This window comes from Oncorhynchus gorbuscha, linkage group LG08 (genome assembly GCF_021184085.1).
Source record: "Oncorhynchus gorbuscha isolate QuinsamMale2020 ecotype Even-year linkage group LG08, OgorEven_v1.0, whole genome shotgun sequence".
Classification (NCBI taxonomy): domain Eukaryota; kingdom Metazoa; phylum Chordata; class Actinopteri; order Salmoniformes; family Salmonidae; genus Oncorhynchus; species Oncorhynchus gorbuscha.
In genome coordinates this window covers 53,291,814-53,413,709 of record NC_060180.1, presented here as the reverse complement: position 1 = coordinate 53,413,709, position 121,896 = coordinate 53,291,814, and the positions used below count along the sequence as shown (strand labels likewise).

General features: G+C 42.5%; 4 protein-coding genes and 1 long non-coding RNA gene across 8 annotated transcripts in view; 4 read left to right on the top strand and 1 right to left on the bottom strand.

Moving 5' to 3' along the window:
* Positions 1-9,022: 9,022 nt before the first annotated feature.
* Positions 9,023-26,246, top strand: LOC124041817 (cullin-1-like). The gene is made up of 22 exons (XM_046359868.1): positions 9,023-9,243; positions 11,225-11,570; positions 11,832-12,009; positions 12,210-12,377; positions 12,472-12,522; positions 12,649-12,739; positions 12,833-12,996; positions 13,143-13,305; positions 18,089-18,219; positions 18,362-18,469; positions 18,565-18,671; positions 18,854-18,902; positions 22,812-22,943; positions 23,150-23,267; positions 23,465-23,541; positions 23,641-23,772; positions 24,021-24,113; positions 24,409-24,456; positions 24,577-24,659; positions 24,883-24,988; positions 25,164-25,277; positions 25,536-26,246. Exons 2-22 carry the CDS (start codon positions 11,431-11,433, stop codon positions 25,614-25,616), a joined length of 2,334 nt encoding a protein of 777 aa, XP_046215824.1. The 5' UTR covers positions 9,023-9,243; positions 11,225-11,430; the 3' UTR covers positions 25,617-26,246.
* Positions 26,247-31,635: 5,389 nt separating this feature from the next.
* On the top strand, positions 31,636-34,588 carry LOC124040927. The gene is made up of 6 exons (XR_006839826.1): positions 31,636-32,678; positions 32,793-32,921; positions 33,027-33,253; positions 33,460-33,553; positions 33,678-34,116; positions 34,266-34,588. It is a non-coding gene; the product is annotated as an uncharacterized LOC124040927 (long non-coding RNA).
* A 1,964-nt stretch (positions 34,589-36,552) lies between these two features.
* On the top strand, positions 36,553-86,786 carry LOC124041815. Of its 2 annotated transcripts, none has more exons than XM_046359867.1 (9): positions 36,553-36,774; positions 37,143-37,207; positions 38,037-38,218; positions 80,557-80,690; positions 81,652-81,741; positions 83,633-83,768; positions 84,084-84,217; positions 84,595-84,797; positions 85,359-86,786. In XM_046359867.1, exons 2-9 carry the CDS (start codon positions 37,143-37,145, stop codon positions 86,305-86,307), a joined length of 1,893 nt encoding a protein of 630 aa, XP_046215823.1. In that variant the 5' UTR covers positions 36,553-36,774; the 3' UTR covers positions 86,308-86,786. The 2 variants fall into 2 exon arrangements, with proteins under 2 accessions (XP_046215823.1, XP_046215821.1); XM_046359865.1 differs by having other exon boundaries at positions 85,356-86,786.
* A 1,308-nt stretch (positions 86,787-88,094) lies between these two features.
* LOC124041814 (exocyst complex component 3-like) lies at positions 88,095-97,455 on the top strand. 2 transcript variants are annotated; one of them, XM_046359864.1, is made up of 13 exons: positions 88,095-88,370; positions 89,145-89,309; positions 89,477-89,696; positions 91,059-91,740; positions 93,009-93,126; positions 93,312-93,437; positions 93,650-93,750; positions 94,103-94,213; positions 94,304-94,445; positions 94,570-94,692; positions 94,841-95,002; positions 95,212-95,333; positions 96,737-97,455. In XM_046359864.1, exons 2-13 carry the CDS (start codon positions 89,166-89,168, stop codon positions 96,939-96,941), a joined length of 2,256 nt encoding a protein of 751 aa, XP_046215820.1. In that variant the 5' UTR covers positions 88,095-88,370; positions 89,145-89,165; the 3' UTR covers positions 96,942-97,455. The 2 variants fall into 2 exon arrangements, with proteins under 2 accessions (XP_046215820.1, XP_046215819.1); XM_046359863.1 differs by lacking the exon at positions 88,095-88,370 and adding an exon at positions 88,414-88,580.
* Positions 97,456-102,649: 5,194 nt separating this feature from the next.
* Positions 102,650-121,896, bottom strand: part of LOC124041813 (zinc finger CCHC domain-containing protein 2-like) — a 23,923-nt gene continuing 4,676 nt past the window's right edge. For both annotated transcript variants that reach the window (XM_046359862.1, XM_046359861.1), the window contains exons 4-13: positions 119,223-119,294; positions 110,659-110,759; positions 107,735-107,820; positions 106,969-107,052; positions 106,522-106,576; positions 106,313-106,436; positions 105,960-106,110; positions 105,734-105,856; positions 104,165-105,514; positions 102,650-103,778 (exon numbers count right to left, since the gene is read on the bottom strand). In XM_046359862.1, the coding sequence (XP_046215818.1) occupies positions 103,720-103,778; positions 104,165-105,514; positions 105,734-105,856; positions 105,960-106,110; positions 106,313-106,436; positions 106,522-106,576; positions 106,969-107,052; positions 107,735-107,820; positions 110,659-110,759; positions 119,223-119,294 (2,205 nt within the window). In that variant the 3' untranslated portion in view covers positions 102,650-103,719. The remainder of the gene's footprint in view (positions 103,779-104,164; positions 105,515-105,733; positions 105,857-105,959; positions 106,111-106,312; positions 106,437-106,521; positions 106,577-106,968; positions 107,053-107,734; positions 107,821-110,658; positions 110,760-119,222; positions 119,295-121,896) is intronic.

Below are 121,896 nucleotides of genomic sequence, written 5' to 3'. Positions count from 1 at the left end.
TATTTTAATGGTGTCAATTACTTTCCTATGAGACCTGATCAATCTCATTAGAGATTATCGAAACAGTTGGGATTCAATTATAAAATGAATGAAAAACACCCTTCTCTATTCAAAACGTACCATTACTTTGAAATTCTATTATTTCGTTAGGAAATTATAATGAGTTGTAATCTAAGCTGACTAGTTATTCGAATATGTTTATTTTTTATTTAACATGTTATTTTTTAATCACGTGTTCAAAGGGGAAATTACCAGTTCCCTGGGGTCATGGTCTTTGGGTAAATATACAAATGTACTTTGTTTAGTCAGCATATAAAAGAGAAAATATATGTTAACAGTGGATGACAGTTACTCCAAATGGATTGTGATATATGTATTGATGATTTCATTTTTTGTTTTTGTTCAATACAAATTTCACCAGATTGGGATTTATGGAGTGTGGGATTCTAGGAAGGGTTAGGGCAATAACTTCATGATCTGGTAACTCTTCTGAGAGGTCACCAGTAGAATAAAGGAGTTAGCATGGGAGGGGAAGTCAGATTGAGTCTTAATGCATGGTAGGAATAATTTGACCACAAACAGTGTGTGTGAACCTCAAAGCCCTCCCTAACCAGCTGGAGAAAGGAACACAAGGGAGTGTTTGTTAGAACTTACTGGATGAAAGCATAGAGCATAAAGGTTTTGTTTTTTTGTTTCTTTTGATTTATTATGTCATTAGAATTGCAATGTTAAATTGTATTGATAAATAGAGATAGCTGGATGATATGATGGTCCTTCTGTAGCTCAGTTGGTAGAGCATGGCGCTTGTAACGCCAGGGTAGGGGGTTCGATCCCCGGGACCACCCATACGTAGAATGTATGCACACATGACTGTAAGTCGCTTTGGATAAAAGCGTCTGCTAAATGGCATATATTATTATTATTATTATATTAATTAATTGCATATAAGGTTTATAGTCTGTGTTTTGTAATAACACCCAATGATGGAGATGGAGACGGCATGAAGGCCAGCATAATATGGGCATAGAACGCAACGGATGGATGTTTTTCCCCCAGTTTTAGTTGCATTAAGAGTAGTGGGAAGTTATTAAACACATTTTTATTTTTATTTTTCTCTTTTCTTGTTAAGTCAATGTGTTTTAAGGTTTTGTGGAACATGAGAGTGATCATTGTTCCAGAGGAGGGATTGATGTATATTGACTTAATGATTTGACAGAGTATTAGTATGTTTTAACTGTAGAAGTGCATTAGGAGTAGTGACTACTGTGTTATGGGTTAGATGGAATGATATGTAGGTTGAATATTCTTCCAACTCATTAATGTCTTTCCCAATTTCTAACAGCCGGCGAACACTTGATAGATTACATGTAGTAGTTATTCTCACGGCAGTTGCTGAAGGGATCGCAAATTGAAGGAGATTATAGGCATGGGCCATGTTAGTAGTAGCAGGGGTCACTTTAGTAGCATTGTTGGGATACAGTTTATGAAGACTCATGCCACATGGATTGGTAACTGGTAACTGGGAGACTGATAGGAGTACAGGGGATGTGGTTATTCAAATCTTACAAATGATGTTGCCAGGAAATTGGTCTATTAACAATACCAGAATATTTGTACATGATTATGACAGTGAGAGACCAATCATATAATAGCATATGGGTGTGTATTTTGACTAATGGTAGTGCATTTTTTTTATTTTTATGTATTATTTATTACATTGTTACCCCAGGTAATCTTAGGTTTTATTACATACAGCCGGGAGGAACTATTGGATATAAGAGCAACATCAATTTACCAACATTACGACCAGGAATACGACTTTCCCGAAGCGGATCCTCTGCTTGGTCCACCACCCAGGACAATGGATCGGATCCCAGCCGGTGACCCAAAACAACGGTGCTGCAGGAGGAACAGAAGAGGCGGTCTTCTGGTCAGGCTCCGTAGAGGGTACTCGCCAAAGTCCAGTCTCTTGACAACAAGGTAGACGAAATCCAAGCAAGGGTTGCCTTCCAGAGAGACATCAGAGATTGTAACGTTCTTTGTTTCACGGAAACGTGGCTCACTGGAGACACGCTATCGGAGTCGGTACAGCCACCTGGTTTCTTCACGCATCGCGCAGACAGAAACAAATATCTCTCTGGTAAGAAGAAGGGCAGGGGTGTATGCCTTATGATTAACGAGATGTAGTGTGATCATAACAGCATACAGGAACTCAAGTCCTTTTGCTCACCTGACTTAGAATTCCTAACAAATCAAATGTTGACCGCATTATCTACCAAGAGAATTATCTTCAATTTTAATCACAGCCATATATATCCCCCCCAAGCATGGCCCTAAATGAACTACATTGGACTCTATGTAAACTAGAAACCACATATCCCGAGGCTGCATTCATTGTAGCTGGGGATTTTAACAAGGCTAATCTGAAAACAAGACACCCTAAATTTGATCAGCATATTGAATGCGCTACCCGGGAGGAAAAAATCCTGGACCATTGTTACTCTAACTTCCACAACGCATACAAAGCGCTCCACCGCCCTCCTTTGGGAAAATCTGACCACGACTCCATTTTGTTGCTCCCAGCCTATAGACAGAAACTCAAACAGGAAACACCCGTGCTCAGGTCTTTTCAAAGCTGGTCCGACCAATCTGATTCCACGCTTCAAGATTACTTCAATCACGTGGACTAGGATATGTTCCGCATAGCGTCGGACAATAACATTGATGAATACACTGATTCGGTGAGCGAGTTTATTAGCAAGTACATCAGTGATGTTGTACCCACAGCAACTATTAAAACCTTCCCCAACCAGAAACCGTGGATTGATGGCAGCATTTGTGCAAAATTGAAAGCGCGAACCACTGCTTTTAATCAGGGCAAGGCGACCGGAAACATGACCAAATACAAACAGTGTAGCTATTCCCGCCACTAGGCAATCAAACAAGCTAAGCGTCAGTATGGAGACAAAGTAGAGTCGCAATTCAACGGCTCAGACACGAGAGGTATGTGGCAGGGTCTACAGTCAATCACGGACTACAAAAAGAAAACCAGCCCAGTCGCGGACCACGATGTCCTGCTCCCAGGCAAACTAAACAACTTCTTTAATCACTTTGAGGACAATACAGTGCCAAAGAGCCTGCAGTCTCTCCTTCACCGCAGCCAACGTGAGTAAACCATTTAAACATGTTAACCCTCGCAAGGCTGCCGGCCTTACGGCATCCCTAGCCGGATCCTCATTGCATGCGCAGACCAGATCCCAGTCTACTGTTCCCATATGTTTCAAGAGGGCCACCATTGTTCCAGTTCCCAAGAAAGCTAAGGTAAATGACTATCGCCCGCTAGCACTCACCTCCATCATCATGAGTACTTTGAGAGACTAGTCAAGGACCATATCACCTCCACTCTGCCTGACACCCTAGACGACTCCAATTTGCTTACCACCCCAATAGGTCCACAGATGACGCAAACGCAATCACTCTGCACACTGCCCTAACCCATCTGGACAAGAGGGATACCTATGTAAGAATGCTGTTCATCAACCACAGCTCAGCATTTAACACCATAGTACCCTCCAAACTCGCCATTAAGCTCGAGACCCTGGATCCCGACCCCACAGCTGGGTCCTGGACTTCCTGACGGGCCACCCCCACTTGTGTGTTTAAGGTAGTTGTTGTGAAATTGCTAGATTACTTGTTAGATATTACTGCATGGTCAAAACTAGAAGCATTACGCTACACTCGCATTAACGTCTGCTAACCATGTGTATGTGACAAATCAAATTTTATTTGATTTGAATTATTATTTATTTTAGACCTTCTGAATATCTTTTCACCTAGACATGTATGTGACATAGGATTTGTGCTCAATCTTCTAAAAGGTTTTTCACTTATGTCAAAAATAGTTAGAGAGGTGTCTGTGAGGAAAGGCAATATGTTTAGGTATCATATTGAGAATGACATTATAAGGGGTTAGGATGTTTAGTTTTTTGATTTTATTGTTTACTATTTTTCTTGTATTCAACTGAGATGACCTCAGGTAAGGCTAAGAAATGCACATGCTTTAACCTTTTTGGGGCAGGTGGGATGCTAGCGTTCCATCTGGCCAACATCCGGTGAAATTGAAGAGTGCGAAATTCAAAATACAAAAATGGTAACGTTAAACATTCATGAAAATACAAATGTCAAACATCAGTTAAAAGCCCAACTTCTTGTTAATCCAGCTGCTTTGTCAGATTTCAAAAAGGCTTTACGGCGAAAGTATACCATGTGATTATCTGAGGACAGCGCCCAGCACACAAAAGCATTAAAAACATTTTCCAACCAGGCAGAGGCGTCACAAAAGTCAGAAACAGCAATAAAATAAATAACTTACCTTTGAAGATCTTCTTCTGTTAGCAAATCAAAGGGTCCCAGCTACATCACAAATTGTTGTTTTGTTCGATAAAGTCCTTCTTTATGTCCCAAAAAAGTCAGTTTAGTTGGCGCGCTTCATTCAGTAATCCACCGGTTTCCCTCGTTCAAAATAAATCCCAAACGTTACCAATAAACCTAGTCCAAACAAGTCAAACAACATTTCTAATCAATCCTCAAGTACCCTAATATATAAATAAGCAATACAATTTAAGACAGAGAAATAATATGTTCATTACCGGAGATAAATAAAGAAGTGCACTCCCTCAACGGAACGCGCTACAAGCACTACAGGCAAACTTGGAGCCACTTAGATAAACTACAAATTCTAGCTCATTTTTCAAAAAACAAGCCTGAAACTCTTTCTAAAGACTGTTGACATGTAGTGGAAGCCCTAGGAACAGCGATCTGTGAAGTATTCCTTTTATATTCCCATTGACAGCCATTGTAATTAGTGGTGAGCAACAAAAAAAAGAGGGATTTTGGATGGATTGTCCTCGGGTTCTCACCTGCCATATCAGTTCTGTTATACTCACAGACATTATGTTAACAGTTTTGGAAACTTTATCCAATACTACCAATTATATGCATATCCTAGCTTCTGGGCCTGAGTAACAGGCAGTTTACTTTGGGCCCCTCATTCATCCAAAATTACGAATACTGCCCCCAAACCCGAAGAAGTTAACACTATATGTACAAGGAGATGTTTGGTCCTGACTCACCAGTGTGAATGAGAAACTCGAGTCAAGGCTGTTGAAATGAATGAGAGGTAGATTGCATCAATAGCATTACAGAAGGTGCTCCCCTTCCTGGACATTTATGTTTCCTGTCATCTGGTGATTTTCAGTAACCTACAGTGTGGCAAAAAAGTATTTAGTCAGCCACCAATTGTGCAAGTTCCCACTTAAAAAGATGAGAGAGGCCTGTAATTTTCATCATAGGTACACTTCAACTATGACAGACAAAATGAGAAGAAAAAAATCCAGAAAATCACATTGTAGGATTTTTAATGAATGTATTTCGGACAGGAACATTTACTAATCAGTGATATGCATCAGTAGGAGTATGCATGTCACGCCACCAATAGAATCTATGCCCCAATGTCTGAGCCAATAAGAGAATGGAAACTAAGTAAGTCAACAAGATTCATAAAGTGGAGTGACAATGTTATGAAGGGTAAGACTGTATAAAAGCCAAGCACAAAGAATTAATAGTTAGTTCTTCCATGGAACTGCTCAGCTATGTTACTCTCTGTAATAAAGTCTATTTGAAATTACAAGCTCCGGTATCTGAGAAGTATTTGATTCAATATTTTCCACAACACACTCAGAATTAAAAAGGTTTTACCAGGTATTGTTCATCCTGATCAGACAGGTTTTTTTTGACATGGACGATACATTTGAGATAATATACAACAACTACCAGAAATAATAGAACAACATGAAACATCTAACAAGCCAGGCCTGGTGTTTATAGCGGATTTTGAAACGGCCTTTGCTAAAGTAAGACGAGATTTTATTTATAAATGCCTGGATTTTTTCAATTTCGGTGATTCTCTTATAAAATGGTTAAAAGTAATGTATAGCAACCCCAGGTGTAAAATAGCTTCAAGACAATAATCCAATACACACAATCAGGTCTACGTGAAAATGTCTTAAAAGCAACAAATTTGAAGTTTTGGAATGGTCTAGTCAAAGATGTTGTGACAGGACTTGAAAAAGCAGTTCATGCTTGAAAACCCACAATTGCATTTGGTTACAGTCATTGCAGTTAAAGGTGGCACAATCAGTTATTGAGTGTAAGGGGCAAATACTTTTTCACACAGGGGAATAGGGTGTTGCATAACTGTTAATTAAATAAATCAAAAAAGCATATATTTTTTTGTAAACTCTGGTTCCCTTTATCTAATATTTGGGTTTGGTGTAAGATCTGATAACATTCAGTATCAAAAATATGCATAAATACAGAAAATCAGAAATGGGGCAAATACTTTTTCACTGCACTGTATATCTTTTTTTTGATACGATAAATCAAGGTATTATTATTTTGACATTGAAAATTGCATTACTTATATGTTAATGACAAAGCAAGGGACTCTTATTTTGAAATTGGAAATTGCTCAGACTTTTATTTTGGCATGACAAATCAAGGGACTCTTATTTTTAAATAGGAAATTGCAGGACTTATTTTCACATTTCTAATTGAGGGACTCTTATTTTGAAACCTGAAATCGCAGGACTTACTTTCAAATTGGAAATGCAAGACTTTCATTCTTGCTTGACATATTTTAAAATCAGTAATGCTGGCATGACTTTTATTTTGGCATGATAAATTGGGGGACTCTTATTTTGAAGTGCGTTACATCCAGCTCATAGTTACATCCTGCTGGATGTAACGCTGAGCTGGATGTACAGCTCAAGTCGGAAATGTACATACACTTAGGTTGAAGTCATTAAAACACATTTTTCAACCACTCCACAAAATTATTGTGAACAAACTATAGTTTTGGCAAGTCGGTTTTGGCAAGGACATCTACTTTGTGCATGCCACAAGTACTTTTTCCAACAATTGTTTACAGATAGGTTATTTCACTTATCACTCACTGTATCACAATTCCAGTGGGTCAGAAGTGTACATAAACTAAGTTGACTGTGCCTTTAAACAGCTTGGAAAATTCCAGAAAATTATGTCATGGCTTTAGAAGCTTCTGATTGGCTAATTGGCATAATTTAAGTCAATTGGAGGTGTACCTGTGGATGTATTTCAAGGCCTACCTTCAAACTCAGTGCCTCTTTGCTTGACATCATTGGAAAATGAAAAGAAAAAAAGCCAAGACCTCAGAAAAAATTGTAGACTTCCACACGTCTAGTTCATCCTTGTGAGCAATTTCCAAACACCTGAAGGTACCACATTCATTTGTACAAAGAATAGTATGCAAGTGTAAACACCATGGGATCACGCAGCTGTCATACCATTCAGGAAGGAGATGGAGATGTGTTCTGTCTCCTAGAGATGAAGGTACTTTGGTGTGAAAAGTGCAAATTTATCCCAGAACAACAGCAAAGGACCTTGTGAAGATGCTGGAGGAAACGGGTACAAAAGTATCTATATCCACAGTAAAACGAGTCCTATATGGACATAACCTGAAAAGCCGCTCAGCAAGGAAGAAGCCACTGCTCCAAAACCGCCATAAAAAAAGCCAGACTATGGTTTGCAACTGCACATGGGGACAAAGATCGTACTTTTTTGGAGAAACGTCTGATGAAACAAAAATAGAACTGTTTGGCCATAATGACCATCGTTATGGTTGGAGGAAAAATGGGGGAGGCTTGCAAGCCGAAGAACACCATCCCAACCGTGAAGCACGTGGGTGGCAGCATTATGTTGTGGGGGTGCTTTGCTGCCGGAGGGACTGGTGCACTTCACAAAATCACGAGGAAGGGAAATTATGTGGATATATTGAAGCAACATCTCAAGACATCAGTCAGGAAGTTAAAGCTTTGTCGCAAATGGGTCATCCAAATGGACATTGACCCCAAGCATGCTTCTAAAGTTGTGACAAAATGGTTTAAGGACAACAAAGGCAAGGTATTGGAGTGGCTATCACAAAGTCCTGACCTCAATCCTATAGAACATTTGTGGGTAGAACTAAAAAAAGCGTGTGCAGCTGCTCTTTCAGGAAGAATGGGCCAAAATTCACCCAACTTATTGTGGGAAGCTTGTGGAAGGCTACCCCAAACATTTGACCCAAGTTAAACAATTTAAAAGCAATGCTACCAAATACTAATTGAGTGTATGTAAACTCCTGACACATTGGGAATGTGATGAAAGAAATTAAAGCTGAAATAAATTATTCTCTCTACGATTATTCTGACATTTCACATTCTTAAAATAAAGTGGTGATCCTAACTTACCTAAGACAGGGAATGAATTTATACTAGGATTAAATGTCAGTAATTGTGAAAAACTGAGTTAAAACATATTTGGCTATGGTGTATGTAAACTTCCAACTTCAACTGTAACTCTGAACCGGATGCTGGATGTAACTCTGAACCGGATGCTGGATGTAACGCTAAACTGGATGCTGGATGTAACGCTAAACTGGATGCTGGATGTAACTCTGAGCCGGATGCTGGATGTAACGCTAAACTGGATGCTGGATGTAACTCTGGGCTGAATGTAACTATGAACCGGATGCTGGATGTAACTCTGAGCTGGATGCTGGATGTAACTCTGTGCCGGATGTTGGATGTAAGCATTTCCTGGTAAGGTCTACAACTGTTGTATTCGGGCTCCAGAGTGGCGCAGTGGTCTAAGGCACTGGTAGTGAGTGGAAGAGGAACCATCTGGCTGATTGTTATACTTGTACCTGTAGCCTGGTTCATCAAACTATGCCAGAGCCGGACCCATAAAACCATATTAAAATTACAGGATGTTTTAGAATATGACGACACGAATTGTTTTCTGTTGTAGTAGGGGTATACATCATCATCAATCAGTTTTCCTTATAAATTTTACAATCTCACAAACCAGGCTGTGACATGGAACAAAATGGCCTTATTATCCGCCGACCGTATACGGAACGTTAAATTCCACACTCAAATTCCATGGGACATCTTTCTGTGAACGCAGATTTATAAAGTGTTATTTCTATACACTGCCGCAGCTATTGTTGTGGCAGTGAAAGTAAATAATTTAGAGGGAAAGGGGATTTGTTTTAGAAAGGGGATTTTCCAATACTCTACTCGGATTATAAACGTAATATTTGTGTCTAATTTGCACTGTTTTCTTTGATTTGGAGCCAAGAACGAGCACTACTGCTACTGGACGATGGTAAACTAACGTCAGCTAGCTACGTTCGCTTGTTAGCTAGCTAGTACAGTAGCTAAGCATAGCTAGCTACACATATCACCAGTGAACTTTGAAATTATTGTACCTATTTAGCTAGCTAGGTTAGCTAACTGGTTATAAACTGAACGCGCACTAAACTATTTTGTGTTGTGTTTATACAGCGAACACCGACTGGCTGTCTTATCTCGTCTGCCTTCTGCGGACAGCTAACTTCGCTAGCTAGCATTGCGCCCGAACAACAGGCCTCATTTCTCGCAGTAATGTTAGTTCGCTATATATCATGTTAGTACTAGCCAGTGCCCTCTGTTAGCTAAATAACAGTTGTCAATCAAAATGTGTAGTTTGTCTTGTTATCGAGTAGTTATTTGTTTTTTTTACTAGCTAGCTACATACACCTAGCAAATAATGCTAGCGTTAGCTAGTCCAAACCATTATTAACTGCTATTGTTGCTTACGCTTCACTGACCAGGTTAATATTAATGTACAGCTTTAGCCATGGGATGATAAAGCAAGTTAGTTACAAACTCAGAAGTTTCCCTGGGTAGCTAGATCGTGCCGGAAGACTGTACAGGTGTAACTATATAGCCAGATAAAGTTACTGTAGCTAACGTTAGCTACAACGATGTTGCCTTTGGCTACTAGTTACCTACTAGTTATCAATATTAACAGTTGTGCAACTGACAGTGAGCTATGGAGCTAGCTAACAATAGACAGAGAATAGATATGTGACGACGTATTGCAAGCCAGGCATTCAAAGATTGTTGTTAGCTATCAGCTAAGTGACAATCATTTTGCCCAAACATAACGTTATTATCCCTATGATCATGTAGCTTCCTCTTTGCTGTCAACTGTCCGACGTTTCATTTCTTTATTTGTTGAACTGGATTAGTGTCACTGTTTCAGAACGTTGTTATGCAGCAACCTACCTTTGCTGCACATATGCTAGTTCCCTCCATCCATAGCACCCACACCACTTTGAGAGGTTAGGCTACCCCTTTCTAGTGAGTTATCTGCATCTGTTGCCATGGTTACAGAGAGCCAACCCTGTCTCTGATAAAATTATGAATAATTGAGCCTTGACTAAAGGAGTAACACATTATCTTGAACAGTTGGTTATTAAATGATTAAGCCCACCACTTATGTTACCATCTCATGTTTGTCATTCATGCAAAGTGCATGCAGTGCAGTGTTTCTGCATTCAAGACAAGTCATATTCTTATTAGATACATTTGTCTCTAGTAACCAAGGATATTATCATATACACATGTCTATTCTAAGACTTAGTAGAATCTAAATTAACATATTTGCATACATAAACACAGTAATGAAACAAGATCAGGTTAGGCCTACGTCATCTTGAAATCATAATTTTGTGCTCTTGTCTCCTTTTAAATCATGGTTGTTATTTTTCTTTGTAATTTCTCTACCTTCAATATATTATTCAATTATACTTGAAGGATGTCCTTCTCCATGCCGGAAATCAGCCCCGCCATAAACAGAAGCCGAGGGCAGCTGGGTTTAGGTTTCAAGCTGAAGGAAAGCCCAATCCAGTCAGCCATATTCCCCCCAGGCATCGCTGCACTGCGGTGGACAGGCACACTTACTGACACTGTATTAAAGTTACAATATTCAGAACCAGTGAAGGTCAGACCTCAAGCCCAGCTGCTAGGTCCTGATCAATGGGAGGCTGGAGTCAATATAACACTGACTAAGCTAATCTCTTACAATATGTCATTCATTAGCACCTGTCTAGAAAGCAGCTTTGTGTGGCAGGGGAATTATTCCAATCATTTTGCTGTGTAGTGTAGTCTATAATGGAAACAGTTTCAAAATAATGCATATATTGATGAGCTAATTGATTTTTCCAACATTTTATCTTACACTTCAGAGTCTGCACTATGTGACTTATACAAATGTATGCTCCTTTCTTACAATGTTTTTTGTTGTGTGTGTGTGTTTGCAGGTCTCTTGGCAGGGTGCTCTCCTGATTGCTACTTGAAGGGGGTCTTCCAATATTGTCTGCCACTCTGAAGAGAAGACCCCACCTTATGTTGGATTGTGGCCTCTTCATCACCTTATGGAGGAGTAGCTCTTGACAGTTTCATTACACACGATAAAACAAAACGTGACACATCAACTGATAAAAGAGCAACAACAAGCAAAGAGACAATGTCCTCCAACAGAAGCCAGAACCCTCATGGGCTCAAACAGATTGGCCTAGACCAGATCTGGGACGACCTGCGAGCAGGAATACAGCAGGTGTACACCAGACAGAGCATGGCCAAAGCACGATACATGGAACTCTACACGTATCCTTCCCCATAGATGCACTGCAAGGCTTCTCTGACTAATGTACTTCCTAATGTACTTCCCGGTGTGTTTATTAGGGGGCATAGCTAATGGATGGTTTCTATGCCTGGTTAGTCAAACAAAAAGGCAAAGCTGGAAAAAATGCATTTTATGTTTTTTTTGGCACAGGTTTGCATCAGTTTGAAGCATAATTGGGGAAAACCCATTTGTCAGTATTTTCAGTTTCTACATTTATGCTGTTGCCTTAACCCACCACCCAGACATGTTTATAACTACTGTACCAGTGTGCACCAGTCTAATCAGGCCCGTGGGGCAGGGCCCCCGCCATCCAAACCCTCCAAAAAGGCCCCTACCCCAGGAGGGGCCCAGTTTGTGGGCCTGGAGCTCTACAAGAGACTCAAGGAATTCCTCAAGAACTACCTGACCAACCTCCTCAAGGTAATGCTCTTTCCTGTACCTTTTTAAATGGACTGAGGTTAATGAAGTGACTGAATTAATTGAATACTGGTTAATTCTCCATAAGCCCTTTCAAAAGAGGTTAAAGGAAGCATATGAAATATCCTACCACGTTTGCTTGCTTATCTTTAACTAAATATCAGTTTCTTCTTCTCTTCCCTCTCTTTTCCCTTCATCTGCAGGATGGAGAAGACCTGATGGATGAGAGTGTATTAAAGTTCTACACACAGCAGTGGGAAGACTACAGATTCTCCAGCAAAGTGCTGAATGGTATCTGTGCCTACCTCAACCGGCACTGGGTCCGCCGCGAGTGTGATGAGGGGCGCAAAGGGATCTATGAAATCTACTCCGTAAGACGATAGACAATCATTTTCTTAACCCACATCTCATCTTAGATGGTATTCTCAACCGTATGCATCGCCCCATCCTCTCCTCTCCTTTCAGCTCGCTTTGGTGACATGGAGGGAATGCCTTTTCAGACCTTTGAATAAACAAGTGAGTATCCCCTCAGATCAGCTGTGGAAAAGTTATTCCCAGTCTTAGTTGATTAGTGAGTAGATTGTGATAATGTACATTTTGTTGAAGGCATTTACCCTACATTTCTTTCCCCCTGCAACTAAGGTCACAAATGCTGTATTGAAGCTCATCGAGAAGGAACGAAACGGAGAGACCATCAACACCAGGCTTATCAGTGGAGTTGTCCAATCCTACGGTAGGTCCTGGCATATTTTAGTTGTGTGTTGGTCAACCAATATGAAACTATTGTGATTTCATGGCTCTGACAGTGGAGTTGTGTGTCTTTTAGTTGAGTTGGGCCTCAATGAGGATGATGCCTTTGCCAAAGGCCCCACATTGTCGGTCTACAAAGAGTACTTTGAGACTCAGTTCTTGGCGGACACCGAGCGCTTCTACACACGAGAGAGCACAGAGTTCCTGCAACAAAACCCTGTTACTGAGTACATGAAGAAGGTAGGTTATCAAACCTATGCATCGAGCGAAATAGTAGCTGTATCTGTGGCCTTTGTTTAGTGTAAAAATGTTAACCGAATCCTTTTTTCTCTCTCCATCTCTATCCGTCTCCCTCTGCTCTCTTTTTCTCCTTCTCTGTCTCTCAGGCGGAGGCACGTCTTTTGGAGGAGCAGCGGAGGGTGCAGGTGTACCTCCATGAGAGCACGCAGGACGAGCTGGCCCGCAAGTGTGAGCAGGTGCTCATCGAGAAGCACCTGGAGATTTTCCACACAGAGTTCCAGAATCTTCTGGACGCTGACAAAAATGAAGGTACAGAGGAGAGTCCAGATGGCAATTGCCAGACGTGCCTTTTTGTTTTGTGTACTTTCCATAAATTTGTACACAGTGTACAAAACATTAGGAACACCTGCTCATTCCATGAAAGACTGACCAGATGAAAGCTATGGTCCCTTACTGATGTCTCTTGTTAAATCCACTTCAATCGGTGTTGATGAAGGGGACAAAAACGCATTAAAGAAGGATTTTTAAGCCTTGACAATTTAGACATGGATTGTGTATGTTTGCCATTCAGTTAGTGAATGGGCAAGACAAAATATTTAAGTGTCTATGAACGGGGTATGGTAGTAGGTGCCAGGCCCACCGGTTTGAGTGTGTCAAGAAGGGCTACCAGGGCCTAGACGCAGGCCCCCACCCCTCCTAGACGCAGGCTTTCTCTACCGGAAGTTGATGCTGTTGCTATGCAAATGGCGGACGGAAGACAGGGTGGTGCGGCAGGTGCCGCTTCTCATTCGAATGCTGTAATTTTATCTAAACCATCAGGTGTACGCCGATCCCAGTTAAGTAACTCAGAGTTAAAGCGCAATTATGCGTTTTATCTCCAGTACTCTGCCATGATTGTCAGTTATGTAGCTGCTCTACTGATAATCTCAGTGCGTCCTTGCTGGGATGACACAATCAGTCTACTACCGGAGAATATCAACACCAAACACATTGGTTCACCGTTCCACGGGAGCGGACAGTACACAGCATACCATAATGTTCTGAATAATGGCCAAGTCTACCTCGCTCCTTATTCTACTGAACCGCTTAGGCGTAACAAACACAAGTCCAACATTTATCGGAAACTGTTAAACTACCTGTTCACTACCCTCCTGCTCTCCGGGGATGTACAACTCAATCCTGGGCCCAATATCACCGAGCCAGTGATACGCACCGGAGTGGAGAGCGGTGGAAGGCCTCGTCCACTGGTCGTCGCCGCTGTGGAGGTGGGTGAGTGCTATGGTCCTATGGTTTCTCTCGACTCACCCGGCTCCAGGATAGATTTTTACTCTTCAAACATACCAGAGTCGCTATATGCGATCCCTGACTCTGCTTCTGGTACGCAAGCTTTTTTAATTAGTTCCCCGCATCCAGTGCAGGCGGGAGGGATTGTTAATTGCACTACCGAACTGCCCCTAATCAAAACGAAACAAAACGGCCTAAACCCAGCCGTCAGAAAACACAGAAAATTTAACTTTTTTTCAATGTGTCAATCACTCTCGAGTCATCTGGGACCCACGAGCTAAGCCCAAGGGACTACTAGGGGGGCACTTGAACATTCGTAGTGTCATTCCAAAAAGTGATCAAATTCAACATCTACTCACAGACTCCAACCTTGACTTTCTCTGCCTCAGAGACATGGCTCCATAAACACTCTCCATATGCTGCTGTGATTGTGCCTGGCTACAATGTTTTCAGGAGAGACAGGATTGAAGGAAGAGGAGGGGGTGTGATGATTTACATTAAAGAACATATCCGATGTAAACAAATTGAGTGGTCATGTGATAATGAACTAGAATGTATCGGCCTGAACGTTACACTGTCTCCCCAAATGTCTTTTACCCTCATTGGAATGTATAGGCCACCTTCCACCAAAAGTGTGTTTTTTGATCAGTTTAATACCATGCTTAGGGAATGTGATTTTGGGAAAGAGGTCATCTTAATGGGAGATTTTAACATTAATTATGAAGACAAGTGCTGTAGGAAAACCCTCAAACGGATCACTAATACATTTGACCTTACACAGCTAGTTAAAGGGCCAACCAGGGTGACTTGTTGCTCTAAAACACAGATTGATTTGGTGTTCAGTAATAAACCAGAGAGAGTGGCTAAATCATTCAATATGGTTACTGGGCTGTCTGATCATAATCTGATGACACTTATAGCCAGAAAGCTGTCTAAGAGCAGGTTTAACCTCTCTACTGTTAGAAAGCCGGATCAACTCAGAATACCTAAGAGTGAATTAAACTATTTTGAAAAAGCAATTAAGGGAATAAACTGGAATGATCTCTTGTCCTATACAGACGTGGAAGCTGATAGTCAGGTTTTTCTATCCACAATCCAGACTACAATAAATGGCTTCCTAAAGAAAATCAAATCCAAACCTGGCCAAAAGAGCACTCTTCCTTGGCTAAATGGAGAAATCTGGAAATTGATGAAAGAACGAGATTATGCTCTAAAAACAGCCCTAAAATCTAAATTAGAGCATGACAGACGTAGGTTTACCATGTTGAGAAATAAGGTGATAAAAGAAGGCCAAGGCAAACTTTTTTTATTAACATAATTGGTGAAGCAAAGGGAAATTCTAAATTGATATGGGAGAATCTAAAAAAGTTAACAGGGAAAGACCATAGTAACACTGCAAAAAGGCTAGAAATCATGGTGAATAACAATCTAACACAGGATGCAGTTGAAATGGCAACAGCCTTCAATTCCTACTTTATTGACTCTGTCAGGTTACTGATACAGAACCCCTCCACTGATTTCTTGGGCTCAGTGCTAGTGAATGACACTCAACCTGTCTTCATCATAAGGGAGGTTTCTGAGTCAAAAGTGAACAAGGTGATAAGCTCACTAAAGAACTCTAAAGCCAAAGATGTGTTTGGGAAGGACTCTACCTTTCTTAAAAACTACAAAGAGTCACTCATTGGCCCCATTACTAAGGTCACCAACACATCTATTGGTCTCGGTGTGTTTCCAAGGGTATGGAAGTCGGCCATAATAACGGCCATCTTTAAATCAGGCGACCCTGCTGACGTGAGTAACTACAGGCCCATTAGTATACTACCTGTGGTGTCAAAGGTTGTTGAAAAGTGTGTAGCAGAACAACTGATTGCCCACCTCAACAACAGCCCCTTCACATTACACTCCATGCAGTTTGGCTTCAGAGCGAAACACTCCACAGAAACGGCCAACTGCTTTCTTCTGGAAAATGTGAAGTCCAAGATGGACAAAGGAGGTGCTGTTGGGGCTGTGTTTCTGGACCTAAGGAAGGCTTTTGATACTGTTAACCATGAGATTCTCATCACAAAATTGTCCAAGTTCAACTTTTCCCCTGATGCCTTGAGATGGATGAAATCATACCTTGGAGGCAGAACTCAGTGTGTCAGAGTGAGCAATGAGCTGTCGCCCACTCGTAGCTATGATGTGGGCGTGCCCCAGGGGTCAATACTGGGGCCCCTCCTGTTCAGCCTGTACATTAATGATCTGCCTTCTGTCTGTACTGGGTCTGAAGTTCAAATGTATGCAGATGATACAGTGATATATGTGCATGCAAAGAGCAAACGACAAGCTGCACAAGAACTCACTACTGTAATGGTCCAGGTTACAAAGTGGCTCAGTGACTCGTGTTTGCATCTCAATGTGAAAAAAACTGTTTGCATGTTCTTCACAAAGAGGGCAACAGATGCTACTGAGACAGATGTCTATGTGTCAGGGGAGAAGCTCCAGGTGGTATCCGATTTTAAGTACCTTGGCATCATACTTGATTCCAACCTCTCTTTTAAAAAGCATGTGAAAAAGGTAATTCAAATAACTAAATTCAATCTAGCTAATTTCCGATTTATACAAAATTGTTTGACTACAGAGGTAGCAAAACTGTACTTCAAATCTATGATACTCCCCCACATAACATACTGCTTGACTAGTTGGGCCCAAGCTTGCTGTACAACATTAAAACCTATTCAGTCTGTCTACAAACAGGCTCTCAGTGCTTGAAAGCAAACCCAATAGCCATCATCATTGTCACATCCTTAGAAAACATGAGCTCTTGAGTTGGGAAAATCTTGTGCAATACACCGACGCATGTCTTGTATTCAAGATCCTTAATGGCCTGGCTCCCCCTCCACTCAATATTTTTGTTAAACAGAAAACCCAGACATATGGCAGCAGATCCACAAGGTCTGCCATGAGAGGTGACTGTATAGTTCCCCTAAGGAAAAGCACCTTTAGTAAATCTGCATTCTCTGTGAGAGCTTCCCATGTCTGGAATACACTGCCATCAGACACACATAACTGCACCACATATCACACTTTCACAAAATGCTTGAAGACATGGCTAAAGGTCAATCAGATTTGTGGACATGGTCCCTAGCTGTGTGTTGCCGCTTTCCATGTTGTCTGTTGTCTGTAGCTTGTGAGGTGTGGAAACACTTTGTTGCTTTTATGAATTTTGTCTTGCTGCTTTTTGTTCTATGTTGCTCTGTCTGTATGCTACGTCTTGCTTGTCCTATGTTGCTCTGTCTGTATGCTATGTCTTGCTTGTCCTATGTCGCTATGTCTATGGTGCTATTGTCTATATTGTAATTGTTTTTAATAACCTGCCCAGGGACTGCGGTTGAAAATTAGCCGGCTGGCTAAAACCGGCACTTTTACTGAAACGTTGATTAATGTGCACTGTCCCTGTAAAAATAAAATAAACTAAAAGAACTGCAACGTTGCTGGGTTTTTCACACTCAACAGTTTCTGGTGTATATCAAGAATGGTCCACCAACCAAAAGACATCCAGTCAACAACTTGACACCTCTGTGGGAAGCATTGCAGTCAACATGGGCCAGCATTCCTGTGGAACGCTTTCGACACCTTGTAGAGTCCATGCCCTGACGAATTGAGGCTTTCCTGAGGGCAAAACTCAATATTAGGAAGGTGTTTCTAATGCTTTGTACACTATGTATGTCCTTTTATATGTACTTTCCATGTGAGCTTTAGCTGTGTAAATGTATGTTTGTGGTTATCACCATTTATTCTCATATATATTTTATATATCTCTGTGCAGACCTTGGGCGGATGTACAATTTGGTGTCCCGGATCACTGATGGGTTGGGAGAGCTGAAGAAACTCCTGGAGACGCACATATACAACCAGGGCCTTGCTGCTATAGAGAAGTGTGGAGAAACTGCTCTCAATGTAAGAACTACAGTGGCTAAAATAGTGACATTTACGCATACTTTTTACCCAAAGGTTCACATCTTTATTGGATTCATCTGAGACACTCTCCAGTTCACTTGGGTTATCCTTGACTTTATTGTTTTCATTTACTTCACCACAGGATCCCAAAATGTATGTCCAGACCATCTTAGACGTCCACAAAAAGTATAATGCTTTAGTAATGTCAGCGTTCAACAACGACGCTGGTTTTGTTGCTGCTCTGGACAAGGTATGGTCAAATGTTACTATATTTTGTGGTGTAAGAGGTTTTCATATGGTGTCACGCACACTGTTGCTGTTAAGTTTGAACTGTTTTTTTTCCAGGCCTGTGGACGCTTCATAAACAACAATGCTGTGACCAAGATGGTGCAGTCGTCCAGCAAATCCCCAGAGCTGCTGGCTAGATACTGTGACTCTCTGTTGAAGAAGAGGTGTGTCACTCAGTCTCTCCTCTGATGCATTCACCCAATACATAACTCCAGACCCACAGTTTGATATTCAAGTCTACGCACGCCTGAGGGCAGTAGCCTGCACTCCAGTATTGCTATTGACTTTTGCTCTGGAACGGTTCACATTGACATTGATTTTAAATGAAATTCTTTATTTCGCACAGCTCAAAGAACCCAGAGGAGGCAGAGCTGGAAGACACACTAAACCAAGTGGTAAGTTGGGGGACTGCTTTTTCTCAAGTGTTCAGCTGTCACAATACACAGCTGTCTGAATACACATACTAGCGTACTACATACTTAAACTGCATATTATGTACTCATTGTCGCATACTATTCAGCACATACTGTTTAGTAAAAAAGTATGCAGTATGCCACGGCCGCCATACGGTAGCGGCTCCTGGTTGGCTGAGTAGTCGAGGCGGGGCCGAGTGCGGGTGGATTTTTGCAAATTCAACAGACATTAGGTGCGTTCGGTTAGCTTAAACGTTTGCCACAATGCAGAATGGTTGGTACTGAACGACACGTTTCCCAAAACGTTCTTGAATGGACTTTGAGGTACGTTTGGCGAGGTGTGGCTTGAAGCAATTAGTGACGTATTTAATGGGGCAGTAGCCAGGCTGACAGCGTTCCACAACCCAACTCCTCCCGATTTGTCAACTGGTCGGAATCTTTTTTCCGTTCAATCGAATGTTCCAGAACATAGAAACATACTGACCGTGGCCCTGCATCGTATTAACGAGCCTGACAATGGCTAAATTCCAATTTGATTAATTTCTCTAAACGCTGAGTAGAGTAGGAATGAAGTTAGAGGCCTACTCAGGCTGGTTAAAGGCAGACTATCACATTCAATCTTTACTGTAGCCCATATAGTCCATCTATCCTATTTATACTGAACAAAAATATAAATGCAACATGCAACAATTCCAAAGATTTTACTGTTACAGTTCATATCAGTCAATTTAAATAAATTGGGACCTAAATCTACGGATTTTGCATGACCGCTAATTAGAGATCGACCAATTAATCGGAATGGCCGATTAATTAGGGCTGATTTCAAGTTTTCATAACAATCAGTAATCTGCATTTTTGGACACCGATCATGGCCGATTACATTGCACTCCACGAGGAGACTGCATGGCAGGCTGACTACCTGTTATGTGAGTGCAGCAAGGAGCCAAGGTCAGGTAAAAGCCAGCATTAAATGTATCTTATAAAAAAACAATCAATCTTAACATAATCACTAGTTAACTACACGTGGTTGATGATATTACTAGTTTATCTAGGTTGTCCTGCGTTGTATATAATCGATGCGGTGCCTGTTAATTTATCATGAATCATCGCCTACCTCGCCAAATGGGTGATTTAACAAGCTTATTCGTGAAAAAAGCACTATCGTTGCACCAATGTGTACCTAACTATATACACCAACGCCTTTTTTAAAATCAATACACAAGTATATATTTTTAAACCTGCATATTCACTTAATATTGCCTGCTAACATTATTTTCTTTTAACTAGGGAAATTGTGCCACTTCTCTTGCGTTCTGTGCAACAGAGTCAGGGTATATGCAGCAGTTTGGGTCGCCTGGCTCGTTGCAAACTGTGTGAAGACTATTTCTTCCTAACATAGACAGCCAACTCCGCCAAACGGGGGATGATTTAACAAAGGCGCATTTGTGAAAAAAGCACAATCGATGCACGAATGTACCTATGCCTTTCTTAAAATCAATACACAGAAGTATATATTTTTAAACCTGCATATTTAGTTGGCAGGCAGGTTAGCAGGCAATATTAAACTAGGGAAATTGTGTCACTTCTCTTGCGTTCATTGCACGCAGAGTCAGGGTGTATGCAACAGTTTGAGCCGCCTGGCTCGTTGCGAACTAATTTGCCAGAATTTTACGTAATTATGACATAACATTGAAGGTTGTGCAATGTAACAACAATATTTAGACTTATGGATGCCACCCGTTAGATAAAATACGGAACGGTTCCGTATTTCACTGAAAGAATACACGTTTTGTTTTCGAAATTATAGTTTCCGGATTTGACCATATTAATGACCTACGGCTCGTATTTCTGTGTGTTGTTATATTATAATTAAGTCTATGATTTGATAGAGCAGTCTGACTGAGCGGTGGTAGGCAGCAGTAGGCTCGTAAGCATTCTTTCAAACAGCACTTTACTGCGTTTGCCAGCAGCTCTTCGCAATACTTCAAGCATTGCGCTGTTTATGACTTCAAGCCTATCAACTCCCGAGATTAGGCTGGCAATACTAAAGTACCTATTAGAACATCCAATAGTTAAAGGTATATGAAATACAAATGGTATAGAGAGAAATAGTCCTATAATAACTACGACCTAAAACGTCTTACCTGGGAATAATGAAGACTCATGTTAAAAGGAACCACCAGCTTCCGTATGTTATGATCATGGAACTTAAACGTTTGCTTTTTTACATGGCACATATTGCACTTTTACATTATTCTCTAGCACTTTGTTTTTGCATTATTTACAACAAATGGAACATGTTTCATTATTTATTTGAGACTAAATTGATTTTATTGATGTATTATATTAAGATAAAATAAAAGTGTTCATTGTTCATTCAGTATTGTTGTAATTGTCATTATTACAAATATATATATATAAAATATCGGCCGATTAATCGGTAGCAGCTTTTTTTTTTTGGGTCATCCAATAATCGGTATCTGCATTGAAAAATCATAATCGGTCGACCTCTACTGGGTATACAGTTATGTATCTGTTGTTCACAGATACTTAAAAAAGACTGAGCCTCACAAAGGAGCCTTAGTATTCGTCACGGTATTTTTGTGCTTTCAAATTGCCAATCGATAAAACACAATTGTGTTCATTGTCCGTTGCTTATGCCTGCCCATACCATAACCCCACCACCATGGTGCACTCTGTTCAAAATGTTGACATTAGCAAACTGCTCACCCACTTGACGCCATACACGTGGTCTGTGGTTGTGAGGCTGGTTGGACGTACTGCCAAATTCTCTAAAATGATGTTGGAGGCGGCTTATGGTAGAGAAATTAACATTAAATTCTTTGGCATCTTTCTTTGGTGGACATTCCTGCAGTCAGCATGCCAATTGTACGCTCTCTCAAAACTTGAGACATCTGTGGCATTGTGTTGTGACAAAAATGCACATTTGAGTGTATTTCTATTGTCCCCAACATAAGGTGCCCCTGTGTAGTGATCAATAATCAGCTTGTTGATATGCCACACCTGTCAGGTGGATGGATTATCTTGGAAAATGAGAAATTATCACTAACAGGGAAGTAAACAAATTTGTGCACAACATTTGTGCATATGAAACATTTCTGGGATCTTTTATTTCAGCTAATGAAAACATGGAATCAGCACTATACATGTTGCATTTACATTTTTGTTCAGTGTAAAAAGGACTGAAGACAAAATACGATAATTTGGTTCCATTTCAGCATATTTATTAGTGGAACCAAAGTGCCGTAACATATATAAATTAAATAGAATAGCCTATTACACGCACAAACCTTTCGGATGTTCAAATCAAAATGCTATTGCACAAAAAAACATGGACAGTCGGGAACCGCTGGACAGCAACATAATAAACTAAAGCACTGGAAAAGTGTGCATCAAATTCCACTAGACGAAGAGACGAAATAAGTATAACATCATGGCATTTTTATACTTGATTTTTGAAAAGTCACATACTATAACACATGATATTTTCGCATGCTGAGAATGCGTCATGCGTTATTTCCCACTATTTGTTGATTTCGGTAGCACCTCCCAATATCTAATTGATCAGCTGTTGTCAAAAGCCGAAATTAGTATGACATCAGTGCTTTTAAAGTATACTTTATTTTTTTAAACGTTGCATACTATTCAACTTAATTTTTTTTCGTATGCCTACACGACTACTGGTACTTCATCTGGTTATCTGGAGTCAACAGGATGAAAACTGGGACTTTCACAACTGCCTGCCCTCCATTGCAAACCCAATCTCCTCCCCCTCCTTCAGCCTGATGTTATATTTTAGTTGGTTTACAATATGTGACGTGATCTCTATTCACAACTCTATATCTAACTGTTATGTGTTCTCTTCCCTAGATGGTGGTCTTTAAGTACATAGAGGACAAAGATGTGTTCCAGAAGTTCTACGCCAAGATGCTGGCTAAGCGGTTAGTCCATCAGAACAGCGCCAGTGACGATGCTGAAGCCAGTATGATCTCCAAACTGAAGGTAGTACACAACTAAAATCTTGTTCACCTCATGACAATGCCTTTAATTGCCTTGAAACACATTTGATCAGTTTGCAGTTTTTGTGATTTTGATTGGTTTGTTGAATTACAATCTGTAAGATATTCTCTGGTTGCTCAGTGTTTGGACTGTGTTTTACCTGGGATCACCCCTGTTTTAATGGTTTGTCCTGCCCTCTTTCCCAACAGCAAGCGTGCGGCTTTGAGTACACCTCTAAACTCCAGCGCATGTTCCAGGACATCGGCGTCAGCAAAGACCTAAATGAACAATTCAAAAAGCACCTCACAAACTCTGAGCCTTTGGACTGTGAGTATAATGTGACTAATGAGTAAAATGAGAGTTTCCCGATTCATTATGACAGAAAGGAGTTTATTGGAAACTCGGCTACCGAGATTAATCTACAGCCCTGTGTTATCCTAACCAAACTGTAAAACAAAGAATCACTTTGAAACCAAGAACTATGGTAAGAAGATTGCTAATCTGTTGGTGTGTCTATATTCCAGTGGACTTCAGCATCCAGGTCCTCAGTTCTGGTTCCTGGCCCTTCCAGCAGTCCTGTACATTCGCTTTGCCCTCTGAGGTAAGACACACTAACGATCTCCTCCACAGTGACCCAATTAACTGACATTGATCCCTGTTTACTCACCGTTCTCTCTTTTCTTCTCCTGCCCTCATTCAGCTGGAGAGGAGTTACCAAAGGTTCACGGCCTTCTACGCCAGCAGACACAGCGGGCGCAAGCTGACCTGGCTCTACCACCTGTCCAAAGGAGAGCTGGTCACCAACTGCTTTAAGAACAGATACACTCTCCAGGCGAGTACAGCTGTTGTCTCTCTGGTCAAATAAAATGCAATAATGTCCTTTCAGACTCTCACAAGTTAGGAATATTTATTAATCAACCAATACTGTTGAACAAACATACTGGAGCCTACTGCTGTGTGCTCACTCTCAACAAGCAAAAATTCCACAAATCAACCATATGCATGGAGCTGAGTTGCCGTTGTATCCTGTACTGTAAGATGGTTTTGATATATTCCCTGTTGCTCCTCCTGTCCTCCCAGGCTTCTACCTTCCAGATGGCCATCTTACTACAATACAACACTGAGGACATCTACACAGTGCAGCAGCTCACTGACAGCACGCAGATCAAGATAGTGAGTACTGACAACTCTAAGGGATCCAGTATACCATCGAGGACCACTTTGGAAACAAGCATTTTAATGAATACTTTCAAGTGATATCCTCTGGGTCCACATTGTACATTTATTTTATTTGTCTGTTACTCAAAATAAATGTAATTCAAAAGTTACTGTCAGACAGACCATTCTCTTTGATGGATGGTTTTTCAAAAGAAGATGTTATGCTGTGATGTGAAGATATAAGCTGAAAGCAACAGCCCACTAATTTGCTTCATACATTTTTATGAAGGTTTGTTTTTTTCCCCAACAGGACATTTTGGTGCAAGTGTTGCAAATCTTGTTGAAGTCCAAATTGCTGGTAAGTTTCGTGCCTCTTATTAGCAGAGAGACAGAAACAACTCCAGTTGATAGGGAATCACCATTCAGCACTGTAGAGTCTCTTTGAAAGTTTTCACCTAAGCTATGTTCTTTTGTCCAGGTCCTGGAGGATGAGAATGCAAATGTGGATGAAGTGGAGTTCAAACCAGAGACCTTAATAAAACTCTTCCTGGGATACAAAAAGTGAGTGATGACACACGCCATGGCTGATTCAAAATGTCACCTTATTCCCTATATATAGTGCACTACGTAGGGAATCCCAATTGGGATGCAGCCCAGGTTATCAGTGTAGATCACAACTGTACAAATGGTATAAAAAGATATTCATAATCCCTATGATGTTACTGTACTGTAATCGATTCCATGGACTGTTGCTGATAGCAGGTTTTGATTTTAATCTTGACAGCAAGAAACTTCGGGTGAACATTAATGTGCCAATGAAGACAGAGCAGAAGCAGGAGCAGGAAACCACTCACAAGAACATAGAGGAGGACAGGAAACTGCTAATACAGGTACACTGTCCATCAGTCCATCATCATGCTCTTCTGTTCACTGAAATTTACACACTCTCAAGCACTCATTAACATTCACAAATATCGCTGTTTATCATCCATCGTCCACAAATGATTCTAGTCTAAAATATTGTTGTTTAAGGCTGTTCTGTTGTATTCCTCCACCCTACTGTAGGCAGCCATCGTGAGAATCATGAAGATGCGTAAAGTGCTGAAACATCAGCAGCTCCTGGCAGAGGTTCTGAACCAGCTGTCATCCCGGTTTAAACCAAGAGTCCCCGTCATCAAGGTAAATTATGCATTAAATTAGGGAACATTAGATGGCAATTTACCTTCCGACTCCAGAGGATTTCATGGAACCACATACTGTAAATGCATCACTTGCCATGGTAGGAACGGTCTTGTTTGTCTTTCAGAAATGTAACAAATCTATACTGTGTTTTTAAATTACGGTTGTTTCCTGTAGGTTTATGGAAACCACTTTCTGTATGCAACATCTGCCATGTTAGTAATAGTAATAATGGTCATGTGTGTATGTATCTTTCAGAAATGCATCGACATCCTGATAGAGAAGGAGTACCTGGAGCGTGTCGATGGAGAGAAAGACACGTACAGCTACTTGGCTTAAAACCTTTTCATTGTTCTCCACCCTTCCTCCTTTATTTTTTAAAGTTGTTTCTTGATTAATAAACATCATTCTTTTTGACATTTGGCCAATGTTGTCAGGAATGCGAGCACGGAAGGAGAAAAATAAAAACCATAAAGAAGAAAGAAAAGTCTTCTGAATCATCAAGGTGGTTGCTAAAGCTGGACTTCCCTTTAAACTCTGAGATTATGGGATAGCTGCTCGCCCAGTGTTTGTTTGAAGATCCCATCTGAACTGCTCAGGTTCGACAGATACATTTTGATATGTAAATATGGACAGAGACCTTTACCCCTTTATCTTAACATTACAAAAAAAAACAATCAGAACCCTTCACACCGAGGGTTGCATGCTACTGCCTATCTGCATTTAAGGAGCAAAAAGACGTAATAGGGGAGAAGCTATTGAGACACTGCTGCGTTACGTGGCAGGAGCAAATTAAGAACGTGTTTTTTTAAAAATGAGCAATTTTAGCTGCACTTCCAGAGCGCGATCTATGTGTTTGAAAAAGGCCCTTAGAAGTGTAATCTGCATTGTTACCTGCTACCAGAAAACCATTTGTATAGTGTGGTTCACTTTTTTTTATGTGGTAAATAAAAGTTAAAGGTTTCTGTATGCCCTCTGATGGTCTTTATTCCTTCAAAACCGATGTAAAAGTTTGGATGATATGTTAGACATTAATGGATATATACTGTGCACTGAATTTATGCTCTGTGCTCAGGCTGTCACTTTGGGGGCCAGGGCCATCATGTAATTGGGGGTGCAGGAATGAAAAATGTCACCTGGATATTTTAAGTCAGTGCTGGTTACTTGACATTACAATCCCGAAATGACATACTTAGCTGTTCATCACTAGTCATTTGTAAACTGTTAAACTCAAATAAAGCTTGTCAACAGGATAAATTGGGATTTTTTGGGTATTAAAACTGAAGGTTGCTACATGATCAGCTTTCATCAGAATGTACATTAATGTCACTGCAAACTAGCAGTGACGTAAAGTACTTAAATAAAAATACTTGTTTTTTTAGGGGGTATCTGTACTTTACTATTTATATTTTTGACAACTTTATACTTTTACTTCACTAACATTCTTAATGAAAATGGATCTACTTTTTACTCCATACATTTTCTCTGACACCCAAAAGTACTCATTATGTTTTGAATACTTAGCAGGACAGGAAAATGGTCTAATTCACACACTTATCAAGAGAACATCCCTGGTCATCCCTACTGCCTCTGATCTGACGGACTTACTAAAAACATGCTTCGTTTGTAAATTATATCTGAGGGTTGTTGGAGCGTGCCCCTGGCTATCCGTAAATGAAAAAAGACACATGGTGCTGTCTGGTTAGCTTAATATAAGGAATTTGAAATTAATTATACTTTTGCTTTTGATACTTAAGTATATTTTAGCAAAACTTTTAGACTTACCCAAGTAGGGTTTTACTGGGTAACTCACTTTTACTTGAGTCATTTTCCATTACGTATTTGTACTTCTACTCAAGTATGATAATTGGGTACTTTTTCCACAACTAGCTGCACTTCGTTTCATTTGACCTATTTTTCAATTGTCATTTGTATATATCCATAAAAATGATACCAGCTGATTCATGATTTTGACTGGTTGAGAAACGCTGCCTTCCTGTTTATCTCGTCCCGACACCTTCATTACTACGAGACAGATGGAGATCGAATTTGAATATTTTAACAATTTTGCAACGTCGGAGAGACAGACCGCAAGGTTAATGCAAACGGGTGTACCGGTTATTTGAGCTACTATGCACTTGTAGGTAGAGTTATTAAAGTGACTATGCATAGATGACAACAGAGAGTCGCAGTGGTGTAAAGAGGGGGGTACTGCAATAGTCTGGGTAGCCATTTGACTAGATTCAGTTCAGGAGTTTTATGGCTTGGGGGTACAAGCTGTTTAGAAGCCTCTTGAACCTAGACTTGGCGCTCCGCTGCCGTGCGGTAGCAGAGGGAACAGTATGACTAGGATGGCTGGAGTCTGACAATTTTTAGGGCCTTCCTCTAACACCGCCTGGTATAGAGGTCCTGGATGGCAGGAAGCTTGGCCCCAGTGTTGTATTGGGCTGTTCGCACTACCGTGTGTACTGACTTGCTGTCGGAGGCCGAGGGGTTGCCATATCAGGCAGTGATACAAACCAGTCAGGATGCTCTCGATATTGCAGCTGTAGAACCTTTTGAGGATCTGATGACCCATGCCAACATCTTTTCAGTCTCCTGAGGGGAAATAGGTTTTGGCGTGCCCTCTTCACGACAGTCTTGGTGTGCTTGGACCATGTAGTTTGTAGGTGATGTGGACACCAAGGAACTTGAAGCTCTCAACCTGCTCTACTGCAGCCCCGTCGATGAGAATGGGGGTGTGCTCTGAGGAACCCCTGTGTTGAGGATCAGTGTGGCGGATGTGTTGTTACCTACCCTTACCACCTGGGGTCGGCCCGTCAGGAAGTCCAGGATCCAGTTGCATAGGGAGGTGTTTAGTCCCAGTGACCTTAGCTTATTGATGAGTTTAGAGTGCACTATGGTGTTGAACACTGAGCTATAGTCAATGAATAACATTCTCACATAGGTGTTCCTTTTGTCCAGGTGGGAAAAGGCCGTGTGGAGTGCAATGGGGATTGCATCCTCTGTGGATCTGTCGGGGCGGTATGCAAATTGGAGTGGGTCTAGGGTTTCTGGGATAATGGTGTTGATGTGAGCCATGACCAGCCTTTCAAAGCACTTCATGGCTCCAGATGTGAGTGCTCTGCTTAAAACATGTTGGTATTACAGACTCAGACAGGGAGAGGTTGAAAATGTCAGTGAAGACACTTGCCAGTTGGTCAGCGCATGCTCAGAGTACATGTCCTGGTAATCCGTCTGGTACTGCGGCCTTGTGGATGTTGACCTGTTTAAAGGTCTTACTCACATCGGCTGTGTGATCACACAGTCTTCCGGAACAGCTTGTGCTCTCGTGCATGTTACACTGTTATTTGCCTCGAAGCGAGCATAGAAGTTATTTAGCTCGTCTGGTAGGCTCGTGTCACTGGGCAGCTCTCTGCTGTGCTTCCCTTTGTAGTCTGTAATGGTTTTTAAGCCCTGCCACATACGACGAGTGTCAGAGCCGGTGTAGTACGATACAATCTTAGTCCTGTATTGACGCTTTGCCTGTTTTATGGTTCGTCGGAGGGCATATTGGGATCCCTTATAAGCTTCTGGGTTAGTCGTGCTCCTAGAAAGCAGCAGCTCTAGCCTTTAGCTCAGTGCGGATGCTGCCTGTAATCCATGGCTTCTGGTTGGGGTATGTACGTACAGTCACTGTGAGGATGATGTCATCAATGCACTCATTGATGAAGCCAATGACAGATGTGGTGTTCTCCTCAATGCCATCAGAGGAATCCCGGAACATATTCCAGTCTGAGCTAGCAAAACAGTGTTAGCATCTGCTTCCTCTGACCACTTTTTTATTGATCTAGTCACTGGTGCTTCCTGCTTTAGTTTTTGCGTGTAAGCAGGAATCAGGAGGGTACAATTATGGTCAGATTTGCCAAATGGAGGGCGAGGGAGAGCTTTGTATGCGTCTCTGTGTGTGGAGTATAGGTGGTCCAGAGTTCTTTTTCCTCAGGTTGCACATTTAACATGCTGATAGAAATGTAGTAAAATGGATTTAAGTTTCCCAGCATTAAAGTCCCCGGCAACTAGGAGCGCAGCCTCTGCGTGAGCATTTTCTTGTTTGCTTATGGCGGAACACAGCTCTTTCAATGCTGTGTTGGGGGTGGAAGGTCCTATATACAGTGGGGCAAAAAAGTATTTAGTCAGCCACCAATTGTGCAAGTTCTCCCACTTAAAAATATGAGAGAGGCCTGTAATTTTAATCATAGGTACACTTCAACTATGACAGACAAAATTAGAAAGAAAATCCAGAAAATCAGGATTTTCAATGAATTTATTTGCAAATTATGGTGGAAAATAAGTATTTGGTCACCTACAAACAAGCAAGATTTCTGGCTCTCACAGACCTGTAACTTATTCTTTAAGAGTCTCCTCTGTCCTCCACTCGTTACCTGTATTAATGGCACCTGTTTGAACTTGTTATCAGTATAAAAGACACCTGTCCACAATCTTAAACAGTCACACTCCAAACTCCACTATGGCCAAGACCAAAGAGCTGTCAAAGGACACCAGAAACAAAATTGTAGACCTCCACCAGGCTGGGAAGACTGAATCTGCAATAGGTAAGCAGCTTGGTTTGAAGAAATCAACTGTGGGAGCAATTATTAGGAAATGGAAGACATACAAGACCACTGATAATCTCCCTCGATCTGGGGCTCCACACAAGATCTCACCCCGTGGGGTCAAAATGATCACAAGAATGGTGAGCAAAAGTCTCAGAACCACACAGGGGGACCTAGTGAATGTCCTGCAGAGAGCTGGGACCAAAGTAACAAAGCCTACCATCAGTATATATTATATATACAGTTTATATGATATGAGCGGGACCTCAGCTCTAATTAAGACACTAACAGATTACAGACGGTAGGCAATTAAGGTCACAATTATGAAAACTTAGGACACTAAAGAGGCCTTTCTACTAACTCAGAAAAACACCTAAAGAAAGATGCCCAGGGTCCCTGCTCATCTGTGTGAACGTGCCTTAGGCATGCTGCAAGGATGCATGAGGACTGCAGATGTGTCCAGGGCAATACATTGCAATGTCCATATTATGAGATGCCGAAGAGCGCGCTACAGGGAGACAGGACGGACAGCTGACCGTCCTCGCAGTGGAAGACCAGTGTAACAACGCCTGCAAAGGATCGGTACATCCGAACATCACACCCACGGGACAGGTACACGATGGCAACAACAACTGCCCGAGTTACACCAGGAAAGCATAATCCCTCCATCAGTGCTCAGACTGTCCACAATAGGCTGAGAGAGGCTATACTGAGGGCTTGTAGGCCTGTTGTAAGGCAGGTCCTCACCAGACATCACCAGCAACAACGTCACCTATGGGCACAAACCCACCGTCGCTGGGCCAGACAGGACTGGAAGAAGTGCTCTTCACTGACGAGTCATAGTTTTGTCTCACCAGGGGTGATGGTCGGCGTTTACACCGAGGCCTGTACTCTGGAGTGGGATCGATTTGGAGGTGGAGGGTCCGTCATGGTCTGGGGCGGTGTGTCACAGCATAATCGGACTGAGTTTGTCGTAATTGCAGGCAATCTCAATGCTGTGTGTTACAGGGAAGACATCCTCCTCCCTCATGTGGTACCCTTCCTGCTGGCTCATCCTGACATGACCCTCCAACATAGCCACCAGCTATACTGCTCGTTCTGTGCGTAATTTCCTGAAAGACAGGAATGTCAGCGTTCTGCCATGGCCAGCGAAGAGCCTGGATCTCAATCCCACTGAGCACGTCTGGGACCGGTTGGATTGGAGGGTGAGGGCTAGGGCCATTTCCCCCAGAAATGTCTGGGAACTTGCAAGTGCCTTGGTGGAAGAGTGGGGTAACATCTCACAGCAAGAACTGGCAAATCTGTTGCAGTCTATGAGGAGGAGATGCACTACAGTACTTAATGCAGCTGGTGGCCACACCAGATACTGACTGTTACTTTTGATTTTGACCCCCCCCCCCTCCCCCTTTGTTCAGGGACACATAATTAAATTTCTGTTAGTCACATGTTAGTGGAAATTGTTTAGTTTATGTCTCAGTTGTTGAATCTTGTTATGTTCATACAAATATTTACACATTAAGTTTGCTGAAAATAAATGGAGTTGAAGGTTAGAGGATGTTTCTTTTTTTGCTGAGTTTATATACCCACCAAATATTCAACTAGGATTATTTTTTTATTTTTTTGAATAGACATTTTTTAACTATAAAAACGGTTTCAAATCGAACTCGTCATTAAGGCCAAGAGGAGACCGTGTGTTGAGCCTTTCCTAAATTAGCTATGGATGGAGATAGGGATTTGGCCATACTGGCCAATTAATATAATGGCTATTCTGATCCAACCATAAATTCATACATTGTGCCCCTCTCCTGAGAGGAATGGAAGTTCAATATATAGCGAGATGTTGAAGGCTAATGTTAACTAGCTAACATTGACCATGAAAGGAAGTTAGGCTAGCGAGCAAGCATTTTAGCCAGGTTGCCTAGGACAACAAAAAATAAAAGCATGTGCTGTATGACGGAGTCAACATGATTTGTTGTACTTGCACAATGCACTCACGTGCAGAAATCAGAACCATAGACAGCCACATCATATTTAGCATACATTGATTGGACTAAATCGTTTAGTCCAGTCATAGGTGATTTGATGAGGTTGAAGTTGAAATAGTGCTGCGATAGTGGAGGCAGCTTGTATTGGTCACATACACATATTTAGCAGATGTTATTGCAGCGAAATGCTTGTGTTCCTAGCTCCAACAGTGCAGTAGTGTAACAATTCACAACAATACACACAAATCTAAAAGTAAAAGAACAGTTAAAACGGTTATAAAATGCACTGCCTAACCTGAATTTTTATTTATTTTTTATATTCCTTGTTGCAGAGAATGACGAGATCAAGCGTGGAATCCTACTGATTCTCTCTGGCTGTGTTGGCAAGACGACCATGGAGGGCACATCTCTCAGGGGGACATCAATGTTTGCATCTTTTGCGACCCCAGTACCGCCGAGAGACAGTTTCTTAAGTAATCCACCAAGCACTATCCTATTTGTAACCAACATATAAGTTACTTGAAATTGAAGGTCAAACCTGTGATCAAAGCTTCAACAGAGGCATTTGGAGTTGTTTACTACTGTTGCATAGGCTGTCTTTCTGGTCTCGGGAGGTCTCATTATTCCTCATAGCAATGTAGCATGTTGCATGTTTGGAGTAGTATCTAGTGAGAGACTAGCATTGCATGCTGTGGATGTCAGCTGCCAACCCCATCGATGGGAGATACAACCACTTTAAGTCTCTGAAACAGAACGTCAACATGTCAGAACACATCATTTTCAGATTTTACCTCTTCGTCAATTTGATTGATGAGTGCAATGAGGTAAAAGCAAAACCTTCCGTTTTCCCTAACTTTTTCAGCGCCTGCAGTAAGCCCATACTGAATGGAAATGTGTGTTTCATATGCATTTTCACCTTTGTGTGACTTGTGGTATAGGTGACAAATTATGTCATAGCCAGACGTAATGTAGACCTGCACTGTAGAAACATGGAATCTGCAGAGCGAGTCTACGCCACTGATGAGGTCCAAAGATACATATTGTTTACTCTACAGTTTCAACCAGAGGTAATAATTGCCCTTGTTGTATTGGTGTTCCTTTTGTGTTGGGCTGTTTAGATGCAGCGTTCAGTGAGATCTACCTACCATAACATGCTTTCTGTCCCGTTATAGGTGTGGTGCATGTTGACCCCTGATCACCTCGGAGGCCAAGGAGTTGACGCACAAGCATCTGTGTCAGAGTGACAGCACCAAGCCAGCCTGGTGTATCATTGTCAGGCAGCTAGATAGCATGCTCCGACTGTCTGAAGGCATGGCCAGGCTCTACTGCTCAGATGTGGCTGGTCAGACACCTACTACTGAATTATACATCCCCATATGTATATGGGCCCCTATACATTGTAGAGTAAACTCCTGTCTTTTTATGTGTCTTCATTGTTTGTTCAAATATAATAATTATGGTTGTTGGTGTAACAGAGGTTGTTCAGTGAATTTGCTCACATAATGAGCAAGCTTACATGATATCTGAAGAGTTGCATTGACAGTACAACACACATCTTCACCCTTTAATTTTTACTTTTTAAATGTGTATCCCAAACGCGTAAAGTAGGCCCTCTGACTGCTGAATACGTCTGTCATCAGTGTTGACTCCCCAGACATCAACTTCGACCAGGAACAAGATGACAATGGGGAAATGAATGGTAAGAAACAATGGGGGAATGAATGGACGGAAACAGTCACTTTCACCTTTTTGCAACAATATATTTATTGAAAAATATACATTTATACATACAAAAAATTGTCATCCTGTATTCTCCATTTCAGAATGACTTGATAGATGAGGCTGTGAGGGGGAGAAACGGCACTAATGGCCATCATGCAGAGGAGGCTATGGACATAGACCATGGGGCAGGCAGACCTGAGAAGACCAGCACTGCCAATCCTGCTCTCAAAATGACCTTCGCTGAGTATTGGAGGGTCTCCAACCTCATCATTCTGCACATGCACAAGATGGATGATAGTCAGAGTTCAAACAAACTGAAAGGATCCTTCATTTTCAATTTAGTTTAATTAAAAGGATACTAGTTTTGTCAACGTTTAACAAAATGTTTCATTCTTACAGTTGATGAAGAGTGTTCACTGAAGAAGTGAAAGCTGATTTAACTTGTACCTGAAAGAGATGAAGAGTGAGATCGAGTCAGAAGCTGAGATGGTTGCCAAGAAGTATCTGATTGAGAAAGTGCTTCAGAGACGAATCCATTATGTAAGTAAAGCATTGGAAAACAAGACACACTAAGACCATCTTAAATATTTGACTGTTTGAAGCATTTATGGTATTGACCTTTACATAATGCAGTGAGATTTGTACAATTTGTGAGTGAATGACATGCTCTGTACATGTGTTCATTTCAGGACCACATCATCATAGAGTTAACGAAGACTGGGCTGAAGAAAGTTGGTGTTGAGGGAGAGGAACCTGTGGAGGAAGAGGACCCCTTCTTAGTGGTCAATGTCAATTACATCCTGGAAGACTAGGCATGGTCCACGTCCACCTCAGCCGTAGATATTGTGGAAAGGGTCATTTAATTCAGGCTTATCTGAAAGGAAGGCTCTCCAGAGAGTAGTGAGGTCTGCACAACGCATCACCGGGGGCAAACTACCTGCCCTCCAGGACACCTACACCACCCGTTGTTACAGGAAGGCCATAAAGATCATCAAGGACATCAACCACCCGAACCACTGCCTGTTCACCCCGCTATCATCCAGAAGGCGAGGTCAGTACAGGTGCATCAAAGCTGGGACCGAGAGACTGAAAAACAGCTTCTATCTCAAGGCCATCAGACTGTTAAACAGCCACCACTAACATTGAGTGGCTGCTGCCAACACACTGTCATTGACACTGACCCAACTCCAGCCATTTTAATAATGGGAATTGATGGGAAATGATGTAAATATATCACTAGCCACTTTAAACAATGCTACCTTATATAATGTTACTTACCCTACATTATTCATCTCATATGCATATGTATATACTGTACTCTACATCATCGACTGCATCCTTATGTAATACATGTATCACTAGCCACTTTAACTATGCCACTTTGTTTACTTTGTCTACACACTCATCTCATATGTATATACTGTACTCGATACCATTTACTGTATGCTGCTCTGTACCATCACTCATTCATATATCCTTATGTACATATTCCTTATCCCCTTACACTGTGTATAAGACAGTAGTTTTGGAATTGTTAGTTAGATTACTTGTTGGTTATCACTGCATTGTCGGAACTAGAAGCACAAGCGTTTCGCTACACTCGCATTAACATCTGCTAACCATGTGTATGTGACAAATAAAATTTGATTTGATTTGATTTGGAATTTGTGATCGGAGCTACAATAGCCTACTGTTCACTTGGTGTGCTGACATGTTGCTATTGACTGTCAATGTACTGTCTTTAAAAAAAAGTTATGTAGAATATGAAATGAATACACTTTCGTCATGCTGCTCATCTCTATGGATTTCAATAAATGTATTTTTTGCAATGAGTTGCACTCACCAGGTGGCGCACTTTTACCTATCATCGCACTGGTGCCTCAGAGTTCAGGCCAATGGTTCAGGGCATGTCAGTTGGACTATGGGGACATTGAGGGGACATGTTATTTTTTGGGGGGGAAGAATATATGTTTTTTGTTTATCTCTGATACTCATGGAACATTGGTTCTAAAGAGGTATTACTTCAAAATTCTGTATATATATTTTTTATCAACAGAATATGATACATTTAGTCTGTGGACTCACACGAGTGGCGCAGCGGTCTAAGGCACTACATCTCAGTGCTAGAGGCGTCACTACAGACCATGGTTCGATCCCAGGCTGTATCACAACCAGTCGTGATCGAAGTCCCATAGTGCGGGGCACAATGGTTCGGGTTGGGTTAGGGGAGGGGTTTGGCCAGGGTAGGCCGTCATTATAAAATACGAATTTGTTCTTAACTGACTTGCTTAGTTAAATAATAAATAAATATGAACTATTTTAGAATGGATTTGTCTTATTTCAAACCCATTGACCCTTCGTGATGTGTTAAATCATGCACTATCCCTCATCTGATCTTGACGATTCAATGAAATGGCCTATCATCGATTTATAGCATAGCCTAAATGCACAAAGATTCAATTTATTACAATAATATAGGCTATGTTTTACAGAAAAGTTAATTTAAGCTACAGTAGCACATCCAAGAAAACGTTTTATACTGAAACATTTATTTTAGAACAAGTATGGATACTCACCCTGTTTTAATTTAAAGTCAGTGTCTTGTTCATTTCTCTCTGCAGGCAAGTATAGATTTAGAAAAATATGTGAGAACATTAATAAAAATGTAGTCGAATGTCCTTCAAAAGGGCATTCTATTCCGCTTCCTTTCCAAACGTCAATGAATGGGAATAGTGCATATAACTATAACCTGCATTCATACTATTCAATTTGTAGGTGACCCTTATATGTAAATATTAAATAATATCCATAATATTAAATCGACCCTCGCTCTTTGCCTTCGCCGCGGAGAAGTGTGCGGTACGACCACCAGCGCACAACTGTTTGTGTGTCTCGTCCCAGATCGCATCTCAGAGAGTTGCGTGCGAAGGGCATGTCAGGTCATTGGGATAAATTCGCCACCTGAAATACGAAGAAGATAACGCCATCCAATCGGGTCTATATAACATCAACCACATCCCTGCCAAGAGGACCGCGGACTGATAGACCATATTTGTAGAGAGCTGTGTTGGACCGTATGCTATAGTTTAGGTTTTTATGCAACTTTATTTACAGAATAGTATAATTGAAATTCTCTAGACTGTTGAGAACTACTACCGATTTCATTTTGACTTGCATATTAATTGGAACAGTCTTTAGGTGAGTTGTATTACATTTGAATACAGTGTGCAAGTTAGTAGATGTGTTAATATTTATTTTTTGATCAGTCATACTAATTTCCCTTAAATCGATGGTTTACAATACCTGAGCACTTACTACGCATGCCACTTTTTCAAGCTATATGCCATTGGTCCCTGAACGTAAACAAAGGCACGAATGTGAAGCGGATATAGTGAATATATAAATTAGTTAGCAAATGGTCACGTTTATTGTGATAAATAAATGTGAAATCAAGTTAATATTGTTGCTTGTATAATTCTATTTTCATATAGACTTCTTTATTCATGATATGCCCTTTCTAAGTTTTGTCTTCTTGAGACATGCAATTAATGATAATTGACTCACAGATGATGATTCCACCTGGGGACTGTTTATATGCGGGAAGGAAGAGAAGGAAGCCCATCCAAAAACAGTTGAGTACCGGATATTAATGAGTTAGTCTCACATGAAATGCCTGCTTGTTGCATGTGCAAATATAATATCATTGTTTCCAGTCTGGCTTTCATGGATATTCAACACTTGTAAATTAATGGACAAACAAAAGCATTGTGATGTTTTAAAGGATGCTGCAATTAAAAACAGCATACCGTACTATGTTGCCATTCATTGTTACATTGTCTATATTTCTAAGGTTATTTGGTTACACTTTGCAAACAATTTGCAAAACAATATCCATCACCATCTAATTCTAGTGCAGAAAGTTAAACTAATTATTTTCAGTTTATTTGCAAATGGAATGTCGTTATAGATGTGCAATTACACAAACCACAAAGATGTATTAAAGTTATAAGTTCTTTGTAACAATCTGTACCCACACTAATTACATTGTGCCTGCCTATGTAAGTAGTAGTATGATGTACTGTAAATACATAGTTTTAGTATTATGTAGTTGTGCATTCAGTTGCACAACCAAATTTAATCTAATCTACTACAGAGGCTTTCCCTCTTCATTATTTAGTCATTAATGGACTATTTACTGTCATTGTTTTCTGACCCCACAGACAACACCTGACTTTCTAAAAATACCTGCTTAGACAAGTAAAGATTCCAATGACTAATGAGACAAAATAGGATTTAAATTTCAGTAACGCATGCTTGCTTATTCAATAAACCAGTCATCATTGGGACAATAAATAGTACTGTATTTTGGTATCAGTAGATTGATGTTGAAGCCAAGATTATAACTTTTATCATAACATCAATTAACATCAATCAATTACTTGACTCTCTATATCTGACAGAAAACAGACAGCGGCCACCCAGAAGACCAATCCGTCTAAGAGGCACCGTGACCGTTTGAATACAGAGCTGGACAGGCTGGCCAGTCTCCTACCCTTCACCCTGGACATCATCTCCAAACTGGACAAGCTCTCCGTGCTGCGCCTCGGTGTCAGCTACCTCCGGGTCAAGAGCTTCTTCCAAGGTACAGACAGCACAGCGTCCCCGTGTGGTGCAGTTACACGCTATATAGTCTCCCGTGACAGCAGTTACAACCTATCGTGACGGCGCACATGCGAGATTTGGCCATGGATTTTGGTATTTTATTAGGATCACAATTAGCTATTGCAAAAGCAGCAGCTACTCTTCCTGGTGTCCACACAAAACATGAAACATGACATAATACAGAACATTAATAGACAAGAACAGCTCAAGGACAGAGCTACATACTTTAAAAAAAGGCACACGTAGCCTACATATCAATACATATACACAAACTATCTAGGTCAAATAGGGGAGAGGCGTTGTGCCGTGAGGTGTTGCTGAATCTGTTTTTTGAAGCAAGGTTTGCTGTTCATTTGAGCAATATGAGATGGAACGGAGTTCCATGCAATAACGGCTCTATATAATACTGTACACTTTCTTGAATTTGTTCTGGATTTGGGGACTGTGAAAAGACCCCCGGTGACATGTCTGGAAGCCAAGATTACACCCTATTGCAGTATGAAAACTATTCCTATAACTAAGTTATTTATTTGTGTAATGCAAGGATTGGTTTGTACACTTGAATTGCACCACTTGCACTGTGCTGCCACACATACTCAAATTTATTTAACCCTAGTGCCACTTCCATGTTAAGAAGCTATAATTCTGTTTACATTACCAATGAGAGTGTTTAGACACATAAAAAGGAAAACACCTCAGCTGAAAGAAAGTTATTTATCATACATGGACCAAAGCAGAAGTGTGATATGCACTGTCAGGCTGGGTACAACACATTCAGACTACTATGGTCACAAGATAAGTGCTTACGTTTCTGAAGTAGTACCAGAGTAGATTCAACATGTGTTCAATTGTTTATCTTGTGGCCTTCTGCTGCAGGCATGTGGGGGATTCCACACCAGGAAGGCCCAAATATATTTCGGGTGTTTCAGATTGTTCTGGCAATTCTCACATATACACTTCATTGGAAGGATATTTGACATGCTTTCACATTTGTATCACAGACATTATTAGACCTCTTTTAGACCTATACATGCCTCCTGTAAGACCCTATGATCTGTGAACTGTACATGATACAGACAACATATTGGTGTCTTATACTCCTTATAGTGTGCTCTAAAATATGGAGTATGTCTAGATTCATTTATTAAACATTTAAAATATGTATTTATTTATATCTCAGAAGTGCCCTTTTTGATTTGACTTATTTTTACTCTTTAAGCACATCACATTTCCAGAGTGGGCTCTCTGGTACTTTTGAAGATATGACCCATTGTATACATAGAAATTGACTTTACAGGCCATTAACCAATCACAGCTCTGCTTTAGGATTGTACATTCAGAAAATCACCAGCAGAGGGAGTTCCCTTTGAATCCATTTTCCCATTCACTGTGTTGGTGGTGCTCATAAAATGTATCATAAATTTAAAAGTAGCAGAGAGCCCACTCTGGAAATGTGATGTACTTGTAGAGTATATTGTCTAAAAACAATGTGTCTAAAAATGAACTAAATTTAAAAGGGTACTTTTGAGATATTAATATTAATATTTGTAATGTTGAATAAATTCTTGTGGAAAAAGAAATATTTCAGAAACTAGACATACTCCATATTTTAGAGCACACTGTAAGGAGTAGAATACACCAAAACATTGTCTGTATCATGTAAGGTTAACGGATCATAAGGTCTTACAGGAGGCATATATAGGTCTAAAAAGGGCCTAAAATTTCATCATGATTTTCTCAAACATCCTTCCTCCCAATTAAGTTTCTATGTGAGAATTGCCAGAACAATCCAAGATATCAAAAAATATTTTCAGGACTTCCTGGGATGGAATGGCACATATAAGACATCATTAACACTCAGAAAAAAGGTCTCTAGAAGGGTTCTTCAGCTGTCCCCATAGTAGAACCCTTTTTGGTTCCAGGTAGAACTGTTTTGGGTTCCACGTAGAACCCTCCGCCTGGGACCAAAAAGGCTTCTTCAAAGAGCTTTCCTCTGGGGACAGCCAAAGAACCTATTTAGGTTCTAGATAGTACCTTTTTTTCGTAAGAGTGTAGACTACCTATTGATATTCTAACCATGCACACTCCTACTTTTCTATGTATTTGACAAGGTTTATCACTTTGAGAAAATGAAAATGGAAAACATTACCAAACAGCCTTGATAGTTTACCCATTCATGCATGACCCTACGCCTGCGTGATGTCGCTGTGGTAGCCTTGCTCATTCAGCCAATATGTGATGGATATACATGCTTGGTAGCCTATATGAACTTTTGAAATATACTGTTTTATACATTGGTCAAATGTGTCTACCTATGGCCTTGTTTTTTTTCTGTGTAATTTCCAATCCCTTCAAAGTCTGTAATGAAACATGTTAGTTCAAGGTAGTGTTGCTGCATGTGTTAACATCATTTGATTATCTGATTCTGGATTCAGATCAGCTTTTGACTGAATTGTCCACATGTGAAATAAGGTGTCCGTCATCACTTATTTATGCAATCTTTGCAATATACTGTAAATCTTCATAGCTTTGAAATACATCAAATACTAAGTTCATACTGGATGTACCCAACCTGATGATGAATAGTGAAAAGGACAGATATGCTATTCAATCAAATAAATGTGTAGCTGTTCTCTGTTCTCTGCTTCTACATCTCCGTTGCTTGCTGTTTGGGGTTTTTGGCTGGGTTTCTGTATAGCACTTTGTTACATCGGCTGATGTAAAAAGGGATTTATCCATACATTTGATTGATTGATTGACTAATATCAATATCTAAAAAACTTAAAGAAAGTGTATTGTCCAATTGAAACCTCCCATCTACAGTTACAGTTACAACAGAAGAAAATATTAAAGCATTTTCCCTCATTAGTGATGTAATGACCTCGTCTCTTTCTGTGGCAGCGCTATGCTGGAGCTGGTGGGTGTCTTTGCTTGAATAGCCTCACGTCAATAATTGCATAGATTGGCCCTGCACAACAAAAGGCGTAAGTGACTGACCCCAAACCACTTCTGGTCTAGACGCCAAATATGTTTGTTCAACAAGAGCAAGCTGAGAACACAGCATGCAGCGGAAAGAAATCCTTTGTTTCCCCAACACTATTGTTGGACTGTTGTCGCTTGCAATTACGCTCAAATGTGATCACCCAGAACTCAACTCCCTGCCTTGATCACCCTGTCTAATTTTATGACCCTTGGATTTATGACCCTTGGTTGACCCTTGTCTGGAACTCTATGCATTCCAGTTTTAACAGATGGTTTATTTTTGATGGGTTTTCAGCAGCACCCTACAAACCTTCAAGTTTAGAGCAGATGTTATTTACAGAAACAGACTGAGTACTCCCATAGTTTACCACACTTATACCGGAGGTGTGGCAGGTATTACTTGTTTTTCTGTCATCTCTTATTTTGTGTGCTATCTGCACAGTACTTTTGTGAACCATATTGATGAGATAGTATCTCATCCAGGATACTGCATAATACAAGTGCTGTAACACCCTATAGCCTGAGGAATGGGTTTGCAGTACAAGTTGTGCCACGTGCTGCTCTTCCTCTTTGCCGGAAGTTGTGGTTCCCCTTGCCAGGTTCTAGTCATCAGACTCACTTAGATATCACACATGCTCGTATGGTCCGCCCAGCAGCTCACGATGAGATCACAGAGAGGTTAATAGGATTGGAGCATACACTTCACTTCTCCGTGGCTCAGTTGGTAAAACATGGTGCTTGCAACGCCAGGGTTGTGTGTTTGATTTCCAAGGGCGACCAGTATGAAAATGTATATACTCTACTGTAAGTCGCTCTGGGTAAGAGCATCTGCTAAATGACAAAAATGTAAAATTGCATTGACCTGAATTTAAAAAAGGCAGGTGAAGTGATAGAGCTTAAGAGACCTAGTACACACTGCACAGCTCACTGTGGTTTCAGGTAGAGGTCGACCGATTAATTGGAATGGCCGATTAATTAGGGACGATTTCAAGTTTTCATAACAACCGGAATCTGTATTTTTAGGACGACGATTTAGCCCAATTTTTTTACACCTTTATTTAACTAGGCAAGTCAGTTAAGAACACATTCTTATTTTCAAAGACGTACAGTATGTACAGTGGGTTAACTGCCTTGTTCAGGGGCAGAACGACAGATTTTTACCTTGTCAGCTCGGGGGATTCAATCTTGCAACCTTACAGTTAACTAGTCCAATGCTCTAACCACCTGCCTCACGAGGAGCCTGTCTGTTATGCGAATGCATTGAGAAGCCAAGGTAAGTTGCTAGCTAGCATTAAACTTATCTTATAAAAAACAATCAATCAATCAATCATAATCACTAGTTAACTACACATGGTTGATGATATTACTAGTTTATCTAGCGTGTCCTGCGTTGCATATATCGATGTGGTGCGCATTCGCGAAAAAGGACTCTTGTTGCTCCAACGTTTACCTAACCATAAACATCATTGCCTTCTTAAAATCAATACACAGAAGTATATATTTTTAAACTTGCATATTTAGCTCAAATAAATCCAGGTTAGCAGGCAATATTAACCAGGTGAAATTGGGTCACTTCTCCTGCATTCATTGCACGCAGAGTCAGGGTATATGCAACAGTTTGGGCCGCCTGGCTCGTTGCGAACTAATTTGCCAGAATTTTACGTAATTATGACATAACATTGAAGGTTGTGCAATGTAACAGGAATATTTAGACTTAGGGATGCCACCCGCTAGATAAAATACAGAACGGTTCCGTATTTCACTGAAAGAATAAACGTTTTGTTTTTGAGATGATAGTTTCTGGATTTGACCATATTAATGACCTAAGGCTCGTATTTCTGTGTGTTATTATGTTATAATTAAGTCTATGATTTGATAGAGCAGTCTGACTGAGCGATGGTAGGCACCAGCAGGCTCGTAAGCATTCATTCAAACAGCACTTTCGTGCGTTTTGCCAGCTGCTCTTCGCTGTGCTTCAAGCATTGCACTGTTTATGACTTCAAGCCTATCAACTCCCGAGATTAGGCTGGTGTAACCGATGTGAAATGGCTAGCTAGTTAGCGGGGTGCGAGCAAATAGCGTTTCAAATGTCACTCGCTTTGAGACTTGGAGTACAGTGCCTTGCGAAAGTATTCGGCCCCCTTGAACTTTGCGACCTTTTGCCACATTTCAGGCTTCAAACATAAATATATAAAACTGTATTCTTTTGTGAAAAATCAACAACAAGTGGGACACAATCATGAAGTGGAACGACATTTTTTGGATATTTCAAACTTTTTTAACAAATCAAAAACTGAAAAATTGGGCGTGCAAAATTATTCAGCCCCCTTAAGTTAATACTTTGTAGCGCCACCTTTTGCTGCGATTACAGCTGTAAGTCGCTTGGGGTATGTCTCTATCAGTTTTGCACATCGAGAGACTGACATTTTTTCCCATTCCTCCTCGAGCTCAGTGAGGTTGGATGGAGAGCATTTGTGAACAGCAGTTTTCAGTTCTTTCCACAGATTCTCGATTGGATTCAGGTCTGGACTTTGACTTGGCCATTCTAACACCTGGATATGTTTATTTCTGAACCATTCCATTGTAGATTTTGCTTTATGTTTTGGATCATTGTCTTGTTGGAAGACAAATCTCCGTCCCAGTCTCAGGTCTTTTGCAGACTCCATCAGGTTTTCTTCCAGAATGGTCCTGTATTTGGCTCCATCCATCTTCCCATCAATTTGAACCATCTTCCCTGTCCCTGCTGAAGAAAAGCAGGCCCAAACCATGATGCACCACCATGTTTGATAGTGGGGATGGTGTATTTAGGGTGATGAGCTGTGTTGCTTTTACGCCAAAGATAACATTTTGCATTGTTGCAAAAAAGTTCAATTTTGGTTTCATCTGACCAGAGCACCTTCTCCACATGTTTGGTGTGTCTCCCAGGTGGCTTGTGGCAAACTTTCTTCTTGCCACTCTTCCATAAAGGCCAGATTTGTGCAAAATACAACTGATTGTTGTCCTATGGACAGAGTGTCCCACCTCAGCTGTCGATCTCTGCAGTTCATCCAGAGTGATCATGGGCCTCTTGGCTGCATCTCTGATCAGTCTTCTCCTTGTATGAGCTGAAAGTTTAGAGGGATGGCCAGGTCTTGGTAGATTTGCAATGGTCTGATACTCCTTCCATTTCAATATTATCGCTTGCACAGTGCTCCTTGGGATGTTTAAAGCTTGGGAAATCTTTTTGCAAATCCGGCTTTAAACTTCTTCACAACAGTATCTCGGCCCTGCCTGGTGTGTTCCTTGTTCTTCATGATGCTCTCTGCGCTTTTAACGGACCTCTGAGACTATCACAGTGTCTGTGCATTTATACGGAGACTTGATTACACACAGGTGGATTGTATTTATCATCATTAGTCATTTAGGTCAACATTGGATCATTCAGAGATCCTCACTGAACTTCTGGATAGAGTTTGCTGCACTGATCGTAAAGGGGCTGAATAATTTTGCACGCCCAATTTTTCATTTTTTTTTATTTGTTAAAAAAGTTTGAAACATCCAAAAAATTTCGTTCCACTTCATGATTGTGTCCCACTTGTTATTGATTCTTCACAAACAAATACAGTTTTATATCATTATGTTTGAAGCCTGAAATGTGGCAAAAGGTCGCAAAGTTCAAGGGGGCAGAATACTTTCGCAAGGCACTGTTGTTGTTCCCCTTGCTCTGCATGGGTAACGCTACTACGAGGGTGGCTATTGTCGATGTGTTCCTGGTTCGAGCCCAGGTAGGAGCGAGGAGAGGGACGGAAGCTAGACTGTTACACTGGCAATACTAAAGTGCCTATGTAACGGATGTGAAATGGCTAACTAGTTAGCGGTGCGCGCTAGTGGCGTTTCAATCAGTGACGTCACTTGCTCTGAGACCTTGAAGTAGTTGTTCCCCTTGCTCTGCAAGGGCGGCGGCTTTTGTGGAGCGATGGGTAACGATGCTTCGTGGGTGACTGTTGTTGATGTATGCAGAGGGTCCCTGGTTCGCGCCCAGCTATGGACGAGAAGACGGTCTAAAGTTATACTTTTACATTGATGCTGTTGACCCGGATCACTGGTTGCTGCGGAAAAGGAGGAGGTCAAAAGGGGGATGAGTGTAACGGATGTGAAATGGCTAGCTAGTTAGCAGTGCGCGCTAGTGGCGTTTCAATCGGTGACGTCACTTGCTCTGAGACCTTGAAGTAGTTGTTCCCCTTGCTCTTCAAGGGCGGCGGCTTTTGTGGAGCGATGGGTAACGATGCTTCGTGGGTGGCTGATGTTGATGTGTGCAGAGGGCCCCTGGTTCGGCCCGGGTATGGGCGAGGGGGCGGTCTAAAGTTATACTGTTACACCTATAAGAACATCCAATAGTCAAAGGTATCTGAAATACAAATCGTATAGAGAGAAATAGTCCTAGAATTCCTATAATAACTACAACCTAAAACTTCTTACCTGGGAATATTGAAGACTCATGCTAAAAGGAACCACCAACTTTCATATGTTCTCATGTTCTGAGCAAGGAACTTAAACGTTAACTTTCTTACATGGCACATATTGCACTTTTACTTTCTTCTCCAACACTTTGTTTTTGCATTGTTTAAACCAAATTGAACATGTTTCATTATTTATTTGAGGCTAAATTGATTTTATTGATGTATTTAAGTAAGTTAAGATAATTGTTCATTCAGTATTGTTGTAATTGTCATTATTGCAAATAAATATAAAACAATTGTCCGATCAATCGGCATCGGCTTTTTTTTTGGGTCCTCCAATAATCGGTATCGGTATCGGCATTGAAAACTCATAATCGGTCGACCTCTAGTTTCAGGTGAGTGCCCTTACGTGGAGGATCAGTGTTTATGGTCTTTAATTTCATGGTCCTGAATACTGTTTGATTCTAAGCAGAGTTCTGATATTGCCTGTTGTACATTCAACATGAAAAGCTGCTCTTTGAAATGATCAGACAAGGAAAAAACAATAAAAGTGTAACAGTCTTGACGATGTGGTGATTTCTCCGCAGTACATTCATACGAACCATAAAAGTCCATAGAAATGTCATTTTTCATACAGGATACATCTCCAGTAAGGTGTCATGAGGCGTGTATCCCAGCGTGTTACCTGGAGATGAATGTATGAGCGTCTTGTCAGTGTTGACTAACTCGGCAGTTTGACTTGTATGAGCCTACATGACAGTGTATATCTGTGGAATACAGAGTAATGGGGAAAGGAAAATGGTAGATATTAGGAAGCTGTAATGTGCCCCAGCACATGAGGGAGTAATTGTGCACAAGTGAAAGTGGCAGTGAAGGAATAGTCAGATCAGAGAGGTAATGAATGCTCCACTTATTCCCTGAGTACATTGCGTGACTGCTCCCTGGCAAGGCCCGGACCGCCCTCAGGGCTCAGTGTAGAAAGGAAAGTATGTATCAAGTGCCACGACATTGGGTTTTATACATCAGTACTTATTGGTGGGGATCTAATGACCTCGCATGACACAACGAGGATGCTGTGTGTGAATGTTAACAATTCATTTCTAAAGTGAGTTTGTAACCTATCACCTATTGTAAACCCAAATTGAATTTGTTATAATCAAATGAAACAGTCATTATATACTGTGCCTAAAATGTTGAATCAGAACATACATTTTCCTTAGAACTACTGTATAGGTCATGTCATTTTAGATCTGAATTTTAGGGAAATATATCCCAGATGTAGCCAAATTAAGTAATTCAAATGAAGCTAATCTGAGCTAATGTGTTTGAGGCGCTGCCAGTTGAGTGAATTGTACCATGTTAAAGCAAGCGAGGTAGACAGGATTATCATCCATAACCTTAAAATGCTCTTCTGAAACTCACTGTATCAGTACAGTAGCGTGATAGTCTTCAAACGGAAATGCAGAAGAGGTTATAGGTTTAGTATAATGATATTGAGAGGTGAGTGAAAAGGGTTCTGAAATGTTATAGAATTGGTACAAAGGGAGCCAAAGGCCCAACCAAATTATGAAGTACCACTAAGAAAGCATCACTTTAATGTAAAACCTTTGTAGGTACTGTGTTTAATTGTGATGTTGCACACTCTGCAGTCTGGTCAAAGTTCCATATTTCCAATTCCAGTTGTAGTGCTTATCATGTTGACCAGGGGGATCAAGGGGCTAGAATGGAATCAGTACACAGACGAGGTCTTGGGTACTCCCTTCTCCTCCATGTTTAACTAGGTGCTCTGAGTATCATGTAGAAATTGGCTATCGGAGGGCAGAGTGTTTGGCAGCTGCACAACCTTCTCTGGCAGATTTCCTTCAACTTGCGTGCAGGACGGGGAAATTCCATTTTCCATTTTCTTTTGTCATCATGTTTGAATAGACTGTTTTTCAATAAGGATAAGACATTTTAATATGGCCCAGGATAATTTAGGTTTTGATTATATAATTTTAGATTTTTTTTCTCGTAAAAATTATCTTTGTTCTTCTTTCATCCTGATCTGTCGGTCGTTGTTACACTTCATCCAAAAATCTATTTTTCACTTCATTGTTATTTCCAGAAACAATGCCTTGATTGATCATTAAGAGTGTTTTTAGAAATAGTAAACATTTTTGTCTTGTTCTGTTTCTACCAAATAGTTGTTAGTAACAGCAACGATTAAAATCTTAGCAGATATTATTCTGATATTATACGTATGCATGCTGTTATCCAACATGTTTTTTGCTTATGTTTTCTACTTTTCAGTGATATTCAGTTATCCGATATTGGTTGTGTTCAATCAGCCAAAGGCAACATCAATGGAAAATATTATATTTTTTATTTGACCTTTATTTAACTAGGCAAGTCAGTTAAGAACAAATTCGTATTTACAGTATAGATCATGGAAAACTATTTGTCTGCTCGCAATAGCGTGAGGAAGTGACCTTAATATGTCATAAAGTAGGGGTACTAATCTTGGTCGTATTGCATGATGACTGCAGTGCTAACTGATTTGGCACAAGCCCTTTTTGTTTAAACTGTGATTTTTAATTTGTTATCAAATCATATAAAACATCTACTTAACAAGCATTTTCACAACACATGTTATTATCCATTTTGGCACGATAACGAAGACAGTCACAAAACAAGAAATGTATGTTAATGGAAATATATTGATTTATTGATGGATTAATGGTGTTCGGTTTATCAAGCCCAAAGATAAATGTTCAAAAGTGAATATGACGGAAAAAATTATGATGAATTATCATGTGTAAATGCAAAGTTTTCATGACTGCTACAGCTACGACGGACATGCATTGTACTGGACAATGGACAATGCAGGTGTTTAAAGCTCTTATGAGACTTACCCAAGAAGACTCACAGCTGTAATCACTTCCAAAGGTGTTTCTAACATGTATTGAACCCTTCTCTAATGACAAATCCACCTGCTCTTCGGACTAGTCAATATACAAAACTATATCGACTCAAGAACCCCGACAAAGACTGTTGTCACCAAACAATTTTTTAGTTTTGTCTACAACACCACAGTCGTTGATCATCAATGCACGAGACAACATAGATCACGCAAGTGAATGAGAAACCCTGGGGATGGGGGCGTTTAGACAGTAACAAATTAGTTTAATTCGTTAATTAAGCTTTTATTTGAGGTATATTATGCTACATTAATGTGTAAATAACAACAATGACATAATTTATATTATATAGTTTCATCATGACTGTAAAAGTAAGTAGTCCTATTTAGATTTCATATTTGGATCCTCAATTAACTTCATGATGTATATTTAGGCTACTCTCCGTGAGATTCCCAGTGATGTTCAGTGCCTTGCAAAAGTATTCATCCCTTGGCATTTTTTCCTATTTTGTTGCATTATAATATGTAATTTAAATGGATTTTTATTTGTATTTCATGTAATGGACATACACAAAATAGTCCAAATTGGTGAAGTGAAATGAAAAGAGTAGCTTGTTTCAAAAAATTATTCCATTATTAAAAAATGGAAAGAATATGGCACCACAACAAATCTGCCAAGAGAGGGCCACCCACCAAAACTCACGGACCCGGCAAGGAAGGTATTAATCATAGAGGCAACAAAGAGACCAAAGATAACCCTCAAGGTGCTGCAAAGCTCCACAGCGGAGATTGGAGTATCTGTCCATAGGACTACTTTAAGCCGTACACTCCACAGAGCTGGGCTTTACGGAAGAGTGGCCAGAAGAAAGCCATTGCTTAAAGAAAAAAATATGCAAACACGTTTGGTGTTCACCAAAAGGCATGTGGGAGACTCCCCAAACATATGGATGAAGGTACTCTGGTCAGATGAGACTAAAATGGAGCTTTTTGGCCATCAAGGAAACGCTATGTCTGGCACAAACTCAACACCTCTCATCACCCCGAGAATACCATCCCCACAGTGAAGCATGTTTTTTATTGGCAGGGACTGGGAAACTAGTCAGAATTGAAGGAATGATGGATGGACTAAATACAGGGAATTTCTTGAGGGAAACCTGTTTCAGTCTTCCAGAGATTTGAGACTAGGGTGGAGGTTCACCTTCCAGCAGGACAATGACCCTAAGCACACTGCTAAAGCAACACTCAAGTGGTTTAAGAGGAAACATTTAAATGTCATGGAATGGCCTAGTCAAATCCCAGATGTCAATCCAATTGAGAATCTGTGTTATGACTTAAAGATTGCTGTACACCAGAGGAACCCATCCAACTTGAAGGAGCTGGAGCAGTTTTGCCTTGAAGAATGGGAAAAATTCCCAGTGGCTAGATGTGCCAAGCTTATAGATACATACCCCAAGAGACTTGCAGCTGTAATTTCTGCAAAAAAAGTGTCTCTACAAAGTATTGACTTTTTTTTGGGGGGGGGTGAATAGTTATGTATGCTCAAGTTTTCTGTTTTTTTGTCTTATTTCTTGTTTGTTTCACAATAAAAAATATTTTGCATCTTCAATATGGTAGGCATGTTGTGTAAATGAAATTATACACACCCCCCCCAAAAAAAATCAGTTTTAATTCCAGGTTGTAAGGCAACAAAATAGGAAAAAATGCCAATGGGGCTGAATACTTTTGCAAGCCACTGTATAATATCCTCTGCACCTTACACTCACTGACCCCCCCTTCATTTGTCACTATGTGCTGAACACTCACATGCCTGAAGTAGCTACTCACAGTCATTTTATTCAGCAAGGTTGAAATCAGTCACAAAAATTTAAACCTCATCCCTGTTTCTCATTCAGTTGGCCCCTGACCTCCCCCCCCCTTCACCAGTGATTGATTGATTGATACCGAAGTATCACAAACAAAATAGAAGGATGAGAAGTGAAAACAGGAAAATTATAGTAATATATAATAATATAATAATATATGCCATTTAGCAGACGCTTTTATCCAAAGCGACTTACAGTCATGTGTGCATACATTCTACGTATGGGTGGTCCCGGGGGATCGAACCCACTACCCTGGCGTTACAAGCGCCATGCTCTACCAACTGAGCTACAGAAGGACCATATAGTCACAGTAACAGTATGATGTCTTCCTCCTGATATAGGTACAGTGACTATAGAACGTCTACACCGCTCTTGAACTTTTTTCACATTTTGTTGCGTTACAAATTGGGATTGTAATAGATTTAATTATAATTTTGTCATTGATCTACACAAAATACTCCCTAATGGAGTATATACAAATCTACACTGGAGTTGCTTACCAAGAAGATGTTCCTGAGTGGCCAAGTTACAGTTTTGACTTCAATCTGCTTGAAACCCTATGGCAATACTTGAAAATTGCTGTCTAGCCATGAACCCCAAAACACCTAAACAGAGCTATAATCATTTTGAAAAGAATAATGGACAATACAGGTGTTTAAAGCTCTTATGAGACTTACCCAAGAAGACACACAGCTGTAATGGCTTCCAAAGGTGTTTCTAACATGTATTGAATACTTCTCTAATCAAGGTATATTAGTGTTTTATTTTCCTTTAATAAAAAAATCTATTGTATTTTGACAGAAATCTTCATCTTTGAAATTAGAGTATTTAGTGTAGGTTGTTGACAAAAATGACAATTAAATCCATTTGAATCCCACTTTGTAACATAATGGAATGTGAAGAAATCCAAGGGGGGGTGGGGTAGACTTTCTGTAGGTACTGTACACTAACTACTTGTGATTGAGTAATGAGTTTTAGCCTCTTAGGAAATCAGCACAATGTCTCTTTAAGAGGCTCTTCGTGTTGTAGGCATGTAGTAAAGCTCATGAGGCGAGCAGTTGCGTGACTGCAGCAGACTGGGTTCTGACCTCAGAAATGGTTATGAAAACGATCTGTTGATCAGTGCAGCGTGTAGGAGACCAGCCCTGCAGAAATGAGTGGGGAGCCACCTCTTGCACTTCAGAGTTGGACCTTATGGCCTTTACAGCACTAGACACGCACCAAGACATACAGTCTATTCGGAAAGTATTCAGACCCCTTGACTTTTTCCAAATGTTGTTACATTATAGCCTTATTCTAAAATGTATTAAATAAAACTCTCTCCTCATCAATCTACACACAATACCCCAAAATGACAAAGTGAAAACAGAAATACCTTATTTACATAAGTATTCAGACCTTTTTCTATGAGAATAGAAATTGAGCTCAGGTGCATCCTGTTTCCATTGATCATCCTTGAGATGTTTCTACAACTTGATTGGAGTCCACCTGTGGTACATTCAATTGATTTGACATGATTTGGAAAGGCACACACCTATCTATGTAAGGTCCCACAGATGTCAGAGCGAGGAATTGTCCGTGGAGCTTTTTTTTGTGGAAAAGGTCAAGGGGTCTGAATACTTTCCGAATGCACATATACCCATTCTACAGGTGGTATGGAACAGGAAGCTCCAGTGGCTTCCCTGAGAGTTATTATGTTGTTTATTATGTTGTTTACATATACCAATTCTAGAGGTGGTATGGAGCAGGAAGCTCCATTGGCTTCCCTGAGAGTTATTATGTTGTTCCTTCCCTTAGAGCTTAGATAGGATTTCTGTGTCATTTATAGCATAGTTTAGAAGATTGATATATTTATTTGGCATTCATTGCTTGAGGGCCATCTCTGTTGCCTTGTCCTTGATGACGTTATTTACATATTCCCCCTCCATAGCCACCCAGGCCTTGTCACAGCCACTTTGTGTAGTACTACTGTATACATGCTCCAAGCCAATTAGCCCCATGCATTAAAGGCTCCGGGCTGATTACATTAGACATGACACTGCTTATCCTTCCTTGGCAGCTGGGCTTGTATTCCTCTTGTCTCATTCACTTCTTTAGCTACCCTGTTACTCTACTTGCAGAAGTGTTTAAGAGAGAGTTCTATTTTCAGATCCTGGCTGCGTTGCTGTTTTCAGTTTTAACCTAGTTTTATACTTAAAATTGGATTTGACAATAGCTAATGGGGAAGTATGCATGAGTAAATCATGCGATCAGTTGATTTATACAACCAGAGATTGTAAAGGTCAGTGGGTTTAGGTTGGATTTGATAAATGCAAGGAGAGACAAATACTTATTGAAAAGCCAACACATTCTCCTTGACCCCGGTTTGCACGCTCAGTTTTGTTTTGCATGAAGTCAGCCATTAGTCTGACTGAAGGGACCCATGTGACTCAGTGCAGGCAGAGCTGTGACCATACTGGTCTGGAAAGGAGGCCGTTTGTTTAATGCAATATTTGATTGGTTCTCTCAAATGTTTTTTTTTCCCCTCTGAGATTGAGACCTCTTGTTGTTCATATTTGAAAATCCAACCATGATGGAAGGGGGTGGCACTCAAGTGTTGTGTGGCTGTGCTTGTGGGTGTAGCTGTGTGGCTGTACTCAGTACCCTCCAAGCTCATCATTAAACTTGAGGCCCTGGGTCTAAATCTGCCACGTGCAACTGGTTCCTGGACTTCTTGACGGGATGCCCCCCAGGTGGTGAAAGTAGTAAAAAACACCTCAACTTCGCTGATACTCAACACTGAGGCCGCACAAGGATGTGTGCAGAGCCGCCTCCTGTACTCCTTGTTCACCCATGACTGCGTGGCCTCGCATGCCTCCAACTCAATCATCAAGTTTGAAGACAACACAACAGTAGTAAGCCTGATTATCAAGAATGACGAGACAGCCTACAGGGAGGATATAAGGGCCCTGGAAGTGTGGTGCCAGGAAAATAACCTCTCACTCAACGTTAACAGAACAACGGAGTTGATCGTGGACTTCAGGAAACAGCAGAGGGAGCACCCCTTACAGTACACAATGTCACAGGAAGGCCAAAAAGATCATCAAGGACAACAACAACCCGAGCCACTGCCTGTTCACCTCGCTATCATCCAGAAGGCGAGGTCAGTACGGGTACATCAATGCTGGGACTGAGAGGCTGAAAACAGCTTCTCAAGGTCATCAAACTGTTAAATTCTGTTAAATAGCCACCACTAGCACATTAGAGGCTGCATATACAGTGGGGAGAACAAGTATTTGACACACTGCCGATTTTGCAGGTTTTCCTACTTACAAAGCATGTAGAGGTCTGTAATCTTTAACATAGGTACACTTCACAAAAATCAAAAATCCAGAAAATCACATTGTATGATTTTTAAGTAATTAATTTGCATTTTATTGCATGACATAAGTATTTGATCACCAACCAACCAGTAAGAATTATGGCTCTCACAGACCTGTTTTTCTTTAAGTTTTTCTTTAAGAAGCCCTCCTGTTCTCCACTCATTACCTGTATTAACTGCACCTGTTTGAACTCTTTACCTGTATAAAAGACACCTGTCCACACACTCAATCAAACAGACTCCAACCTCTCCACAATGGCCAAGACCAGAGAGCTGTGTAAGGACATCGGGGATAAAATTGTAGACCTGCACAAGGCTGGGATGGGCTACAGGACAATAGGCAAGCAGCTTGGTGAGAAGGCAACAACTGTTGCCGTAATTATTAAAAAATGGAAGAAGTTCAAGATGACGGTCAATCACTGTCGGTCTGGGGCTCCATGCAAGATCTCACCTCGTGGGGCATCAATGATCATGAGGAAGGTGAGGGATCAGCCCAGAACTACACTGTAGGACCTGGTCAATGACCTGAAGAGAGCTGGGACCACAGTCTCAAAGAAAACCATTAGTAACACACTACGCCGTCATGGATTGAAATCCTGCAGCGCACACAAGGTCCCCCTGCTCAAGCCAGTGCATGTCCAGGTCCGTCTCAAGTTTGCCAATGACCATCTGGATGTTCCAGAGGAGGAATGGGAGAAGGTCATGTGGTCTGATGAGACAAAAATAGAGCTTTTTGGTCTAAACTCCACTCACCGTGTTTGGAGGAAGAAGAAGGATGAGTACAACCCCAAGAACACCATCCCAACCGTGAAGCATGGAGGTGGAAACATCATTCTTTGGGGATGTTTTTCTGCAAAGGGGACAGGACAACTGCACTGTATTGAGGGGAGGTTGGATGTGGCCAGGTATCGCGAGATCTTGGCCTACAACCTCCTTCCCTCAGTAAGAGCATTGAAGATGGGTTGTGGCTGGGTCTTCCAGCATGACAACCACCCGAGAACACACAGGCCAGGGCAACTAAGGAGTGGCTCCGTAAGAAGCATCTCAAGGTCCAGGAGTGGCCTAGCCAGTCTCCAGACCTGAACCCAATAGAACATCTTTGGAGTGAGCTGAAAGTCCATATTGCCCAGCGACAGCCCCGAAACCTGAAGGATCTGGAGAAGGTCTGTATGGAGGAGTGGGCCAAAATCCCTGCTGCAGTGTGTGCAAACCTGGTCAAGAACTACAGGAAACATATGATCTCTGTAATTGCAAACAAAGGTTTCTGTACCAAATATTAAGTTCTGCTTTTCTGATGTATCAAATACTTCTGTCATGCAATAAAATGCAAACAAATTACTTAAAAATCATACAATGTGATTTTCTGGATTTTTGTTTTAGATTCCGTCTCTCACAGTTGAAGTGTACCTATGATAATGACAGACCTCTACATGCTTTGTAAGTAGGAAAACCTGCAAAATCGGCAGTGTATCAAATACCTGTTCTCCCCACTGTACATAGACTTGGAATCGTTGGCCACTTTAATAATAGAACACTGGTCACTTTAAGAAAGTGTACATATTTTGCATTGCTCATCTCATATGAATATATTGTATTCTATCCTATTCTACTGTATCTAAGTCTATGCCACTCTGTCATTGCTCACCCAATATTTATATATTCTTAATTCCATTCCTTTACTTGAGATTTGTGTGTATTGCTGTGAAATTGTTAGGTATTACTGTTAGATATTACTGCACTGTTAGAGCTAGAAACACAATGTCATGACTTCTGCCGAAGTCGGTTCCTCTCCTTGTTCGGGCGGTGTTCGGCGGTCGACGTCACCGGTCTTCTAGCCATCGCCGATCCATTTTTAATTTTACATTTGTTTTGTCTTGTTTTCCCACACACCTGGTTTTCATTCCCTCATTAAGTGTTGTGTATTTAACCCTCTGTTCCCCCCCATGTCTTTGTGCAGAATTGTTTGTTGTAAGTGCTTGTGCACATTGTTGAAACATTACATAATCCAAGATTGGTCATAAGATTATTTTCAGCTCTTCTTTAGGACTGCCATGATATCACTTAGCTTTTATGCAATTGGTGTCTCTCAAACATGAAACCTTTCTAACATAACATACAAAAAAAGGACATAACATGTCATACGAAATGGAGGAGGTAGTGCACAATTGGATGACGTAGCACACAAAAAAAGAGGACCCATTTTGGCTTGAGAGCATCACTTTCAAAATTATACAAAAGTTCTGGAGCGTCACTTTTATTTGTTTTTGTATCATTTTTTTGTATTTTACGATCTTGTCTAATTGCTGCAACTCCCCAACGGGCTCGGGAGCTTAACCCGGAAGCCAGCTGCATCAATCGGAGGAAGGAAACACCGTTCAACTGGTGACCGGGGTTAGCCTTCAGGCACCTAGCCCACCACAAGGAGTCCCTAGGGCGTGATGAGCCAAGTAAAGCCCGCCCGGCCAAACCCTCCCCTAAACCGGACGAGGCTGGGCCAATTGTGAGCAGTCCTATGGGACTCTCGCCAACGACCGGTAGTGGCACAGCCGGAAATGACCCGGGTCTGTAGTAACGCCTCTAGCACGGCGATACAATGCATTAGACGGCTGTGCCCTTCGGGTGGCCTTGAGTGTCACTGTAATGCAGAGGTGTCAAACCCATTCCATAGAGGGCCTAGTGTCTGTAGTGTTTTTGTTTTACCTTTCAATTAAGCTCTAGACAACCAAGAGTGACCTTAATTAATGGATTTAATGGAACAACACAGAGGGAAATGAAAGTGCAGCTGATCCGGAATTCTAAAGGACTGATTCAGAAAGTGGAATGGAATTAAGGGTAGATCATTTGGGTAATTCTGCATTAGGATAGTTTTTGGCTATTGCCCAAAATCTGATTACAAAAGCAAATTAGATCACTAATCCTTCCAAAACCCACAAAGGAATATTTTTGTTAGTAGCAGTATTTTGGGACAGGTTTCAGTTGCTCTCCTTGATTCAATGTTAATGGAATAAAATGATTGCCTTGGAACCACATTAACCAAGTTTGCATCCAACCTTTTTATGGAATTAAAGTACATGTCGGATAATGACAGGACTGACGGAAACATAAAGTTTGTCGGTAATCTTTCCAAATGTAGACAAAACAAAATACACTAAACAAGGTCATCTACAAATTTCTGCTAGGTAAAGCCCCGCCTTATCTCAGCTCACTGGTCACCATAGCAGCACCCACCCGTAGCACGCGCTCCAACAGGTATATCTAACTGGTCACCCCCAAAGCCAATTCTTCTTTGGTCTTTCTCTGCTGCCAATGACTGGAACGACCTGCAAAAATCTCTGAAGCTGGAGACTCTTACCTCCCTCACTAGCTTTAAGCACCAGCTGCCAGAGCAGCTCACAGATCACTGCACCTGTACATAGCCGATCTGTAAATAGCCCATCCAATCTACCTCATCCCCATACTGTATTTATTTATTTATCTTGCTCCTTTGCACCCCAGTATCTCAACTTGCACATTCATCTTCTGCACATCCTACCATTTCAGTGTTTAATTGCTATATTGTAATTACTTTGCCACCATGGCCTATTTATTGCCATACCTCTCTTATCCTACCTCATTTGCACATGCTGTATATAGATTTTTCTGCTGTATTATTGATTGTATGTTTGTTTATTCCATGTGTAACTCTGTGTTGTTGTATGTGTCAAACTGCTTTGCTTTATCTTGGCCAGGTCGCAGTTGCAAATGAGAACTTGTTCTCAACTATCCTACCTGGTAAAGGTGAAATAAAACATGTGTCTTTTTGTGTCAGTAATATTTATTATGCAATCAATGTCAGTGGAAATGTTTTTATGCGCAAATATCGATAGAAAACAATCATATTGATGAACACTTGGAGTCACGTGATGATATGTTTTGTTGTACTCCCTCTATGACTTGTGAAATCATAGCCTACAGTTTATTAGGCTACAGATTAAATAAATGATGATGAACTTCACAGTGTGGTGAAAGTGCAAGGTGATGAGTTTGATGCTCTTTTCCAATAAATATTGAGTGTTCTATTCTGGTGACATGATCGTCAAATCTCGCTCTTTTGTCCATAATAATCTCATCGTGTAGGCCACAGGCTTTCTGCAATATTTAGAGGTAATGAGCCATTATGATTGTCCGTGTCAGTCCAATCACCATAGATACTGACGGGAGTGATTGACAGTTGTCATGGAGAGAAGAGGGCATTCCATCATGGCCAGAGATCCCTGCGATGGCGAGAGCTATTCTCCATGTCAGAGAGGTCCCATCCCTCATGCCCAGGAGGACGGTGTTACAAGGAGAGATATCCTGCAGGACTCTTGCCTTGACCCTCCCTGTCCTTGGGTCTCTGCATACAGTACTGAGGAATGACCTGCTGAACCTTTTCAATAGGCCAGGCTGAGAGATGGTCCTCTGGAGCCAGTCAGTGACCTTCTTATAAACATTTTCAAATTGCCAATGATAATCATCATTGTAGACAGGCAGATACAGACAGTGTACATCTGAGATTGGGTTTGTAATTCTCATGTTTTTGATATTATGAAGAAAGAACATGAACCAGAATATTTGGCAGTGTTGTCATTCCATTCCCTAAGACACTATTTCCACGGCATAAGTACACATCTGGTTGTAAATGTAATGGAGTCTGTCTGGGTTTGATTAGCATCCATTCACCCATCAACAACAGCAAAACTGCATTATTTAGCAGATGCTCTTATCCAGAGCGATTTACAGGAGCAATTCGGGTTACATGCCTTGCTCAAGAGCACATTGGCATATTTCTCACCTCGTCGGCTCAGGGATTCAAACCAGCAACCTTTTTGATTACTGGCCCAACGATCTAACCGCTAGACTACCTGCCACCCCTAGGCTACCAAATGATAGAGTTAGTGTAGATTTCATACTGCAGGTCTATCTATCATGTCAGAATGTTACGTATTGCATCAGCCCAGACAGGAATGTGTATTTGGACAAACCTTATTCTGTGGGGAAAAAACTCTCTAAAACCACATATGTTGTTGAAATAAACAATTAACTATGCAAATGTGGCTTTTCAGTTCAGGAATATTACTTGAAGTGGCCCTCTATGTATTTTACAATAACCTGTAGGAATTTCATTTGACAGTCCCTAAACTGAACTCACTTTTACAACAATTTTATAACAATGGCTGTATAACTGTAAACATGTTGTCTTTGACTCTATATCTAAAGAGATGAGGTAGTTGGATATGCAGCATTCCCCTATAGGAATGAAGCTTAGTTTATGGGGCTTTTATATGTTTTCATGTGTTCCATGCCAACACATGAAGAAGCAGACATCTGCTTTCATTATAGACCACAGCTTTAAGGATTCTCCCCTCCATGTTTTTCTAGTCAAGCGCTGAAGGCTGCACTGGATCCATTCGGTGGATTTTGTTTGTAAATTATGTTATGTACAGTGTATTTGTGTGTGTATATGAGCCATTGTCAGATGTGACATTCTGTCCATTTGGGCTTGAAACACAGCACATGCATTAAGTATGGAAGTGTTTGAGGGTGACAGATTAAAATGTCTGAACACTATTGGGTCTGTCGCACAGTAGGCTTTTAACCTGAAGTGTTCAGGCCTCATTGACCCTGTCAGGGCCTGATGTGGAGTAGTGCTGCACACCACAGAGCAGTGTTGGGATGCTAATGAGAGCGAGCACGCTCAGAGCCAGGCGGGAGGTGAGTGGGAGCCAGAGCCGCCTGCACATCCCGCACGCAACGGAGAAGGATTTACTCTTATATCACTAGGTAGCTTTGAAGTATCCTGGGGTGTTCACTCTGGTCAGCAATGACTCAGTCGAAGCTAGTGGGTCTCATCTAGGCTGCCTCTGTTACAGCAAACCACACAGAACAGAGAATCTTACATCAGCTTCAGTGTTAAGATATAAAGAACGGTATTGTTTTTCAGACATACTGTAGTCAAAATGTCACCAAGGCCTGGCACAGAAACTGTGGGATCCAAACTGGGTTTGAACATCTTTTAAATGGGTTGTTTGTATTCTCACGTTTTTAGTTTGACCTCAACAGTCTCACCATGTTAACGTTCAATTGAATTAAGTCTGGTTCACTAATAACAATTCCTCAATTTTTATGGTCTGTGTACAATTGCCTTTGTCCTTTTTTGTTTTTTTTGCTGAGAGTCTGACAGTGTAGCAGTGACCGCCACAAGTCAATAGTCACCATAGGGGCATCATTTTGGCAACTAAGAGCAGAACATCCGGTCATAGATACTGTACCTCTTAAGACTTTGTTCAGACTGGCGATTCCTAACACAGTTTTCCTCCTATGTCCTCCTAGGCAGCATCACATCAACATTAATGTAAACTGTACTACGCCATCTTGTTTATACACAAGGGAAGTTTAAACACAGGTCTGTCAAATAAATGACAGAGTTAACTATATAAACCAAGGTTTATTAAAGATATGAGGCAATAAATATAATTCATACAGTTGAACAAATCAAATCAAATTGTATTTGTCACATGTGCTGAATACTGTGAAATGCTTACTTGCAAGCCCTTAACCAACAATGCAGGTCAAGAAATAGAGTTAATAAAATATATGCTAAATAAACTCAAGTTTTAAAAAATCGAATCAATCAATAGGTAACACAAGAAATAACAATAACATAACAATAACGAGGCTATATACAGGGGTACCGGTACCGAGCCAATGTGTGGGGGTACGGGTTAATTGAGGTAATTTGTAAAGTGACTATGCATAGATAATAAACAGCGAGTAGCAGCAGTGCAAAAACAAATGGGGAACAGAGTTCAATGTAAATAGTCCAGGTGGCCATTTGATTAGTTTAGTTGTTCAGCCTTTTGGTCCTAGACTTGGCACTCCGGTACCGCTTGCCGTTCGGTAGCAGAGAGAACAGTCTTTGACTTGGGTGACTGGTGTCATTGACAATTTTTTGGGGGCTTCCTCTGACACCGCCTAGTATATAGGTCCTGGATGGCAGGAAGCTTGGACCAGTGATGTACTGGGCCGTACGCACTACCCTCTGTAGCGCCTTTTGATCAGATGCCGAGTAGTTGCCATACGAGGTGGTAAATGCAACCGGTCAGGATCCCCTCGATGGTGCAGCTGTAGAACTTTTTGAGGATCTGAGGACCCATGCAAAATCTTTTCAGTCTCCTGAGCAGGAAATGGTGTTTTCATGCCCTCTACAACTGTCTTGGTTTTTTTGGATCATGATAGTTTCTTGCTGATGTGGACACCAACGAACTCGAAACTCTCGCTCCTCTTCGTTCCGTCAATATTAATGGGGGCTGTACAGCCCTACTTTTCCTATAGTCCATGATCAGCTCCTTTATCTTGCACAAATAGAAAGGTTGTTGTCCTGGCACCACACTGCCAGGTCTCTGACCTCCTCCCCATAGGCTGTCTCATCGTTGACGGTGATCAGGCCTACCACTGTTGTGTCGTCAGCAAACGTAATGATTGTGTTGGAGTCGTGCTTGGCCACACAGTCGTGGGTGAACAGCGAGTACAGGAGGGGACTAAGCACGCACCCCTGAGGGGTCCCAGTGTTGAGGATTAGTGTGGTGGATGTGTTGTTACCTACCCTTACCACCTGTGTGCGGCCGTCAGGAAGTCCAGGATTCAGTTGCAGAGGGAGGTGTTTAGTCCCAGGGTCCTTAGCTTAGTGTGAGCTTTGAGGGCACTATAGTGTTGAACGCAGAGCTGTAGTCAAGGAATATCATTCTCACATAGGTGTTCCTTTAGTCCAGGTGTGAAAGGGCAGGGTGGAATGCAATAGAGATTGGAGTGGGTCTAGGGTTTCTGGCATGATGGTGTTGATGTGAGCCATGACCAGCCTTTCAAAGTACTTCATGGCTACCGACGTGAGTCCTAAGGGGTGGTAATTATTTAGGCAGGTTACCTTCGCTATCTTGGGCACAGGGACTATGGTGGTGTTTGAAACATGTAGGTATTACAGACTCGGCTAGGGAGAGGTTGAAAATGTCAGTTAAGACATTTTCCAGTTGGTCCATGCATGCTTTGAGTGCACGTCCTGGTAATCCGTCTGGCCCACGGCTTTGTGAATGTTGACCTGTTTATTAAAGGTCTTACTCACAACGGCTATGGAGAGCCTGATCACACAGTCATCCAGAACAGCTGGTGCTCTCATGGATGCTTCAGTGTTGCTAGCCTCAAAGCATAAAAGGCATTTAGCTCGTCTGGTAGGCTCGTGTCACTGGGCAGATCGCTGCTGGGTTTCCAATTGTAGTCTGTAATCCGACGCGTGTCAGAGCCGGGGGTAGTAGAATTCAATCTTAGTTCTGTATTTACGATTTGCCTGTTTGATGGTTTGTCTGAGGACATAGTGGAATTTCCTATAAACGTCCAGATTAGTGGCCTGCTCCTTGAAAGCACAAGCTCTAGCCTTTAGCTCGGTGCGGATGTTGCCTATAATCCATGGATTCTGTTTGGGAAATGTACGTACGGTCACTGTGGGGACGACGTCGTCAATGTACTTATTGATGAAGCCGGTGACTGAGGTGATATACTTCTCAATGCCATTGGGTGAATCCCGGAACATATTAGTCTGTGCTAGCAAAACAGTCCTGTAGCATAGCGTCATCTGACTACTTCTGTATTTGTACTTCCTGCTGTAGTTTTTGCTTGTAAGCAGGAATCAGGAGGATAGAATTATGGTCAGATTTGCCAAATGGAGGGCGAGCTTTGTATGCATTTCTGTGTGTGGAGTAAAGGTGGTTTAGAGTTTTTTTTTCAACGTGTGACATACTGGTAGAAATGAGGTAAAACGGATTTAAGTTTGCCTGCATTATAGTCCCCGGCCACTAGGAGCGCCGCTTCTGGATGAGCATTTTCTTGTTTGCTTATGACCTTATATAGCTCGTTGATGCGGTTTTAGTGCCAGCATCGGTTTGTGGTGGTAAATAGACAGCTACGACTGATATAAATGTGAACTCTATTGGTAGATAGTGTGGTCTACAGCTTATCATGAGGTATTCTACCTCAGTCAAGCAATACCTCGAGACTTCTTTAATATTAGACATTGTGCACCACAAGTTATTGAGAAATAGACACACACCCCCACCCCTCATCTTACCAGACGTAGCTGCTCTGTCCTGCCGAAAAACAGAAATCAGCCAGCTCTATATTATCCGTGTCGTCGTTCAGCCAAGTCTCGGTGAAACACAAGATACAGTTTTTAATGTCCCATTGGTAGGCTAGTCTTAATCATAGATTGTCAAATTTTTTCCCAATGATTGCACGTTGGCCAATAATACGGAGGGTAGTGGTGCTTTTCTCACTTGCCGACGAATTCTCACAAGGCACCCAGACCTCTGCCCCCTGTATTTCCATCTTTTCTTCACGCGAATGACGGGATTTGGGCCTTGTCTTGACAAAGCAGTATATCCTTCGTATCGGACTCATTTAATAAAAAATCTTAGTCCAGTTCAAGGTCGCTATTCTGATGTCCAGAAGCTATTTTCGGTCATAAGAGACGGTAGCAGCAACGGTTGCAGCAACATTATCTACAAAATGAGTTACAAAAAATGCGAAAAAACAAACAAAATAGCACAGTTGGTTAGGAGCCTGTTAAACGGCAACCATCCCCCTCCGGCGCCTCTGCTGTCTCACTAAACAGTTCCCTCCTAAGAACAGCCAGCCGTGGAGGTCTATAGGGAAGTGGTAACAAAATAAACATGTAGACAAACAAACATTAATTTTTTTACTAATCTGACCGATAAGGCAACCCAAAATCTTTTGCCTGAAATACCAGATAATTTGCTTGGGCAGAATAGACAACATACCAAATCCTGCCTACTTAATGTAAGGGACACAAACAAATGACACAGTAAGGGCAGCCAAAGGCTTCTCCGGATCACATTCAAACAATTATAACCCCGGCTCATTTACAAAATATCAATATCAAAACTTGTATACTTGATTAAATACTCAACATTTTCAAATAGATTCGATTCACATTACAATGTTAAAAGCGTATACCTTTATACCCTTCCTAAGTCCACACAACCAAAATACGGCGTCAAAACCGCCTCTCCCAAAACAGAGTTGAACACATCATAAAAGGTTGACAGACTTTCACAAACACAGCCAACGGCGTGAAGAGGAAATATGTACTGTTCCCTATTCTCCAGGGCGGAAGCAATGCTGCTATCTGAAAGTTCAGTTTCAGGTATTTATTTAAATTGATCACCTCACCTCGTCTCGTACCAGTCACTAGATGCCATTGGCTACATTAACATGGATGATACTGCCAGCTACAGTGGTTTAACTTAAATGCCACGCTATTCTAAAGTCCTAAGTAGTAGTTGTTTGTCAGTGCATACTCCCCACAGCCTGGGAGTGAATGACAGAACAGAAGGAAGGACTAGTGATGTGACTGGTGGTAGACGGCTGATGGTTCCATCTCAAGTCGGTCATTCCTTTCCCTCCACAGCGCCGCATCCCTGCTTCCCTGCTTCCCTCTCTCTCCCCCTCCCCCACTAGAAGGTGTATGCCTCTGCGTGATTGCTGTCTGGATGAGATCTTCTCTGTTTTGTGACATCAGAGGTGATATATAGTGGTGGTGGTGGATCCATCCAGCAGCAACACCTCCCCCCCCCTCTTCAGGCTTGCGTGATGAAAGCTGCTGCTTGTGTTGAGGATGGAGGGCCAAACCTTCAACTGGAGCATGTGATTGTGACATCATGGTATGGATTAGCGTGCTGATTCGCCCTCATGAGGAATCACTGCGATGAGTCGGATAACCATGGACTCTGGAGGGAGCATTCATTAGAAATACCATGTCACAGGCAGACTGATGGAGTCAAGTCTATCTACTTCAATCATGTCAAATAGAGAGAATAGACTATGTGGAGTAGAGAAAATAGCATCCAGGAGATTCAATGAATGTACTGTAAAGGCTTCAGTCTTGTGAGAGTAATTGATGCTGTGATGTGGTTATAAACCAGAGCCCCTTTAGTGGATTCCATTGTAAAACACATTGGTGTGTGTTAAATTGAGTCTGTGTATTGTCACAGGTGACATGGCTTATCTTGAACTTCGAGTGAACACCCCATGTACTATTCAGTTGATGATAACAGGCATACCTAGTTAATTATACTGAACAAAAATATAAACGCAACATGTAAAGTGTTGGTTCAATGTTTCATGAGCTGAAATAAAAGATCCCAGAAATGTTCCATGTGCTCTAAAATGTTGTTTCCAAATTTGTTTATATCCCTGTTAGTGAGCATTTCTCATTTGCCAAGATAATCCATCCACCTGACAGGTGAAGCTGAAGCTGACCATTACGAAGGTGCAACTTGTGCTGGGGACAATAAAAGGCCACTGTAAAATGTGCAGTTTTATCACACAACACAATTTCACAGAAGTCTGAAGTTTTGAGGGAGCATGCAATTGGCATGCTGATTGCAGGAATGTCCACCAGAGCTGTGGCCAGAGAATTGTGTTCATTTCTCTACAATGAGCCGCCTCCAACATCGTTTTAGAGAATTTGGAAGTATGTCCAACCGATCTGCACACAATTCCTGAAAGCTGAAATTGTCCCGGTTCTTCCATGGCCTGCATACTCACCAGACATATCACCCATTGAGCATGTTTGGAATGCTCTGGATCGACATGTACGACAGCGTGATCCAGTTCTACCAATATTCAGCAACTTCGCACAGCCATTGAGTCGGACAACATTCTACAGGCCACAATCAGCAGCCTGATCAACTCTATGAGGCAGATGGTGGTCACAGCAGATACTGACTGGTTTTCTGATCCCCACCCCTAACTTTTTTAAAGGTATCTGTGACCAACATGTCACAGATACCATGCCTTCCGCCTGGCTACTCCTACCTCGGCCAACAGCTCCGCCCCCCCGCAGCTCCTCGCTCAAGCCTCTCCAGGTTCTCCTTCACACAAATCCAGATAGCAGATGTTCTGAAAGAGCTGCAAAACCTGGACCCGTATAAATCAGCTGGGCTTGACAATCTGGACCCTCTATTTCTGAAACTATCCACTGCCATTGTCGCAACCCCTATCACCAGCCTGTTCAACCTCTCTTTTATATCATCTGAGATCCCCAAGGATTGGAAAGCTGCCGCAGTCATCCCCCTCTTCAAAGGGGGAGACACCCTGGACACAAACTGTTACAGACCTATATCCATTCTGCCCTGCCTATCTAAGGTCTTCGAAAGCCAAGTCAACAAACAGGTCACTGACCATCTCGAATCCCACTGTACCTTCTCCGCTGTGCAATCTGGTTTCCGAGCCGGTCACGGGTGCACCTCAGCCACACTCAAGGTACTAAACGATATCATAACCGCCATCAATAAAAGACAATACTGTGCAGCCGTCTTCATCGACCTTGCCAAGGCTTTCGACTCTGTCAATCACCATATTCTTATCGGCAGACTCAGTAGCCTCGGTTTTTCGGATGACTGCCTTGCCTGGTTCACCAATTACTTTGCAGACAGAGTTCAGTGTGTCAAATCGGAGGGCATGCTGTCCGGTCCTCTGGCAGTCTCTATGGGGGTGCCACAGGGTTCAATTCTCGGGCCGACTCTTTTCTCTGTATATATCAATGATGTTGCTCTTGCTGCGGGTGATTCCCTGATCCACCTCTACGCAGACGACACCATTCTATATACTTTCGGCCCGTCATTGGACACTGTGCTATCTAACCTCCAAATGAGCTTCAATGCCATACAACACTCCTTCCGTGGCCTCCAACTGCTCTTAAACGCTAGTAAAACCAAATGCATGCTTTTCAACCGATCGCTGCCTGCACCCACATGCCCGACTAGCATCACCACCCTGGATGGTTCCGACCTTGAATATGTGGACATCTATAAGTACCTAGGTGTCTGGCTAGACTGCAAACTCTCCTTCCAGACTCATATCAAACATCTCCAATCGAAAATCAAATCAAGAGTCAGCTTTCGATTCCGCAACAAAGCCTCCTTCACTCACGCTGCCAAGCTTACCCTAGTAAAACTGACTATCCTACCGATCCTCGACTTCGGCGATGTCATCTACAAAATTGCTTCCAACACTCTACTCAGCAAACTGGATGCAGTTTATCACAGTGCCATCCGTTTTGTCACTAAAGCACCTTATACCACCCACCACTGCGACTTGTATGCTCTAGTCGGCTGGCCCTCGCTACATATTCGTCGCCAGACCCACTGGCTCCAGGTCATCTACAAGGCCATGCTAGGTAAAGCTCCGCCTTATCTCAGTTCACTGGTCACGATGGCAACACCCATCCGCAGCACGCGCTCCAGCAGGTGTATCTCACTGATCATCCCTAAAGCCAACACCTCATTCGGCCGCCTTTTCGTTCCAGTACTCTGCTGCCTGTGACTGGAACGAATTGCAAAAATCGCTGAAGTTGGAGACTTTTATCTCCCTCACCAACTTCAAACATCAGCTATCTGAGAAGCTAACCGATCGCTGCAGCTGTACATAGTCTATTGGTAAATAGCCCACCCATTTTCACCTACCTCATCCCCACAGTTTTTATTTATTTACTTTTCTGCTCTTTTGCACACCAATATCTCTACCTGTACATGATCATCTGATCATTTATCACCCCAGTGTTAATCTGCAAAATTGTAATTATTCGCCTACCTCCTCATGCCCTTTGCACACATTGTATATAGACTCCCCTTTTTTTCTACTGTGTTATTGACTTGTTAATTGTTTACTCCATGTGTAACTCTGTGTTGTCTGTTCACACTGCTATGCTTTATCTTGGCCAGGTCGCAGTTGCAAATGAGAACTTGTTCTCAACTAGCCTACCTGGTTAAATAAAGGTGAAAAATAATATATATATATATGTATTCCCATTCATGTGAAATCCATAGACTATGGCATCATTTATTTCAATTGACTGATTGCCATATATAAACTGTAACTCAGTAAAATGTTAATTGTTTTTGCATATTGCGTTTATATTTTTGTTCGGTGCAGTAAGAGGGGTGGCAACAGTCAAATCAAATCAAATTTATTTATAAAGCCCTTCTTACATCAGCTGATATCTCAAAGTGCTGTACAGAAATCCAGCCTAAAACCCCAAACAGCAAGCAATGCAAGTGTAGAAGCACGGTAGCTAGGAAAAACTCCCTAGAATGGCCAAAACCTAGGAAGAAACCTAGAGATGAACCCGGCTATGAGGGGTGGCCAGTCCTCTTCTGGCTGTACCGGGTGGAGATTATATCAGAACATGGCCAAGATGTTCAAAAGTTCATAAATGACCAGCATGGTCAAATCATAATAATCACAGTAGTTGTCGAGGGTGCAACAAGTCAGCACCTCAGGAGTAAATGTCAGTTGGCTTTTCATAGCCGATCATTAAGAGTATCTCTACCTCTCCTACTGTCTCTATAGAGTTGAAAACAGCAGGTCTGGGACAGGTAGCACGTCCGGTGAACAGGTCAGTGTTCCATAGCCGCAGGCAGAACATTTAACACTAGAGCAGCAGCACGGCCAGGTGGACTAGGGACAGCAAGGAGTCATCATGCCAGGTAGTCCTGAGGCATGGTCCTAGGGCTCAGGTCCTCCGAGAGAGAGAAAGAAAGAGAGAAAGAAAGAGAGAATTAGAGAGAGCATACTTAAATTCACACAGGACACCGGATAAGACAGGAGAAGTACTCCAGATATAACAGACTGACCCTAGCCCCCCGACACAAACTACTGCAGCATAAATACTGGAGGCTGAGACAGGAGGGTCAGGAGACACTGTGGCCCCATCCGATGATACCCCCGGACAGGGCCAAACAGGCAGGATATAACCCCACCCACTTTGCCAAAGCACAGCGCCCACACCACTAGAGGGATATCTTCAACCACCAACTTACCATCCTGAGACAAGGCCAAGTATAGCCCACAAAGCACAACCCAAGGGGGGGCACCAACCCAGACAGGAATATAACGTCAGTGACTCAACCCACTCAAGTGACGCACCCCTCCTAGGGACGGCATGGAAGAGCACCAGTAAGCCAGTGACTCAGCCCCTGAGCCCCTGGAATAGGGTTCGAGGCAAAGAATCCCAGTTGAGAGAGGGGAACTGGCCAGGCAGAGACAGCAAGGGCAGTTTCTTGCTCCAGAGCCTTTCCGTTCAACTTCACACTCCTGGGCCAGACTCCACTCAATCATATGACCTACTGAAGAGATGAGTCTTCAGTAAAGACTTAAAGGTTGAGACCGAGTCTGCGTCTCTCACATGGGTAGGCAGACCATTCCATAGAAATGGAGCTCTATAGGAGAAAACCCTGCCACCAGCTGTTTGCTTAGAAATTCTAGGGACAATTAGGAGGCCTGCGTCTTGTGACTGTAGCGTACCTGTAGGTATGTACAGCAGGACAAATCGTAAAGATAGGTAGGAGCAAGCCCATGTAATGCTATATAGGTTAGCATTAAAACCTTGAAATCATCCCTTGCCTTAACAGGAAGCAAGTATAGGGAGGCTAGCGCTGGAGTAATATGATCACATCTTTTGGTTCTAGTCAGGATTCTAGCAGCCATATTTAGCACTAACTGAAGTTTATTTAGTGCTTTATCTGGGTAGCCGGAAAGTAGAACATTACAGTAGTCTAACCTAGAAGTAACAAAAGCATGGATTAATTTTTCTCCATCATTTTGGACAGAAAGTTTCTGATTTTTACAATGTTACGTAGATGGAAAAAAGCTGTCCTCGAAACAGTCTTGATATGTTCGTCAAAAGAGAGATCAGGGTCCAGAGTAACGCCGAGGTCCTTCACAGTTTTATTTGAGATGACTGTACAACCATCAAGATTTATTGTCAGATTCAACAGAAGATCTCTTTGTTTCTTGGGACCTAGAACAAGCATCTCTGTTTTGTCTGAGTTTAAAAGTATAAAGTTTGCAGCCATCCACTTCCTTATGTCTGAAACACAGGCTTATAGCGAGGGCAATTTTGGGGCTTTACCATGTTTCATTGAAATGTACAGCTGTGTGTCATCCGCAAAGCAGTGAAAGTTAACATTATGTTTTCAAATGACATCCCCAAGAGGTAATATATATAGTGAAAACAATAGTGGTCCTAAAATGGAACCTTGAGGAACACCGAAATTTACAGTTGATTTGTCAGAGGATAAACCATTCACAGAGACAAACTGATATCTTTCCGACAGATAAGATCTAAACCAGGCCAGAACTTGTCCGTGTAGACCAATTTGGGTTTCCAATCTCTCCAAAAGAATGTGGTGATCGATGGTATCAAAAGCAGCACTAAGGTCTAGGTGCACGAGGACAGATGCAGAGCCTCTGTCTGACGCCATTAAAAGGTCATTTACCACCTTCACAAGTGCAGTCTCAGTGCTATTATGGGGTCTAAAACCAGACTGAAGCATTTTGTATACATTGTTTGTCTTCAGGAAGGCAGTGAGTTGCTGCGCAACAGCTTTTTCTAAAAATTTTGAGAGGAATGTAAGATTTGATATAGGCCAATAGTTTTTTATATTTTCTTGGTCAAGGTTTGGCTTTTTCAAGAGAGGCTTTATTACTGCCACTTTTAGTGAGTTGGGTACACATCCGGTGGATAGAGAGACGTTTATTATGTTCAACATAGGAGGGTCAAAGCACAGGAAGCAGCTCTTTCAGTAGTTTAGTTGGAATAGGGTCCAGTATGCAGCTTGAAGGTTTAGAGGCCATGATTATTTTCATCATTGTGTCAAGAGATATAGTACTAAAACACTTGTGTCTCTCTTGATCCTAGGTCCTGGCAGAGTTGTGCAGACTCAGGACAACTGAGCTTTGGAGGAATATGCAGATTTAAAGAGGAGTCCGTAATTTGCTTTCTAATGATCATGATCTTTTCCTCAAAGAAGTTCATTAATTTATCACTGCTGAAGTGAAAGCCATCCTCTCTTGGGGAATGCTGCTTTTCAGTTAGCTTTGCGACAGTATCAAAAATAAATGTAGGATTGTTCTTATTTTCCTCAATGAAGTTGGAAAAATAGGATGATCGAGCAGCAGTGAAGGCTCTTCGATACTGCACGATACTGTCTTTCCAAGCTCGTCGGAAGACTTCCAGTTTGGTGTGGCGCCATTTCTTTTCCAAATTTCTGGAAGCTTGCTTCAGAGCTCGGGTATTATCTGTATACCAGGGAGCTAGTTTGTTATGACAAATGTTTTTAGTTTTTAGGGGTGCAACTGCATCTAGGGTATTGTGCAAGGTTGAATTGAGTTCCTCAGTTAGGTGGTTAACTGATTTTTGTCCTCTGACGTCCTTGGGTAGGCAGAGGGAGTCTGGAAGGGCATCAAGGAATCTTTGGGTTGTCTGAGAATTTATAGCACGACTTTTGATGCTCCTTGGTCGGGGTCTGAGCAGATGATTTGTTGTGATTGCAAATGTAATAAAATGGTGGTCCGATAGTCCAGGATTATGAGGAAAAACATTAAGATCCGAAACATTTATTCCATGTCACAAAACTAGGTCCGGTGTATGCCTGTGACAGTGAGTAGGTCCAGAGACATGTTGGACAAAACCCACTGAGTCGATGATGGCTCCGAAAGCCTTTTGGAGTGGATCTGTGGACTTTTCCATGTGAATATTAAAATCACCATTTTTTAAATATTATCTGCTATGACTACAATGTCCGATAGGAATTCAGGAAACTCAGTGAGGAACGCTGTATATGGCCCAGGTGGCCTGTAAACAGTCGCTATTAAAAGTGATTGAGTAGGCTGCATAGATTTCATGACTAGAAGCTCAAAAGACGAAAACGTCATTTTTTGTTGTTGTTGTAAATGGAATTTTGTTATCGTAAATGTTAGCAACACCTCCGCCTTTGCGGGATGCACGGGGGACATGGTCACTACTATAACCAGGAGGTGAGGCCTCATTTAACACAGTAAATTCATCAGGCTTAAGCCATGTTTCAGTCAGGCCAATCACATCAAGATTATGATCAGTTTTTAGTTAATTGACTATAACTGCCTTTGAAGTGAGGGATCTAACATTAAGTAGCCCTATTTTGGGGCAGCAGGGTAGCCTAATGGTTAGAGCATTGGACTGGTAACCCAAATGTTGCAAGTTCAAATCCCAGAGCTGACAAGGTACAAATCTGTTGTACTGCCCCTGAATAGGCAGTTAACCCACTGTTCCTAGGTTGTCATTGAAAATAAGAATTTGTTCTTAACATAGTTAAATAAAGGTTAAAAAAAAAAATACATTTAAAGTGAGGTATCACGATCTCTTTCAGGAATGGAGGAGGTCTTTATTCTATTGAGATTGCTAAGGCGAACACCGCCATGTTTAGTTTTGCCCAACCTAGGTCGAGGCACGGTCTCAATGGGGATAGCTGAGCTGAGTACACTGACTGTGCTAGTGGCAGACTCCACTAAACTGGCAGGCTTGCTGCCTGGCCTGCACCCTATTTCATTGTGGAGCTAGAGGAGTTAGAGCCCTGTCTAGGTTGGTAGATAAGATGAGAGCACCCCTCTAGCTAGGATGGAGTCTGTCACTCCTCAGCAGGCCAGGCTTGGTCCTGTTTTTGGGTGAGTCCCAGCAAGAGGGCCAATTATCTTTTGGGAGGGGCAGAAAACAGTTTTCTGTCATGCAGGTGAAAGAGGACCCAAAAGCAACTTGGCGAAAACAGAGTCTTTAATCCAGTAAAGTAAATACAATCAAAAAAACACAACTTTCACTCGAAATGACGAGGACAAACTGGAGACTCGATCTTGAACAGCAGGTGAACAGCAGGTTGCCTCGGGAAGGCACTTGAACCAGACAGACTCAGACACCTGCTCACCACGCAGCATCTGAGGAAAACACGACACGACAGGGCGATACACAAACACAGCACGGTGAATTCTAGACAAGGAACCGACAGGGCAGAAACGAATAACAAGGAGAGAAATAGGGACTCTAATCAGGGAAAAGGATCGGGAACAGGTGTGGGAAGGCTAAATGATGATTAGGGGAATAGGAACAGCTGGGAGCAGGAACGGAACGATAGAGAGAAGAGAGAGCGAGAGAGTGAGAGAGGGAGGGGGAGAGAGAGGGATAGAAAGAGGGAAAGAACCTAATAAGACCAGCAGAGGGAAACGAATAGAATGGGGAGCACAGGGACAAGACATGATAATAAATGACAAAACATGACAGTACCCCCCACTCACCGAGCGCCTCCTGGCGCACTCGAGGAGGAATCCTGGCGGCAACGGAGGAAATCATCAATGAGTGAACGGTCCAGCACGTCCCGAGACGGAACCCAACTCCTCTCCTCAGGACCGTAACCCTCCCAATCCACTAAGTATTGGTGACCCCGTCCCCGAGAACGCATGTCCATGATCTTATGTACCTTGTAAATAGGTGCGCTCTCGACAAGGACGGGAGGGGGCGGGAAGACGAACGGGGTGCGAAGAAAGGGCTTAACACAGGAGACATGGAAGACAGGATGGACGCGACGAAGATGTCGCGGAAGAAGCAGTCGCACAGCGACAGGATTGACGACCTGGGAGACACGGAACGGACCAATGAACCGCGGAGTCAACTTACGAGAAGCTGTCGTAAGAGGAAGGTTGCGAGTGGAAAGCCACACTCTCTGGCCGCAACAATACCTTGGACTCTTAATCCTGCGTTTATTGGCGGCTCTCACAGTCTGTGCCCTGTAACGGCAAAGTGCAGACCTCACCCTCCTCCAGGTGCGCTCACAACGTTGGACAAACGCTTGAGCGGAGGGAACGCTGGACTCGGCAAGCTGGGATGAGAACAGAGGAGGCTGGTAACCCAGACTACTCTGAAACGGAGATAACCCGGTAGCAGACGAAGGAAGCGAATTGTGAGCGTATTCTGCCCAGGGGAGCTGTTCTGCCCAAGACGCAGGGTTTCTGAAAGAAAGGCTGCGTAGTATGCGACCAATCGTCTGATTGGCCCTCTCTGCTTGACCGTTAGACTGGGGATGAAACCCGGAAGAGAGACTGACGGACGCACCAATCAAACGACAGAACTCCCTCCAAAACTGTGACGTGAATTGCGGGCCTCTGTCTGAAACGGCGTCTAACGGGAGGCCATGAATTCTGAATACATTCTCGATAATGATTTGTGCCGTCTCCTTAGCGGAAGGAAGTTTAGCGAGGGGAATGAAATGTGCCGCCTTAGAGAACCTATCGACAACCGTAAGAATCACAGTCTTCCCCGCAGACAAAGGCAGACCGGTAATGAAGTCTAGGGCGATGTGAGACCATGGTCGAGAAGGAATGGGGAGCGGTCTGAGACGACCGGCAGGAGGAGAGTTACCCGACTTAGTCTGCGCGCAGTCCGAACAAGCAGCCACGAAACGGCGCGTGTCACGCTCCTGAGTCGGCCACCAAAAGCGCTGGCGAATAGACGCAAGAGTGCCTCGAACACCGGGATGACCAGCTAACTTGGCAGAGTGAGCCCACTGAAGAACAGCCAGACGAGTGGAAACAGGAACGAAAAGGAGCTTACTAGGACAAGCGCGCGGCGACGCAGTGTGCGTGAGTGCTTGCTTAACCTGTCTTTCAATTCCCCAGACTGTTAACCCGACAACACGCCCATAAGGAAGAATCCCCTCGGGATCAGTAGAAGCCACAGAAGAACTAAACAGACGGGATAAGGCATCAGGCTTGGTGTTCTTGCTACCCGGACGGTAAGAAATCACAAACTCGAAACGAGCGAAAAACAACGGCCAACGAGCTTGACGGGCATTAAGTCGTTTGGCAGAACGGATGTACTCAAGGTTCTTATGGTCTGTCCAAACGACAAAAGGAACGGTCGCCCCCTCCAACCACTGTCGCCATTCGCCTAGGGCTAAGCGGATGGCGAGCAGTTCACGGTTACCCACATCATAGTTGCGCTCAGATGGCGACAGGCGATGAGAAAAATAAGCGCAAGGATGAACCTTATCGTCAGACTGGAAGCGCTGGGATAGAATGGCTCCCACGCCTACCTCTGAAGCGTCAACCTCGACAATGAATTGTCTAGTGACGTCAGGAGTAACGAGGATAGGAGCGGACGTAAAACGTTCTTTTAGAAGATCAAAAGCTCCCTGGGCGGAACCGGACCACTTAAAACACGTCTTGACAGAAGTAAGAGCTGTGAGAGGGGCAGCAACTTGACCGAAATTACGAATGAAACGCCGATAGAAATTAGCGAAACCTAAAAAGCGCTGCAACTCGACACGTGACCTTGGAACGGGCCAATCACTGACAGCTTGGACCTTAGCGGAATCCATCTGAATGCCTTCAGCGGAAATAACGGAACCGAGAAAAGTAACGGAGGAGACATGAAAAGAGCACTTCTCAGCCTTTACGTAGAGACAATTCTCTAAAAGGCGCTGTAGAACACGTCGAACGTGCTGAACATGAATCTCGAGTGACGGAGAAAAAATCAGGATATCGTCAAGATAGACAAAAACAAAGATGTTCAGCATGTCTCTCAGAACATCATTAACTAATGCCTGAAAAACAGCTGGCGCATTGGCGAGACCAAACGGCAGAACCCGGTACTCAAAATGCCCTAACGGAGTGTTAAACGCCGTTTTCCACTCGTCCCCCTCTCTGATGCGCACGAGATGGTAAGCGTTACGAAGGTCCAACTTAGTAAAGCACCTGGCTCCCTGCAGAATCTCGAAGGCTGATGACATAAGGGAAGCGGATAACGATTCTTAACCGTTATGTCATTCAGCCCTCGATAATCCACGCAGGGGCGCAGAGTACCGTCCTTCTTCTTAACAAAAAAGAACCCCGCCCCGGCCGGAGAGGAAGAAGGCACTATGGTACCGGCGTCAAGAGACACAGACAAATAATCCTCGAGAGCCTTACGTTCGGGAGCCGACAGAGAGTATAGTCTACCCCGAGGAGGAGTGGTCCCCGGAAGGAGATCAATACTACAATCATACGACCGGTGAGGAGGAAGGGAGTTGGCTCGGGACCGACTGAAGACCGTGCGCAGATCATGATATTCCTCCGGCACTCCTGTCAAATCGCCAGGTTCCTCCTGAGAAGTAGGGACAGAAGAAACGGGAGGGATGGCAGACATTAAACACTTCACATGACAAGAAACGTTCCAGGATAGGATAGAATTACTAGACCAATTAATAGAAGGATTATGACATACTAGCCAGGGATGACCCAAAACAACAGGTGTAAACGGTGAACGAAAAATCAAAAAAGAAATAGTCTCACTGTGGTTACCAGATACTGTGAGGGTTAAAGGTAGTGTCTCAAATCTGATACTGGGAAGATGACTACCATCTAAGGCGAACATGGGCGTAGGCTTCTCTAACTCTCTGAAAGGAATGTCATGTTTCCGAACCCATGCTTCGTCCATGAAACAACCCTCAGCCCCAGAGTCTATCAAGGCACTACATGTAGCACCCGAACCGGTCCAGCGTAGATGGACCGACAAAGTAGTACAGGATTTTGATGGAGAGACTTGAGTAGTTGCGCTCACCTGTAGCCCTCCGCTTACAGATGAGCTCTGGCTTTACTGGACATGAATTAACAAAATGTCCAGCAACTCCGCAATAGAGGCACAGGCGGTTGGTGATCCTCCGTTCCCTCTCCTTAGTCGAGATGCGAATCCCTCCCAGCTGCATGGGCTCAGTCTCTGAGCCAGAGGAGGGAGATGGTTGCGATGCGGAGCAGGGAAACACCGTTGATGCGAGCTCTCTTCCACGAGCCCGGTGACGAAGATCTACCCGTCGTTCTATGCGGATGGCGAGAGCAATCAAAGAGTCCACATCTGAAGGAACCTCCCGGGAGAGAATCTCATCCTTAACCACTGCGTGGAGTCCCTCCAGAAAACGAGCGAGCAGCGCCGGCTCGTTCCACTCACTAGAGGCAGCAAGAGTGCGAAACTCAATAGAATAATCCGTTATGGACCGTTCACCTTGGCATAGGGAAGCCAGGGCCCTAGAAGCCTCCTACCAAAAACTGAACGGTCAAAAACCCGAATCATCTCCTCTTTAAAGTTCTGGTACTTGTTAGAGCAATCAGCCCTTGCCTCCCAGATAGCTGTGCCCCATTCTCGAGCCCGGCCAGTAAGGAGTGAAATGACGTAAGCAACCCGAGCTCTCTCTCTAGAGTATGTGTTGGGTTGGAGAGAGAACACAATCTCACACTGCGTGAGAAAGGAGCGGCACTCAGTGGGCTGCCCGGAGTAGCAAGGTGGGTTATTAACCCTAGGTTCTGGAGGCTCGGCAGGTCAGGAAGTAACAGGTGGCACGAGACGAAGACTCTGGAACTGTCCAGAGAGGTCGGAAACCTGAGCGGCCAGGTTCTCCACGGCATGGCGAGCAGCAGACAATTCCTGCTCGTGTCTGCCGAGCATGGCTCCTTGGATCTCGACGGCAGTGTAACGAGCGTCTGAAGTCGCTGGGTCCATTCCTTGGTCGGTTCCTTCTGTCATGCAGGTGAAAGAGGACCCAAAAGCGACTTGGCGAAAACAGAGTCTTTAATCCAGTAAAGTAAATACAATCAAAAAAACACAACTTTCACTCGAAATGACGAGGACAAACTGGAGACTCGATCTTGAACAGCAGGTGAACAGCAGGTTGCCTCGGGAAGGCACTTGAACCAGACAGACTCAGACACCTGCTCACCACGCAGCATCTGAGGAAAACACGACACGACAGGGCGATACACAAACACAGCACGGTGAATTCTAGACAAGGAACCGACAGGGCAGAAACGAATAACAAGGAGAGAAATAGGGACTCTAATCAGGGAAAAGGATCGGGAACAGGTGTGGGAAGGCTAAATGATGATTAGGGGAATAGGAACAGCTGGGAGCAGGAACGGAACGATAGAGAGAAGAGAGAGCGAGAGAGTGAGAGAGGGAGGGGGAGAGAGAGGGATAGAAAGAGGGAAAGAACCTAATAAGACCAGCAGAGGGAAACGAATAGAATGGGGAGCACAGGGACAAGACATGATAATAAATGACAAAACATGACATTTTCAACCAGCGATTGATTTGTGAGACTCTGCTGTAGAGCTCATCACTCCCCCTAACTGGGAGGGGGCCAGAGACAATTACTCAATGCCGCCACATCTTTCTAGCTGATTTACACGCTGAAGCTATGTTGCGCTTGGTGACCTCTGACTGTTTCATCCTAACATTGTTGGTGCCGACGTGGATAACAATATCTCTATACTCTCTACACTCGCCATTTTTAGCTTTAGCCAGCATCATCTTCAGATTAGCATTAACGTCGGTAGCCCAGCCTGATTGCAAGTTGTGACCGGACATGACCAATCAATGTGACAAATCATGTCCAATCAATTGAATTTACCCCAGGTGGACTCCAATCAAGTTGAAGAAACATCTCAAGGATGATCAAGCAGGACTCATTTAGTTTATTTTCGGGCAAGTCAATTAAAGGAAGCTTTTTTACATTTCACTGGATCCACTGTGACTGAAGCATACCAGTATCATTGACTATAACAAAGGCACTTCTCCCTATTGTGTTCTTATGGTCAAACTGTCAACCAGTTTTCTAAATTTGGAAATGTCCAACCACTTATAATCGAACTGGACATACTCTTACATTCACTGGTTCTCCCAGTTGAGGCTCAGATGCTTTGTACTGTTATAATTATCTTAGGTAGGGCAAACATGTACGTTCCCTTCATAATAGCCCTTACAGCAGTTGTGACGTCTTTGTTGTATGTGTGAGCCTCAACATATAGTACATTGGGAGTGATATTGGATGTGCTTTCTATTAAAAATACCAAGTTGTCAATAGTAATCCCCAGAAAATGATTTGCTGGCTGTTTCTGACCTGTAGGGAATGGCTGGAAGTGCGTGACCACAAGAGGAGTTGTTGGCACGATTTTCAAAAGCTTGATTGCTTTTACTACTGTTTCAGTTTTTTTTCATACCACCCCCGGAGGTCTTTTACTACAGCTATGCATTCATTGTGTGTGCCTGCCACCGTGCGTGTGTGTGTGCTCATGTCTGTGTGTGCTTGCGTGTGTGTTTGTGGGTCTCTTCATGAACTCACTCCTAAAAGTGCATTTCCATGTTATCCATGCTGTTACCAATGCAGTTGTCATGGCATTCAGTAAAGAAGGTTGATGCAATAAGGTATATCAACATAAGGACATAATTTTTGTACAATTCTATTGGTAATAGTGCCATGGATATCACACAGTCATAGTTATTACCTTGACAATCTATGTTTGTATGTAATACTATGCAGATGTACTGTATGTATTATTTATGCCATCTACTATGTATATTGTTTCAATTGCATTGTGGGCCTAATGTTCAGGAAGAGAATTCTGTGTTGGCCAGCAGTCATCAATATGTAACAGCTGTTATTATGAAATTCTTTACAGGCTAATGTAGCTTGCAATCCTGCACGCAATGGATTGAGCAGACGCCAGCCCACTGTTAGGGATATGGAGGAGATTGACAGATGGTTTAGTTGCGTGACAGTGTCGCCTCAGCCAGCCAACTCCTACTCCCTCTCTCTCTTTCTCCATTCCTGCTTCCCTCTGGTGATCATGACATGGATTTCCTTGTTTAGTCATGTAGGGGGTGGCCAGGAAGCCACTGGTGAATATAATTTGTGCTGTGAACACGCAAAGGCTGTCAGACATCAGGGACCGGGCACAGTCCCTTCTACTCCGTGCTCTCCCTCCCTGGCCAACCAGGTGATACCACAGCACAGGGAAGCAGTGGATTAGGGGCAGCCTAGTACTGTACTGTCTCTCTTTCGTCTGTGGTTCCCAGGGAGATGAGTGTAAACACTGCCTCTCTCCAGACACAGAATGTAGGGTCTATACCATTTAATAATAGCTTGAAGAAAAAGGTAGATTGGAAATACTATAAAAAAAGGGATATGCTTCATAAACTGAAAATATGAGCCCTTTAGGAACATATCACCACAGCATGTGTGTGTACACATGCTGGTCTCATAGACTAGACGTAACATAGTAAATTAAAAATACAGGAAACTCCAATGAGTATGATATGTTACGTTTGGTATAGTTACATTAGACAGAAGGTTATTTAAGGCAAAAGCAAAAGGAGGGTGGGCGTATAACGCGAACGTCTAACAACCCAAAGGTGTCATGTTCAAATCTCATCATGGAAAATGTAGCATTTTAGTTAATCAGCAACTTTGCAACTACTTACTACTTTTTAGATACTTTGCAACTACTTTCCATTTGAGCTAACCCTTCCCCTAACCCTAACATTAATGAACCTTTTAACCTAACTCATAACCCTAACCTTAACTCTAACCGTAACCCCTAGTCTAGCTAACATTAGCCACCTAGCTACCTAGCTAACATTAGCCATAAAAAAAAGAAATTCTTAACATATCATACCTATTGTTAATTTGTGTCATATTGTATGAATTGCAGTTCGTAACATACCATACGAAATAGATGACAAGTACAAATTAATACATACCATATGTAACATATACTAATTTGAGTGTCCCAGATTTACTATGCAACGTCTACCTGTGAGTCCAGGTTGGTGTACAACACCGTTTGTCTCTCTCTCTATCCCTCTCGCTCTCTGTGTGTAGGAGAAAGAGAGAGCGCTCTCGGACATGTTGTGGCATGTAATGAGTAATGAGTTCATGTTAGTGTGCATAGTATGAGACAAACTGTGAGAATTTGTATTATTATTGTGGACCCTAATCGACTGATTACTCATCATACATCTAAAAAACCTGTTAGTCCCCTCACTGAGAAGGTTTTGTCCTTTTTCCTCTTATCCAGCCATCCAGGAGAAGCCATGCAGAAAGCACATCATGAAGCCGCCTTTGAACCACCAGGATACCAGGAAAGAGAGCCTGCCCATTGGAACCCCGGGGACCAGCATCAGCGTGGTAGAGAGTGACCTCTTACTGGAGGTGAGACAGAGTGGAGCAGAAGGGTCAGGCTGTGGTTTGTCCTCCCAAGAGAGCACTGATAAGCGATGAGATGAAAGAGCACTGATGGGGCAGGGAAACGGCAATGACTGGGTCATCAGTCTTGGCGAAAGCAGTCTACCATGCTATGATTGTGTTATTTCTTTAAAATTAAGGAGTGCAAAATGGCAAATAAAAGCTTGAATGAAAAAAATCCACAAAGTTTAATTTAGTCCAAAATGATTGTAACCCTTGATAAAGAAATGCAAAAAAGACTGTATAAATGGAAAAAGTATTTGAAAATTACAATACAATTGCTAAGAGAAAGTTTTATTTAACAAGTAATAAAATACAATCTAGTAATAAAATACATTCTTCAACAATAGGTGTATAATATTATTGGCACCCCTTTTATTCAAAACCTGTCAATACCTCACCTTGCGAGGATAATGGCCCTGAGCCTTTTTCTAAAATGTTTTATGAGATTGGAGAACACACTGGGAGGGAGGGATCTTAGACCATTCCTCCATACATAATCTTTCCAGATCCTTGATATCCTTCATCTGTGCTTATCGACTACCCTCTTTTTTAAAAACATGTTTTTAGATAATGGCATAATTTATTATTTTTTTTGCAAGAAATTATAAAATGGTTTGGCAACCCTGTTTGTAAGCTTTTAAATGATATCAAACTTAACCGTTTATTTTTTCCAGTGATTAAGACGGGGATGTCTCATAGTAGGGTGGGGTATGCAAAATGGATCAACTTTGATTACGTCTATCTCCTAAATGTTTTGGAATTCAGGTCAAAGAAGTTACTTTCTGATCACTTCTACCATGAGCAAATATGTGTAGACATTTTCGTTCAAATCAAAAGGGGCGGGTCAAAAAGTTATTCAAATCAAATGGAACGACCCTATGCTGTTTCCGTGTATAAAGATGTATCCATGTCTCTTGTCTCCTAGTCCTTGACTGGTTTTGCCTTGGTGGTGGGCACAGATGGGTTGATATTCTACGTCTCCACCTCCATTGTTGACTACATGGGCTTTCATCAGGTATGTTATAACCACGACACTTTGTATTCTCAAATTGTGTATTATTACTCATCAAAATGGTCCTAATTATTGAGGGGAAAAGATAAATAATTAAAGTAAATTAGTTGAAATACAGTACCATTTTACAAGCCTTTAATAAAAAATTACATTCTGAGGAAAAATTGTACAGCATTTTAAAACGGGTTTAAAGTAAAACCACCAACAATAAAAAATGCAACAAAATGTATACATTGTTTTTTAATGCAAAACCATGCCCTTTTAGTCATAAACTAAACAAAACAGAAATCTAAATATGGTTGTATAAAACAGATGACCAACCATGTCAATAGTTGAAAATAGCCAGTTGTGTAATTCATAGGATTTTAATGATAATATGAGTTGTAAGGAAACAGAGCTTACTTTGTTTACTTCACACATTTGTAACTGTCCTTTTTGAGTGAATAGCTTTCTATTGGGCCACATTAAACATTGGGTTTTAACATGGGAAGGAGACAAAAGAGACTGTTGATCGCTTCTCTGATGGGAATTGAGATGGTGTGTTCAACAATAGTGGCGTTTCAGAAGGCAAGCATTGCGTGCAACAGAAGCAGATATATTTGGGACGGTTGAATACTGTAGTTGGGAGCCTGTCGTTTTATGAACAGTGGGTACAGATGGAGATGAAAAAAACAAGAGGAGTTACGAGTGTGGGTTGGGATTTCATCAGGGTAGCGTTGCATCTGTCCTCATGTAAGCAGCTCTGGTGTCACGCAAAGCACAAACAAGGCAGCGAGGAGGGCTTCCCACTATCCCACCGACCGAGGAGACTGCATGTTATAAATGCAAACTGTAGGGAGTCATAACTCATGACTCACTGATACAACTGTTGTCACCAATTACCCCTCCGTGTTACAAATTGTAGAGAAGTCATTAGTAATTACTCAACATTTTTACTATCTACTTCTCAGTTTTACTGATTTAAGTTACTATTTATAGATCTTTGACTGGCAAACAGTCAAACAAAGCAGTTTGATATTCCTGGATGCACTCAGTTGTCACGAACCGGCTCAAAGCCCGTAACAAAGGGAGACAACGTGGAGATAAGGAGTAGAAAAATATGTATTTATTAACTAAAGCAACTAAGTATAATATACAATGGTGTGTGTAATCAGTAATCAGTAGTGTAAGTGAGTGTTTTGCATGCATGAATGTGATAATGCAGGGTGATGAAAGGTGCCAAAGCAAACAAACAAAAGGCCACCAAGAACCACAACACAATCTACAACGGGTGTCTGCATGGAGAGAGTCTCCTCCATGAATGTGGAAGAGGTCTATTTATCCTGGGAGACACCTGGCCCAGGTGTTTCCCATGTAGCTGACGACCCTCTCAACTCCGCCCACCGGCATCCTAATAAGGAAACAAGAACAAAGACAGAATACGGCAGACAGAGTGGGAGGGTCGTCACACAGTAATGATCCAACAGTTAAACTCTTCATACATTCAGACTTTTTATTCTTCTCCAGTTTTAAGCCTTTCTGTTACAAAAAAAAAGATTTTAAAAAAGATGGAAAACGTGTACAGAACCCAGATCTCCCGTGTAGATCTAACTGGTGGAGAGGAATGCCGAGTGAACTCTGTCAGTCACAGAAGGCCCTCCGGAGGCTCCCTCCTGGTCAGTGGGGGTAAACAGAAAAACAGAAGCGTTAAGTTCTCAGTGGGCTCACGGCAGGCTGACACTTACGGTGTCTGTCCAGATACCACCATGGCGTGTAACCATAGACTCGCTTCACTCGACCGTGACACAGGTTAAGTGGGGAGGTCACTGTGTTGGCCAAACACAATCGACAGTCCTAATGTGGGGGTTAATTGGTTGTTTGGTGACTTGTTCCCCCTTCTCATCCCCTCACATAGACGGATGTGATGCATCAGAATGTATTTGATTATATACATGTGGAGGAGCGGCAGGAGTTCAGAAGACAGCTCCACTGGGCCATGAACCCCGGGCCCCAGGGGGCCTCCCTGGACCAGCACTCGGCCACAGTAACTGGTGTGTAGATAATAACCTCTGTCACTCTGTGGAGCCGATAAACACTGCAGGAAAGCCCCTCATCTTCACATGCAACTTGTCATTTAGATTAGTTTCCATGTATTACCATTTTGAAGAGGGACACAAGGGTTAGTACATTAGTTATTGTATACAAGACACAGACAGAAAGAAAGGATACTGTATTTAATTTGTACTTTGTAATACTATCCTAAAACCTCTCACAGTAATATTGGTGGTTAGAAGACCAAAACAAATATAATGGATTGTATTTGTTACATAGGTTGTACTAACAGAAATGCTGTGGCTGTCCTGTAGATGATGACTTTGTGATGAGCAGTCTCTTTAACGCCCTGGAGCCTGACGGTGTTCCTCTAGAGCTCACCTCTTTCCTGACTCGCTGTTTCATCGCCCGGGTCCGCTGCTTATTGGACAGCACCTCAGGCTTTCTGGTGAGTATCGCGGCTCACACAAGTATCTGACAATATCAACTCTTACAATCATCATTTACCACTGTGCTCAATACAGTATAAAGTCAGTTCTTTTTTGTGGGAGATATCTTGAATGTGTCGGTGCTTTACAGTAACACTAACCTTGCCTCGGACCCCAAAGAGCAGGTGCACTACATAACTGAATATATCGTCATTTACCATTGTGCTCAACACAGTATGAAGTCGGTTATGTTTTGTGGGAGTTATATATGTGCACCTGCTCTTTGGGTGTCGAGGCAAGGCTACTGTTACTGTAAAGCACCGACACTTTCAAGATATCTGTTCATGTAAAAAGTGTTTTACAGATAACTTTGATTGATTGATGGATGTTTTGGCAGAGCATGCAGTTCCAGGGCAGCCTGAAGTTCCTACAGGGCCAGAAGAAGAAGACAGAGTCCGGGGCACTGCTGCCCCCCCAGCTGGCCCTGTTCTGTGTGGCCGTTCCCCTCATGATACCCTCCATCACAGAGCTGAATATGAAGAACATGACGGCCAGGAGCAAGAACAAGGGCCCCGTCATCACCACACTGGATAAGCACAGGTAAGCACTGTGGGAGTGGTGTGCATGGGGAGAGCTGAGCAGTGAGAACTCTTCCTCAAATAATGTGTGTCTATATCAGGGTTTTCCAAACTCGGTCCTCGGGACCCCAACGGGTGCACCTTTTGGTTTTTGCCCTAGCACTACACAGCCGATTCAATTAATCAACTAATCTTCAAGCATTGATCATTTGAATCAGCTGTGTAGTGTTAGGGCGAAACCCAAAACGTGCACCCCTTGGGGTACCAAGGACTAAGTTTGGGAAACGCTGGTCTATATAATGTTTTAAATAAACTTGATAAAGGAGCGAGGCATGGACATAATTTTGTTTACTAGCAATTTACAATTCAAGACATGTTTATTACACCATCAATTTCAGAATCAAATCACTGGGTATGCTGAATTTGGTCAAATTAGTACGTCATACTGTACACAACTAGCAGATTATATAATGCATATATGACCATTTATACATTTTGTCACGGTTCCCAGTGACAAGAGGCATTGTTCCTCCAGAGGCTCATATGACAGCAGTGACTTACTGTTTCTGAATTGGTCCAGCAGCACTACCAGAGAACCCTGCCACTACACCCCATGGACACCCCTCTCCAAAGACGGCACCAGGTACAAGAACGACAGCTACTACACCCAGGAGGAGCCCCTGAACTTCTGCCTATCCTCCATGAGTGGTGGGCCCAAACCTCAGAGCATGGATCATCCATGGGACATCCGCACAGGGTCCGCCATGCGAAAGGGCCCCAGCGGCACCTACACACCAGGCAGACAAAGCAAGTACAATCACCTGTGGAAGACTAGATCCTACAGGATATCTCCAGGATATCACGGTAACAGACAGGACGCATCTCAGAACAAGCTATACGGAGGCCTCCACAGGACTGAGGTGGAGAGCTACTGCGAAGATGGCATGAAGACAGACAACAGGTACATGGGCGGCCATCTTGACTGTTACAATGGCATGGTGTTGCCTGAGACGGCCATAAAAACAGAGCAGGACTCTGACTCAGAAAACGTTTGCAATATCTACGGCTTGCCCCAAAATAGAGCCTGGGTGGGGAACGAAAAGCGCTACATGGGCTACTCAGAAGAACCACAGGTGAAGTCAGAGGCTGACTACTATGAACAATACACCACCTGCCAAAAGAACAAGACCAACATGAGCCCAATGCTCAATGGACACCATAAATACTTATATACAGTGGGGAACAGGGCTCAGAAGGATCACAGGATACCACACTCAGACTCTCTGTGTAGCAGTCAGGGAGAAAACTGTATGGACATCAGTGTATATGGCTACATGGAGCAAGACAACAAACTGAACTACGAGTTCAGGAATCACCTGGTCCACGCTATAAAGAAGGAACCCATGGACTCACCTCCATGGTCTGACAGTGGCCATGACATTAGCCAAATACCCATGCAGAGAAATATGATTCCCAACTCGTCAATGAATGCTATTGTATACAAACCAAACCCATATATCTACATGCAATGAGCTCAAGGGACAATCTTAAAAACCACCTGGACTCCACCTTGCTTCTTTATTGTATTGATTCTTAAAATAGCAGGGTGGGTTTATACTCAACTCAGGTAATCAACAGTGTTACAAAGCAGAAAGATATGGAAGCAATGGAGAGATGTTTTTATATGACACGAATATGACATGCAGAACCTACTGCAATTCACATGAGTTCTACATTTGTTTTTTAACACATTTCATAACTTCTCGTTTTTAAGCCAAGCCATGTCACCCGTCATGTCAAATTAACTGTATTTCTATTCAATGCATTTTACAGCAAATGGAACAGAAAATACATGCATTGATTAATTAAATTGGGGGCTCCTGAGTTGCGCAGCTGTCTATGGCACTGCATCGCAGTTCTAGAGGCATAACTACAGACCTTGGTTCGATCCCGGGCTGTATCACAACCGGCTGTGATTGAGAGTCCCATAGGGTGGCGCACAATTGGCACAGCGTCGTCCGGGTTAGGGGAGGGTTTGGCCGGGGTAGGCTGTCATTGTAAATAAGAATTTGTTCTTAACTGACTTGCCTAGTTAAACAAAGGATTATAAATAAAACATGTAATGTAGTTTGTTTTTGATTGATTATTCAGATGAACATAAAAATCCTACTAATTTCTTTGCATTGATTTATAATGTGATTGATGCTTCAATGTCCATTGAGTCATGAACCTTTTATGAATGAGGTACTGCATCTTCATTGTTTTTATTCATGACAGGTTGAATTAATGTATTATTTTAACAGTGAGTTTGTCATTTTTGTCTTATAAAACATTGTTACAAATGTAAATTAAACAAAGCTTCACCTAACAGCCATTTACAAACATAAGCATAATAATGTAAAAATGTATTACACAGAAATACTGTTAATTTAAGTTTCTGGTCCAATGTAACATTATCTGTCAATGTTTGTAATATTTTAGTACATTCAAAAGAAATGTTAGAAACTATAACTCTATTTTATGAATTCAATTTGTTATTATACTTTTAAAATCAAAAAATATTTGAAACTATGACATGTCCCATTATGTATTCCATAGCTGCATGCAGCAGTCTCTACGGCATTATTTTATGCCGTTAGTTTTTAAAAAGAAAGCTTTCCGAGCTCTTTCGCTTGCATTTGTCTTTATTTAAAACTATTATGCAAATGTAAATAATGTAATTCCAGACTTTTTTTAACAACTGTTGGTAATGCTTTTTATTGTGTATTTATTGTAAGTACTTTACACTGAACAGGAGAGAAACAAAAGGTTTATCGTAATATATTGAACCAATAAATAAATAACACAACCTGCGTGTTGCACTGTAGGCACATTTTACAGAAAGGATTACAGGCATACAAGTTTCAGATATCAATTGAATTCAATAGGCATTTAACATGTTTTGTTATTTAGCACAATAAAATCATAAAACAAGTGCAGATTATTATCTTATTTATTTGAACACTGAAAATATGAATAAAATGCTGGATACAGATCTCCATACAAAAAGAAAGCTATGATATTTATGAGGATTTATTTTTCAAATAAACACTACATTTAGCGCTCAGGGCAGTTGGGGAATTAAAACCAAATTGTTACGTTCCTACACATTTTAGCCAAAGAGGTTCCAGTATGAAGATTGGCTAAAACTGCTTCTCCAATAGAAATCCCTGATCACGCAATGTCATGGCTATGCGGATGAAGTCATAACGCTCGTCTCGCCCAAACTGCGCATATGCAGACCGTAAAATCAAAGCCACTCCTTCGATATAAAGTTGTTTTGGACGAAAATGTAAATTTATCAGTTTCTCACTCTGACGAGCTTGTAGTTATAACAAGTTCAACTACCTAAGACTTTGTCTCGAATCTATATTGGGCATTAATATTTTGAAAAAATGAACAACTAAGGAAGAATTGTTCACTTATCTCATTGACTTCTTATACCCCAAACCCCGACCAGGTCTGTTTCCCAGCGTTCCCGGAAGTCTTGCGATGTTATGCCTCTGGGTTTAGAAACTGTGTTGCAGCTAATGACTCCTGTTTATAGAAATCAACGGTAAAATAAAATACAGTTGTGAGAAATTGCATACTCTTTCCAAAGTCGCGCAACACATGATGCTCTCAAGCGTGCTGTGTCAGCTGCTACTGGGGCGGCGCACGAGAAAGGTCAACCAGGAACTGAACTAGGAGAAGCAGTGTTGGAATTGAAATGGGATAATTTGAACGACAGTTTACCTATACCTATTCAAACGTATTATTAGAGTTGGTAAGATATTGGATTTGTTAATTTTACATTTCAAGTGAGTGTTGTACACGGACTAGCGTTGTGTTTACTGATTGGGCTGTGTGTGCGTCCTTCCTCTCGCCAAACTAGGCTGCTAGCTGTCTAGTATACCATTAACATGGGCTGCTTTCTAGTAAGTCAATATGGGAGAGACTTTAAACACACAGATGACGCTTAAACCGCCTAGCAAAAACCTAAAATTGACTCTAACGAAATGTTTATAGCTTATGAAATAAATTAAAGATCGGTTTGGTCGTCAGGCTTGTCCTTATATGGTTAGTCTTTTCCAGTCAACATAGCTAGCTACTGTACTCCAGTAAAATGCCAGATAGTAGTAGTAAGTTAGCTAACATTATGCCAGCAAGTAGCATTAGCCAAGGCAGCTAAACGTTAACGTTACCCAATGCAATGGGCACTCACCTCACACAGGCACTGTCAGTATTAATGGTTTAATAACGCAATCGACCTGATATAGTGCCTTGCAACATTTTCGTCGTAATCACAACGTGTATCGTTCAGTTTCGTGAGCATCTTGATCTTTGACAGACCCAGCTTGGCGTTGTTGTCATGGAGGAGACGAACAGGGAGGCTGTCGCTACCGCGGTGCAGAGGGTGGCAGGGATGCTGCAGCGCTCGGACCAGTTGGACAAAGTAGAGCAGTACCGCCGGCGAGAAGCTCGCAAGAAAGCTTCAGTAGAAGCCCGACTGAAGGTAGAAAATGACGACGCTAAGAAGACATGAGATACATTCTGTACTTCCCTATTGTTCATAGACATTTAGTCTGCATGAGAGCTGTAACGTTATATATATATATATATATATATAAACACATGGCTCAGGCCTGAAACGCCTTACCTGGTCTCTTTCCCTCTCCCCAGGCTGCCATCCAGTCCCAGTTGGACGGGGTCCGCACAGGGCTCAGTCAGCTCCATAATGCCCTGCGGGATGTCAAGGACATACAGAACTCCCTGGCAGACGTCAGTAAGGACTGGAGGCAGAGTATTAACACGATTGAGAACCTCAAAGATGTGAAAGATGCCGTTGTTCAGCACAGTCAGCTTGCCTCAGCTGTCGAGAATTTAAAGAATATCTTCTCAGGTACGCTGCACAACTACTACATGTGCCTCAAAGAAAAACTGTTATTGTTGTCAGTCTTTGCATTTGTGTACATAGAATGTACTGTTACAAAGTATTAATGCATTAATATACTGTCAGGTACATAATTATTGGCACCGTGATAAAGATGAGCAAAGAATACTGTAAAAAATTAAGAATATAAATTCTGAGCTATATTGTAGGCTAAAAACAAAAGGAAAATTATTTTATACGAATATAATTGCTTATAGAACATTTGTTTAACAAGTAATAAAAACTATCTCAAAGATGGAGGCCAAATATATTGGAACCCCTGTTTTCAATATTCTAGCATCCTCCCATTGAACACATTGGGAGGACCATTCTTCCATAGAGTCTTTCCAGATCCTTGATATCCTTTGTCTGCTCTTATGGACTGCCCTCTTCAATTCAATTCAAACCACAGATTTTCAATGGGTTTCAAGTTCTGAGACTGAGATGGCCATTTCTTTGTGGATTCTGATTAGTGCTCGGGGTTATTGTCTTGCTGGAAGATCCAGTTGCGGCCAAGTGTCAGCCTCCTAGCAGAGGCAACCAGGTTTGGTACTTGGTAAAGTTCATGATGGCGTTGACCCCCAGGACCAGTGGAAGCAAAATATCCCAATAACAAAGAAGATGCACCACCATAATTTACCGTAGGAATGAGGTACGTTACTGCATATGCTTCTGTTTTTCAAGGCCAAACCCATTCCATCTGACCATAGCACCGGATTCAATCCAAGTGCCAATGCTGTTTTACAAACTCTAGGCAGTGCTATGGTCAGATGACATGAAAATAGAGCTATACACACAATTGGTGGGTTTGGTGTAGAAAAGTACCTCATACCTACAGTTAACATTTGGTGGTGCATCATTAACTATAAAATGTACCATGACATTTTAGCCCAAAACCTGGTTGCCTCTGCCAGAAGGCTGACACTTGGCCGCAAGTGGATCTTTCAGCAAGACAACCCCAGGCACGCATCAAATCCACAAAGAAATGGTTAATTTGCCACAAAATCTGTCTCCGTGCTTGAACCACTCCAATCTCATAAAATATTTTAGAAAAAGGCTGTGTTGTCATCTTCACGGAGGGAGGGTGCTGGAGTACTGAAAACGGAAGCCAATCATTTCGACCCCTATCTTTTTAGATGTTTTTAATTATTTGTTCAACTTAATCTCCTTCTCCGAGCAATTTTATTAGTATAATATCATTAGCACATTCTTTAGAGCATGCAATATAGCTCAGTACTTGTATTATTTATTTTATACAGTCTTTTTTGCTCATCTTTATCAAGGGTGCCAATAATTATCTACCTTGCTGTATACCATTCCCCTTCTGTGCAGTGCCTGAGATAGTGGCAGACACCCAGGTGCTGATTGAGCAGGCTGAGCTGCTGGAGGCCCACCGTAAACTCATGGATCTGGAATGCTCGCGGGACGACCTCATGTATGAGCAGTACCGAATGGACAGCAAAAACACTCACGACATGAACCTGATCCGCAACTACTTTGGCGCGGTGCAGGGCCTGTCTGACGACCTGGCCAAGCAGCTGTGGATGGTGCTGCAGCGCGCCATGGGCACGGTGCGCCGCGACCCCACCATGCTGGTTTCCGTGGTGCGCATCATTGAGCGTGAGGAGAAGATTGACCGGCGCATGCTGGACCGCAAGAAGCAGACGGGCTTTATCCCCCCAAGTCGGCCCAAGAGCTGGAAGGAGAAGATGTTTGAGGTGCTGGAGGGCACGGTCACCACACGCATCGAGGGCAGCCAGTCGGTGACGCGAGAGGCAGACAAGATGTGGATGGTGAGGCTCTTGGAGATCACCAGGAAATACGTGCTGGACGACCTGATTGTGGTGAAGAACCTGATGGTGCAGTGCTTCCCACCACACTACAACACCTTTGACAGGTTTTTAAAGCTGTACCACAACGCCGTGTCCATGCGGGTGCAAGAGCTGGCTGCAGAAGACCTGGAGGCCAACGAGATCGTGTCCCTCCTCACCTGGGTCCTCAACACATACAAAAGGTATCCTTTCTCATCCCGTATTCACAAAAGATGCTAAAAGTAGGAGGGCTGATATAGGAACAGTTTTGTCTTTTAGATAATATTGAATACGATTAGGCTATGGATATGGAGGACCTGAGCCTAGATCGTGTCTCTCCTACTTTGAGACACTTTTTGAATACAGGTCAGGCTCTAATCTGCTCTCTCTGTGGCTCATGTAGCATCAGTGATAACTGGGCAGCAGTCCAATCATAGCTCAGTGGAATATGCAGGATTTGAATTACCCTGCAAGCAGTTATTGACAAGGTAAGACAGAAATCCTTGCTTTGGTGTGTAGTTTCCCTGACACTATTTCCAAATACTAACGTTTTAGCATTTGTGGCACAAATCCCATTAAAGTCATGATACCAAATATTAATCTTTTAGTGACTTTGCTGAGCTTTGCATTTAATATTAGATATTTTCAGATGAATAATGCTAATATCGTTACCATGACTTAAATGGGATTTGTGCCTCAAATGCTAAAATATTAGCATTTGGAAACATTTCCTGGGAAATAAAACCAAAGCATAGATTGCTGTCATGCCTTGTCCATAGACTGCTTACAAGGTTTGGAGACCAATGTAATTTGGGTGAACCACCCCTTTAACCTCTCCCCATTTGTGTGTGGAGTGTTTCTCAAAATCATTAAATTGATGTAGGAAGAACATTGGCACAGAAATACTTTTGTACTCTCCATATATGGGAAGGACTTGTAAGCTCTGCAAAGAGCAACTAACGCAATATTTAAAGCTAAACAGTCCCTTGGCATGAGAGGGTGTGCATAGCATGCGATCTAAGCAAAATTGCTGTGGATAATCCAATGAATGCACATACTACTGCACATTGCGTGCACCGACAGGATTGAACGGAGAAAGATTAATTCAAAACATAAGGAACTAGCCTTATATCCAATTCTGACACAAACATCAGCCAACAGCTACCATGGAAACCACAACCACTGATTGGATGAGGCTGTAGAATTATAGATCACTTATATTCACAATGATTTTCTGAGTGTGTGTGTTTACGTGCGACTGCTTGTGAGAAGCCTATGTTTATTGGTATCTGTGTGTATAATATGGATTCAAGCATTGTCGTGTGTGCAGGTGCGCAAGCATGCCATGGTGTGTCTCTGTAGCTGTCTGTTATATGTCATGTATTTGAATGTATTAATTCCCACAGACAATATACTACAGGTTGGGCTGTGTTGCCATGTTCTAGCACCCTACTGTGTTTATGTGTTCCAGTGTGGAGATGATGGGTCACCCAGATCTGGTGACAGAGTATGACATCCACCTGATGGATCCTCTACTGCCTCAGAAGGTGGTGGATGAGCTTCTCAGCAAATACGTCCAGACCTTCACTGTGAGTCCAGCCAACACACACTCTGTGATAGCAGCGACATACTCTATGGTGGCTCTTGTCAGATATACAACTCTCTCTCTCTGCGTCAGTAAACAAAGATGAAGCTGCCACTAATGAAATGTTTCACGAATTATTAAAGACAGGTAACATTGCTCTGGCTGACTCTCTCTCGCACCCTTCCACAGTCTAACATCACTGGCTGGCTTCGCAAGGCTCTGGAGACAGACAAGAAGGACTGGTTTAAAGAGACAGAACCAGAGGCGGATCAAGATGGATACTACCAGACCACCCTCCCCGCCATAGTCTTCCAAGTATAACCAGTCACCAGCCTGGCATCAGCCAGAATCTCTTTAACCCACTGGACTAAGTGTTACTAGTTGCTACTACAGTAGCGTTACTATACTAGACAATGTGTATGTGATAAAATTAGGATCTGAGAATTACAGTGAGTCACTAGTGTGTACTGTAAGTCTATTGGATGGGGGACAATCATCTGACATGGTTGTTTTTGTCTCCTCATCAGATGTTTGAGCAGAATCTCCAAGTGGCAGCCCAGATCGACGAGACCTTCAAAGAGGAGGTCCTGAAGCTCTGTTTAAAACAAATGAATTCATTCCTCATCAGGTAACATGGATTTCATAATGTTGTGTTAATAATTATGTAGTGATTAGTCATTTACATTGATGGCAGTAAAGGTGTGTTACAGAATATGGGGCGGCAGGGTAGCCTAGTGGTTAGAGCGTTCGACTCGTCACCGAAAGTTTGCATGTTCAAATCCCCGAGCTGACAAGGTACAAATCTGTCGTTCTGCCCCTGAACAGGCAGTTAACCCACTGTTCCTAGGCCGTCATTGAAAATAAGAATGTGTTCTTAACTGACTTGCCTAGTTAAATAAAGGTAATAAAACATTTTTTTTTATCAGGGATGGATTGCTATATATATGACATCTCTACAATTGTCTTCTATTGCTGTTCAGATACAGGGAAGAGGCGATCGCCTACAAGGAGGACCACTTGAGAGACCGGCAGCTTCCTCAGTGCTACGTCCAATACATGATCGCCATTATAAACAACTGTCATACATTCAAGTGATTCCCATTTGACAATTCCCTGTAAATATGAATGTCTTCTCTAACCTAATGCTGCTAATGTATATCTAACCGTACCTCTGCTCCTAGGGAGTCTATTAACAGTCTAAAGAAGAAATACTTCAAATCTACGGAGCCCACCCAGAATGATGCTGCCATAGAGAGGACCCTGAACGACGTGGCCAAAGATGGATGCCAGTTTCTACTGGATGAAGTTTTCCTGGATTTGGAGGTTAGAACGAAGTGTTTGTGGACATATTTTAAGCTCATTTGTTACGGTTCTAGTGTAATATTTGACAGAATGTTGCCATGAACACGGTTCTGTTGTATTTGATTGGTGATTTTTCTCTCCACAGCATCATCTCAGTGAGTTGCTGACCCGGAAGTGGTTGACGGGGACCCATGCAGTGGACACCATCTGTGTGACCGTCGAGGATTACTTCAATGACTTCGCCAAGATCAAGAAGCCTTTCAATACGGTACATGGAGAAATCAATCAATTGATATAATCATATCAAATGAAAGGCTTGGACAATTGATTGATCTGGAGAACTCTACACATTTTGTACAAATTGATAGTGGTCATCCTGTGTGTGTGACTGGGTATGTTGTATGTGATGTGTTTAGGAGATGACCAGCGAGGCCCATCGCAGGGTGGTGGTGGAGTACATCAAGGCAGTGATGCAGAAACGGATCACCTTCAAGAACGCAGATGAGAGGAGGGAGGGAGCGGACAGGATGATTAAAGAGGCTGAGCAGTTCAAGTTCCTCTTCAGGAAACTCACTGCTGTGAGTGTTTATTTCCTGTTACAGAAGTGTTCTCTTTTCCAATGAGATGCTCAGTAGAAACTACATGCATCTTGATCTAGTCTTTCAGCAAATAGTTAGTCACGATTCATTATTCATTTTTGATGTAAGGAAGACTGCTTTTCTCTGAGTCCATACGCTGATACTATTGCTGATTCTTACAGTTTGTTTGTTCTGTCTCTGTTCTCCAGGGTGAGGAGACTGATCGGCTGTGCGATTCCATCGCTGCTATAGCTGAGGTGTTTAAACTCACAGACCCCACCCTGCTGTACCTGGAGGTCTCCACACTGGTGTCCAAATACCCTGACATCAGGTTAGATCATACGCCACTTAACACATAGGCTACACAGAGAATGAATGTTAGTGGGGTATCATGGTTTTCAATAGAATAACCTTGGCTGTAGGAGAAGTTACTTCAGATGTACTGTATAAGACACTACATAACCAAAAGTATATGTGGACACCTGCTCGTCAAACATCTCATTCCAAAATCATGGACATTAATATGAGGTTGCCCCCCCCCCCCCCTTTGCTGTTATAACAGCCTCTCCACTCTTCTGGGAAGGCTTTCCACTTGAAGTTGTAACATTTCTGCAGGGACTTGCTTCCATTCAGCCACAAGAGCATTAGTGTGGTCGGGCGCTGATGTTGGGTGATTAGGCCTGGCTCGCAGTCGGTGTTCCAATTCATCCCAAAGGTGTTCAATGGGGTGGAGGTCAGGGGTCTGTGCAGTACAGTCAAGTTCTTCCAAATCGATCTCAACAAACCATTTCTGTGTGGACCTTGCTTTGTGCATGGGAGCATTGTCATGCTGAAACAGGAAAGGGCCTTCCCCAAACTGTTGCCACAAAGATGAAAGCACAGAATCATCTAGAATATCATTGTATGCTGTAGCGTTTAGGATTTCCTTTTACTGGAACTAAGGGGCCGAACCACGAAAAATAGCCCTAGACCATTATTCCTCCTCCACCAAACTTGACAGTTGGCAATATGCATTGGGGCAGGTAGCTTTCTCCTGGCATCCGCCAAACCCAGATAAGTCCGTCGGACTACCAGATAGATATGCATGATTCAACACTCCAGAGAACGCGTTTCCATGGCTCCAGAGTCCAATGGCAGCGAGCTTTACACCACTCCAGCTAACGGTTGGCATCATGCATGGTGGTCTTAGGCTTGTGTGAGGCTGCTTAACCATAGAAACCTATTTCATGAAGCTCCCGACGAACAGTTCATGTCCTGACATTGCTTCCAGAGGCAGTTTGGAACTCTGTAGTGAGTGTTGCAACCGAGGACTGATGATTTTTATGCTCATACAGCACTTGGCGGTCCCATTCTGTGTGGCTTACCACTTCACGGCTAAGCCGTTGTTGCTCCTACACATTTGCACCTCACAATAACAGCACTTACAGTTGACCAGGGCATCTCTAGCAGGGCAGAAATTCCATGTTGAAAGTCACTGAGCTCTTCAGTAAGGCCATTCTACTGCCAATGTTTGTCTACAGAGATTGCATGGCTGTGTGCTCTATTTTATACACCTGTCAGCAACAGGTGTGGCTGAAATAGCCTAATCCACTAATTTGAAGGTGTCCACATAGCACATACTTGTGTATATATAGTGTATCTACTCAAATTGTTATGTGATGTCCATTGATTTTACCGTTGTAGGCTTAATTGATTGTCCTTCAGTAAAAAGGTGTCTGTCCTCTGTTCCCATAGGGAAGAGCACATCGTGGCCTTACTAGCGGTGAGAGGGGACGCTAGCCGAGAAATGAAGCAGATGATCATCGAGACGCTGAACCAGAACAAGCCTTCCTATGCCGGCAACAATCAGCCCATCTTCAAGGACATCACAATCCCCACCGTGACCATGACCTCCATGTCCTCCTCTATGGCTGCCACTGCCAACAAACTGCTGAAATAAATAACTAGATTCTGGAGAGAGATGGAGACACCTGGGTCGTATTCATTAATGCACAAGGTAGCAAATCAATTTAAAGGAAAATAAAAAACAAGCGTTCATTATTGCAGGGTTTCCCAAACTCGGTCCTGGGAAACCCTGCCTTATTGGACACGTTTGGATAGTCCCTCCCTGTTTTAGTGCTTAGTGATTACGACCCCGGCACAAAAAAAAACACACTTCAAAAAATCATGATTTTTCTTTTCTTTTGCACTTTTGAAACATATTCCACAGACCTCAGATGAAAGGCTTGGACTGTAAAGTCCTTGAGGATCTGTAAGCGTATGATACTTGATGAATGAACCGTCGAACACTACCAAGTGGTTTTGTTACTGAAATGAGACCTTGCTCACAACACCCACCCCTCCATGCTTGCCTTATACAATTAACAGTTTGAAATTGTTTCAGTAAAACCTTTTCAGTGTGAGATGCTGAATGTCTGTCAGAAAATCTATTAAAGAAATCCTTTCCCCTGTCAGTCTGTACATCTGTTTTTCTAATTTACTCTGCTGTCAGGGAGAGGTGTTGACACTCTGAAACATGCCAAACTACTGAGTGTACCCTGAGTGTACCCACACTCACATGGAATCATTTCATTGGTTGGCTCATTTGAGGGCTGCTGAGAAAGTTGACAATAATTTGCAGAAGCTGTCTGCTTACTACATCCTTCCTCAACAATACCATCAAGATCGCTCTCCGTTTATCTCCCTCTTGTCTGTGTGACTCCACTGCAGCATGCTGCCTTTTGACTTAAAGCAATGGGTACTATGCTCTCCTACTGCTCTGTGTAATACCTCTAAATGTTTAATCTGGCTGCACGCTATTTGTTATGTGACTAGCTGAGCAGCGGAAGGGGTAGGAAGGCACAAACAGCCAGAGGGGACAGTTATCACCCTGGGTAGGGTAGCGCAGCCTAGTGGAAGGAGAGGCAGAGGGGGAACCACTGATGCACAGTGACAGTTGCAGGGGAGGTGTGGGGCCAGCATTCCCATGGTGAAAGCAATCCCTTTTCCAGGACGTTGCGTGACCATTCATAATTGTTATGGGGCATTTTACCATTGGCTCTCTGCGACCTTAAATACCCACTCCAAACTGATTTGTGTCCGTTTTGAAACAGGGTAGTCCTGTGATATTTAATTGCAATTTGCATACTTTCATCAAAGCTATGAAATGAGGTATGATGGGGGTACTAAACATGTCTTTCCAAGTTTTCCATATGCTTCAGTGTGGTCCAATGAGAGGGCTGCTTTTGCCATACTGTGACTGAAAACAAGGCCATGCAGGATTGTAGCGGACTAGAGCACGCAAGCCTGTGCTCTTGCATGGCACACACACGTCAGCAGCTCAAAACCCTGGATTACACACACACGCCATGGGGCGGGGCCTAGGCATTGGACTCAAATGAGACTTCTGGCAGCTCCATCACAGAATTATCAGTCACTCAACAACTGATCCTCCACTCCTCCTGGTCTTACACACAGGTCTAATGGCTGGCTACTAAAAACTTGCTTTGACTGGAGTATTCCAAGAAAACCTAGTGCTAACAGTGACATACTGTCTGTGTTCAACATGATTTCACTGGCTTCAGTGGCCACAAATGTACGGTGTTGTCACACAACAGAATGCCACAGATGTCTCAGGTTTTGAGCGTGCAATTGGCTTGCTGACTGCAGGTATGTCCACCAGAGCTGTTGCCAGAGGATTAAATGTTAATTTCTCTACCATAAACTGCCTCCAACTTATTTTTAGTGAATTTGGCAGTACGTGGAAACGGCCTCACAACCGCAGACCACCTGTACCCATGTCACCCCAGGACCTCCACATTCGGCTTCTTCACCTGCGGGATTGTCTGAGACCAGCCACCTGGACAGCTGATGAAACTGTGTTTGCACAACCGAAGAATTCCTGCACAAATGTCAAAAACCGTCTCAGGGAAGCTCATCTGTGAGCTTTTGACACCTATGGTGTCATAACCAGAAATAAAACACAATAATATATGTCACAACCGACTCTGCGGGCGATTCCCTGATCCACCTCTACGCAGACGACACCATTCTATATACTTTTGGCCCGTCATTGGACACTGTGCTATCTAACCTCCAAACGAGCTTCAATGCCATACAGCACTCCTTCCGTGGCCTCCAACTGCTCTTAAACGCGAGTAAAACCAAATGCATGCTTTTCAACCGATCGCTGCCTGCACCCGCATGCCCGACTAGCATCACCACCCTGGATGGTTCCGACCTTGAATATGTGGACACCTATAAGTACCTAGGTGTCTGGCTAGACTGCAAACTCTCCTTCCAGACTCACATCAAACATCTCCAATCGAAAATCAAATCAAGAGTCGGCTTTCTATTCCGCAACAAAGCCTCCTTCACTCATGCCGCCAAGCTTACCCTAGTAAAACTGACTATCCTACCGATCCTCGACTTCGGCGATGTCATCTACAAAATGGCTTCCAACACTCTACTCAGCAAACTGGATGCAGTCTATCACAGTGCCATCCGTTTTGTCACTAAAGCACCTTATACCACCCACCACTGCGACTTGTATGCTCTAGTCGGCTGGCCCTCACTACATATTCGTCGCCAGACCCACTGGCTCCAGGTCATCTACAAGTCCATGCTAGGTAAAGCTCTGCCTTATCTCAGTTCACTGGTCACGATGGCAACACCCATCCGCAGCACGCGCTCCAACAGGTGTATCTCACTGATCATCCCTAAAGCCAACACCTCATTTGGCCGCCTTTCGTTCCAGTACTCTGCTGCATGTGACTGTAACAAACTGCAAAAATCGCTGAAGTTGGAGACTTTTATCTCCCTCACCAACTTCAAACATCAGCTATCCAAGCAGCTAACCGATCGCTGCAGCTGTACATAGTCTATTGGTAAATAGCCCATCCATTTTCACCTACCTCATCCCCATACTGTTTTTATACTGTTTTTTATTTATTTACTTTTCTGCTCTTTTGCACACCAATATCTCTACCTGTACATGACCATCTGATCATTTATCACTCCAGTGTTAATCTGCAAAATTGTATTATTCGCCTACCTCCTCATGCCTTTTGCACACATTGTATATAGACTGCCCATTTTTTCCTACTGTGTTATTGACTTGTTAATTGTTTACTCCATGTGTAACTCTGTGTTGTCTGTTCACACTGCTATGCTTTATTTTGGCCAGGTCGCAGTTGCAAATGAGAACTTGTTCTCAACTAGCCTACCTGGTTAAATAAAGGTGAAATAAATAAAAAAACAGGTGTAAATATCGGTCATGAGAGTGTTGTGACAAATTGTGTCAGCTGTTATGACATGGTTATGTATGTGTCATAACGTGTTGACGCTGGATGTAAAGTAAAGTGTTACCGAATTTTGGTCCAAGATTAATAAACCAGACGTCTTCTTCTAGACATCGACTATTTTATATACTGTAATTCTATGCAGTGTTGAAACACCGTCAACCTATTTGTTTAAAAAAATGTATTTAAAAAAAAAACGTATTCTAAGACAACTCTGAGAACTGTAGTATTCTATTATTTTCAACCTGGACTCAATACCCCAAACACTTCCTGTATGAAAGTCTTCTCATCAACTACAGGTTCTTTCACGTACAACATTGAGAACAACACTTGACCTACACTGCCACCTTCTGGCCGGTGAATGTACAGTTAGGAATTCATCTGAACCTGAACGGTAAAAAAAAACAATAATAGTACAATATTTTACAATAGTAAATAGTTATTTCATGCTGAGATCCGCAAAAAGGTGAAAGAGTGACACTCGTCGCCCAAGGTGCATTTGTTATTGTTTTTCCTAATACATACTATGCTGTTCTATCGCGCAGGCAATGATGTCAGAGGGGGAAAAAAACAGTGTTCGTTGTTTGAATTAAAGTCGTTGTTGTAATATCGCAAACAGACGTGGCAGTTTCCCTGCTACGGATTCCAACTTTAATAATGGTGAAAACATTGTTCAATGGAAATAACAGAAATAACAGAGAATACCTTAGATATTCAATGTGCATTTCGCATTCTGATATAGCATGGGGATCTCCATATTAAAATATAACCTTGTGTTGGTTTTTTTTTTCATTGATTGCTACAAACTTCCCTGAAAAAAAGGTATGTTTGCTTAATTTTGCACAGGAAGGAACTATTGTATAATTACATATTTCAGTTGCTACATTAACATTTAATCAAGAGATTAATTGCACCAGACACTACCTCAACCCACAGCACTGCATCTTTAACAACATAAAAGTTCCACAAATACATCAAACAGGCTTGATAGTTCATGTTTTTTCTCTTTCAATTTTAATTTGAAACATCAAAATAAAGATATGAATCAAAATAAAAATCAACAACTAGGCCAATACAAAACGTTTAAAACTTTAAAAAATTGATTCTGAAAAGCTTACAGATACGTTCCAATTTCTAAAACATTCCACTTTACCTGGGTGTCAATTTCAGATAGCTTACACATTGCGTGCCTGTGTGTTGGTATGCTGGAAAACACAAAACAATCCACCTCAACAGCAGACAGTGAAAGAGAAAGGTGGGTTTCAATGTCACAAACAGGCGATTGTCTTAAACAACAGTGAGTGTTTTACCTTTTTTTCTAATACAGAAGTTCTCATCTGAGTACAGTAAGTGTGTGTAGTTAGCCTCTTACAAATGTGCACAAATATACACCTACATGCATAATACAATCTCATTGCTGCATGAGAAAGGAGGAATAGGGCACATAAAGTTCTGGCAACAAAGAGCTTGACACAAGCCTACACAAACGGGCAGGAGCCAAACGTTCAACATCTTCAACAGGTACAGTACATGCATGGCGGTAGGATAAGGGACAGTGATTCTGTTGCCCAATCCAAAGATCGACCACTAGCCCCTAACCTTTGCACTTGTGCAGATCAGAAAGGATTGTATAGATGAGAGCAATATGGCAAGAATTCCAGCAATCTTATCAGAAGGCAAGCTCAAGTGAAGATTTTACCATTGATTACATCTATCCAATTCTTTCAGATCTACTGAAGTGCTGTGGGGTTGACTTTGGATCGACCCAAGTGCCTAGGGGGTAGGGATGGGGGGTTGATTTGGGTCTCAGTAAATCACCTACTAGAGGAGAGGCTTAGGGGATACATTAACCACAAGAGTCCTCTCATTGCCTGAGAGCATTTGGGACATGACCCATAAAGAACCAAACATAGATATACACACACACCCGCACAGACCTGCAAGGATTAGTGCGATTTAGCCCCCAGGAGACAGTTACAAACAAAACAGCAGCATTAAAGGGTTATAACGTTACTTCAGGATTTTGGCAATGAGGCTCTTTATCTACTTCCCCAGTCAGATGAACTCCTGGATACCATTGTTATGTTAAGAGGTGGTTTCATGAACCAATGCTAACTAGTATTAGCACAATGACTGGAAGTCAAGCATGCTAGCAGATACCGTAGACTTCTAGTCATTGCTCTAACGCTAGTTAGCAATTGCACTAGCGTTAGTAAGCAGCTTCCTTCAAACTGTACGCAGAGACATAAAAATGGTATCCAAAAATTAATCTGACTCTGGGGAAGTAATATAATAATAATAATATAATAATATATGCCATTTAGCAGACGCTTTTATCCAAAGCGACTTACAGTCATGTGTGCATACATTCTACGTATGGGTGGTCCCGGGGATCGAACCCACTACCCTGGCGTTACAAGCGCCATGCTCTACCAACTGAGCTACAGAAGGACTGTATTTTAGATTGCCAAAAATCCCGAAGTATCCCTTTAACATCATGAATGACAGACATGATTAACTTAATACATGCTTCACATTAAATCAAGTGGCAACAAATGACAATGAAACGTTCCTTTTTCGCACAAAGTTTTTCCTTAAATGGAATACCGTTAGCTTGTAAAACAAATTAAAATACAGGGTATTTATGGTACATTCAGAATATTCTGTCAAAAAAACAAATTACATAAATATTTTATCTCATAAACCATACATCTTTCCTCCACTTTATGACAATCCAAAAAATAAAAGATAATGTGAAGTTTTTGAATATTCACCCCCCCCATTTTTTATAATTCACACATTTTGTTATTTCAAATGGATACAAAAAAATGCAATGAACTGGTAGGCTGCTGGCTTCTAGCTGCTGTTTAACTGTATTTTCCTTTTGAACACCTATGCGATAATACAACTCTCTCCATCTTTTCTCTGTGAGGCACTAAGGCACTGTACTACTCACTACCTTCCCTCCCATTACAAGTGCTAGCATATAAAAGAACTGACAGGGAGAACAGAGACTTGAAGTGATGACATGCTTTAGTTGATATAGGCTACTTAGCCCAACATATAATGACTTGAACCAAAGGCAGATTCTGGAAGAATTTAAATGTTCCAAAAAGACACACATTAAAATCAGAATAGAACAATCTTTCTCTCCAAATCTATCAATCCTTATTGAATGCAAGTTTACCACCACACCATTTAAATATGTGGTTTTCTTTCTTTAAAAGTTAGAGTCTTGTGTGCAAAATACCACCCTCTGAAAATTCTGGATTCTATTCTTTGTTGAGAAACTAGTTAGGATATTTGCGCGGATTCTCAAACCCCTAAAGGACATTTGGAAGGTATTACAAATGAGTGAAAAACTCAACCCTTTGGATTTCTGGAATCTTTACTGTAGTGAGATAAACAAAGCATTGACTTGGTCCTCTCTCTGTCATGTCAGTCAGTTTTGTCTGCTTCAGAGGAGTGGGGGGCTGCATACTTCAGCCGAAAGCCACCTGAAACACACACACACAGGAGTGCGTCAGTGTCGCGTGCCAAACTAGCCAACAAGTAACCTAAAGAAACGTGATGTGCATAGTCTTTATGCTAGCCTTCCAGATTCAGTGTCCTATCAAAAGATGATTTAATACTTGGTTGGGTGTTTAATGGAGCTCTTTAGCGCGTTCAGACAATCCAGGACTTGCTACAGAGAGCGTCAGACATAAAAATGGTGGACAGTGCAAAACATGGTGGGGACAAAAAAAAGTTACAAAAGAAAGCTCTGCCTTCCTATACAACATTTGATTTTGCTGAAACAAAAAAGAGGAATCCTTATTTTCTCTGCTCTATCAATATGAGAGACTTCACCTCCTCTCTCTGCCACTAGCCTGGCCAGTATTACCTTGCTGCCCGGCATCCATTGAGGGCTGCTTGCAGTCCTGGGCATAGTGCCCGCTGAGCCCACAGTTATAGCAGGAGACGTTGGAACTACTCTTCTTCATGCCCGTGCCCAGTCCCACAGAGGAGAACACAGGTGTGTAGAAACGGTTGAAGGAAGCAGCTGCCATCTGCTGCAGGGTGTATCCAGCCTGGGTGGCCAGCATGTGGTCTGAGTGGGAGGTATGGAGCAGGGGTCCACTGACATATTGTGTCGGCGTGGCTGTGTGAGGAGGGGGATAGAAGGGTAGCTGTGTGGTGCCGTTGCTCTGGTGTTGGACCTGACTGCGGTGGCTGGGATATCCAGTGCTGCACATTGATGGGAGGTGGAAGAGAGGGAGGTGAGCGGCGCTGAAGACCTGGCGCCCAAGCTGGGGAGGGAAGTAGAAGTTGGGGTTGGGGGAGTGGCTACTACCACAGCTGCCACGGCAACCGCAGGTGCTGCAGCTCATCTGCTGTTGCTGTGGAGGTTGGGTCTGCTGCTGGGGTTGCAGCTTTTGCTGGGCCTGCCCTGCTGCCTCCCCCGAGCTGCTGCAAGAAGAGGTGCCGTCTCCCTTGGCCGTGCTGTGGGTGAGGGTCAGGGCTTGGCTGGACACGGGGCCGGGGGTGTGAGTGGAGACCGCTGGGAGCAGAGTGGACTGAACCTGACTGATGGCAACTGGGGTCACAGTTGCCCCGGAGGAGGGTGTCACGTAGTTAGGGGTGGGTAGGCTGGTGGGTACAGCCAGGGCTTGAGGCCTGGTGTTAGGGTCAGGGAGAGAGGTTGCTAGGGGTAGGTTGGCAGTGGAGGCTAAGTCAGTGGTGATGTATGTTTGCTGCAGGGGGGACACGTGGGAGGTCAGGGGGATGACACTGATTGCACCCATGGGGGGCTGGTGCTGGGGGTTAGTGCTTCTACTGTCTGGGCTAGTGGGGGTTTTATAACACTGGAGTTTGGGGTGACTGCTGGAGCCTGGGGTGGCTGGCTGTGAGTTCAGGGATGCAGACACAGACACATGCCTCTGTCTCTCAGGGTCTCCCAGGGAAGCTTGGCTTGGGATGGACTCCTGAGGAACCATGGGGGTGGTCCCAGTCAGTGCCCCCTCTGCTGGTGAACCGTCCCCCGGCTGTGAAGTGACAAAGACCATAACGTCTGGCATGGTGGGCCCATTCTGAACCGTCAGTGGTAGAGGACGTACACGTCGGGGACTGTCAGTGTAGGATGGCTCTTCCTTGTGGGGTACAGGGACCATAGGGTGTACAGTAGCCACAACTTTCCCCCTGCTGTGACCACTCGCCCTCTTCTGCTGGACAGAAGAGTAACTCTCAGTAGTGTCTGGGAGAGAGAGAAGCGATCATTAAAGACAGCTATTAAAGACACTATTTCACATTAGGGCTAAAGACTGAGACATCATGGGCCGGTTTCCAGACCCAGATAAAGCTTTGTCCCGGACTAAATGGAGACTCCACTGAAAGTGCTCTTTAGTCCAGGATTAATCTGGCCCTGGAAAATCTGCCCCATTCGTTCCCCACAGGGATTAGAGGGGCCACTCACCTCTCTCTTCCTCCATGTATTCAAGGTCCTCACTCTCCAGACTCTCACGGGCCTCATCCTGGGGGCTGGAGGGGGTACTGGAGCTCTCAGACCACGTGTCTCCATACTTGTCCTGGATGGGCTCTACAGGGGTGGAGGAATGCACTTAGAAAACCACCAATCACAAACATGCATGTTGTTAAAATGTTAACCAGGGGGGGGGGTATTGTCAGGCATGGTTACTTACTCTCACTGACACCCTGTCTAGTCACGTTTGTTGCAGGTGGTCTGATGATGCCATTGGGGATGTAGGCTTTGGCCCCCTCACTTTTCCTAACTTCATCAGGTCTTCTTCTACTCTTTAGTTCTGGAGTGAAAGCCCATTTCTCATCTACCTTCTGAAGAGAGAGCAGAGCATTTAACACGCTAAACAGATGTCAATTATCATGATCTAATCAAACCAAAAAGGTAAAAAATACAAAAGATATGCTTTTAGTGTTAGAACAGATGCCAGTCAGCGTTACACAGCAGCATATTGACAGTCCTGCTGTTTCTACCAGTTTCTATAGTGGCCAGGTCAGGGAGAGATGTGTGACTGACCTGATGTGGGTCTGGCCAACAGGACATAACGTCTGCTTTTCTCCTCCCCTTCACCACTCCGTTGTGCTCTAAGTGGACAGCAGGCCTCTGGCTCTCACTCCGGCTGCTCTTTGTCATCAGTATGCTGTAAAGAGAAGGAAAGGATCCTCTTAGTACAACCCATCAGCCACAAGGTCACATGTCTTGTACTGAACAGATAGAGCTCTTACCTCTGGCCTAAGCTGCTGCACTCCGTCTGATGCCCAAGGTGGTGAGACTCTAAGTCTGGGTGAGGGAGAGCAGAATGATGATCAAGAAAGAGAGAGAAGTACGAGTGAACATCAACTATCGATCAATTGAATTCAACTGGACTTATATCACATAGGGTGACAGGCAACATTTCCACACACTGTCAGATCAACCCCACAAAGAACGACAGACAGGCAGAGTAAATAGTTTATATGAGACAGCGATAATAGAAACTACACAGCGCACACACACAGCGCACACACAGCGCACACACACACACACACACACACACACACACACACACACACACACACACACACACACACACACACACACACACACACACACACACACACACACACACACACACACACACACACACACACACACACACACACACACACACACACACACACACACACACACACCTTCGTCCTGACTGGATGGCTCTGTGCAGTCTTCTTTAAAGTGCTCGGCTGCCTTGCAGGTCTTTCCCAGAGTTACTGTATTATCTGGGTAGGAAAGACCAGATGGTGAGATATTAGGGAATGGCCGGCAAGATCCTTCCAGCCTACCTAACATTACAGCTTTGCAGGTCTTGAGGCAGTGGAAGTGTATTAATATTAAACGCTTTACATTCGCAGCCTAGACATCAAAAATACATTCCTGGTTTATGAATTTCTGTGGTCAATTTGATGCAGCTGTGTGAAAGCAATGGGCAATGGATTCCCTTGAATGGTCAGAGGTTTGAGAAAACTTTCCCAAATAATAATTAGTCAATTGATAATGGCTCTGGGTTTAATGTGGTGAAACAGCCACCTGGTCCCGCTGCTATGCTGAGAGCTGTTCACTGTGAAGCTGGGTTTATTTCTCTAAGCTGGCCACCAAGCAGTATGCGTGTTATTTCTGGAGGATTTACCAGTCCTCTGGGAGCACTATTGAAACTGGGCTCAGGACGTTATTTTCAAAAGGCCATTAAAATGTTTTTTTTTAAAGTGGAGTTAAGTTGACTGAGAAGTTGTTTATTGGTACAATTAGTCACATGGACCGACCACATCAATCCACATACAAAATCATTCTAGAAGATAGAGGGGTAATTGTGGTCAGTGTTCCAAGGTATCCCTAACCAATCAGGTGGATGGTTTGTGTAGACATGCATTCCTGTACACGTCAGCGGAGTGGGTGATATCTCACCTCCCTGGAGGCTGAGGCAGGGGACAAGGAACCTGCAGACCTCTCCTCTCTGCCTGAAGGCTGCTGGGGCTGACAGAAGCATGTCCCTGTCACAGTGGAGAGAGAAGAAAGGGAGTTAAAGATAAAACATTACACAGAGGGAGAGAGAGAAAGTGACTTGGAAATTATCATTTAATATGTCCTCCATCTCCTGTTCTATACTAGAATATCTCATTAGAGTTCGACCGATTAGGATTTTTCAACGCCGATACCGATTAGTGGAGAACCAAAAAAAAGCCGATACCAAATAAATCGGCCAATTGTTTTTATTTATTTATTTGTAATAATGACAATTACAACAATACTGAATGAACACTTGTATTTTAACTTAATATAATACATCAATCAAATCAATTTAGCCTCAAATAAATAATCAAACATGTTCAATTTGGTTTAAATAATGCAAAAACAAAGTGTTGGAGAAGAAATTAAAAGTGCAATTATGTGCCATGTAAAAAAGCTAATGTTTAAGATCCTTGCTCAGAACATGAGAACATTGGAAAGCTGGTGGTTCCTTTTAACATGGCTTCAATATTCCCAGGTAAGAAGTTTTAGGTTGAGGTTATTATAGGAATTATAGGACTATTTCATATACCTTTGACTATTGGATGTTCTTATAGGCACTTTAGTATTGCCAGTGTAACAGTATAGCTTCCGTCCCTCTCCTTGCCCCTACCTGGGCTCGAACCAGGAACACATCGACAACAGCCACCCTCGAAGCATCGTTACCCATCTCTCCACAAAAGCAGCGTTACCCATGCAGAGCAAGGGGAACAACTACTCCAAGTCTCCGAGCGAGTGACATTTGAAATGCTATTAGCGCGCACCCCGCTAACTAGCTAGCCATTTCACATCGGTTACACCAGCCTAATCTCGGGAGTTGATAGGCTTGAAGTCATAAACAGCGCAAGGCTTGAAGCATTGCGAAGAGCTGCTGGCAAATGCAGGAAAGTGCTGTTTGAATGAATGCTTACGAGCCTGCTGCTGCCTACCACCACTCAGTCATACTGCTCTATCAAATCATAGACTTAATTATAATATAATAACACACAGAAATACGAGCCTTGGGTCATTAAGGTCAAATCCGGAAACTATCATATAGAAAATAAAACGTTTATTCTTTCAGTGAAATACGGAACCATTCCGTATTTTATCTAACATGCTGACCAGACCGGACACGTCACGTGCTCGAGTGTCACAAAATACATTTAGAAATTCATGTTATTCAATATGAACTAGCAATATGAAGGCTTTATGAACTATATATGCAGGTTAAAAAATATATACGTGTGTATTGATTTTAAGAAAGGCATTGATGTTTATGGTAGGGTATACAATGGTGCAACGACAGTGCTTTTTTCGCGAATGCGCTTGTTAAATCACCCGTTTGGCGAAGTAGGCTATGATTCAATGATAAATGAACGGGCACCGCATCGATTCTATGCAACGCAGGACAAGCTAGATAAACTAGTAATATCATCAACCATGTGTAGTTAACTAGTGATTATGTTAAGATTGATTGTTTTTTTATAAGATACGTGTAATTCTAGCTAGCACCTTACCTTGGCTCCTTGCTACACTCGCATAACAGGTAGTCAGCATACCACGCAGTCTCCTCGTGGAGTGCAATGTAATTGGCCATGATCAGTGTCCAAACATGCCGATTACCGATTGTTATGAAAACCTGAAATCGGCCCTAATTAATCGGCCTAATTAATCGGCCATTCCGATTAATCGGTCGACCTCTATATCTAATAGCAAGATACAGTAGGTGTCCTCTATCTCCTGTTCTATACTAGAATATCTAATAGCAAGATACAGTAGGTGCACTGTGTAAGAGATCAAAGTGCTGGTGTGACCTTGGATGGTAGTGAAAAAGAGAAGGGGAAAAAGTGATCCCATCCATATCTGCAATGGAGAAACCACATCTCACCAAGTTACGGTCTGCCATTCATGGTTTTAGGGACTGACCATCTGACTGATAACATTTTTGCCTGTTTCTACAAATTATGTCTGGAACTCTGTTAAGTACTCTCGAGCGTGTCAATGCCTTCAGACAGTGTTTCCCAACTCCAGTCCTCAAGACCCCCAACAGTACGCATTTTTAGTGTAGCCCTGGGCAAGCACACCTGATTCAACTTGTCAACTAATCATTAAGCCCTAATTGAGTTGAATGAGCTGTTTGTCCCGGGCTACAACAAACATTTGTTCTGTTGGGAGTACTGGGAAATTGGAGTTGGGAAACACTGCCTTAAGGAATGGCTAGTAATGGTAATGACATCACAGTTGACCTAGATATCAAAGCCTGGGTTCTGACACATGTAAAGCCTGAAGGTTATTCACCATAACCATAACTGACAACACTGGAGCTTATGGCAGTGTTGGTGACAGTAACTAGAGGGTAGTCTACTCTAATCTCCACAATATGAAAAGTTGAGGTTTGTGAATAAAACACAGCTAAAGTAGAGGTTTGGACTAGTAAACAGTTTTAGCCATCTCATACAGCAATGTTATTTTATGCCACAGAAGCAAGTCATAGAAGATAGATTTTTTACTTTACCTTTATTTAACTAGGCAAGTCAGTTAAGAACAAATTCTTATTTTCAATGACAGCCTAGGAACAGTGGGTTAACTGCCAGGGCAGAACGACAGATTTGTACCTGGTCAGCTCGAGGGTTTGAACTTGCAACCTTCCGGTTACTAGTCCAACACTCTAACCACCAGGCTACCCTGAATATCGAGGGGAAAAAAGAACAGCTGGAGTGTAAAACAACAAAAAGTGTGAACTTCAAGAAATCAATTTATTTGACTGACGATATGAAAACCCTTGAGATGTCGCATCATTCTGTGTGCTGCAACAAACAGAGTAAAAGAGGGAGACTCACTGTAGCATCCTCTCCAGGTCCCTGGGTTCATACTGGTCTCTCTGGGCCAGTAACCTCACTAGTCCCTTCTCAAAGGGCTCAGCAGACCTCTCACATGGAAGCTGAAATGCAGGGAATCGTATGAGGGGTTATCATAGACATACAGTGCCGTCAGTATTCAGACCCCTTGACTTTTTCCACATTTTGTTACGTTTCAGCCTAATTCTAAAATGGATGAGTTTTTCCCCCCTAATCAATCAACACAAAATAACCCACAATGACAAAGAAAAAAACATTACCAAATGTATAAAAATAAAACACAACGGAAATATCACATTTACATAAGTATTCAGACCCTTTACTCGGTACTTTGTTGAAGCACCCCATTCAGAGATCAAGGATCTCTGTACTTTGCTCTGTTCATCTTTCCCTCGATCCTGACTAGTCCCTGCCGCTGAAAAACATCCCCACAGCATGATACTGCTACCACCATGCTTCACCGTAGGGATGGTGCCAGGTTTCCTCCAGATGTGACGCTTGGCATTCAGGCCAAAGAGTTCAATCTTGGTTTCATCAGACCAGACAATCTTGTTTTTCATGGTCTGAAAGTCTTTAGATGCCTTTTAGCAAACTCAAAGCGTGTTGTCATGTGCCTTTTACTGAAGAGTGGCTTCGTTTTGGCCACTCCACCATAAAGGCCTGATTGGTGGAGTACTGCAGAGATGGTTGTCCTTCTGGATTCTTGGTCACCTCCCTGACAAAAGCCCTTCTCACCCAATTGCTCAGTCTGGCCGGGCGGCCAGCTCTAGGAGTCTTGGTGGTTCCAAACCTCCATTTAAGAATGATGGAGGCCACTGTGTTCTTCAATACTGCAGAAATGTTATGATACCCGTCCTCAGATTTGTGCCTTGACACAATCCTGTCTCGGAGCTCTACTCACAATTCCTTGGACCTCATTTATTATATTTTTGCTCTGACATACACTGTCAACAGTGGGACCTTATATAGACAGGTGTGTGCCTTTCCGAATCATGTCCAATCAATTGAATTTAACATTGGAGACCACCTATCACAATGATCAATGGAAACAGGATGCACCGGAGCTCAACTTCGAGTCTCATAGCAAAGGGTCTAAATACTTACGCAAATAAGCCGTTTTAAAAATGTTTTAATACATTTGCAAAAAATGTCTAACAACCTGTTTTCGCTTTGTCATCAAGGAGTATTCTGTGTAGATTGCTGAGGATTTTTTAAAATGTAATACATTTTTGAATAAGGATGTAACGTAACAAAATGTTGAAAAAGTCAAAGGGTCTGAATACTGTCCGAAGGCAATGTACATACAGTATATTCATAAAGTTTATATATAACATTTAGGGGTATAACAAAATAGCAAGATGTAGAAATACATTTGAATATACAGTACCAGTCAAAAGTTTGGACACACCTACTCATTCCAGGGTTTTTCTTTATTTTTACAATTGTCTACATTGTAGAATAATAGTGAAGACATTAAAAATATGAAATAACACACATGGAATAATGTAGTAACCAAAAACATGTTAATCAATATATATGTTATATTTGAGATTCTTCAAAGTAGCCACCCTTTGCCTTGATGACAGCTTTGCACTCTGGGCATTCTCTCAACCAGCTTCATGAGGTAGTCAAGCTGGAATACTTTTCCAACCGTTTTAAAGGAGTTCCCACATATGCTGAACACTTGTTGGCTGCTTGTCCTTCACTCTGCGATCCAACTCATCTCAAACCATCTCTTTTGGGTTGAGGTCCAGTGATTGTGGAGGCCAGGTCATCTAATGCAGCACTCCATCACTATCCTTCTTGGTCAAATAGCCCTTACACAGTCTGGAGGTGTGCTTTTGGTTCAAATCAAATCTTATTTGTTACATGCACTGAATACAACACCTTACAGTGAAATTCATGCTTACAAGCCCTTAACCAACAATGCAGTTAAGGAGAATACCTAAATAATAAATAAAAGTTACAAATAATTAGAGAGCAGCAGTAAAATAACAATAGAGAGGCTATATACAGGGGGTACCAGTACAAAGTCAATGTGCGGGGGCACCGGTTAGTCAAAGGTAATTAAGGCAATATGTACATGTAAACTCAGCAAAAAAAGAAGCGTCCCTTTTTCAGGACACTGTCTTTCAAAGATATTTCATAAAATCCAAATGACTTCACAGATCTTCATTGTAAAGGGTTTAAACACTGTTTCACATGCTTGTTCAATGAACCATAAACAATTCATGAACATGCACCTGTGGAACGGCTTACAGATGATAGGCAAAAAGGTCACAGTTATGAAAACTTAGTCAGTAGAAAGGCCTCTTTAGTGTCCTCTGAAAAACACCAAAAGAAAGATGCCCAGGGTCCCTGCTCATCTGCGTGAACACAGAACCCAAACATCGTGCATAAATGTATTTTGTCCCCCGGCCTACACCAAACGCGATCACAACACGCAGGTTAAAATATCAAAACAAACTCTGAACCAATGACATTAATTTGGGGACACGTCAAAAAACATTAAACATGTATGGCAATTAGGCTAGTCAGCTTGCACTTGCTAGTTAATTTGTCCTATTTAGCTAGTTAGCTGTTGCTAGCTAATTTGTCCTGGGATATAAACATTGAGTTGTTATTTTACCTGAAATGCACAAGGTCCTCTACTCCGACAATTAATCCACACATAAAACGGCCAACTGAATCGTTTCTAGTCATCTCTCCTCCTTCCAGGCTTTTCCATCTTTGAACTTATATGGTAATTGGCATCTACACTTTCACAGTACTCCAACGACGACCGGCAAAACATTGTCTTTCAATCACCCACGTGGGTATAACCGACGTGGGTACCTGCTTCTATAAACCAATGAGGAGATGGGAGAGGCAGGACTTGCGCTATCTGCGTCAGAAATCGGAATGACTTCTATTTTAGCCCTTGGCATCGCAGACGCTCATTGGCGTGTGCGAGCAGCGTGGGTGCAATAATTTAATAACATGGATTTCTACATTTATTTTGCGACGCTCGCACACGGGACGTGTCTGGTCTGGTCAGCATGTTAGGGAAATAAATTGCAGTGTCCGTACTGTGAGACGCCTAAGACAGCGATACAGGACGGACCTCTGATCGTCCTCGCAGAGGCAGACCACGTGTAACAACACCTGCACAAGATCGGTAAATCCGAAAATCACACCTGCGGGACAGGATGGCAACAACAACTGCCCGAGTCACACCAGGAACTCAGAATCCCTCCATCAGTGCTCAGACTGTCCTCAATAGGCAGAGAGAGGCTTGACTGGGGGCTTGTAGGCCTGTTGTAAGGTAGGTCCTCACCAGACATCACCGGCAACAACGTCGCCTATGGTTACAAACCCAGTCGCTAGACCAGACAGGACTTGCAAAAAGTGCTCTTCACTGACGAGTCGCGGTTTTGTCTCACCAGGGGTGATGGATCGGATTCGCGTTAATTGTCGAAGGAATCTGCATTACACCGAGGCCTGTACTCTGGAACGGGATCGACTTGGAGGTGGAGGGTCCGTCATGGTCTGGGGCGCTGTGTCATAGCATCATTGGACTGAGCTTGTTGTCATTGCAGGCAATCTCAACGCTGTGCATTACAGGGAAGACATCCTTCTCCCTCATACGGTACCCTTCCTGCAGGCTCATCCTGACATGACCCTCCAGCATAACAATGCCACCAGCCATACTGCTCGTTCTGTGCGTGATTTCCTGAAAGACAGGAATGTCAGTGTTCTGCCATGGCCAGCAAAGAGCCCGGATCTCAATCCAATTGAGCACGTCTGGGACCTGTTGGATCGGAGGGTGAGGGCTAGGGCCAGTCGCCCCAGAAATGTCTGAGAAGCTGCAGGTGCCTTGGTGGAAGAGTGGGGTAACATCTCACAGCAAGAACTGGCAAATCTGGTGCAGTCCATGAGGAGGAGATGCACCGCAGTACTTAATGCAGCTGGTGGCCACACCAGATACTGTCTGTTACCTTTGATTTTGACCCACCCCCCCCCCCTTGTTCAGGGACACATTATTCAATTTCTGTTAGTCACATGTCTGTGGAACTTGTTCAGATTACGTCTCAGTTGTTGAATCTTGTTATGTTCATACAAATATTTACACATGTTAAGTTTGCTGAAAATAAACGTAGTTGACAGTGAAAGGACGTTTCTTTTCTTGCTAAGTGTAGGTAGAGTTAAAGTGACTATGCATAGATAATAAACAGTGGCAGCAGTGTGAAAGGGGGGGTGCAAATAGTATGGGTAGCCATTTATTAGATGGTCATCCCAGGGTCTTATGGCTGTTTAGAAGCCTCTTGGACCTATACTTGGTGCTCTGGGACCGCTTGCTGTGCCATAGCAGAGAGAACAGTCTATGACTAGGGTGGATGGAGTATTTGACCATTTTTAGGGCCTTCCTCTGATACCACCTGGTATAGAGGTCCTGGATGGCAGGAAGCTTGGCCCCAGTGATGTACGGGGCCGTACGCACTACCCTCTGTAGTGCCATGCGGTTGGAGGCCGAGCAGTTGCCATACCAGGCAGTGATGCAACCAGTCAGGATGCTCATATGGTGCGCAGCTGTAGAACCTTTTGAGGATCTGAGGACCCATGCCAAATATTTTCAGTCTCCTGAGGGGGAATAGCTTTTGTTGTGCCCTCTTCAAGACAGGCTTGGTGTGCTTGGACCATATTAGTTTGTTGACGCTCTCAACCTGCTCCACTACAGCCCCGTCGATGAGAATGGGGGCATGCTTGGTCCTCCTTTTCCTATACTCCACAATCATCTCCTTTGTCTTGATCACGTTGAGGGAGAGGTTGTTGTCCTGGCACCACAACCCTATAGGCTGTCTCGTCATTGATCAGGCCTACCACTGTTGTGTCATCGGAAAACTTAATGATAGTGTTGGAGTGGTGCCGGGCCATGCAGTCATGAGTGAACAGGAGGGGACTGAGCACGCACACCTGAGGGGCCCCCGTGTTGAGGATCAGTGTGGTAGATGTGTTGTTACCTACCCTTACCACCTGTGTGCGGCCGTCAGGAAGTCCAGGATCCAGTTGCAGAGGGAGGCGTTCAGTCCCAGGGTCCTTAGATTAGTGATGAGCTTTGAAGGCACTATAGTGTTGAACGCTGAGCTGTAGTCAAGGAATAGCATTCTCACATACTGTAGGTGTTCTTTTAGTCCAGGTGTGAAAGGGCAGGGTGGAGTGCAATAGAGATTGGACTGAGTCTCGGTTTTCTGGGATAATGGTGTTTTTTATTTGATTTCACCTTTATTTAACCAGGTAAGCTAGTTGAGAACAAGTTCTCATTTGCAACTGCGACCTGGCTAAGATAAAGCATAGCAGTTCGACATACAACAACACAGAGTTACACATGGGAATGGGAAATAAATACAGTATTGGAATGAGGTAGATAGATGGGCTGTATACAGATGGGCTATGAACAGGTGCAGTGATCTGTGAGCTGCTCTGACAGCTGGTTCTTAAAGCTAGTGAGGGAGATGGGAATCTCCAGCTTCAGTGACTTTTGCAGTTCGTTCCAGTCAGTGGCAGCAGAGAACTGGAAGGAAAGGCGACCAAATGAGGAATTGGCTTTGAGGGTGACCAGTGAGATATACCTGCTGGAGCGTGTGCTACGAGTGGGTGCTGCTATGGTGACCAGCGAGCTGAGATAGGGCGGGGCTTTACCTAGCAGAGACTTGAAGATAACCTGTAGCCAGTGGGTTTGGCGACGAGTATGAAGCGAGGGCCAGCCAACGAGAACGTACAGGTCGCAGTGGTGGGTAGTATATGGGGTTTTGGTGACAAAATGGATGGCACTGTGATAGACTACATCCAGTTTGCTGAGTAGAGTGTTGGGAGGCTATTTTATAGATGACATCGCCGAAGTCAAGGATCGTTAGGATGGTCAGTTTTACGAGGGTATGTTTGGCAGCATGAGTGAAGGAAGCTTTGTTGCGAAATAGGAAGCCGATTCTAGATTCAATTTTTGATTGGAGATGCTTAATGTGAGTCTGGAAGGAGAGTTTACAGTCTAGCCAGACACCTAGGTATTTGTAGTTATCCACGTATTCTAAGTCAGAGCCATCCAGAGTAGTAATGCTGGATGGGCGGGCAGGTGCGGGCAATGATTGGTTGAATAGCATGCATTTAGTTTTATTTGCATTTAAGAGCAGTTGGAGGCCACGGAAGGAGAGTTGTATGGCATTGACGCTCGTCTGGAGGTTAGTTAACCTCCAGACGAGTTAACCAAAGAAGGGCCAGAAGTATACAGAATGGTGTCGTCAGCGTAGAGGTGGATTAGAGAATCACCAGCAGCAAGAGCGACATCATTGATGTATACAGAGAAGAGAGTCGGCCCGAGAATTTAACCCTGTGGCATCCCCATAGAGACTGCCAGAGTTCCCGGACAAGAGGCCCTCCGATTTGACACGCTGAGCTCTATCAGAGAAGTAGTTGGTGAACCAGGCAAGGCAATCATTTGAGAAACCAAGGCTGTTGAGTCTGCCAATAAGAATGTGGTGATTGACAGAGTCGAAAGCATTGGACAAGTCGATGAATACAGCTGCACAGTAATGTCTCTTTTCGATGGTGGTTGTGAGCCATGACCAGCCTTTCAAAGCACTTCATGGCTACAGATGTGAGTGCTACGGGTCGGTAGTCATTTAGGCAGGTTACCTTAGTGTTCTTGGGCACAGGGACTATGGTGGTCTGCTTGAACCATGTTGGTATTACAGACTCCGACAGGGAGAGTTTGAAAATGTCAGTGAAGACACTTGCCAGTTGGTCAGCGTATGCTCGGAGTATACATCCTGGTAATCCATCTGGCTCTGCAGCCTTGTGAATGTTGACCTGTTTAAAGGTTGTCTACGGAGAGCGTGATCACACAGTCATCCGGAACAGCTGATTCTCTCATGCATGTTTCAGTGTTACTTGCTTCAAAGTGAGCATAGAAGTTATTTAGCTCATCTGGTAGGCTCGTGTCACTGGACAGCTTGCGGCTGTGTCTAATAGTTTGCAAGCCCTGCCACATCCGACGAGCGTCGGAGCCGGTGTCGTATGATTTGATCTTAGTCCTGTATTGACGCATTGCCTGTTTGTTGGAGGGCATAGCAGGATTTCTTATAAACTTCTGGGTTAGAGTCCCGCTCCTTAAAGCAGCAGCTCTACCAATTAGCTCAGTGAGGATGTTGCCTGTAATCGATGGCTTCTGGTTGGGTTATGTACGTACAGTCACTCTGTGGATGACGTCATCGATGCACTTATTGATGAAGCCAGTAACTGATGTGGTGTACTCAATGCCATCGGAAGAATCCCAGAACATATTCCAGTCTGTGCTAGCAAAACAGTCCTGTAGTTTAGCATCTGCTTCTTCTGACCACTTTTTTATTGACCGAGTCACTGGTTCTTCCTGCTTTAGTTTTTGCTTGTAAGCAGGAATCAGAAGGATAGAATTATGGTCAGATTTGCCAAATGGAGGGCGATGGAGAGCTTTGTTCACATCTCTGTGTGTGGAGTAAAGGTGGTCTAGAGTTTTTTTCCCCCTCTGGTTGCACATTTAACATGCTGGTAGAAGTTATTGTCATTAAAAAAAACAAATGATAGTCCCACTATGCGCAAACCAGATGGCATATTGCTGCAGAATGCTGTGGTAGCCATGCTGGTTAAGTGCGCCTTGAATTCCCCACACCTCCCTAATACACGGTGGGAACCACACATGCAAAGATCATCCGTTCACCTACACAAAGATACAGCAGTTGAAACCGAAAATGACAAATTTGGACTCATCAGACCGAAGGACATATTTCCACCAGTCTAATGTCCATTGCTCGTGTTTCTTGGCCTAAGCAAGTCTCCTTCTTATTGGCATCCTTTAGTAGTGGTTTCTTTGCAGCAATTCGGCCTTGAAGGCCTGATTCACGCAGTCTCTTCTGAACAGTTGATGTTGAAAAAAAAAAAAGTGGCTACTTTGAAGAATCTCAAATATAAAACATACATGTACTTTTTTGGTTACTACATGATTCCATATGTGTTATTTCATTGTGTCGATTCATTCTACAATGAAGAAAATACTAAAAATAAAGAAAAACCCTGGAATTAGTCGGTGTGTCCAAACTTTTGACTGGTACTGTATGTTACAATATTAGTATTAGCATGCACATAGAGCATTGAGTGACTAGAAAGCACATGCATACATTTGGAAAGTAAACACTGTAGATGGCTGTGGAGCGAACTAATTAAACAGAAGTGAATCCGCCAAAAATCAAAGCCCTAATAGCACTAAAAATGAATATGATCTGATGGCATACGACAAGATCTATACAGGAATCCAAAATACCTCCTGGTCTGTGGAGCAACAATATACTGTGTGCGAAGTGTGCAGACCGCTCATCTATTTATCCGTGAGACAACATCCACATATCATCAGACCTCTTACACAGACGGCAGATAGTGTGACTTTACACAGACGGCAGATAGTGTGATTTCACCAGACATTAAATCCAGTATCTTCTAGGCCTAGAATCTATTGATGGGGATATGCTTTTCTCTCATACCTTGGACAGGAAGTCGTACAGCTCATGGTGAGTCTTGGTCACTGTGCTCCACGTTGAGTCAGACCACTGGACCTGGAAGAGGGGAGGAAGACAGCATCATTCATCAGTATGCTTTACCAAACACACATCATATACATTGCTTAGACAGCATGTCATTCCCCTGAAATATGCAGATGAAACAAAGTATGGTATTATTTGATAGTTGGCAGTCAACCACTTGACTACATTCTGGGATCTGGACGACTACACATTCCATTTGGTGATGTAGTTTAGTATTTAGATCGGACGATGTGTCCTCATAAGTCACTTTTAATTAAACACACACAGACAAGGTGACGTCAGCTCCACTCTAAACTCCTGCTCAGAATGTTTGAGGTATTTGATTTTGTAGCGGGTCATTGCATACCTTAGTTATGGAAGTAAATAAGGATCTTAGAAAGAGCTAGGTTGGAATTTCTCTGTACATGTTTTGAGCAGAAAAACATAACAAGCTCCCTTACGTACCCTGATAGTCATTGCCTTGAAAGGATGTTTTCCCATTGGGAAGAAGAAGAAAAACTCACCCTGAACTACTCTTGACAAGTTTGCATACCAATAGAGGGCCTTTGATAATTTACACTAAGATTGAGTTAGTGTACTAAGAAAAAAAATGTTAAACATTTCAACCATCTTGTATCAACAGCATCAATACTTATCTAGACCTGCTCTGAAAGCAGTGGTGCCAAACTGGAGTGTTGTCATACTGTCCTTTCAAAACATTACCCCGCTGGTCATAAATATTCACAAATCATCTGAATCTTTAGAAAACATACCAAGAGGTGCTTTCTGTTGCCTCTCAAAGCAGACTAAATAATGAATGGTGACAGATTGAGTAGTAGGTTTTAGTCTCAGCCGCTCACCTCACTCAGACGGTTAGAGTGAACTGATGTTCTCTCATGCTTTGGAGGCCAAGAGAATAGGAAGGATTTTACTGGGCTCTGATTTGATTCAGTTAGGCTACTAGCCACAATTATTTATTATTTTATTTGTTCATTGTTTGGGTTAGTTGTAGTTGTATGTATATGTAGCCTAACATTTCAGAAACAATAGTTGACTGAGAGACTTCTAGGCTATAGCGCTCAATCACAGACAAGCACATACTTTTTCTTGTTTTTTCTTTTTCTGATGCTTATACCGTGTGTGGAAGGCTATATGAAAATATTCTACTCTGTAAATAGTACATTTTTTTTAATGTGACATTCCATCATCACTGGGACCAATAATCTGCTCTGCGGGGGGATCTGAACACAACAAGCTCTTTCACAGCCTGGCAGTCTACTCTACTCTGTCCATCACAGAGTTAACCTGTGGAGTCTGGTAGTCGGTGGTTCCCCAATGAGTCCCAAATGGCTACCTATTCCCTTTCTAGTGGACTACTTTTGACCAGGGCCCCAGCTCTGGTTAAAAGTAGTGTACAACACAGGGTACCATTTGGGAAACAGATCTTCACCTTGATCCCTGACAAAGGTGAATGATAAAGGTACTCATCAGCTTGAAGTGGGATATAAAAAAAATATGTTGCTCTTTGAATTCAATGTACATTTCGCTAATATGTAAATACCCAAATAAATTCAAGTTAACTCCCAAACTGTTTCTTTCAACACTTGAGCTGCTTCCAACGTTGACTAGTGTAAATTCCTCAGACACTGAAGGGACTGATAGGGAGAGTCGTTTTGGCTTTAGCAGCCAGGCTAGGCTCCTTATAAACATCTGAATAATAATGTCTGATTTGTAGGCCCAGTTCAAGCTGGACACAGGAAGTAGTAGTTTGTCTAGTATGTCTGCCTTCACAAAAGGAGAGACAAAAGGAAAACAGTGAGCATTGAAAACCAATGATTAATGAGTGTTTTAAACCCAAAGTCCTCTCTGATCAGGGTGACAAGATAACCAACATTTTTGTTATTTAGTTTAGAACAGATAAAGGAGCCAAGGATGTAATTCCCATCGCCTTAGTAGAAAAGTGAATAACGCTGAATTAATGTGAAACAATTCAGCAAGTAATATGCTAGGCCTACTTCTCAAAGCATTGTTTTACACTGAACTCAGCACAGGCCTACCCTAGTATTACAGGCTACTCTTAGTTGTTTTGTGTATAGCCTAGAGTAGACAGAGTGAAATTCCTCCTGTGCTGAAGATGATGGATGTTCTCCCCTATTTAACTCACTAACACCCTCTTTCATATACCATGCCCAGCGGAACAGATGGCACAGCCCAGCAAGCCACTTTCTCTTTCTTGTGTGTGTGTGTGTGTGTGTGTGTGTGTGTGTGTGTGTGTGTGTGTGTGTGTGTGTGTGTGTGTGTGTGTGTGTGTGTGTGTGTGTGTGTGTGTGTGTGTGTGTGTGTGTGTGTGTGTGTGTGTGTGTGTGTGTGTGTGTGTGTGTGTGTGTGTGTGTGTGTGTGTGTGTGTGTGTGTGTTCTTCTATCCTTGTGGGGACCTAAAATCCTTAAGTCCCCACAAGGATAGTAAAACAATAAATTCTCCCTCATGGGAACATTTTCCACATCCCCATATGGACAAAGGCTATTTTAAGCTTAGGGGTTAGGTTTAGGGTTACAATTAAGGTTAGAACTAGGGTAAGGGGTTAGTGGTTAGGTATAGGGTTACGGGTTAAGGTTAGGAAAATAGGATTTTTAA

Bases quoted from the DNA above. Each gene is read 5' to 3' on its own strand.
- LOC124041817 (XM_046359868.1), top strand. From the start codon at position 11,431: ATGTCCTCCAACAGAAGCCAGAACCCTCATGGGCTCAAACAGATTGGC. The intron at 12,378-12,471 runs GTAAGACGATAG...CTCTCCTTTCAG, and splicing joins GGATCTATGAAATCTACTCC to CTCGCTTTGGTGACATGGAG. The intron at 23,542-23,640 runs GTAAGACACACT...GCCCTCATTCAG, and splicing joins CATTCGCTTTGCCCTCTGAG to CTGGAGAGGAGTTACCAAAG.
- LOC124041815 (XM_046359865.1), top strand. From the start codon at position 37,143: ATGATGATTCCACCTGGGGACTGTTTATATGCGGGAAGGAAGAGAAGG. The intron at 81,742-83,632 runs GTATGTTATAAC...CCCCTCACATAG, and splicing joins ACTACATGGGCTTTCATCAG to ACGGATGTGATGCATCAGAA. The intron at 83,769-84,083 runs GTGTGTAGATAA...GCTGTCCTGTAG, and splicing joins GCACTCGGCCACAGTAACTG to ATGATGACTTTGTGATGAGC.
- LOC124041814 (XM_046359864.1), top strand. From the start codon at position 89,166: ATGGAGGAGACGAACAGGGAGGCTGTCGCTACCGCGGTGCAGAGGGTG. The intron at 89,310-89,476 runs GTAGAAAATGAC...CCCTCTCCCCAG, and splicing joins CAGTAGAAGCCCGACTGAAG to GCTGCCATCCAGTCCCAGTT. The intron at 93,438-93,649 runs GTATAACCAGTC...TCTCCTCATCAG, and splicing joins TCCCCGCCATAGTCTTCCAA to ATGTTTGAGCAGAATCTCCA.